Raw genomic sequence first — 121,896 nt, 5'->3', positions numbered from 1 at the left:
TATCAGCGAATAATATAAATAAGTTTGTTCTTGTTACAAAGTACACGAATAGTTTTACATAAGAAAACTCAATAAATCGTATTCATTGCAGCGCTTGAAGATGTAATTTATTCGCTACTCGTTTATAGGTCGATTCGATATCATAGAGAAGAATATATATAACAGATAGAACGAAATATGAAACGTGACGCTTAGCCAGTTGTCGGAATATCAGTATATATGTATATGTGTAGGACTGTATTTATATCTATGCGTAGTCGTAGCTGATTTCTTGAAAAATATCTACATTTGTATATTGTTCCAGAAATATAAAATATTAAGAGCTAAAGAAAAGAAAAAAAAATATTCAGCTGTATAAAAAGTATTGTTATATTTATAGAGAAAACGAATGTAACTTTTTTTAAACACTTCACATTTTTCGACATAAATTAAAATAATTTGATATTATTAAAAGATAAACATTTTTAAAATACTATACATAATAAAATATTACTTTGGCGAGGTGCAGTAAGCTTCGCCATCAATCTCTGTCCGAACAACTAAATTCCAGTCGAACGTGGAATTTGTTAAATCCAAAATTCCTATGTCATCCTAAACAATTATATCACATATACATATATCTGTGTAAGCGTTGTATTAATTTCACGTATCGATTTTAAAAACAATTCTTTTTCTTTAAAAAAAAAAACCTCAGTAAATAAAACATACAATACAATATAGAATTTTCATGAGTAACTCCTAGAAAGGAATTACTCGTGTGCTCGTCAATAATTTATTTAAATAATTACAACCAGTAACTCGTGCCGATTAAGACCTTTCATCCTCGACATGATTGAGCACTGGAGGGACTTTAAATTTTTTGACTCACTGTGTAAGAAGTTCTACGATGGCTCCAAAACACTCCTACTTCATAGCAAGTATAGTAGTCTAACGGTCGGAAAGTTCCTCGTTTTGCTATTGAAGAAGATCCATCGAAGATCCACCGAAGAATTCATTCCACATCTTTGAAAAGTAAGGGGAAATCCATCGTCTTATCTGTAACATAAAATAGTACCAAACTATAAGTTATTTGCAATATGATACAAAATCATATCAAACAAACACGAATAAAATGTTAATAACAATGAATACTTACAATGCATTCCAATGGGATGAAGCTCAGTGGCACCATGGTGATGCATCTCGCGTGAATCTAATAACGCGTTATTAACGAAAATAAGAAACTATAGATGAGTTTCTTATCGAGAAACCGAAATTCTATTATACGGCGAAAAACACTGATTCTAATTCGCGTATGATTTTAATTTATTATGCGCCCGATCACTGACTTTACAACAGCTTTCAAAAACTGCTTTGCACGCAATCAATGCAAGTACAAAATATACACACTTTAATTTAAATCTTCAATGATGCACTGACTCTAATACGCGAACAGTCTGTGCGACTGTTAAGGATAAAAATACAATTTTAGTTAAACAGACTCTAATGCAATTACTGCCTTGGTCGCAGTTAATTGAATATATAAATTTCAAAAATAGTTCTCTCCTCCGCGAAACGCGACGGAATTGAAATTAACGAACGAACGTGCTTCTCTAATCCGAGATTTTAACTATTATATTTAAACGATAACAACACACACACTCCCGTATATGGCTTCGCGCACGATTGCAATCTGAAACAGAAATAAAAAACAACACTATTAATATCATTACTATTACTGAAAACTATTAAAATTTTTGTGAAATTATTGAATACAAAAATATACTCACTTCGAATCTTCATCGATGAATGCACGATGGGTCTCCTACCCTTAGGATGACGGCGAATAAAACTTTTTAAATCGAAAACAAAAAACTTGCGAGTTTTTTAACCGACCAAACGAAACTTTAACATACGACGATCAAAACTGACTCTACTTTTCGACTTTTTTATATTTTATTTTAGCGATGTAACACACGAGTACTTCATTGCTTACGCGCTCGATTGCAATGATGTTCTGAAACAGAAAAAGAAAAAGAACAATTAATATCACCGTTATAATAAAAAACCATCAAAGTTATCATAGAAATGTTTGATAGGAAAATATACTTACTTTTAGTCTTCATTGATGACTGCAGGATGGGTATCCTACCCTTAGGATGACGATGTATAAAATAAAATTAAAAAAAAAATCTGAAAAGCTGAAACATACTAAAAATTATATTATAATATTTCCTGGAATCATTTCTGAAGGCAGTAATTTTATACAAAGTATGTAATATTATTAAAAATTGTTAATAAAAATCTTTAAAATAGTTTAAAGAATGCAATATCTATAACAACAATCTCAATAAAGAGTAATCTAAAAAGTAAACCAATTTTTGTACCATCCTATGTAATGAAAACGTTAAAAAGTATTAAAATTAATGCGGTAACGCGTTAGAAATAAAATTATTCAATAATCTAATACCTCGTCACTTTTATCAATCTTAACTAGTCGAAGGACAGAAAAGGAATGAGCATCTCTCTCTCTCTGTTTACCTCTGAGAGTAACGTATTTCGACTGTTGTTGTTTTTATCTCATTGTTAGCTCGAGCAGTTCTGAAAAACATAGAGACGTATTAATACGTGTTTATATGTCAAATGTTTTGTTTTCTTATTTTCTCTGTCTCTCTCTCTCTCTCTCTTTCTTTCTTTTTCTCCTTCTTCTCCCTTTTTCACATTCTTGCTTTTTTTCTTACACTCTTTCTATTACACTTCTCTACGCTATAAAAAAAAAAGAGATAGACTTACTTCGACGAATATGAAGATAAAAAAGTGTATACAACAATAAGGTTAGGTATGCGTATTCGTCCTGGACTCTCCCAATGCTCGGAAACCTAAATAAGTAAAAAAATAAAATTACATTAGTATAATATAAAAAAAATCAAATATATGAGTGTATGTGTACGAGTGACTTATACTTATGTATATATGTCTGTTACACTTGTATGTGTGTGTAGGATATAAAAATCGAATTTAATATGAAATACGATCTTTGAAGACATAATTATGAAAAATAATTAATTAGAGCATCATTAGAGATAGTATTAAGTATCGATACCGTGGAAAAAGGCAGAAATTAGAAAAAGATATTGTTAAGTAACATTAGCAAGATGTGACGCGAAGCCGGGGAACATTGATGGTTATATTTTTACGGATATCTTTCGAACTTTTTAATATTTCGTTTTGAAAACACTTACGTATAAAAAGTTTGCTTGTAGCTTTCGTTTGATAGAAAAGTGTACGTTAGAAAATATCTTTTAATTACCTGAATTTAATGGGACGACAAAACTTGCGTGCGATCTCCACGACGGTCGAAAAGAAAAGAACGCTGATTCGCTAATCATCTATTGTCTTACAGTTTGGACGTGAGTGACCAATTAGAAGGTCATGTTACTTGTAAATTCAAATTGTTACTAACGTTTTATACACGCACACAAGTTTGTTGTCACACGTACTTGTCGTAACTCGGCTTTCTTTATAACTACGTTAATCAAGTGTGATATCGTAATTTATTTATTAAATAAATAAAAAATTTATTCTTTTTTTTTATTTGAGGTACACGTAACCTATTAATATTTAAAAAATAACGAATAGAATAAAGACAATATACACTAAAAACTTTATCAGATCGCACAGAAAAACACAATCGTATAGAAGAAAAACGCCGTTGTAGATATCCTTAAAACAATTGACATATCGCATGGAGCAGAGATTTGGTACCCAATCGATAATGCAGATCATAAAGGCGATATTTTTCCGTATCGATACAGAATATGAGAATTTATTCTTTCGTAGTTGGCATGCGAGATGTCAATTGTTTTTAGGATGTCATGTGATTTTAATTCTTTAAGGATGGCTACATTGGCATTTCCTTTCTATACGATTGTGTTTCTCTGTGCGATGTGATAAAGTTTTTAGTGTATATTGTCTTTATTCATTATTATTATTCTTCTTAAATATTAACAAGATACGTGTACCTTAAATAAGAAAATGGAATAAATTTTTGATTTATTTAATAAATAAATTATGATATCACACATGACTAACGTAGTTATAAAGAAAGCCGATTTACAGCAAGTACGTGTTACGACAAACTTGTATGCGTGTATAAAACGTTAGAAACAATTTGAATTTGCAAGTAAGAAAATATTCATCTAATTTTGTTCGATCGATTAACAATACTTTTCTAATGACTTTCTTTAATTCATACTATATGATTTTATAAGATATAATCTGCAGCTTTTTTTCCACAGTATCGATAATTACTACTATCTCTAATGATGCTCTAATTAATTATTTTTCATAATTATGTCTCCAAAGATCGTATTTCGTATAAAGTTCAATTTTTATAATCTATACACACATACAGGCATATACACCTAAATATAAGTAGCTCGTACACATACACTAATATATTTGATTTTCTTTATATTGTACTAATGTATTCTTATTTGTTACTTATTTTAGGTTTCCGAGCATTGGGAGAGTCCGGGAAGAATACGCATACCTAACCTTATTGTTGTGTTTATTTTTTTATCTTTATATTCGCCGAGGTAAGTCTGTCTCTTTTTTTATAACGTAGAGAAGTGTAATAGAAAGAGTGTGAGAAAAAAAGCAAGAATTTGAAAAAGGGAGAAGAAGGAGAAAAAGAAAGAAAGAGAGAGAGAGAGAGAAAAAGAGAATAAGAAAACAAAACATTAGGCATATAAACACGTATTAATACGTCGCTATGTTTTTCTGCACTGCTCGAGATAACAATGAGATAAAAACAACAACAGTCGAAATACGTTACTCTCAGAGGTAAACACAGAGAGAGATGCTCATTCCTCTTCCGTCCTTCGACTAGTTAAGATCGATAAAAGTGACGAGGTATTAGATTATTGAATAATTTTATTTCTAATGCGTTACCGCGTTAATTTTAATGCTTTAATAACTTTTTCATTACATAGGATGGTACAAAAATTGGTTTACTTTTTAGATTACTCTTTATTAAGATTGTTGTTATAGATATTGCATTCTTTAGACTATTTTAAAGATTTTTATTAACAATTTTTAATAATATTACATACTTTGTATAAAATTACTGCCTTCAGAGAAGGTTTCGAGGAAATATTGTAATATAATTTTTAGTATGTTTCAGCTTTTCAGATTATTTTTAATTTTATTTTATTCATCGTCATCCTAAGGGTAGGATACCCATCATGCATTCATCACTGAAGAATAAACGTAAGTCAATTTTTATTTAAAACACTTTCTTAATAATTATAATAATTTTTTTCTTACAACAATGATATTTATAATTTTGTTTTTATTTCTGTTTCAGATCATCATGGGAATATTACAGTGTTGGAAATGTTTGTGAATTGTGTTTGTGAAGTGTTGCAAGTGTTCGTACATTGCAATCGTGCGCGAAGCAATATACGGGAGTGTTGTATCATTTAAATAAAATTTAAATCACGGATTAGAAGCACGTTTGTTCGTTAATTTCAATTCCGTCGCGTTCGCGAACTATTTTTGAAATGTATATATTAAATTAACTGCGACCAATGCAGTAATTGCATTAGAGTTTGTTTAACTAAAGTTGTATTTTTATCTTTAAACAGTCGCACAGACTGTTCGCGTATTAGAATCAGTGCATCAATGAAGATTTTTCTACTTGCATTGACTGTGTGCAAAGCAGTCTTTGAATTAGTTGTGTAGAATCAGTGATCGGGCGTAAAACAAATTAAAATCAAACGCGAATTAGAATCAGTGTTGTTCGCCGTATAATTTAATTTCGGTTTCGCGATAAGAAACTCATCTATAGTTTCTTATTTTCGTTTATACCGCGTCATTAGATTCACGCGAGATGCATTACCATGATGCCATTGAGCTCCATCCCATTGGAATGCATTGTAAGTATTCATTGTTATTAACATTTTATTCGTGTTTGTTTGATACGATTTTGTATCATATTACATATAACTTATCATTTTGTTCTATTTTATTTTACAGATACGACGATGGATTTTCTTCCTTTTCTAAGATGTGAAATGAATTCTTTGATAGATTTCTTTTGATGGAACTTCGATTTTCTTCATTTGCAAATTTAATATGTGGAATATAAAAATTCGAAAATACCCAAAAAAAGGACCATCTTTATATATATTTATATATATTTGTAAATAAAATAAGATCACTGTAACAGATATGAAAGGAGTATCCCAGAATTGTCAGGCATTGTGCAAAATTGAAGACCACAATTAGACTAAGGAAATAAAATTTAAAATCTGTAAATAAAAAAGATCAGTAAATAGCATGTTTTAAAAATGTTCATAATAATTTGCAAAAATACTTACAGATGGTTGCAATTTGACATAACATTTGGCAACTTGAAACGCCTTGTCACAGAAATCATCTCCAGCTGAAATAACAATTTCTTATCAGCCTTGAAACTTGAAGAATTTTCATTGATCTTAAGGGATCGAATTGATCAACAACAAAAATTGGAAAAATGGAAACGAAAAGAAAAATACTCACAAAGGGACTTGCATCTTCGGAATATCTCCCACGAGGATTGTTGTATAAATCTTGGTAATTGTTGAAGCACTTTACTCAAATCCATCCAATGATCGTTCTTATCGAGTATACCATTTTTCATCATAAAACATCTTAGATAACACTTTAATCGTGGATCAGCATCTTGATCGAAATTACCGGCTTTTAATTTTTTCAGTGACGCTAAGAAAGATCAACATGAAATTTTGTTCATTTATCTTTTTTCATTCGCAATAATATCTTGAATATTATTGAATAAACCAAGTATAGGACAATGATAACAAAGTTTTTTCCAAAATGATTTTCAAGCTAACAGCAAGTTATCCCCTTTAAAGGGTAATCGATCAATCTGGCGTAGCATCAATCATTATATGGTCTATCTTTTAAGTACCCTTACCCCATGAAACCATTGACTGTTTGCGGCATTCTCTCTTGATGTCCGCTTCCGTTCGAATCTAAAAAATGTATTACGATTGGTGAATTCTTTTTCTGTACATAGATACATGCATAGAGTATCATGCATGCATGGTTATATACAAACTTCACCATGAAAAGTCACGATAGCAAGGAAACTAACATTCCTATCACGTGTCACCTAGATCTGTCAATGAATCGAGCATGTATGCATAGATGCATAAATGTACAACGCGAGAGAGAGTGAGAAAGAGTATCATGTAAAATCTCATTTACAGGACTTTTTATTTCGGGAGGACAGAATACGGCGAACGAACAATTTCATGGTTCTCGAGGACAATAGGAACTCTTGTGCACTCTCGAAAACGAGAGCTGTGCAAGGTATTATACGTGTACGCGATGCAATATAATGGCCGTAACATTCGTTGGGCGTAACGAATTTAGAGAAAGAGAACCTACCAACCAAATTAAATCACATCTACATACATATATACGGTAAATAAGTAAGTAACTCTTTGCCATTAAAACATTATGGTAATTTTTTCTTAATTGACTATACAGAACTTTCATTCGTGCTTTATTTTATCTCATGACACTTTATATATTTCGTGGAAAAATATATTTAAATTAATAAATTATATATATATAATTTTCTCTTCATCGTCGTGTGCTTTAAAGATCAACGTTTCGCAATTAGATTGTTAAAAAATTTGGTGAAGCATAGATTATCGATGAAAAACATACCAAAAGAGCCAAAATAGTAATGGAAACGACAAGTAATCGAGCATTTATCTTCATGCTTGAACCAGACAGCCAAATTTTCTTCGAATTTATCCCAAAATTATCTCTTATCCCACACAAACCTTATTTCCTTTTTTCTGTTATTTTCTACACTCGTTTTACCAAACACTAATATTTTACTACGAACTTGTACGATTCAATTCGATCGAATAGTTTGAAATTTATCGGCATACTTTAATTACACCATTCTTATGTATATAGGCTATAAAAAATGCACATAAAAAGTTTACAAAACTTTAACATACGTGATATCGCTCGGAGTAAGTATTGTACATACATAATATACTCGTAAATGTTAATCGATTGACCGCAAAGTATGTTGAATTGATCGGTTAAAGGGATTCTTTTCAACTTACGAATAATCAATACACACATGCACTGCATTATTATTTATTTTATGATATGTTAATTAAACATAATATCCTTCGAGTAAAATGCTTATATTATTAAGGGGATTATATTATCTGATAAGGCTTATCAAATATTTAAATTATCAAATAATGAAAAAGTTTAAAAATATAAATGTTCTTATACAAAGGAATAGAATGCAAATGTAAAAAGCCATGATATGCATTTACCTTTGAATCATTACTGGTGAAACATGTTCTTAAAGCATGTTATAAGTATATTCCTTGGGCTGAAAATGCGATATATATCTGTATTTTTCACACATAAATATTAATTAAATAAATACGTTTCGAATTGACTTACTTCCAAAGACTACAAAATTAGCTTGAAAAATTCTCAGCTACATTTTTTTATTCACTTTTATCGTCGCATGTTTATAAATTGGACCTAGATGTGGTTCCCGTAATTCTGGAGCAATTGCGTTCAATGCCTCTTGCGAATTAAAGTTTCCAGAATTGTCCATTTATTCTAGAAAATTCTTCATCAAATATTTCAAACGTTGAAAGGTAAAAAAACAATCGCGTTCCGAGAGTCGAATAATAAATTCCAGTAAAAAAGAAACATTACTAACAGCGTTGTTTCTTTTCAAAAAGCAAAAGATATAACATTTGTTATGTTCCAGATGTTCGTTGTTACTTTTTATTTGTTTCTAAAATTAACAATCAAATTATTTATCTCAAGTTTTTCTCTTTGACAAAATATCTAATAGAGAAACTTTCTTTTCTTACCTAAAGTAAAGCTTGATTTCTAGTATATTTTTATTTCACTTCTTTGTCATCCTTTTGCAATCTGATTGGTACATAAAAAAAAAAAAAGAAAGAAAGAAAGAAAAAAATTAATATGAATTACCCAACATAAAATCAGTGATTTCTAATCCTTCGACGATCAATCGGTATCATACAATTCGTTCGACAAATTACTTGAACGTGACATTAATCGCGTATCTGTCATGAACCAACGCACGTATATCAACGATAATCGAGTTGTTTGGAATGTTTAATCGGACTGAATTGCGGTTAAAAAGATTTTCTAAGATTCGACTTAAATTCGAGAAATGAGTCCTTCCTTCAAAATACACTCCAGCTTCCCCGCGATCGATTTTATTGTACATGGAATAATATTTATTCGAATAGATTCAAATATATTTTTTAAATTTCATTAACAATGATGTTTCTGTTTAAATGCAAAATGTTTGCTACAAAAATTGAAAAAAGCTTCCAAGTTACTTACTGCTGCGATCGCAACAAATATTAGCAAAATGATTGTCAAAAAATGCAACATCATTTACTCTATATTTACTTGAAATATAAATAATTATATGCGACAGTAGCAATCAATGTCTTCCAATTTACTTCCCTCAAAGTTCTTTTTCGAGAAATGAACGTTAGATTGGCCTCGTAAATTCGATTCGTGTCTAAAGAAGAAATCCGGTCTCTTCTTCTTTCGGGGAAACGAAGAAAAAGATTAATTTCCTTTCGGAATCTGTTTGTAAATAGACGGAAGCCCAGGTGGTTGTTCGCTAATAATAAAAGAAAAAAAGATTAGTAATCGGATGTGAAAATATCAAAAAACTATTAAGAATGTGTTCTACAGACGGTATATACTAAACTTGTATATAGTTATATACTTACACGATATTTCATAATTGCTTCTGCTAACCGAGAATTTAATAATTTTATTAAGTTTACCAACAAATTTCGTGTCTCTACTCGAAGAAAAATTATTTTCAAGTAAAATACTATTTGAGAAATATACGTGAAATCTTGGGGAAATAAAAAAAAGCGTTCATCAGTTAAATTCACTGTCAGCAATGATAGTCTTTGCTCAATCAACTTTGTGAAAGATACTTTATATAATTATTAAAATATTCCACGGTTATCAATATTTTCTTCGTTTCGTTAAATTATGGAAAATGTTATTCATATACCTTAGGAAATCAGTAGAACTATTACAAAGATCAAACGGAGTTCAATTCCAATTAACGAGCAACAAACTAATGTGTGAGCAGCAATCCCTCTCAGAATCGATCGATCGAAAACGATTGCAATCGCCCGTGAATTATTGACACGGTTAAATGGTAATTTCCTAAAATTCTCTTTCATCTATTAATGACTTTAAAGAGATCCTCAAAAACGAAGCTGGTGAATCACCAATCAACCGTTTCAAACGAACGAGAATGATCAATCGCGATGAATTTGTCAATTTATCGTCATTTCATTGAGACCTACTCGACGAAATAACGAATAGAAGCGAGAATTGCACTAATTTTTTATCATTAAATTATTACAAAATACGATATATGTACGATAGAAGTTTATTAATTTATTAAATATAAGTATGTTAAAAATATTACATCAGCGTGATTAAATACAAACTTGTGAAAACAAAACGATATCTTTTAAAAATTCTCATAAATTAGCGAAGAAAATGAGAACCGAAAAAAGGCATTGAAATATTTTCTTTTCATTTTTCATATCATTAATTTTGTTCTTTCCATCATATAAGTAGTAGTATTATATTGTCAATCCCCATAAGTAAAAGATGAAGTTAGATAAAGAAACTTACTCTGTTCGTTGTGTGCAAGGTATTGTGCGCGAGCGGTAAAATATGAAATTAAAAAACTACCAAAGAGTTTTCCTCGCTTTTCACGTCTCTCTCTCTCTCTCTCTCTCTCTCTCTTGCGTTAGAATTATTTTTAGATTAAAGATAAATTGTGGTCAGATATTAAAGCGAACAATGCTATTTGATAGATCTAATAATGCATATGCACATATACAGGATGAGATAAAAATCGTTTTGCCCAGTTTATTCACAGAAACCACAAGAAATTTGGATAAAAACTTGTATATACACAGGTTGTCGAATCTACATAAAAAATAGAAGATAACTCTAGGTAGGTCGGTAAATAGGTAAGCAGGAAGAAAGGAGGATTACGTAGAAGTAGAATCTAGATAAGGGGTCGTGACTAGAAAGGAGGGGATCTAGAGCAAAAACGGTGGAGGGGAAGTTGGCAAAGTGGTGAGGGAAGGGGCTGACGAAAGGGGAGGCTCGCGTTCAAATCGACTCGACTCAGCTCGACTCGATTCTCTTGTGCGGGATGCGCATTGCGCTATACGAGGAACGCGCAAGCGCATTGGAAGAACAAATGGTTGGGAGGAGAAAGAGAGCACGCAGGTAAGTGCGATATGCACGACGCGCGACACGCGAAATTATTTGATCGTTCCTGTCAAGAGGAACTCCTCGTTCGTTCGATTACCTCGTGAATAATATTCATTGATTATTTTTGACGAGAAGTTGTTATTTTTTTGTCACGAGTCACGGTTCGATCATTGAGGTTAGGTAGTTAGTGCTAGATTGTCGTTAAACGAGATAGGGATAGGGAGAACGAATACGAGGTGTGTGTTTGTGTGTGTGCCTGCATGCGCGCTTGTGTGTTTGTATGTGTGCCTGCATGCGCGCTTGTGTGTATGGTTTCGGAGTGTGTGTAAGGGAACGAGAGAAGGGAAAGGTCGTCGGTGGCGCTGCGGAGCTCGGATGCACGAGAATAATTAAAATCAATGTGACGTCGGTGCAGTGTTTGTCGGGTTGCGTCCTGCGTGCGTCGGTTTTTTTTATTTAAAAGTTTCATTTAAAGGAGCGACGTTGAGAGAGGGATGTCGAACGGATTGATGCTGCCAAATGACAATCACGATACGTGCCAGACGAGTAAGGACACACAGAATAACGTTCCTCGTCTACGTATCAGTCTACGATATTTCTGTCCGTCTTTTCTCATGATGCGATCCTATGCAGCTAGCACCACCTCGATGGTCGCCGCTAATGCCACTGCATCCGTGGAGGGGTTGCAGGGGGAACACTCTACTGGGGTGAGTTTCAACCAATTAGAGTTATTTTTAGAGAATACTTTTTTTTTTACCTCTCAGCACATATTTTTCTCTCATTATACCCTTTGCAGATGGACCAGCAGAACGTTACCAGGCCTAGATTGAAGAGACCTGCTGAGTCTGATCTGGAAGGTCAGTTACAGATTGTTCCTGTGCTTAATAACGTAGAGTACGAGTCCTTCTCCTTTTGTATTTTACTTTGATAAACTCTTATCTTATATTTTTTCATATAGTATTATACAATATCTTTGAACGAATTAGTTTCTCTTTCATTCCTTCATCAGGTGTACCTATACCAAAGAAGCGTCACAAAAATCCACAACCAAAGAATGCGGTATGCGCTTTAAACGAATTGAAAACTGGAGCGGTATACAAGGTAGTTGGTCAAACTGGACCTACTCATGCTCCTATATTTACCATCGCAGTACAGATAGATGGACAAACTTATGAGGGCAAAGGGCGTACCAAAAAGATGGCTAAACATGCTGCCGCTGAACTTGCTTTAAGAAATATAGTGCAGTTCCGTAATACACCAGAAGTACACCAAGCTATTAATACGTGCCAGCCTGTTGTTCCCTTGGAACCTGATTTTACCAGCGATGTCACAGAGAGAGATAATCATCTTGTAAATGCGTTCAAGACATTGACTCAAGAGCCAAAAAATACTAACAAATTTTTAGACAAAGGTCCCGTTGCACTCATCAACGAGCTATATCCTGGAGTTGTATACAAATGTATATCGGACAATGGAGAAAGTTATGCAAAATTTACAATATCTGTAACGATAGATGGAGAAACTTTTGAAGGCACTGGCCCGAGTAAAAAGCTGGCCAAAGCTGCAGCTAGCAAAGCAGCTTTGGCAAAATTAAGGAATGTCCACAGTTCTTCTTTTTGCATTCAGCTCCCCGTTCGTGTATTACCTAACTATTCAAATTCTGGCCACTGGCAAGAACAAATGACTCTACCACAAATCTTGGCAGATAAAATAGGAAAAATGGTAAATCAAAAATTCACTGAACTTATACAGAGTAAGCCACAACATGCTCGACGCAAAGTATTAGCTGGCATAGTGCAAACGAATGGATCGGATGCCGAATTAATATGCGTCACTACTGGTAAAGCGTAGATCTCTGTTAAATCTCTCTTGAACGTAATAACGTCTTCATCATTCTTATTTATTTAAGGTACAAAATGTGTATCCGGGGATCATTTAAGTGTAAGCGGTAGGGCTTTAAATGACTGCCACGCAGAAGTGGTAGCTCGACGTTGTCTCTGCGAATATTTGTACAAACAATTGGAGTTGCATACCGAAAACCGATCCGCCGAGTCTGTCTTGGAACGCATAAAGAAGGGATTTAGGTTGAAACAAGGAATTCAGTTTCATTTATACATAAATACGGCTCCGTGCGGAGATGCTAGAATATTTTCTCCTCACGAGGAAAACGAATCCGTGGACAAACATCCTAACAGAAGGGCCAGAGGTCAATTAAGAACTAAGATAGAATCGGGAGAAGGTACGATACCTGTAAAGAGTAGCGAAGGAATTCAAACTTGGGATGGCGTTCTTATGGTAAATACGACTATACGATTTAAAATTGAAGTAACGTGTCAATAATTTAATTTTATTCCTTCGTAATTTGACTTATTATTTATTTATTTATTTCAATTCGCAGGGACAAAGACTGCTGACGATGTCGTGTTCAGACAAAATAGCTCGATGGAACGTACTTGGTGTGCAAGGTGCACTTCTAAGCCACTTCATCGAGCCAATTTACTTCCACAGCATCGTTCTCGGCAGTCTGTTGAACCCTAGTCACATGTATCGAGCTGTTTGCGGCCGTATTGAAAATACTATTCAAGGTCTACCACCACCTTACAGGCTCAACAAACCATTGATGAGTCTAATAACTTCGTCCGAAGTTAGGCAACCAGGCAAAGCACCGAATTACAGCGTTAATTGGACTATCGGTACGTATGCTTAGTCCGCCTTAAGAAATCTTTTTCCAATCCTCTAAAAGGTATATTTCTTTTTAATAATTTATGTAGGTCAAAGCGAAGCAGAAGTAATTAACTGTACCACAGGAAAGGACGAATTGGGTAAACCCTCTAGAATTTCAAAGCAGGGGCTCTTCAGGAAATTCTTCAGCCTATTAGGTAAATTGGAAACAATTGACGATGCCGATCAAAATCAATGTCGTCATTATCTCGATGCGAAATCGTCGGTTCAAGATTACTCTGTAAGTTATTTATTATATTAGTTATTAATAATATTTATTATATAATAGCAAAATGATCATCGTATATATTTTTAAATATTTATATATGTATACACGTGCAGAGAGAGTAGAAAAAGTAGATGTTTTATACTGTTTTTTCTTATGACAGCTTGCTAAACGTCAATTGAAGGACGCGTTTGTACGCGCTCAACTTGGCAGTTGGGTTAAAAAACCACTTGAACAAGATATGTTTGAGGTGGATATCTGACTAAATCGGTGTATCAATGCAAACCTAAGGAATAGGGTAAATTCTCAGTTAGCGGAGTATGTAGTTCCTAGTGTAAAATAGATCACTCGTTCGGCGTGTCATGCTATGGCAGAATTTGGCATCAGTAAAGCATAAATCGTAGGATGTTGAAAGCAAGATAATATTTTGACTTTGTCACCGCACGATCCAACGAGTAGTAATAAACGTGTTCGCGTTAAAAGTGTACAATGAAAATCGATTGTTTTCGATTGAGATCAAAAAAAGCATAGTCAAATCTCGATACTCTTCGAATTTTTTGATCTTTAATGCTAGTCACACGTCAATTTTTGACAATTTCTATAGACTGGTAGATAGATAAGGGCGAAATGTTTCGTTTCGTAAACGTTAATAGAGTTAATCGACGGAAAGGATGCAAAAGTATTTTAAAAAAGTTTTGATTTTACGTTACAACGGCATGTCGTAAGAGAGAAATTTGTGGATATTTCACGATGAAACGAGTCAGCACATATCCATTATTCTTCGAGGTCCTATTGTTAAACTTTGTCATCGTTCTCTTATAGTTAACTTAAATTTTCTTAGATGAAAGAGAAATTCGACGGAAGACCCTTTACCTCCTCCCTTCTCTTTCCTCCCTTGTTAATTCCCAACATTTGCTACCTGTCCATTTTTATCGAGGTGTACCTCTATGCTTCGTGGTTGGTAAGCTTTCGATCGACAAAACTTTTCACCTTGAATATTTTATTTTCTATTTTTCAATATTAAAAGAAAAGAAAAAAAGTTATCAAGGTAACGTGAATAATTCGTTTTAACATAAACCACGAAGGTGTAATTTGAAATTTCAATAGCACGATTAATGTACGTGACACCGCAAATGCTAATTTTACGAATCTATTGTGCCGACTATGTGTGTGTATCCGGGTCATGTGTTCCAAGAAGCTACGTTATATCTGCATTCATATGCATTATATGCATACATCTGTAGTAGACAAAGAGGAAAAAAGAGAACATTTCAAAATGTTCTCTTTTTTCCTTTCTCTCTAACTTATATTTTAAACTCTAGTCTCTGCTCTCTTCAATGATAATTGAGCAATTTTTCAAACGACTTTTAGCAATGTCATCGCTTTTCTCAACTAGTCCTACTTGTTCGTTTAACGTGTAATGATTTTTTATTTAAAAAAGAAAATACCCATATAAAATAGAAACGTTGAGAGTATTCGTAACAAGCTATACCACTGGCAAAACGAGAACCTCGTCCCTCTTTCTCCCTCTACCTCTTTTAAAAAATCCAAGCAATCGTTAGAACTAATAATTAGACTCCGCGGTAGTTTTACCTCGGGTCTCTCGCGATAAAAAAGGGAAATATCAATGTCCAGTACCGTATAGCGAGAGATCTAACCGCGTTGTTACAGTATTGTTATTTTTTTGTCCTTGTAAGGTTCCAATATTTATCATAATAGCGGCTTGGTATTAAAAGCTGCCGTACATTGCATCCCTGTGAAAGGCTGTGACCAGATCCAGATTTTAACGAAGGATTTTTTCAAGACGTCTAATCGTTCATATTTCATCGTGAAGATAGATAAACGAAAAATACAAGTTGAGAAAAATCTGAGGACTTTTTTTTAACGTGACGAAATACGAGAGAAGAAGAAAAAATCTTTGTGATAAAAAAAAGAGAAAATACGACGCATACCTTTTTTTCTTGAATTTTTCGTTTATCGTCTTCGCGAATCCTTCGATGAGACAAGAAGAAGAAGAAGAGCGTCCTTGAACAGTTCGATGTTGTTACTATTAATTTTGATAGCAAGTACGTATGCGAGAATAAAATAATGCGTGTGGTGAATGTATATGTAATACGTGCGCGTGAGAAGGATTAAATGATGTTTGCGTGAATGGTTTTGCGTTTGCCAAAGAGAAAATGAAAAAGTGAAACAAATACGTGAAGAGTAATGCTATTTAAAAAGTAAAGTATTAGTAGAAAAGTAAGTTATAAGTATTAATAAATATATTATAGCGGATATGATTATTTAGAAAGTCCTAAGATCGTTGCCTCACTGTGCCAGTATTAAAACAATTATTATAATGCAATTCTGCCGTAGTGACACACTGCCCGAAGCCGATCTAGTTTTGCGTCAGAGAACTTGACTCCGCCACCCTCCGTCTTGTTGCTTCTTTCGATTTACCCTACTCGGATTATCACAAATAGAAATGAAACTTTTAGATATTTTTTTCTATCTTTAGTTTCACCTCCTTGTCTCGTTCATCCCAAAACCTAATATTATAATGTACTCGCATAATATTTTTCTTTTTTCTTTATATATTTATTTTTTTTTAACTTATATCCAGAAGAAAGAGAGAATAAGAGTGTAAGAGAAGGGGGGATTGGAAGTAAATGTAATTGACAAACGTAACTTTAATTACGAATATATGTAAATAAGAATTAAATAATGTTATTTTTTCTGTAGTCAAAAATATTTAACTAAGATATAAATTTATCTTTTTTTGTTTATATTTGTCATAGTAAAATAATGAAATAATAAATAAGCGTAGATTCGTTTTTTATATTGTTCTTTCTTTGTAATTTTATTTTACATACAGAAAAAATAATAATTTTATTATAGTTAAAAAGCAACCAAAAGAAATTTATTTTTTTATTTATTCTGCATTTATTATTGCATTATACTTTTACTTAAATTATTTTGTTATTTATAAAAAGAACCAAAGTTATAACCAAAACTAATATTAGAAACAGATTCCAAAGATATTGATATTTATTTTTATTTGTTTGTACTTTTTTCTTTCTTTTTAAACAAATGTTCTCTTTATATTATTTTATATCTATATTTAATAGAGAACTGACGCATGGAATCGTTCTATTTTACATAATTATCATTATTCTCGCCAATTATACCTATTCTTTTATATTTTCTTCGACAAAAAAAGCATCGTGTTAAATCGATATACAAAATTTTGTCATCGTTTACCAAACATAAATTAAAAAGTTACGGTATAATCATATTTATAATTAATTTTCAATTATTAACATTTAAATTGATTTGAATATTATTAGGTAATGGAAAAAAAAGAAAGAAAAGAAATAGTATTTTATAGAATTAAAATGCAAGAATAAAGAGTTAAGAAACGTGGGAGCTTTTATTTTTCTTCTTTCTCATATTATTATTGTTATTATTATTATTATTATTGCCAGTTAATGCAGCTTCTTCTGCAGTAGTCGAGAAGACTCATCATTTGTTGGTTTCTATAGACCTCCGGGGCTTAGTTTAAAAGAAAAGAAAAGAAAGAAAAAAATATGAAATAAAAGGAGGCTACGATGTTAAAAAACGATGAGAACAACGACGACGAGTCATCTCATTCGTAGGACGAAAGCTCAAGGGCGTATACATGCCTCCATTCTTCTTCTCTCTTTCATCATCGTACTTCTTATGCAAGTAGTAACAGGGACGAGACAGCATCAAGTCTATAGCATAATATATATATATGTATGTATGTGTGTGCGCGTGCGTGTGTGAGTGCATGTGTGTGTGTGTGTATCTGTGCATGTATGCACATATATACATGTATAGGTTAGAAAAAAACGTAAAAGAAAAGGATACAAGCGACATGTAGTATGTACTTATACGTATGTACTTTATAAATATAACACATTTTTAGAAAAAAAAAAAAGATAATATACTACTTATGATTAGTGGTCGACAAGTGACCAGTATAAATTTACAGAGTGAGAATTTAGTTAATAATTATTAACTCGGTAGTTTCAGTCTAATTAACGAAAAAAGAAAAAAAAAATAAATAAGAATACTTCGATTTGCAGTTTTTCTCCTGTCATACGACGACGTTATATGTTTACAAGCAAAAATGATATACGTATGTGTATATATATATATATATATATATATATATATATTATATGTATATCCTTGAGCGAATCGTCTTAATTTAAATGTATAAATATCTCGGTTGCTTTTAACAATAGAAATAACGCATTGTTGGAAGAATGTTGATTTTTTTTTCAAATCTGTTTGATTTGAAAAGGTCATTAATATATTAGTAGAAGTGAAAAACTTTTTACTCGAAGGTCATATTGTTTTTTTAAATGGAGCTCAAGGCTCAAGATTCTTTTCTTCTTTTTTTTTCTCTATGAAAAAAAATAAATTTAAAACGTTTTTATCGTAATAACCGTAAACAGAAATATTCTCATATTAATCTGTACTTTTCAATTTTACAAAGTATTCTCGCGGAAGGGATGGAATAAAGTGAAAAGAAAAACGTGTACTTAAATTTTCTTCGGACAGTATTATTAATAATAATGTTATGGTGCAGGCATACATACCTTTATTATTATAATAGTTTTTCTTTTTTCTTTATTTATTAAAAGCTTATTAAAATTGCAGTACACGTTTAAATACCAATTGATATTATTATTAAGATACGATATACGAATATTGTAAATAAATTTGTTATATTTTTTATTAGAGAATCTTAATCGATGCGAATTTTTTAATTCTTACTATAAGAATTTCTTCGAATAACGAAAAGAAGAAGAAGAAAAAAAAAATATCCTCTTCCAAAATGGTTACTTATCATTAAAAGTAATCGAGATATTAATTCGCTTGGTATGTACATATAAACATACGTATATATATATATCTCGAGCTCGTTTTCGAGTTATCGAAATAACATCGATTGTCAAGCAGGAAAAACTTTCTTGTAGTCGGCTAGATTATAAGCTTGACTAGTGCCTCTAGATGTAATTTCTCCGAATAAGTAAAAAGATCGATCTAGTTGAAATTACAAATAATAAAAAATACCTTTATTTATCAACAGCGATTATAAAGACGGAAACGAAAAAAGAAAAACAAGAAATAAAAGCGAGCAAAGAAAGATAAGGCAGAGAGAAAGAGAGAGAGAGAGAGTGAGAGTGAGAAAGGAAGCGACAGACTCCTTTGTTTTTTCTTTTTTATTTCACTTTACTTTTTATTTAAAAAGGAAAAAGTGTCATTGCTTTTGCGTTCTGCAAAAAAATAAAAAAAAAGACAATGTCATTAAAAAGCAATTATTATGAAAGAAGAAAACGAGGAAGACAAAAACAATCTCTAACCACGAATTTCTTCTCTACGATATTAAATATTTGTAATAGTTTAGCTTGAAGATAATGAAAGATAACATTTGCTTTTATGCGTATCGTAAATAAAGCGTACGCGAGAAATTGTAGCCGCTAGTTTTTTACACGCTCAACCAAGCATACAATGTATCTTTGCGTTTTTTTATAATTTTCTTCATTATTTTAAAAATGACACGAAATAGGTAACGAGAGAGCGAGAATATTTCAAGTTTTTTAAATAAAACAAATCAGTTGCGAAATTTTGATGAAAGTTGATTATTTTTACCCAACCTTTCGAATCGAAAGATATTATTTTACGTTTTATCATTAAAGGAAAGAAAATCAACAATATTTTTTTGGATTTCTTTTCAAGTCAACGATTCGAAAAAAAAGAAAAAAAACCAAAAAACATTTCAAGGTAAAAATTCAAATGTAAGAATCGCATATTTTTCTTCTTTTTTTTTTTTTTTTTCTTCAAACTTTATAGATATTACATTTTCATCGCGTGTACATGGGCATTTAATCATTTTCCAATAACGATCTATGACAATTAGCATATCGTACAATCGTCGTAGTATTTCGTACTTGATTTCTCATCGAATATATATATTATTAGATTCTAATTCATTGCCGAGGTCAGATTTCAAGTTTTAAGGAAAAGAATATATGAAGAAAAAAATGAAAGAAATTTTGAAAAGAAAGAAATTGCATACAATGTGAATTATAAATCATCAGGTACGAAGTACGATCGAATTTTGGCGCGATATTATTATACATATACATATTGCAGCTTAAAATATACGTGATATGTATCTCTTTTTTTTTTTTTCTTTTTCTTCTAATTATTCAATATACATGTATATATATATATATTTTTTTTTACCGCGGCTTTGAATTTCGATATTACAAAAAAGAAGCAAAGATGAGTGATATTGCATAACGACGGGGGTCAATTAAGCGCTTAGAATTTAAAAAAATCAATGAATGACCTATACATATGTATATACAGGGTCGTCTTTCATCTAACTCGACCACCTAAAATATCTCGTTTATTTCGTACGTTAGAAAAAAAATGTCAGAGGAAATAAATATTCTGTTCGAAGGTGCCGATATAGCGATGGGCCGAATTTTTTTTTCATATTATTCATTATTTTCATTTTTTTCGAGATATCAAAGTCATCGTATTTTTCTTAAATGGGATCGCATATTTATACTGGAATATGTTAACCTTCAAGTGACCTTTACCTAGAAAATTGTAAAATATTGTCTCTTATACATGAGAAGATTTTTTCCTTGTATAAGTGTTTTACACGTTGATTTGCATTTTTGTCTTCATTTATCGTCCTCCATGCGCGTACTGAAGTTCTTGATAAACTTTTCATAATTTTCTTGGTAAAGGTCACCTGAAGGTCAACATGTTGCACATCGTTAGATTCGTTTTTTTATAAGCTATAAGAATATCGTAGCAAAAATATGCAGTCCTATTTAAAAACAATACGATGACCTTGATATCTCGAAAATCACTGTATCGGCGCATTAGAATAGAATATTTTTTTCCTCTGACATTTTTTTTTCTATCGTACGAATTAAACGAGATATTTTATGTGGTTGAGTTAGATGAAAAAACCCTCTATATGCATATATATATCTGTCGTCAATCGAAATCAGCTAAAACAACAGCAGTTTTGGCGAGTGAAAATTTGTGTTTTTTTTTTCTTCTATTAATCGAAAAGCTTCAAATTAACGCACACATTTTTGCTTTTAAAATCTTTTTCTTCTTCTATTGCGTTTTAGCGCTATATAAAATATAAACCTACCTTTAAAATCTCTCAATGAGCATCTCATCGATGACAAATCGTAAGCTTCAAGATCAGAGATCGTTAATCAACTTGGCGTATTTCTTTTTCTCTCTCTTTTCGTGTATTTAATTCGTTTCAAATACGAAAAGAAAATTAACGAATTGTGACAGATATTGCGAGTAAACTTTCGAAAGACAACTTTTTTATTTTCAAACACACCATTCCCCCACCGAGACAAAACGCTCGAATTCTTTACGTCGTCATCAAGATATTATTTTGTTTGGAAGAAGATACTGTTTCTTTTTTTAAAGCGATCAGGAAATGAATGATTGCATAAACAACAATGATGATAATCGAGACACGATCGAGAAGCTTTTGATATTGAAATTTGCTTACGTAGTTTATGATACGATGACATATTTTGTTCGTTTGACATTTTTTCGTTCATTATAGAATGTTAATACACAACTTGTTTTTTAATGAAAGTATAATTAAGGCGGCCCAGTTAAGTTCTCATATTAAAAATAATTGATGAAATAATTGAAGTCCCATTGTTTCGTAAGTCCATTTGAAATGTTACAACAACGTTCAAAACTACAACTATGCGAGACTGAAATCACCGTTCGTTTAATTATTTAATTATTCGTTTTTTATTTAAAGTTAAATCAATGGGAAATTTGAACGGCTGACTATAGTCATCCATTGGTAAGAAAAGTATATAACGTAAATTACATATCGTCGAACCAATCAACTTTTTACAATACAACGATCGATAAGTTCTGTTAATTACTATCTATAATTGGTACTTACGATATGACGCTACGAAATATGATAGAATACGTTTCTTCGAAAAGAATCTATAAATGATCGAAGTCGAAAGATAACGACGACGATAACCTTTTTTTATCTTTTTATCTAGAAGAATCTTAACGTAAAGTATGTCGTAGAACAAGAAAGGTTTTTTAAACGTTCGCTAATTTTCACGTAAAAATTACGATACAATATCTACAAGCTGTTTGAGCACAGAGATCACTATGAATCCGTTCAATGGTCGAGATGTGCATATGATTTTTTGAGAACATTGCCGATTTAACGCATTATTAATTGTTGCAAATCAATTCCATGAAAAGTTTATTTCAATGAAACATGTAGCACCGCAAATTTGTCTTTTTATATGTATCATACATTATCTCTCTTTACTTTATCATATATAACAAAATGTATCATTATTTAATAATAACTGTTGTATACAAGGACTAGGATAAGAAATTATGAAACGATAAAACATTTCAAATGATTCGATCGATCGTATTAATTATTCTAGAATTAAAAAAAGAAAAAGAAAAACACACACACATGTGACTAACAAATACATTTTTCTTATTTCTAATGAATATATTTATTAGGTATAATTATTACTATAAAGAAATAATTATGCCGGTTTTACGATACTATTTGATGTCATCTAAGCAATCGTCTGACTTTTTCTTCTTTAATTTATTTACAGACATCAATTATTTTTAGTGATTGAATTAATTTGCAAATATTAAAGTATAATTCGAATTGAAAAATTTCCATCATGCATATGTAAAATCAATTTTTTATTAATCTATAATAATTTAACCTAATAAATATTCAATATTTATTATATTAAATACAAAATAATACTCTCCGTTTTTTTTTAAACACATTATCCTCAATTTGTTTCATTATTTACAAATAATCGTAGCTATGGAAAAAAAAAAAAAAAAGAAATATGACATTATCGATCTGTCGCATCTTGAGTACATTCAGAGAAAGAGAGAGAGAGAGAGAGATAACATATAATATGTAAGATAAATTTGGCCACGTGTAAATGCAATCCGTCGCTATACAGAAATAATTTATGATCGCAGCATATGTAACATACTTACATGAGATATTAGCACGCAAAAAGAAAAAAAAAAAGAAGATTGCTTTACGCTTCTTAAATATACATATTGTATCTCGTTGGGATTAAAACGTAAAATTCCAAATATTAGGTTAATTGTAATAAATATAAATTCTATTACAAGAGCAACGAGTTTATTACAATGGAAATAACATTTACTTGATAATAATTAATAAACTCGATATTATTTCATTTCGCGATGAAATATAAATGCTATAAAAAACAAAATATATATATATATATATATTGCAATAAAACGACACTTATTTGTGAAACAATTCTAATACGATCTCGATCTCCTCTTGTAAAACGTATAATGCTTTAAACAAGTCATTTCCCAACGTCAAATTTAATCTCAACGAGTATATCGATCGCGAAGATTTTGGATTGATGGAAAAAAGAAAAAGAAAAAGACAAACTTTAGAATTTGGAATTAAAAAGCGACGTCGATAAGGCAATGACCGCGGTGTGAACTCGTTGATACTTCCTATCAAGGAAAAACAATTCAATTATAAAGAACGGACGCAATACGAGTCGAGGAATTTTTAGATAGAAGCCATCGGTTTCATTATTTTCTACAAAAATAGCTTTTATATCGAAAGAGATTAGGAGTTCGTTTCATTCGCTTGATTTGAAATTGTTTCTTCCAAAAAAAAACTCCACTCGTTCTTTCCTTTTAATACGTCACGGATCAGACATTTTATTGCTAAAATGCATTGAAAAAATTAATCGACGATAAATAAGATAAAAGTCTAACAAAAAACGAAAAGGTCAAAGTAATTATTAGTTGCAAAGTCGTTTGAAATCCATTATGGATAGATACAAAATACGAAACGTTCTCGTCTTTCATCCGTAATGTATTAAATATATTCGATTGATCTCATTCGAGATATCGATAATATCATCTCGATCGTCGTAACGCGTTCGTTCTTTAACAAACACGGCAACTGCTCTCGTTTTTTTGTCTTCCTCCTTCCATACTTTATATACGTGTGTATGTGTGTGTATGTGTGTGTGTATTTTGTATATATAACTTGCATGTATATATATCTACATGTATACTGCTATTTTAAATTTTAGGATTAATTTCGACGAGTCGAATAGGTACAACGTTAACTCTAGCTTCTTCTTCTTCTTCTTCTTCTTGTTTCTTTTTTTCTTCTTCTTTTTTCTTTTTTCTCTTCTTTCTCCCTTTTTTCTATTTTTTTTTTCTTGTTCCTCGAATAAGGATCGGCGAGATAAAATATTCATCCTTCCCGCGCGCATAGCTGCACACTCGCAAGTGCACACACAATTTAGTTTATTAATTGCGGTCTCTTATTATTTTTTGTTTTTTTTTTTCTTTTTTATTCCTTTTTTTCTGTTCTTTTTCTTTTATTTCAACAGTGTTATACACGTATAACGACGAAATATATTGGTATTATGTATAATAATGATATCGTACCACAGGAACTACTCGATAGAATGTATTAGGATTAGTTTTACACGAGTTTATCTTTTTGACAAAATCAATGAATAGCATTTGGCAATAGGAACAGAAGAGAACTTTCAAACGATAGATAAAGAGAAAGAGAGAGAGAGAGAGAGAGTGAGGGAGTGAGTGAAATAGCTCGGCATTTAAGAGAACAATATTTACAAGGAGAGTAATATTAGCATCTTCTCTGTCCCCTTCGACGTTCCTTTCTAATTCTTGTCTAATAATTGGAAATAAAAAGTCGTTGCTAGATTTGTTTTCTAGATTTGTATTATGAATTTACGTTATTCGTTGAACGAAAGTGGACGTTTAATAGCGCGTATATATATATCGTTTGAAATATTAATTAATTAATCTTGAAAGGAAAATACGAATTGCGTAAATGATCTCTCGTGGAAGTATTTGTTATAAGCGTGAAAAAATGGCGCACGGACGACGTTTATTTCAAATTCAGACTTTGTCAAGTAAGAAAAAGAAAGGAGCGTTTGAAATCCTTTTTTCTTTTTTTTTAAATCCTCGACTTATCACCGGTAAATCGATTGTAATTATCAAATCGATTAATATTCGTCGTATTTTCTTTCTTTCGTTTTTTATCTTTTTTTTTTTTTCAAGCGCGCAGATCCCCCTCCTCGCGCGCATCCTATCATTTTGTTTTTTGTTTTTTAAATCTTTTCCATTGTTTTCTTATTTTTTTTCTTTTTTGTTCTATTGGTCTCTCGGAGAAGAAACTCTCGTAAGGTTCTTTTGCGATATACATAGAAGCAGCTCTCTTCTTCGATATTAAACAAGTTCACACGGTCAGCAACGAGAACGCTAATCGGTTCTTGTATGTAAAATATGCACGAGACCTTGTTCGATTAATCCAACTGGTGGATACCAACGAGACTTGTGTTGTTCAAGGATCGATTACACTTGTCTCGTTACCAGTCGTAGTATTGCTGATGAAACGGATTGGTGCATGGTTGTTGGGCGTGCAGGTGGGTCTCTATTGGAGGTGGCTTTATCAAGTCGAACTCGTTACCGATCACCTCATTATAAGCCTAAAACAAGAATAAGTTAATCGTTAGTGATTATTTAATCAGCTAGGCACGACGAACGCACGCGCATCGTGAATGATCGATCTAGATATACGAGATTGGGATTATAAATTTAATAGCGTTCAGAGAGTATAGCCTTCTGTAGAAGTCGCTCGTTTCTTATCCTTCCTCGTCAACAAATTTTTTATTAGCTTTTGGTTTGTCAATTTCCTTTATTTTGTTCTTTTTTTTTGTTTTTTTTTTTTTTTTAATTGGTATGATTTTACTAAACCTTGAAGCTCCTACGGATATACTCGTCCTCTCCTTTGCCGGTCATACCGTAATTATATCCACCGCCGCCTCCGCCGCCGCCCCCACCGCCATTCAGAAATGGATTCGTTGGATTGACCGCACCTATTGGTCAAACAATGTGGTTAGATATTTTCTACATTGCTACGATTAACAATTAAGCAAGCTCTTTTACCTCCGTTAGCTCCAGGCACGTCCAAGTTACCACCAGTAGTTTGATAGGTCGCACCATATCCGGAATCTTGATTAGCCAGTTCATGGAGACGAGTTGAACTGAGTGCTCTCGGAATAGCGTTGCTCGGCACTCCGTGAGGCGCTAAATGCGTCACCTCGGCTACTTGATGAGGATCCTCGGTTTGCGGTAAATCGGAAACGAAGCCGGTATCTTTTCTGTAAAAGTTGATGAAAACGAAGGCCGCTAAAACGACAAGGCAGGTGAGGCCGTAAATTCGGAAGGTCGTCGTGGTACCTGAATAATATAAATTATATTTAATGATTTTCTTTTTTTTTCTTTTCTTATTTCACACAAAAAGTAATACTGTTCGGTCCCTTACCATAAGCAGTGACAAACATGCCACCAATCACCGCACCGCATCCTCTTCCGAGACCGTGATGTAACCCTTGAAGTACACCTTGAGCACTCGAACGCAAATGTTGCGGCGTGTTATGGGCTATGTAGCTGCAACAGGCTGCCCAAACCGCGGCATGAGTAATTCCTTGAATAAATTCGAAAGGTAGAACCCACCAGGGATTAATGAGCCAAGATATATAAAGGAAACGTATCACGTTTCCAGCTAAACCAAGGCACAACACCTGCAAAAGAGTATGACTTTGTTAATATAATATATTATAATATACTAAACTCTGATGATTGAAATCGTTATTTCGTGTATGTGTGTACCTTAACGTGGCCGATTTGTCGAATCAATTTGAAACTGAAGAAATAGGCAAATATTTCGGAAATGTGATTTATCACCGATGCAACGCCAAAAAGCGTAGGCGAACCACCGTAATCTTGAAGGTGCCAGAATAGAAAAGTGAAGATGAGTCCGATACCGAAACCCATCCACCAAGCGACGAACAGGAAAGAACTACATTTGAGATCTTTAAATTGCTTCAAAACTGTCACCCACTCTGGAATTTCTCGCATCGTTTGGGCAAACATTTTCGTCTGAGAAAAAGATATAAAAAGTAAAAGATAGATTTGTTTTTTGATTCGTTTGCCAATCAAAGTCTAACGATTAGTCAATAATATAAACTTGTACGAACTTTGCCTTCCGGCGGTAATGGTTTTGGATTAATAGCAGCCGAGGAATCTTGCAAACCAGGCAAGTTTAACTGCTGCGACAACTGACTCTGAAGTTGTTCTTCCCTCGTTGGTTCAGCCGGTACTTTCGCCACTTCCTATTACAAGAAAATTCTTTGAACCCCTTTGCTCTTCGTCAATTTCTATATTGTCATGTTATTTGTTCAACTTACCGGCTCAGAAGCAACAACGTCGTACTTAAAATTAATCTGCAACGCCGTTATTAGGGCAGCCCCCATAAGAACGCAAAATATAGCGAAACAAATCGTGTAATTTTTCTCTCTGGCGTCCGGATTGCAAGGATGATCTGGGAAAGCTGTGCTGTGATCTAAGGCGATACCGACAAAGAACATGGCCAATCCCCATCCCAAACTTCCGAACATACGTTGATGTCCGTATCTATGCAAAATTTATAATAAAATATAACAATAATAACGTAATGTTTTTTGTTAGATCAATCGTAAATAAGTTTTACCTGTCAGCATCTTCGCCGAGTAGGGTGATCACAGCAGAATCTGCGAGTGTTATAGCGGGAGCTGAGAAAAACTCGCCGACTATGACCAATAATAGTAAAAGGAAGAAAGTTTTGTGTATATCCTGAAAACAAAAGTAATACGAATAATTTTGATCGTTCGATAGAAAATGGTGGTGGTTAATTTATTTTCACAATCTCAATTGGTACCGGTAATCTATATACGATGGAACTGAAAAGCGGCTTGACCCAACCCTTGTTCTCCTTCTCGTTATAATTAGCAGCGTATGTGACTGCCAAAGGACTTTGTCCGGCCGAGCTTCGCGCATTTCGTTTGTTTCTCGTTAAAGGTGTGTCCACAGACATCTCCTCGATTTTGTCCTCTTCTCTTTTCTCAAATTCACGTTCCTCCATGGACAATAATTTCCGTAGATTCTTTAAACTGGAGAATACCTTGCTGTTGTCTAAATTATCACGAATTATTTCCTTATCCTGACGAATCTCACGACGAACCATCATCTTCTCTTTCGGTGATTTAACTTTTTCCTTAGTTCTACCTTGATACGCCTTCTTAGGTACTCTACCTTCTTCGAGAGGCTCGTTCTATGAGAAATAACGATAAGAAAATATCGTTAGAAGTAAATCGAAACTAATTGAAAATATTTGAGAAAGATTTGACGTACTTTGAGAAAACGTTTATACTCGAGCACATCGGCGGGTCGATTTTTTCGTTGCAGTTCCTCGAAATCGATAATCTTAGCATCAGGATCGTTAGCTTCGTCTTCGAATACCAACTGTTCGTATCTCAGGTCACCGGATGAAGTATTTTCTTCGTTAGAAGCAGCTCGTCGTTTTCTAACTCGGTTTGTTTCAAGATCATAGACTATAGGTGTTTCTTTGCCGTTATTATCGTCGAGCTTCTTAACCTCGTTTTGTTCGACGTTATATGACGCGATTGGATCGGATTTAGCTTGGTCGTCTGAATGAATTTCTTTACGATCGTATATCTCGTTGTCCTCGGCGTCTCGTCTTAATCTTTCGAAAACGACGTTTGCTGCAACTTCCAAGTACTCGTCATCGGACGGGGCATGATAACATTCGTCCAAATCAATCGATCTTTTAACGATCCTTTGTTCCGGGTTGGATAATCTCAAAATATTAGTATGATTATCTTTGACCATACAACTCGTTGCAGGGGGTTGGATGAAACCGAGGGGTAGCGTAAAGATAATCCAACAGGAAAGAGAACCTAGCAGAATCAGCTTACCTTTTTGCCACCTATTCGATTCGATTCAAATGGAATCGATAGAAAAAGCATAAAAATAGCAATTGAAGATTTTCGTACGAGCTAAGAGAGAAAGAGAGAGAGAGAAGAATATTATAAAAGATCCAAGACTTACCTGTCAGCCAAAGAACCCCAGAAAGGAGCACTGAGAAATTCGATGAGAGGTCTGATACCAATAAGTAAACCACACTGAGCAGCGTTCATCCCCATTTGCTTAAAATAAACTCCCATAAGGGGAAATAGCGAACCGAAGGCCGAGTAGAAGAAGAAGTAAAATGTCTTGACCGTGAGAAGTTCTTGATCGACGGAACCAAAGAGGTATTCTAAGAAATCGCTCTTACCCCTGATCTTGTGCGTGGCTTCCTTGGGCTCGGGATATAAACTAGGATCGACCTCACCTTGAGCTTCAGGATCGACCATGGGTCTGGCTTCTAAAACCCGAGGAACATTCCCACCTGGTGGCATATGTTGTTCATTCTGTCCAATTGTTCCTTCCTGTGCATAGTCGTAATCCATGTCGTGGCCATATTTCTGCATGATTTTAATTCACCGGCTGCTGGATTTTCTCTCTCGCCCTCTCCCTTTGCTTTCCCTTCCGTTATTTTCCAAAGAAAAAAGTGACAATCCTCCTCCTGCTGCTGCTGCTGCTGCTACTACTGCTGCTGCTGCTGTTAGTGGTGGTCTCCCGTTTGAACGATTATTTCCAAGTTTATTCTGTTAAATCCTGGACGGGTGGTTCTTTCTCCTCGTACAAGCACGTCTCTCTCTCTCTCTCTCTCTCTCAATCCCTTTAGAAGGTAACCCAGTCGAATCGATGTCCCGAGCGTGCGCCACCTACTTCATTCGCCAAATCGATAGTTCATTTAGTGCGCCAGCGCCGACTCCTTTTTAACACCCGCCAAATCTCACCCGCCAAAAGCTTCTGCTTGTTTTTTTTTTCTTCCCTCTTCGTCTCGACTTATTTCTCTAGGAATATAGTATATACCAACAACAACCCTTCCAATCTTTAATACTAATCAATTAAGCTAATATCTCGAACAATTTTCTTTACGTCAATTATTATAAAGTTTGTGCCTGCCTTTGGTAACACGCGAGATAAATATATGTTTATCCTTGTTATACGTTGCGTATTGACAAACAAATTTTTTATACGATAATTGTAAAACGTAAATCATTCAAATTACGTAAATTCAAACCTTGGATTTGGGAAACATTTACGATCGTATATAATTGATCTTTAGCAATGATGGAATAATATATCGGAATTGACGTTGATCGGATTTCTTCTCGTTGTCTTTTTTTTTTTTTTTTTTCCAACGAAACTCCAATCATGCGCATTTAAACGTATAACCCATAAATGTACACACAAATGCAATTGATTGATTATTAAACATCGAATAAGACACTTAATGTAATCAATTTGTTATCAATTTGGGGTCAAAATTGTATTCGCGATAGCCTTTTAATAATTCCAAACGGGTGGAGGGGGAGGGGGGGTCATGCGCGGAAAGAAAACTCGCAAACTGGAAAACGTCACATTGTTCGTTGCAACGCGCGGACGCGTGGACGTCTCTGACCTCCTTTCTCATTGATGACATAATTCGACTTTATATTTTTCTTTATCCGCTTTCGTCGATAGTCGTAAGTACGTAAGTACATACGTATTGAATTAGGAATGTTAATTGTTCTTGTCGTTGTCGTTGTCGTCGTTGTTTCCCATGCATTAGAATTACAATGTAAATACGTTAGGAAAAAAAATAACACGAAAGAACAAACAAAAATCAGACTCCAGTTGCAACGAATCATTTCGTCAGCTGTTATTATCTACGATGAACAACAAATAGTATGAATCAAAGAATTATTTATTTTATTCGAAAGAAAGATAGGAAGGAAATTGATGAAGTATTCATAAATCGTATTTAAACTGCCATTGCAAGACTGCAATGTGCCGCTAAATTTGTTCATTTTGAAAATGAATAATATGCGTAAACTTGGGAAATAAAATTTTCATTCGTACGTACGTATAATCAAGGTACAACTTTCAACCCCTGTATGAGTCAGTTGTTCGTACTGACAATGAGACTTTTCCGTGAATGACCAGTTGTACATAGGTCGTTGTTAGTAACGAAAAGGGTTAAACTACTCTAAATAAAATCAGCGTCCCAAAAGTGAGGGTATCCTCATTCCATAATCGTTATTTCGTAAAATGTTTTTCATTTTTGTTTTTTTCCAATAATTTCATTCTCTTTTTTCGAGCCACCTTTTCAGCTGGCATTCGTTGAAGGTTCACTGGAATACTTCGAATTTACGGACGAAGGAATCGAGCCGTGAGCCCTTCGCTTCGATTAAAAACAAGCAGAATGAGAGAGAGAGAGAGAGAGAGAGAGAGAGAGAGAAGGGATCGATACGTCAGGACTGAAAAGTTGTACGCGAACGGCACGTGCCCGGAAAACCCGTGGAATCTAAAAAGATGCATCTATATGTCGTCTAATCTTTTTCCTCTAATCACCGACGATAACGATTCGATTGTTCGATTAATCGATCACCTCACGATCTATCTTTAAATTAATCGTTACGATAAATCGTATACATATCACGTTTATTTTTGTTCAAACCAATCAACTCGGAAGCCGAACGGTGATATCGATATTTATTAAATGATTAATTTATATTTAAGAAGAGAATTTCCCCTATTATCTTTTAAAGAATATTAAATTTTCAAATGTGTGATACGATCGATTATAGATAATTAAATATTCTTTCATAAGATTGATTAACGTTCGAATCAATCTGGCTCTATTAAAATTTCCCTATTATTTTCATATATATATATATATTTATATAATTATATTTATTTATTTATTTATATATATATTTATATATATATATTATATAATTATATTTCATATATATAAAAAGAAGAGAATGAATATAACGTATTACTTAATAATGTGAAATTAATATTCGACGGATATTGTCTTTTAACAGAAAATTATAATCGTTTTGAAGGAAAATAAGCGTAAAATGAATATATGACAGATTACAACATATTGTTAATTAATCTTCGATAAGATAGGTGGGAACGCGAAAGATTGTTGAAAAAATATAGTAAAGTATAAATGATGAAAGTTGCGTTGATTATCTCATGAACGATGCACATGGACAATGGATGGACGAGGCATGAAAGACTCATGAAAAACGCATGAACGACGCATGTACGACGTAGTCTAATGCATGGATGACGTATAAATGACGTATGACGTGGATGACGACTCAAAGTTGCATCGGTGACACGAAAGAAAGGGGAACAAGTTACAAGGCCCTCGTTTTGTCGACACTTCGAGTCTTTTGAAAGTATTCTTCCTTCCTTCCTTTCTTTCGTATTTTCCAGAAAAATATATCAAATATCGAAATGGGAAAATTATGAAAAAATTGTTTAATATATAAATAAATAATTTATTTATTCGATTGTCATGCTACCATTTCATTAAATCTCGTTAAATATTGTACAATAACGAGTTTTTGGATTAAATTAAGTTCATTAAATATTATATATAAAGAAATTATGTACAAGTTACTCGTTCGATTAGTTTAATTTTGCGAGTTGAAAATAACTCGCGGGATCAGATCCATACGAGAACGGTCAGGGATTGTCGCAGAAGTCGAAGATGGTGCTGGTTTAGGTGGTCCTTGGAACATGCAAGTTTTAGCAGTTTTTAATAGACGACCGTTGTTCGCGGTTCGCCAATAAACCGTACGGACCGCCTGCTTTCCGGCTACGTAACTAACTGCACCGCCAATCAGCATCTGTAAAAAATCATCACATTTTTTATTCCTATAATTATAAAATAATGATAGAAATTTGTAATATTGGAGTAATTTTCATTTTTTTGTCATTCTCTTTCTCTCTTTGAAATATAAGAAGATAAAACACTCGTGAATATTTTCGAACAAAAATTGACACATAATATAATAAATATTTCTAATTGATCACACACTGAACTATCCCAATTAATATTCATTTATATAATAATATAATATTATATATATAATATTATATTATAATATAATATATATAATATTATATTATAATATAATATATATAAAATATATAAAAGGGAAGAAAGAAAAATAAAACGTACCTTTGCTATTATGTAGGCTTATACTGGTTTGAATGACTAGATTGTAGAAATATAACTGTCTTCCCAGTTATATTAGAATATCTTTCGAAATGCCAAAGTAAGGCCTCGATGTTTAGTTTCCTTTTCTCTACCTCATTCGTGGTTCGTTGGAAGTATGATAGACGACTGTGATGAGAATACGCTCACTCCCGGATAATTTATACGATAAATGGAGTGTCACGCGTCATCGAGATAAGAATGTTAGCGTCATTCACGGGGTACAATTCGTACCGAGTACTCGGAAAATCTCTCACCGATTGGTTCTGGGATAAAGACGTTAAAAGATTTTTTTTCTTCTGATATATTTATTTATCTTAGTTTTTTCTTTGCTCTCTCTCTTTCTCTCTCTCTCTTCCGAACGAACGAAACTCGTCTAGCAAAGTTTCCTTTCTTTCGATGATTGCAATGACTCGAGTATATCGTGTTTGATTTTCATATTTTTATATTTGTAAAACAATAATTTTCCGTTCATCGATAAAAGACATCTCGTCCACCTACGGAGATAGTAGTAGTAGTAGTAATAGTAATAGTAGTAGTAGTAACGCTTGAGAAAGTTTCGATCAAGATGAGTTGATGGAAAATTTATGACGATTGAAATTATTTAATACGTATTAAACCAGTGGCCTGTTCTCAAATCATTTCCGGATAAAACGCAATATGAGTTTGCGAATTATATCGATAAACAAAACGACGTTAGAACGTTGTTCATTCGATAATAACGTGAATAATCGTTGAATCATTTTTTCCACGTGTTTCCTTTTTCCTTTTTGTTTTTTTTTTTGTTTTCTTTTAAATATTTGCCCCTTTTTATTATTTTTATATAAAAAATGGAAACCCGTTGAAATCGTCTAATTCAAGACGTACAATGTCCAACAATCGTTATTACCTCGTGTAATAGGTGATATCTAATTGAATTGAAAAGAAAAGTAAAAAAGATTAGGTGTACCGGTGCCAATGAGTCTAGAGCGGTAACAACTCGTTTCCTTATCTTTTAAAGAGCACGCTTCTTTCTTATCGCTGAGTACTTTATTCTCTTTTCATTCGGCTTTGTCATTATTTTTTCTTTTTTTCTTTTCTTTTTCTATCTATTTTTTCTTGTTTTATCATTTTCACGAGCACATCATATTTTTAAGACATGATACGAGATAAGATATTGAGAAGATGTATTTTTAAACAATTTTAATCCATCGCACGTACAAAGTCAATTTTATAAACTTTAATAGTCTTTCGTATAATACATATCTACAAGTATTGCGTCTAAAAGAACATCTACTCTCTATATTTTAATAATTATTCGATCCTTTTAACAATTTAAACGTTTCTTTATGATATTCTTATTATATTAAAGTGAGAGAGAGAACGAATAAAAATATATGTGAAACAATGAATGTGGAACAAATAAATAAACCAAAGTATTCATATGTTGTTTCACTTACATCAGATTAAATGTAAACACACCGAGTCTCCTGAATAATATTTATTTGCAACTAAATCTACTGGTAATTACATAAATGAGAGAGTTTTTCAAAATATTCAAATAATATAAAATCAAACAGTATATTTTCGAAACTACATTATTATTACGTAACCAATTACATTATTATACATTAACAAACATTAAATGATATACAATTGATTCGTTGTTTCGTTTAACAAATTGTCAGAACAATTTTCTTTAATATAATATTCTTGTATATTTGATTCCTTGCATGATTGTATAAGTGAACATATGAAAGAGAAGTTTTTATTATATATATGTATATATCTGTAATTCAAAGTCCAGAGAAATATCTTAATTACTCAGTAATGTAACAAATTCATTAAAACGATGTCATATCATGATTATATATTAAATATTACTAATAAATAATTATTTTTTTTTAAATATTCCTATTAGCGTATTTTTTATCTACAATATATATAAATGAAGTAAAGTAAAATTTATTTAACTATAAGTAATAAATTAAATTATTTCTAAGTGTCTAAGAAATAAGGTCGAGAATTTAAATATTTATAATATGTTCCTAAAAATTAAAAAAAATAATATATACTTTTTATCAGTGACCTATATAGGATATTATACCATGACGATTATATGTATATTTAATAATTTTTTCTACAACATATATAAAAAAATGTTATCACGTTAAACCATTTCTACGAATCTACAGAATACGTCAAGCTTCTAAATGTTTTTAAGACCATAAAAGTTAATAAAAAATATCTAATAGCTTGGAAACATATTAATGAATGTGTTCCTATTAATAGATTCATTATATCTATATATATGTATGTTACCGGCATAGTGGGAAATTCGGCAATGCTAGCAATACCCCGGCATTGTTCGCAATACAAAGCGTCTTTTGACAAATCCGGAAATGTATTCATATGAATATCGATCTAAACATAATAAAATCTTCTCCTACGAAAAGTAACAGTGGGCCCTTCGCATCAGCATTGACTAAGTTTCAGTTTATAGAAGTATGCATAGTGTAGCGACACGAAAAGTCTCAACAACCCGCACCATGCTTGCTTTTGTGTGTGTGTGTTGTGTGTGGGTTGTTTGAGGAGGGTGAAGATTACGTATGCTGTGTGTGTCTGTTGCTCGATAATGTATTTTTTTCAATATTACCTAAGTAAGTAGCATTTAAAAGTCCGTACAAATTCTTCTGTTTCCAATTTTGTCAAAAGACGCTTTGCATTGCGGACAATGCCGAGGTATTGTTAGCATTGCCGGATTTCCCACTATGCCGGTAACATGTACACTATGAAATGCATTTAAACGTCACCCTCGGATTCGAAGTTTTGACGTTTTTTCTAATTTCCAATAGAAATCTAGATTTTCTGATAGTTAAGATCGTTTTCTCGTGACGCAAAAATTAAAGAAATGTAAGCGGATCGCATGATGATACAGGAGGTAGCACGAGAAAAGTACTTGTCACATCATCTTGACCGCTCATTGGTTGGAAATGACACAAGTAAGATCCAATGAAAGTACAGGAAATAAGTAAAGATGGTCGGTAAGTACTTACGGTAAGTTACCATCGGATCTCCAATGGTCGATAAGTCCTTATGGTAAGTTACCATCGGATTTCTAAGTAAAGTAACTACCACTAGAGGGCTCCTTGATTGTTTTTTAAATGTTGACTTCTCATTATACAGAATATTATCAAAAACTCAACATATTAGATGAATTACAATTAAGATGAATCATCACTACTGTTATATTCACTATAAGTATAGCGAAAATATTCTGCAGGAGAATAAAATGGTTCATTTCTAAGATGATTGCTTGTGGCTTCGTAATATTTCATACATGCTCTTTGATAATTTTGCGATGATGATAAAATTATAATATCTTCAATATCTGAAAATTCAAGCTGATACTCGGTTAATTTTTCTTTAAGTGCTACATTTGTTAAAGTCTTGAATGGACAACCATAACATTCTGTTGGTTTTACATCCAAATTTATAATTTTTTCACATGAATGACAGCTATAATGTTTCTGTGCGTTATTTTCGCCATATAAATATTTTAATCGATATCCATAGTCTTTTTCAAACTTTTTTATACTCATTTTTTTTGTAAATTCTTCTTTCCACAAACGCATAGCACCTCGGAGAGAAACGCCAATATTTTTTAAAAATAAAATGTACTGTAGACGTGCTCCATGTTTAAGATGATGATCTTTTCTTAAATTTTCATGAATCAATCTCATACAAAATGGATAAACCGATGATAACAAAGAGTCCAATTTATTTACAGATGGACCATGGTAAATTTGTATTGCATGTTTCCTTTGCATATTAAGATAATTAATTATGGTATCAAAGATGTCTTGTAATTGTAAGTTTGTGAGTGTAATTTTTGGATCATATACATTTTTTGCAATTTCTGCATCTTCTGCATCTTTTGCATCTTCTATATCTTTTGCATCTTCTACATCTTTTGCATTTGGAACTATGGTGTATCCAGCAAATAAATTTTTTTTGAAGTAACAAGAACATAATCCGGCTAATTCTTTTTCAGGTACAAAAGCCATACCATTTCTAAGAAAAACTTTGCGCTCTGCAACTAAATCTGGAACTGCTTGAAATGGGACTTTGTAAAATTGCATATTTATATTTAAATTACTCACTTCAATAAATTTTTCTAAATCTTTTTTCTCTTGTTCAGAAATATCATAAGTTTGGATATTGTTAATGATAAAAAATGCTTTTATCTCTTCGTCAGTCAAAGTTGACAATCTCCAAAGAAAAAGTTTTTTTTCTTGAATAATAAACCATCTTTTATGCTTTCTAGGACAAATTGTTTTTAAAACAAAATGAGAAACGTTATCTCGTAACCTTAAAGATGTTATTTTCTCCTGTATTTTTAATTTGCTAGGACCATTTATAATATTGAAAAATGAATCATAGTTGTTTTTGTTCAATTCACTTAATAATATTTCTTTACATTGACGAGCTGTTCTTCCAGGACCAGTTTTCATAAATATCTTCTCTACAAGCAGTAAAACGTCTATTCGTTGTAAGCACATTAATTTTATTTCGCTCAAGTGACAATTTCCAATAGGGTAAGATTTGTAAAATTGTAAATCGTGTAAATCATATTCTGCAGGATTCGCAGACATATTCGTGTTACCAGTAGCTATCATTTTAAAGATGATACAATATTTAAAAAGGTATAACAGAATCACAGTAAGCTACCTAATTTAACCATTTTTATTCTGAATTGACGATTATTATAAAGAAAAATATGATACGGGTTAGAACTAACTAAAAATATTATGTATTTGATTATTGTACTGCGTATAACCTATAATATTAACTTGTTGTCATTTTAAAATTGACAGGTGGAAATGTTTCTAAAATTTTAAATCTACGTGACGTCACCTCCGCCAAAACCCCATTGGTTGTTTATTCCGCGGTAATATTTAAAAGTTGATAATTGTAATTAATTTATTTTTCAACAAATAGATAGTTTTTATTAACTTTTATGGACTTATATTATTCCTAAAAGTCTATAGAATATGTCGAGCATCAAGAAGTTTACAATTTATGCCTGGAAGTTTAATAAATGAATTATTTAATAACTGATAAGTCATTTCTATTGTAAATTGGAAAAATGTCAAAATTTTAATTGAAAAGCGGCATTTAAATGCCTTACGCGGCAGATATAGATTTTTTGAACAAATCAATAAGTACTGGTAATTTAAATAGTTTATTATTTAACAATTGGACAATTTTTTATTAACTTTTGTGAAGGAAGAGTTAGAAATATATGTAGGGACAGGCAAGATCAGAAGAGTTTGCAATACTGAACGCAAGTAAAAGAAAATATTTCACATAATAAATTATTTAACTGGATGAAAATTGAATATATGTCAGCTATTTATCTATTAATTATGAGCTATTATATGACTCGACTTCTTTGTAGTCCTCGATAAGCGCAGCAGTATCATCTATAGCGTCTTGAAAGACTTTTTCTTCCATACCTTCACCAACGTAGTGATGAACAAAAGCTCTTTTCCGATACATCAAATCAAATTTCTGTCCAATTTTCGTCCATGCGTGTCGGATTGCAGTGTTATTACATAACATTGCTACAGTTCTTTTCGAGTAGGCTAGATCACCGCCAGGAACCGTCGTGGACGGTTGATAATTGATTCCTACCTAAAATAATAGAGACGATTAATTGAAATTCTATCGCAATGTAATATGAACGAAAATGATTCTTGATTTTACCTTAAACCCAGTTGGGCTCCAACTAACAAACTGTATGAATCTTTTACCCTTTAAACTAGCAATGGTCTTATTAACATCACTTGGACTTACATCGCCGCGGTAAAGCAAACAGCAACTCATGTAAGCACCCGTACGAGGATCGCATTTTACCATCTAAAAAACGATGCGAGCAAAAGAGAAAGTTATATCATTTATATACTTTCTCGTCCTAGCTTAATCTTGCTATATTTTACTTGATTGGCAGGCTCGAAACAATCATATGTAATTCGTTTAACGGACATCACCGTATTAATTGCTCTTTCAGGTGTAGTTATAGGAGCGTAAGTTACCAAGGGGAAGTGAATTCTTGGAAAGGGTACTAAATTCGTCTGTAACTCTTCTAAACTGACGTTGACAGATCCTTCGAATCTCATCGATGCTGTCACGCTCGATACTATTTGAGCTTGCAATCGATTGAGATTCGTATAAGTTGGATTCTCCACATTCAAATTCCTACGCATATAAATGAATAGATATAAGTAAAAGATATTTCATGAATACAAGGAAAAGTATAAAGCAATGAATAAAAGAAATTAAAACCTCGCACAAATATCGTATAAAGCTTCATTATCTACGACGAAACAACAATCCTCATGATCTAGAGTCCCATGAGTTGTCAGTACGGAATTATAAGGTTCGACGATTGCCGTGGATATGTTTGGTGCTGGATAAATGGCGAAATCTAATTTCAATTTTTTCCTATAATCTCTGTTGAGATATTCTAGCAATAAAGTAGTTAACCCGCTACCAGTCCCACCACCAAAGGATCTACAAAATAAATAAGACACGCTTCTCACTATTCGTCTTTAATGCTGTTAATGCTTGATATTAAATAAGAGTATTTATACATAATAAGTTAAATTTAGATTCTACCTGAAAACAATGAAGCCGCTTAATCGAGTACAAGCTTCACAGATGGATTGAATACGATCTAGAACAAGATCGATTATCTCTCTGCCGATTGAATAATATCCTCTTGCAAAATTATTTGCTGCATCTTCCTTCCCAGTTATCAATGATGACGGATCAAAGAGATCTTTATAAACACCCATTCTGATCTCGTCCACCACACTTGGTTCTAAATCCACTATCACAGTACGAGGCGAATACTTTCCTGTCTAAAGAATCATACCAATTAATATTACATACATATTAATATTTTGTATATTATAATATTATATGTATTCTTACATCTAGTAATATCTCACCTGGGTTGGTCCATAGAACGTATGATAACATTCGTCGATAGGACTGTATCCCCATTGAAGAAAACCATCAGGTCTCAGACCATGTTCAAGACAAAATAATTCCCAACAAGCATTTGCCATTTGAGTCCCAGCTTGACCAATGAAAATAGTGACCACTTCACCGCTCGTGTTCATTCTTTCTATTTGTTTTCCATTTCTTTCAACTTCTGAATAGCTTGTACAATAGAATTTTGTAATAATCTTAGTGAGAAAACAATGAATGTATGAGCAACATATTTTCAAGAGAATTTAGGAGATTCGCCGAGAAGGTTTTTTTAACGAAACATCATAATTAAATTAGCAATAATGACGGCTATTATACTTTATTTATTTATTAAAGTTACGATCATCATTGTGACATCTGATGATGATCTGCATTGAAGTTAGATCGAAATATAGGTGACTTTTTTACATTAGTCGATTATTTCTAAATCGAAGATAATAAACGATATAAGATGAAACATATGAAATAATATTATGAAGATAAAAGCGATAATACGTCGTTACAATATTCATTAGCCAATTGTTTTGCAGTACGATTTTTCTTATCGACGATAGACAGATCCGAATGTGGAATCAAAATTTGACAAATGGAGACGCAAGCAGCAATAATAGCTCTATGCAGAGCAGTATATTCATCAGCGTCCTTCAAATTTGCATTAGCACCATACTTTAACAAAATTTCAACGACACGATCGTGTCCTTGAGTAGCTGCTCTATGAAGAGCAGTTGCTTGGCCGCAACGCGTTTTAGCGTTTACGTTAGCTCCATATTTTAACAACATTTCACAAATCTGATAATGTCCATTTCGAGCTGCATAGTGAAGAGCCGTATATCCAGCTGAATCTTCGATATCTGCCGAAATTTCTTTTCTTAAAAATCCTTCTACTTTGTCTTTATCATTATATTGAGCTGAAAAAGTAATATTCAATTGAAAGTTTATTTAATAATAAATAAAATTGTAAAGAAATCATTTAACTTACCTGCATACCATATGCCTCGCTCGAATTCGATCTCTGACAAGGACTGACAAACACCCAAGTTGACGGATAAATCGCAACAGGATTCTACTCCTTTCTCATGCTTACTTTCCTTCGCCATATTTTCTTTAATCTGTAACTTATTATGAGACCCTTAATTGATATGTTTCAATCACGTCGATTTATTTATTATAATATAATAATAAACTTAAACGTATAGGAAAAGAAATAGATTTCTTGAGTTATTGAAAAAATTCAAATACTTTTTTATATGTATACAAGTACGATTTAATTTCTTCAATAAAGAATAGAATACATGGATTTAGGAATTATAGAATCGAAGGTACATGAACATATATATATATATAATAATAATAATATTAATAATAATAATAATAATAATAATGAGAAGAAACAAAAACATAAAAAATAAAGTAATTTAAACATAAACCATGTGCTTTGAATAATAATACAATAAATCATTTAATAATTTGTATTCATCTTAGCATACACAGAATAATAAATCACCAACACATTGGTGTTAGAAATATTCATTTTTAATTGGAGCTGCATTTTTTAATAATCGATAAATAATCGCTTCAAAGAAAAAATCATTATAACAACGATAAAAACTGACGAATCGATGAACGTTATAAATATGAGTTACTTAAAATACTTTCTATTTTTTTCTATACATTTGTAAAAAATCTATAAATTTGCAAAACTTTAATTCAATATTAACAATAAAAACTTCATTTTTCAAATAATAAAGATATAAAGCAAAGAGAGAAACCATCATTTTTATTTAATTTCTCAACTATCGAGAATTTATTTTATTTTGATTATTTTGAACGGATGTTTGCCTTTTTTCTTATTAAATCGTCATTAGATACGATCTAAAATCTAAGACATACTCGGACACTATTCGTATAGAAAAATTCGCACAGTTGCTAGTTAGGATTACTAGGTCCATTGGAAAACGTGTTACATATAAGTACTTGAGTTCACTTTAATGAGTCTAAAAACACTCAGCAACAAAATATTCTTTTTTACGTTATATCATACATAGGCGTCGTTATGTAATCGTTTAACAATTCTATTTTCTGTATATTTATCGAATTATGAAAATAGGCTAAACTCTGTAATTATTTTTTCTTTTTGTAAGAAAATGTATAAAAAGTATCTATTATTGTATTAATCGAATAAAATAATGACTAAAATAGTTACTAAAAATAGTTACAAATTGAATGTATTCTTTACAAATAACAATTCGTTATGTTTGGTCCGTCCGCATTTATTATCAAATGCTTATACTGATAAATTGCTAGAGACTAATTATCGGCAGACATAAACAATAAAAAGTGAACGATCATCTATTAAGTCTATAAAATAAAAGATAGATAATTTTTCTCCAATCCTCTTTGATGATTACATTAATATTACATATTGCGCACAAACTACTGGTGTGTATCTTTATATGTGCATATTTGTGACTACAAGCATAATCCTTAAAAATATTTTAAACTTCTCGTTGCAGCGTCCAAAGAATTTCAGCTTCTCCGGTACTACAAATAACTCGATAGCCTAATTCAGCTAGAGCATTAATAACTGAAAAAGGTCGTCCTAAAAAAAAATTGTTAACGATAAGTTACAATGTTTTTTAACTATTAAAAAAAAAAACAAAATAATCGATATATTTGATTTTTGCCATAAATTTAAAATAAATGTATAAACTCTTGTTCTTTTTGAATGTAGGAAACTTTAGATGAACCTTTGATCAGAGCGCCATTGACCACCGTCGAAGTGGAGCTTTGGAAACGTTTGGTAAGTGCCAATAGTTCGTCTGGTGATAATTCAAAGACAGATGATTCGGTTGCATACGGCGATCCTCTTACGCCAACGTAATAGTAAGATTCACTCGTAGCTGCATTAATCCATTTTTCAGGCACTGCACTGACTACCTCCGTTATAGGGTCAATAGAACTTTCATTAGACTTCGCCATCTTTTCCTTCTAGAAAAAAATAATTACAATGCGATGAGAAAATAATGAAAGATTTTTCATGTTTCTATGTCTTCTTTCTCTGAATACTTTTCTATGGAGACAATTAAATTATTATGTACAGACTCATTTTTATGCAAGGTACAATGATTTAATGCAATAAACTTGATGTGAGTTTGTTTAATTTTAAATAATCTTCATAAATTCAGAAAAATACTTTACAGAAGTAAGAGTTATAATGAATCAATATTATATTAATAGCATTCATTATTAGATAAATTATAAATTATAAATTAATATCCTCAAATTTTGTTCTGCTCGATTATTCTCTTTTCATGTTCCTCTTGTAATTGCATCATTCGCATTTCATAAGCCCAACGTATTTCACTTTGAGTTTTGTCTCTTTCGTATTCCCACTGAAATTTTTCCAATTCCAAAGTTTTACGGCGTAGCTCCAATTCAGCAGATTTTCTTAATGCCTGGCTCTCCAATAATCGTTCTTGATATATTTTACTTTGTATAGATGAATAAGTAGTATCACGCATTGACAGAAGTGGCCATCGTGAAATTCTTTTCGATGGTAGGAATTTTTTATGACGAACTGAACTTGTATGTTCTTTGGATTCATCTGTGAAAGCATTTAAAACATAAATATTTGTATCTCTAAATCATTTTTTTTATAATATATAATATTTTGAAATTACCAATTTTAGTTATCTTTATATTAGTTTGATTCATGTCTTTAGCTTTTACAGTTGCATTTGTATCACTTTTGACACTTTGAACATTAGTGTTATGATTTGTGTGTGATTTATCCTTCGATTGTACTATTACTTTTTCGTCGCGCTGAATTGTTTCTGATATTTCATCCATGTAATAGCGATTTTTATAATACCAATCTTCTAGATCTTCCAATTCTATGTCAGTAACACGTTCCATCGAAGATTCTTGCTTTCGTTGTTTTTCATTATTTTTAATGCCAAGAGTATCAGCTTTGTTTTTTTTATCATTTCTTAATTGTACAAATTGTCGTTTAATTTCTTCTGGACACTTTTCACAACGTTCTAAATGTCTTTCCATACGCGCTGCATTTTGTTTATAGGAACGATCACAATATTTACAAAAAGCAACAACTTGAGAACCATCGATTTTTTTGTTATAATAATTCCACACAATATCACATTTTTTCACCATTTTTATTTAATTTAATGTTATTATTAACCATTAACACAGAAACATTTAATTTTTCAATCTAACGAAGCTAACAATAGCTTATTATCCTCAATAATAAAATTTAAATATCATAAGTGATAACCTCAAAACGAGAGATCTATAATCGAAGATATTTCTCGTTATTGAAGTTTGCATTTTTTATATACGAATCATTGTACTTGTAACGAAAGATAAGACAAATTTATTATTTCGAAATATAATTTGACATTGCAAATAAATCGTGAACAATACGCAATTATAGAATTAATTGACGTATAACGAAAAAGTCTACGCGCTTGTCTCCCCTATCCATGTAATTAGTTTTATCGATCGTCGAGGTTAAAATTTAAAATTTAAATGATGCGAAGAAGATAAAGATGGATGGTATTCATACCTGTTGTTTTTCGTTTCCACTTCTTTCCATTTTCACACTATAATTGCACTTCTACCAGTCAATAAATTCATACGATGAATGACGCATTGTAATCGTGAATCAAATTTTGTTCAATACTATACGCGCTACTATACACGTAGTACTACTTAAATACGACATGAAGTAGATTCACAATAGCAATGAATGAAAAAAAATACGGGAGTATAAGTAGAAATTTAAAAACAAATCGATAACCTTCGGAAATACGATTATTCTTTTAATCGAAATCATAAATAAATGAATTATTCTACTTTCGTTTGTATCACGTTGTTGCATGACACGTGATAATTTCTCTTCGTTTATAAACCAATGAAAAATAGCAGGTATATCATTTTAATATCATGATTGTATAGAAAAAGAGATTATTTATTTTATTTTCATTGGTTCAGATAAGATATGATATACTAAGCAGTTATAATTTCATACAAATGATTTTCTGCCATTACTTGTACTTTTAATGTGCTACTTGAGAAAAGGTACCTTTGCTACACTAACATTGAAAATTTTATTTAAATTTGTAAACATCAGTAGGAAGTGTCACTTAACATTAACATTATTATCAAGAACAATATGCTTGATTCGACATCGTGTTTATTAGATTTTCATTTATTCTACCGGTCAAGACGAATAATAGTGTTGGCTAAACCCTGCATATCAACGATTCTAAATGTATATTATTTTTCTTAGTATAATGAGTAGTTTTTATTACTAATTTTAAACAGTTATCTTAACAGTTACTTAAGGCGATCTAAATATTCGATAACTTATTTTGGAATGTTTATTTGGTTAACGCACATAGACAATAATTTGTTGCTATGTCAGAATATGTTGTATAATTTTTAAATTCGATAAATAAAAGTTTAATAGAAAGAAATCTATTGGTAAAACTTACGTGTTTTTATAACAAGTTCAGGTTCAGGCTCGGAGAAATCTTTTCTCATAGTCCACATATATTCATTGTAGTCTTGTTTGACACTAGTACTTGAAGATGCCACAACCTTATATCCAAGGACTTCCAGAGCAGTTAATATTATACAAGGGTGTTGTAAGTACACTATCGTAGAATCGTCACAGTATCCTCCAGAAGCAAAATGAGTAAGTTGTTCTATATCCGATGCTAACAAATGATTAATCTATCATTGTAGTCTCTTCTACTATTGAACAAAAAGGTTACGCAGAAAATATTACCTTTGAGTCCTGATACTAGAACTCTCCAAGGATATCTATGACTATAAGATGCTAAATTACCACGTACTAAAATGTATGGCATCTGTGATAGTTAAGGCAAATGCTGGAGATACGTTGAACTACTTCTATTCATTAACTTTTTATGCTTAATACTTAAATTAACATTTATAAACTTTAATTCACTGAAACATAAAATAATCAATATTTATAACTCTCATATATATTGTATAATATTGAATATTTTTCTCATATTAACTTTTAAAATGAAATACTAATTAGCGAATATTATAGAAAAGTAATATTTGAAAAGTAGCGGGGGGATGTAATTCATTGAAAGAATCGATATTTATATATATACTTCCGCCTGTTTAAAATCTTGATCGAGTAATTTGCTTACATACGCTATATTTAAAGATGTTTCGTAATGTACAGAGAACATGAAACGTTTCTTGCTTCAAGAAACGAGAAACTTTCACTTTATCAAATGCGTCATAGGATAATTTATTGATCAAAATTTTATATTCTTATACGAAATCTTGAATATTGGATATTTCAAATAATTCCATAAGATGCACAATGGTATACACGGAGCCCATATACTTTCCACCGGTACCTTTAATTTTCTCCGATACGTTTATATACGTATAAAAAAAATATTCTCTTTTTATATATATATAGTATACACCTTGCCAAAGTCATAGACGCGCGTACAAGAGTTACCTTTTAAGAGCGCTAAATTCAAATATAAAAACAATCAACATCTGGACAAGCGAACTTGTGACATATTAAATATTGCAAATCTAAAACGACGAGATCTATTTGCTAAAGGAGATTTAGATTATATATGATATAAATAAATATATATTACATTCGGCAACTTTCTCTCTTTCTCTCTCTAATTCGAAATATAATTTGACAGGATGAAAGGTATGAAGTCGATTATTATGGTAGAGGTCTCCACGTTCACCGATATAACGGGGTATTTGGATTGGTTAAGCGAAAAGTAATCAAACCAATGAGAACCAACTACAAGGTTACCATTAAGAAACAGCATTTAAAAATGTGGGACGAGAATAAATAGAAATGAGAACATTCTGTTTGTAAAATAAAATTTACTCTAATTATAGTAAAGAATTTAGCTCAATCAAATAGGAACACGTGTATACAAATATATTGGTTTTCTTTTCTTTTTTAACTTGACTGATATGTTTTCCCAATGCATAATATTCGTGCACTTGATAATGAACTAAGGAGGAATCGTACGTATTCGTTAAAAATCGTTCGTTTTCGTGGGTCGAATCATATTCGTCGAGGTCGTGTTGAGATAGCAGAGTGTTGCCACCTGGCGGAGTACCTTCTGTACGGGCAAGAGTATAGTGTGTTGCGTGTACTCAGTCGTTTCACAAATACCGCGAGTGTTTTGCGTGTTGAGCCCGGCCGCGTTTCTTCGCGAAGGTAATTCGTTTTCTGCGGGTAAAATAATCATTTTTCTTTGGATAATAGATCGTATTGGATATGCGTGCGAGTGTACGTTTCCTATTATTGTAAGTTTGTGCCTCGAAGGAGTATAACGGTTTTGTGGAAGAAAATCTACACTCGTCCGACGGTGGTGCCTCTCGGTCGAGTGTGTGTGACAATCGCGAGCAATGTAACCGTTCCGTGACGTCAGACACGGCTAATCAAGTGCACACACGGACACTAGATTTGCGCACTCGCGCACATCTATACATTGGCGACACGTACTCTCCACGCCGCACCGCACCGCACCGCGCTGTGCCGCCGCGCCACGATCGTAGAGAGCGTGTACGGGATCGTGCTGTGCACGGAGATAAAAAGAGAGGGAGGCAAGGAAAATTGTACGGTAGCACCGACTGATAGAGGAAAGAAAACTAAGGGCGTGGAGAGGAGAGAAGGAATACGAGAACGATAAGAAAGGAGATACGACGAAGGTTGTCGAGGAGAAGAAACACCAAGGAGAAAGACAGAGACGGACGTCTCTCTTTCTCATCCATCGAAAGAGAGACATGGGCGGACTTGAAACGACGAGAGAAAGGCCTTCCTTTTCTACTTCTCTTTTTTCATCGAGGATGAAAGTTGTGTCGGGCGATGCCTCTCTATGTAGAATGCATATATTTCGAGCTTCTATGACATATAAGAGAGAAGTTTTTTTTTAAAGCTAGAGAGCAGTAGTGCAGGAGTGCGACACACGGTGTGTATACGGTGTATGTACGCGTAGTGCTCGCGTGTGGTGTACTCGATAATAGGAGTAAGAGAGATAGATGGTGAGGGGAGTGGGAAGGAGGTGGGGGAAAGTCTTTACCGTGCTGCTACTGCTGCTGGTCAGTGGAGGGGAGAGCGCGAAAAGGAGAGCCGCGATCGCGTCTCGTGGCGCCCCGCTGTGCTTTTCTGCAGAAAACTGTTGCAACCTATACGGCTCCGTTCCATCCTTCTTGGCGTTAAAAGGTGGATGTAGAGGAGGCTGAGAAGCGAAGAAAGTAATGAGAAACGCATTTAAGAATGTGCTCGAAAGATTGAACGATTGCGGATTTTATAGGAATGCACGTTGTGTTGTGATAAAAAGAAAAAACATCCAAAGGAGGACGTCTTTTTCGTGTTCGTTTTCGCGAATTAATTGTCTGAAGTGTGCGTTATTTCGTGTGTGCGAGAATCGAAGAAGAGGAGAGTGTACGACGTTGTCGTCATAGTCGATAGAGGCCGATATTTACGCGTGCGTCCGTTACGATATAACTGGAAAATGGTCTTTCCATCGGATGACGAGTGCTGTCTTTAAATTATAAACGACAAAGACAAAGAGGAAGAAAGAAAATCTAACATCGTCTCTCTTCCTTTATTCTTCTTCCTGTGTTGTCGCGCGTGCTTTTATTTTTTTTCTTGGTATGAGATTCGTTCGTGTTGTTACTTGTGTATGTGACTAAACGTTTTACGGCGAAGCAGCACAAAGTTAAAGGGAGAAAGAAAGAGAGAGAGAGAGAGGGAGAGTTTTTGTGTGTTAGAGAAAAGTATTGGGGAGGTGCCGTCTTCTTATCCTGACATGGAAGAACGATTCTTATTCCCGACATCGATGAGCAACATCAACGTCGGTAAGAAGCTATTTTTTGCGTCGTATTTTGCGTTCGATATCATTTTAATGTCATATGCTATTCGGTACTTTGTTAAAAAGTTTCTACACGCGTATTTATCCTTATTCTCTTTATCCTCGTTTATTAGTTTACTTATTTAGCGTTATTTTCATTTTTGTCCTTCGTAAAAAAACGAATTATTATGCACATAACCTCTCTTTTTCTTTCTACGGGTTGTCAACTCGATGAAGCCTTCTAGCGTGTAGCTACAAAAATGTCGAACATCGAACGTTTGTAGAATAAGCAAAGAGAAAATTAATTGAACGAGAAGCGAAGGTGAAAATAAACATTAATTTTATGTGCGTCTTTTCAAAAAGTTAATTTATTTTGATCGTAGACATGTTAATAATTTGAAAGTGAAACGAGGTTAGATGAGATTGTCATTGAAAAATCTAGGTATCGTAAGAATCGTTCGAATTTGAGGTTATGTGACATTTAACTCGAAAATCGAATAACATTCGATTTAAATCCCGAACAGATAAAGATAAGAACATTTCAAAGACGGAACTGTCAAGGTCTTATAAACGTTGTAATTATTTAAAAAATGAGAAGACATTCAACGTAAAAATGAGAAGAAAGAGATCCAAAATCTCGGGGAAAAAAGTATGCGCGCGACGATTCTCACTCTCTCTTTTCTTTCCCCTTCTCTCCCTCTCCTGCTGCTCCTGCCCCTTCCCTTCGTTCCCCTTGTCCCTTTGGCGAGACGAAGCTTCGTGGAATCGAAGAACGTAGCCAGCCACCTTCGCACGGCCAAATGCGCATGCCCCGTGCGTTAACGTTACGAGATATAGAAGTTTGCAAACGAAGAGGCGCGTCACGAAACGTTCTTTCGTTCATTCGTTCATTCGTTTAATCGTTCACTCGTTCATTCATTCATTCACTCGTTCATTCGTCCGCTCGTTCACTCGTTCACGAGAGTTCGAAAAGCGAGTCGAATTCGAAAAATTGCTGTGCGTGCGATTATTACGAAAGAACGTTAACTACATTCATGTCACTCGAGACATTTATTTCCAAGAGATTCTTCTTTATCTCTAGATAACGATTCATCATCGTTACAATTACCCCGTATTCTCTTTGTTGTCAAAGATCTTACATAATTACTTTGCATTGTTTACTCTTTATAACCTATTTTTCTTTTTTCGCGTTTAAATCAAAAGTGTACGAAAGTTATGTGAAATTTTCTAATGCCAGAATTGTCTGGGTTTTATATTTAAATAAATAATATAATAGTATATTTTGTGGACTATATATAGCCAATAAGTATATATTATATATTTGTAATATCAAAATATATATTTTAAAAGAGAAATGTATATTTGACTCTCACAGCTTAATGTACTTATGCATGCATGCATAAGTATTAATTTATTTTTATGAAATTTTAGCCAGTTTAATAGAAAGAAAGAAAGAAACACTATTTGCTTATTATTCTGAATAAATTTGGATTTATCGATAATACGCAAAAAAAAAAAAAGAAAAAAGGAGAATTTTCAGTTAATATTTATCTAATCATCATAATTTTGATAATTGTAAAAGAGAGTAGGGAGTTTATAGCGTTTCAAGTTAGACGACATTACAGAGAGATGTTTCAAATGTGCGAATAAATGATCAAGATGAAAAGTTGCCAGGCTCAGTCTCATGTAAAGATTCAAATTCGGGTCATCGTTGTTGCGATAGAGCAATAAATGGCCCACTTTTCGAAATCCCTCGAGTCGTAATGAGTTCACGAGGATAACGTCTATTTCGTGGATAGGTATCGAGTTATCGTTCTTAAAATATCTAAATTCTATGTTTAAAATGCAATTTTTTGATCATTTTTTTTTTTTTTTTAATAGAACGCCATCGTGTTACGGTGACTTGTATGTAATTTATGTATACATATCGATTTTAGATGACTCGAGGTCGATAAACGAGGACATTCGGCTTAACAATACGCTATCTGGCAGATAATAATTTCTTATCGTAGCAATGTTTCGTTGGTAAAGAGATGTTCGTTTCTTTGAGAAATATGTTAATCACGTGAAAACGCAATAGAGTTTTTCAATTCGCACATATATTTAGTCTTCCTGTAATTTTTCGTGTTATAATTTTATTTTATTTTTACGTATAACGTGTATATATATAAAATTAGGGCACGTCGATCTTTAAATACGAATTAAAGTTTATTTTTCAATTTTGTTGTTAAATATTTTATTCGATAGAAAATACATCTGGCAAGTTTGAAGTCATAATGAAGCATAATATTTGTATATATACATGTAATAACAGTATTATAAGGCTAGATTATCTATAATTTCTTCATCAAGTAATTAACTAAAATAGAAAACGAGGAAGAAAGATGCTTTATAGTCATGTAGAAGACTACGTCAAAGGATTTTTTTTTTTATAAGATGCAGTTTTCTAGGAAAGATTTTTTAATATGATGTTTTTTATTCTGATAGAGTTATATAGAATATTGAATATTGCTGTTACAAACAATATTTATACGAAGACGAGCAAATAATATTACTTAAGAGAAAGAGTAATTTTTAATTTATTGTTTTTTTTTCTTTTTAAACGAGAATAGCAATAAAATTATTATTCAATCCTTTTTCGATTATTGAAATAGTGTAATAGATGCAAAACAGATCTGTCTGCATTTAAAAAAACATATTTGAATAAGTGTAGAAATGGTTATATATTGTAAATAAATTGGTTGTATATTGTAAATTGCCGTAAAGAAATAAAATGACAAATTAGTCATCGTAATGTGAAAAATATTTTCTCATATTCAGCTGATATTTAATTGCATTGTTCGAATTCACGATGTGATCTGTTGCATTTCACGATCCATTCGTCTTACATCAGTGCTCTTTATAAATTCTTCCTTTTAAGTTTATTTTTTGAAATAATATAAATTTTTCTTTAAACCAAGAAAAGATTTTCAGAAATCTTCGATCATAGCATATTGGCCAACTCAAGACAATAATTCTATTGTTGCATATTTAGATCAGACATAATATAGTCGTGTTTGTTGCGACAATTTCAATATTTACAATTGGAAAGAAACATATATGTTTTATTAGACGACAAAAAAAACAAAAAAAAATATGTAAATAAAATGAATTACAGAAAAAAGCATCGACTGACGAATTTGTTCTTTTCTATTTTAGAATCGATCGACGAATCGTTAAGGTTTCGATCAACGAACAGAAGAGAATTAGAATCCCGTAGAATATAAAAGAAAAAAAGGTAGAGAAGGTGAAGGGTGAGGAGGGTGGTGGAGGAGGAGGAGAGTCACATTGTCGTCGTCGAGGAGTTCGACGATTGAAAATTATGTTCAAACTGAATGTTACGGGAGTGGCGAAGAAGAAGAAGAGGAATTCGATCGGGCTGTCTTGCTCGTGTAGGGAAAAAGGGATCGAGGAGAAGGAAGAAGACGGGGAGCACGTTTCCGGCTCTGTCGTCGTCGTCGTCGTCGAAAACGAAAGATTTCACGATTGCCGCGAAACTCGTAGCGGCTGCTGTTACTCTTCTCCTATTATCTTCCTTTCTCATCGAGACCAAGAGGAAAAGAAACAGGAGAAGAAGGATACTGGTGGACTTCGATAAACGAGAGGCCAACGAGAAAGCAAGCGATAGGCCTCGCTTTTTTACAACCAATATCGGTGAAGAATAGAGCAAAACTCGAAAATTTCGGAAGTGTTTCGGAAGAAAGAAATAGTTCTTTGGTGAAAACTCGTGTTCCCTATTATTTTTCTCATCAAATATTACTATTATTAATTAATTAATCAGTATCATCTGGTATACTATTATTATCATCATTATTATTATTGTTCACTATCGTTATTAGTATTATTATTATTATTATTATTACTATTTTACTGCTACGATTTGTTTTGTTTAATTTTTCTAATTTTGTTTGTTCGTCGTTCGTATTTTTTCTACGGGTGAATACGTAGAGAAAAAGTCGACGTTTCTTGTGAGTACGGTGAACTCGTGCATCTTTGTTCTTAACGTGACTCGTTTGGCAGAGAGAGAGAGAAAGAGAGAGAAGGGAGAGGAGATGTGTTTGGATTTTTAGATATTTTGCACGGATCTTCCCCGGCAATGCGAAACCTCGCCTATTCTCCATGAGAGGAGGCACATGTCCATTGCTACGGCTGACAATGCAGGGTAAGTTTATAAGTTTGTCAATTGCTCTGTATTTTGTTAAAAGAACGTCGATGATTCTCTTTCTAAAGAAGAAGAAGAAGAAGAAGAAGAAGAAGAATTGCAAGAAGCGTACCACCAAATCGAATCGGCCGAAACATCATTTCTTCTTTGGTCTTTATCATTCACGCCGTGTTATATAACGAGTTACGATTCGGATCGCACGTCGTTGCATCGAATTTGCGTGCGCGAATCAAAACGACTTGTTCCACCCTTCTTCGCTACTTTCTATTACCATTCCCTTCTCGCTTCTCCTCTCTTTCATTAAATGTACAAACGCGAAATTCGCTGATTCGTTGTAGCAAAAAGAAAGGCCACGGGCTATGCGAACATTTCTATCTCACTTTTGCTTCATTTCTTTCTTTCTTTCTTTACAAGGAGGAGCGTTATTAACTGAAGAAATTGTATTCGATGATGAGTAAAAGTGTGTTTCTACGGATTGGGGATGGGCGGAGGGGGAAGAAGGAGGAGGAGAGCTACGATATCAACGTCCGTCGTAAATACGTTATTTTTAGTATTCAACGCGCTTAACAACGATTACTATACAGTGTCAAGATATCTTTAATCGTTCTGTGGATGTTTGCCTCGACGCTGACATTGATTGGCTGACAAGTTGCGTGACCTCCTTGCGTCGTTGATTCTTAAGAAAATTTGAATATTTCTATAGGGAAAATCGTAAGATATATTTTCAGTATAGTTTTTCCTTATACAGAAAGTAACGTACACTCACGTAAATGTACATATATATATATTTCGTTGTTTAATTCACTTATATTTCTCAATCGGTACAATGAAAACAAAAAAAACTTATAGTCACAGAAGAATTCGTCAAGAAGGAAAGGATATATTTTTCAATGTAATTTTTCTTCTATTGCAGGAAGTAGAATATTTCGCATTTTATTAGTTTATTTGTTTTGTCGGTCGAAAAAATCGACCGATTTCTTTGACTAGGGGCAATTTCGCATAATTCCGACGTCCCCGAGGCTCCGTTGATGAAGGGTCTGATTTCAGAGGTAGGCAATCATGGCGAATTATCGGTATATTTTTCGTCATTAGCTTACTTCGGCGATAGTCGAAGAACTAAAGGGAACAAACGACCACCGTTAGATCCTATATCGTGTAGTTCCTTCTTAGAGAGGAATCTTTTCAAGGTCAACAGCAGGCAAGCAGTCAGCAAAGCGGCGGGTGGTGGTGGTGGTGGTGGTGGCGGTGGCGGTGGTGGAGGTGGCTATGCTAACTCCAGGCCACGAGGCACACGCGCCTCTTCTTACGTGGCCTCTCTCTTTCCCTCTCTCACTGTGAGAGCATATAAGCTCGTATATTCTCCGTTTGTTTCGGCTCAAGCCCTTCCGGTCCCTTCCTAGTTTTTCATTCTCCTCTGTTTTTTACACTCGAATTTATCACGTCTTCTCGATTATTTTCTTACCACAAATTTTCTGCCTTTTTTCGATATCATAATCAATTTTAATATTGATTAAATTTATCTTGAAAATACTGGAGTCGGCTATGCTAGATCGAAATTTGAATAATTTTTTATTAAAAGGTGGTAGATAAATCCAAATAGTCAATTGCAAGTTTAAGAAAGCAGAGTTTTTAAATGATACACCAAAGCTGTGTGATTATTAATCAAATATTTTTCATGAAGATCTCTCCTTGTGATTTGAAGATGTCCGATAAATAATTTCAAAACAATGAATTGTTAATAAAGATATGTTTAAATATTAATAAACTCGTTGACAATTAATCAGTCCCTTAACACAGATTTTCATCTGTCTCTCATCATTGACGAGATAACGCATAGAACACGGTGAGAGAAAGAGAACTCAATTTAGCGAATGAAAAATGCAATATAATAGATAATAATTTTAATAATGAATAATTATATAAATAATATTCGAAGAGGCATGCGCGTCGAGTCCGACTTGTTTACAAATATCTCGATGAAAAAAAAAGCAAGCATATATTATTAGTTAGATCGTTTCAATCGACTTGAAAAGATCGATGACTGTTTTTTCGAGATATGTTTTTTTATTCTTCTCAATTTGACGATTCAACTGATCATTCATTTTTCAAACGAATTTATTCCTTAGCAGGATGAAATTATTTTTTTTTGTATATTTCCGTCCTAAAACTTACCATTAACCGCTTTCCCGTTACCCACCCGGAATATCGATCTGTCCCGTATGATAACAGGGTCGTGGACGTTCATAAATTCCGCCTTACTGTCGTTGTTTCTGTTTGAAATACGTTTCAACGTTTCTCAAGAGTATTTCTTTTCCCTTTTTTTTCTTTTTTTTTGACAAAAATTATTCGAGTTGTTCTTTACGTTACTTTCTATTAACGTTTACTTCGATAGAATCCTTTTTACCCCTATTCTCTATCTATTTCTTTCGAAGGTACAGGAAGTTCGATAAGGAAGCAAAATTTCATAGTAACAATTGTTTTAAAAATATTGATCAAAACTCGCTTAGCGAAGTTTATATTTTTACTTTTCGATCGTTGCGTATTAACCAATCTTAATAAGATCGAATAAGAAATAGAGAGAGAGAGAGAGAGAGAAAGTTATATATATATATATATATACACATAAGCAAGGGTTAGGGAGAACCCTCAGAGAAAAAGAAGTAGAGAGGCCTCGTTTCCTCGGCAATTTAGGCATGCACCCGCTTCTTCTCCTCTCCCACCTAGCAGCAACCTATCTACCTTCCGACCTACCACTCCGTGGGGGCTAAAATTACGTTTTCTCAGTAAAGCAACGCAAGAAGCGAAGCCACCACGGCCGAGCAAAAGGATCAAAATCGTCGGCCAAGTGTGCGCATGCTGCTGCTGCTGCTGCTGCTGCTCTTTGAGAAAGAAAGAAAAAGAGAGAGCGAGAGAGAGAAGGAGTAGGCAGTTTTGTCTAGAAAGTTAGGCGACGTTGAGGGGATGACCATGGAAGCAAACAACGTTATACAAGCTTAATGGCGTGGCGTGCTGCTGTTACGGCACACCGCGTGTTGTCGTTACTTGTTATAGAGAGAGAGAGAGAGAGAGAGAGAGAGAGAGAGAACCTCGACACATACACATTCACACACAGACGCGCACAGAGTATATTGTCTTCACTGAAAATTGAAGTGGAATTGAAGACGTTTGGAAAAGGAGCATTCTTTAGGTTAATGCGAATTTCTCTTGATACTCCGCGAGTCTTCGTGACGCGAGTATGATATTTTTGTGTGTCTTTCGTGGCACTGGCCCAAAGCAAACACGTGACCCTTTCGTTTCCAGGGAGAGAGAGAGAGAGAAAGATAAAGATAAAGAAATGGTTGTTTTACAGTTTACTAAGGTTCAACATTTAAACAAAACAAATCATATTAATTTCTTGTATTGCGCTGACGTTCGATTCTCATTCGATATATGCGATCCGTTGGTAGCATTAGTGAATAAGCGCGCGGTTTGCGCGTCGTTTTCTCTGCCACTCCTCCTCGTTCTCCTCCTCGTTCTCCTCCTCCTCCTTCCTTTTTCTTCAACTAAGAAACATAACGGTCGACGTCTTCGACACTATCGTAGGTATCGTATTCCGGTCACGAGATACCGAGTCGATCGTGTCCGAGTTAGCTGCCTTAACGATAATCCAAGATCTTACCAAGGAAATAATCGAATTTAACTTTGCTACGCTTTTTCGAGATAATTATATATAATTTTTTTTTTTATTATTACATTCTATATTATAGGAGAAATATAAATGACGAATGAAATATAATCGCGCAGAATCTTTCGATATTCCTATTATTTCATACTATTAAAAAAATGAATATCTACGAAGGATACGGTTTTTTCTTCTTTTTTTGTTCTTCTTTCAATTAAATACCAACTCGGGTAAAATATAAAAAGAATTAGAGTCGTGGTCCGTTAAACCTATAGGAGGTCTCTGCGTCGACTGTGGCGGTATCCGCGAAATCGATACAACGCGTTCACGAATACATTGCACCAAACTACGACTAGAAGGCACGACTACAATAATAAGAAGTAGGAAGAGGAGGAGGAGGAGGATGGCAGTAGGGACGCGACGATGGCGTCGGCTTCGGCGTCGGCGTCCACGTCCGCGTCCGCGTCGGCGTCGTTGGCGTCGGCGTCGAGAGAAAACCATCTCTCCCAGAGAGAGGGGATGTTATATCGCGGAGGGATGGAGAGCGGTACATATCGACCGGTCTACGAAGAACGAGCGCCAGTTGAGAACAGGGGTCAAGGTCGTCGAATGTACCACGCCTGCCCTGCCTCCATCACCCAATAACGCAGCCGTCGTAGAGACTAGTCAAGTAGAATACTTCTCTGTTATAGACCCACCAACATTTTTCTTTCATTGTTACGTCCACTTGGCAAGCTTATAAAATTGATAATATCTAGTAATATATATATCTCCCTCTCTCTTTAGAGTTATTATTAATTCACGTTTAAACAAACACCCAAAAGAAGAAGAAGAACAACTTGCATTCATTTATCTTGTTTGTGTAATTATTTAGAGAGTAGAAGCTCTGATGTAAGACGCTAATACCGAGTGAGAGAGATAGACTATACTTGGATTTATGATTCATCTCTTTTATGAAACAATGGCTTGAAAGAAAATTCGCGAAATTGTAGGTTAATCCTTTTAGAATCCAGACAAATCTATATCGCGGTTTAAATTAGTTTTAATAAAATTCTTCTTTCTTGTTCGTATGAAAAATCTAACTATCGGATAGAAAATGGATGGATGAAATGCCGGTACGTACTTATCGACTCGCCGAGGACTCGTTTATTTCCATTATGTTCGCTCGAAGTATTTCATGGTTGTTCCTAACGACATTCACTATACAATTTCACGCTTCGCACGAAGCGATTGCGTCGCCGTGTGGTGTCGAAACGCGGCACGGGAGTCATGTGTGCGGAGGAATTCGAGTACGGCACGCGTTCTTTCCACGACGACGACGTCGACGACGTCGACGACGTGTCTTGGCCTCGACGATTCTTACACCGGGAAATTGATAAACTTTTCTTTCATAATAATATACTACACAAATATAGATATATATTTACATATTTACGATTGTGACTTATCGTGCATTCGAAATAAAGAAGACCGAATTATAAGTTGTGTATAGAAAAAAGACAATTTGTTAGAACCAAATCGAATAGGAATAAGTTAGCTCATATTAAACGAGTTTTTCAGCCATAGGAAGATATATTCGAAATATTGGTAAACGTGCTTTCGAGACAAGGTCGAAACGTATAAAGTATCCTGTCTCCGTTCGCTCGAAGGGAGCGTTCGCATTTCGGCAGAAGCGAAGCGTGTGGAATTTCATTTTGCGTCTTGAACGCTCCTCCGCTCCGTTTCTGATCTTCTCCTTTTCTCTCATCTCTTCTCTCATCTTCTCTCTCTCTCTCTCTCTCTGCTCCTCACCTCTCCTCTCCTCTCCTCTCCTCGCCATTCCTCTCCACTCTCTTGCTTCACGTTCCGCACTGTCCTGCCTTAACCGAGCGGCGCACCGTAAAAAGAATCTAAACGCCCTAGCCGTAGACAGATTCTATAAGGCTCCCTCGAACCCTTTGTTCTCCGAAGGCCACGAATTTTGCCCGTATACGCCTAGTCTCGCCCATTATTATTATTATTATATAACCTAACCGAACGATATATCTAGTTTCGCTTCGAAATCTCGATCCGCGTTGCCTCTTAGAAAACGCAATTCATTTTCGTTCAACATTTCTCTTTCTCTATTTCTGTCTGTCCGTCTGCCTGTTTCCATCATTTTTATCGTCGATAAAAAAACCATTTTATTTACTCGCTATAAGAGTAGAATATATTTGTTTCCTCCCACCTCCTCCCCCCACACATACACAAAAAACATGGTTAATTTATAAAAAATAATATTCTTCATCACGATACCAGGATTTATTCTTGATTTATATAATACTACACGTCTGTAGACTTATCTCTAATCTTTGATCTGTCTTCGGTAACGAGTCCATCCGCATCGTCGTTACCTCGTTTTTATTCGTGTACTTTTCGTATAGAGAGGTGTTTTAATCTCTGCGATTAAAGATAACAAAATTGAAATTTGTCGTCGATTGTTCGTAATCTGTTAGCACGGTACTATTCCTAAGTGCTTACGTTAACTGTTTTTCTTTAATTGTAAGAACAAAAAAATAAGATTTATTTAAAATGTAGTAATTAATTGAAAATAAAATCTGAAATGAATTTTTTGGAATTTCTATTGCTTCGCGATATACGAAAAAGTATTCGAAACTTTCATTACGGGATCTAAATTTTGAATTGTTCCTCCTTTTCTATTTCGTTCGTTGTTATTGTTATTGTTCTTCTTCTTCATCTTTTTTCTTCTTTTTTTCCCTTAATATTTATCGATGAGTTTCCACTCGGTTTGAAAATACCAACCGCTGCTTACATCGATGCCCGTCGATGCTTCTCGTGGGGCAGGTCAGTCCAACTCGCACTGTATATGCCTACTTGGCATAACGTGCGCGCGCGCAAGTTATGTTTCCTTCGGACTTTTTCCCATTGAATCAAAACTCCTCCACAACTTCTTCTTTTGCATATATATATATAGTCTGCCGGTTCTAAGTTCAGAATAAACTAGCTAGTATTTACTATCGATCATATTTATCGTCGATCGAACGTTCAACAACCGTTTACCTTGTATAAAATTCAAATGTTCACGAAAATAAGTAAATCACGTGGATAAAAATGAATTACAATTTCGTTTGCGTTTATTTACGATGAAAACAAATTATTTGAATATTTGTCAGTAAAAAATATAAATGTAGAGTATTGTTCGAAATTAATATACCGATAAATGTTTATTTAAAAAAAAAAAACCCCCAAAAAAAGAAACCTTGGTACATAATTTAGCCAAGACAAAGAAGTGAATTCTAAAACGTTGAAGTTCTTTCTTAGGGAACTGAAAAGAAGGAATACTTGCTATCGGTAAAAGGGGAGGGTACAAGGGTTTGACCTTGGAAGCAGCCGGCCTCGCGGAGAATGGTGTACACGTTATAATCTCTGTCCGGCTTGCTTTTTGGCCGTTCTTTCGCAGGAAATTTTGCTCCCTTTCGATGCAAGACGTTCTCCGACGACCGGATTTTAATTTTAACGTCGTGAAAGAGAGGGAGAGAAAGAGAGCAAGCATTAGCAGCAGCAGCATACGACGACGACGACGACGACGACGACGACGACGACGACGATGGCGTTGACGTTGTTCTAAGAACTCGCTCTTCTTCCCTCTCCTTTTCTTCTTCTTCTATTTTTTTGTTCCTTTAGTTTTCAAGACATACACACACGAGATCTACGTGGTCCGTAAATCCCCGGATTTTCGGTCAATGTGCTTTAGAAATAAAAGAGAGGAAGCAACCCTTATTTCTAAATCGTCGAGGAGAAAGAGAGAGAGAGAGAGAGAGAGAGAGAGTCCGACGACGACTATCGATCCATGCCAAGCCCTGACCGATGCGTGTAAACGCGTAACCTATGCGCGTTCTATTATACATTCCAACGTAACAAGTATATTCCTATGCATATATTTTTGTCTCTTACAAATTTTATTAATCCCCCACCCCTCCCCTCCCCTCCCTAGCGCCCTCCCGCTCATATCACCAAAATCAATGAATTATATTTTACGAAAAAGGAAGAGTTCGTTTTGATTGCATTGATTGCACGTCGGGTGCGTCTCGAAATGCGTCTTTTAATAATCTCTCTTTGGTTACTACTGATACATACTTACTGGCGTGTTTCTCAGGTGTCACGCAAAATGTTGACGTCGTTGGTACCCGCAGCAACGACCGCAGCGGAAATTCGAGCGGCAAAGTTAGTCGCGATCAAGCCGCGTCATCGTACATATCCACCTACACAAATATTGATACTCTCAATGTGTCATTATTTTTTCTTCTTCTCTTTCTTCGAGTTTCCAGCCTTCTTCAGAGTTTTAATAGCTACTTCTATTTTCTTTTTTTTTCTTTTTTTTCTTCTTCTTCTTCTTTTACTTCTTCTTATATCGTGTTCGAATATCCTATTCGTTGTGTATTCATTTTCTCTTTCGAGGATTCTTCCGCGTTAATTTTATTCAAAGTTTTCAAAGATCTCCAAGTCGAAATGCATCTTTTGCCAAATGGAAATAAATAATAAACGAGTAGTAGAACGTTAGGAATGATTTTGATCGTGTTGTTTCTTTTTGAGAGATGACGACCGATGATGTTCGTATTTTTAACGAGTAGGCTTTTCAACTGCGACTGAGTTAGTTCCCTAAAAAAGAAATTCCATGAATTTTTATAGAAAAAACGATTCATTTGTTAAGAATTTATTTCGCGAGCGCAACGTCTTCCACGCAATCACCCTTGAATAGTCCCTGGACGAGGGATAAAATAAAAAAGGAAATGATCGATCCGTCGTATTGATCTTTGTTACGTAACGCTGTCCTGTCCTAGAAGAGCGGGGTTGCCTGGACAAAAGGGTAGGAAGAGGAGGGGGAGAAGAAGAAGAAAATGGGGGTGAGGAAGACGCGTCGCGTCTAAACCACTCCCTCTCTCTCTCTCTCTCTCTCTCTCTCTTTCTCTTTCTTCTCTTTTCCTCTTTGTCTCTCTCCTTCCTGTGACGTAAAGACGCGAGTTACGTCATCATAGCAACAGCGGGGACATCAAGGCGGCGGCGTCGTCTGTCGACATGGCAACTATTTCTCTCCCTTCCCACGTTACGTCTACATCGTGTTTATCATTAGCATCTCATCTAACATAGCAGTAGTAATACTTCGTATTATATAGCAATATTCGTATTTATTTATATATATATATATATATATAAATTGCAGCTATTTATTTGCCACACTTGTGAACCGATTAACTCTCGCCATAAATGCTACATAACTTTGATACATTTATATTAGATATACTCGATGTATATTATCCATTGTATTTGTCACGTTCATTTAAGGAAAAAATAAAAAGACAATTAATTCGGGATTATCTTGATCGGACGACGTGAAACGTGGAAAACGAGCTAGGGAATCGATCAAAATGGGACACAGCCAAAAGCAAATTTCAGGTTGCTACGAGAGAGAAAGAGAGAGAGAGAGAGAGAAGTGGAGAGCCGTTCCGAGTATCCAGCTGGTGCTACAAGTTCAATCTGGCAGCTGTTCGAAAGCACGAACTTGGGAAGAGAGAAAGAGAGGGAGGGTGGGTGGTAGGAGAAGAAAGAGCGGCCGCTCATCGATTGAAGAGATCGTAAACGTCATCGAGGCGTATATCGGTTTAAAGTTCGATCGAATGCGAACGGTTATGTCGTCGTCGTTGCTGATGAAACGCTATGGTGGTGTTTTATTTAAGCTCGCGATTAAACGAGGACGTGCCTGTGTTTTTTGATATTTCCAATAAATAATAACCTTCGAATGCATATATATATATATAATTATTTGTTGTGGATGAAAAAAAAAATCGATCCTCGTTGCCGTTTGCATAACAAATTAAGATTCGTAGCTAGTTTCGATATAACGCTATGACAAAGCTAATTCGTGGACGTTCGTAGGAAGTGACCGCACATTTAATTTGGTCGAGGTCTCTCTCTATCTCTCTCTCTCTCTTTCTCTCGGTTACGCTTCGCTAGTAACACACTTCTCTGGTATAGGTACGAGCTCGTAAACTGTTTGAAAGACGCGAGAGTACTTCAGCCACGGCCATCGACCAGAGAGTTTCTGCTCTTAACTACCAATGTGTGTATAACTTCTCTCTCTCTCTCTCTCTCTCTCTCTCTCTCTCTTTCTCTTTCTGTTAGTGACCTACGCTTTCGCCGTTCTGATTCTTCTTTACGGAGTTCAGGTTCACTTTCCTTCGTCGTCCTCGTTTGTTTGCCATTCCCCCTTCTTTCTCTCGTTCTCCTTCCCCCCCTTCTCTCTCTCTCTCTCTTTCTCTCTATCATTATAGTTTTAGTTAAAATTTTTTTTACGAGTACAGATTCGTTAAAGATGGTCGAGATACCATGACCATTAGGGGGATTTATAGTTGAGATTACGAAATTTCCAGGATATATTGTTTAATTTCAACATTTAAGACTTGAATTCGTATATTGGCGTAATTTCATTCGTCAAATGAAACTTTTTCTTTTTCTTTTTCTTTTACAGATGACAATTAATTTAATCAATTAAATTGGCCTCGAATTGTTGTTGTTTGTCAATATTTGTAGATATATCTACATATCAGCAGTATCGTAATTTTAATCCCTTTAATTATTTTTTTGTTTTTGTTTGATCAATTAACAACGTTCGATCCTCGTATCTTTGCGAACATTTTTGTTCCTTCGATGTAACATTTGTTTCTAGGTTGGTTTTAAAACACGTTTCAAAATAAAATTTCTAGAGTTTTCAATCGAGGAACGATGATCATTTTGAAAGTGAATTCGGTAGGTCGGTGAAAGTTGGTTGATGAGATGTGTCCTGTTAACGAACGCGACGCGACGCGGCAGTCATCGAATCGCAAAATCGTTCTCTTTCGTTAACGCGTTGCTTTTATTTTTCATCAAATCTCTAGCCTAGTGGTTTTGGGTTACGAAATATACTCGTCGTGTTCTTTGCAAAGAATCGTACGTTTAGTCGACTGCCGTAGAAGGCCATTGCTGAATTCTTATTCTATTTTACAAATTTTATTTCAAATTAAACTGCGCGCGAGCGCGCGCGCGCGCGTCCTATATAGTTGCGATATAATTTTTTTTATCTTTTTTACATTTTTCTTTTTACATCAAAATCGATCAGTTATATAAATAGTAAGTTTATCATAGCTTAGAAGAAAAAAGGAGAATTGTTTGGTCAGTATGGAACGAAATATCGTCGTCGATTATCGAGAGATCATTAGGTGAGAATCTTAACGAATGTAAATAGTTAATAGAACAGGTGTTCGTCCGTGAAAGTGCAAGTTTACCGTGATTGGAAGTGCACTAAAAGCGAACATCGCAACGAACAACGATATATATACATATATATATATATATATATATATATTGAGTGGAAGGATGGAGAATGAGTGGTCGTATCGGTATGCAAGAAAGAGACGGTCAACCTTGGAGGGATCGGAACTTTAGAAGGCAGGAAGAATGTCGTATAAAAGTCTTATGAAAACTTTGAAAAAAAATCTAACGCTTTTGTCTAATCATCAAACAACGACGAAAATTTCTGTTATATGAAACAACGAACAATCATACTATTTAACGAATCTTTCGAAAAATAAGTGTGCCTCGTTTGGTCGTACACACCCGGTAGAGCAGCTACGATAATGATTGGTGTTTTAGAAAAATCAAATGAAATAAAATAAAAGGAATAAGAGAGAGAGAGAGAGTGAGAAAGAAAGAAAGAGAGAGAAATACTCCGAGAGAGTGGATATCTCGGAACGTCTCGCTTGCTCGCGGCTCGACGCGCATGTCCGCGTTGCCATGATCGCCCTGGCCCACTGACCTATATTACACGCGGGTACAGGTCCCGCATTTACGTGTCGACCCACAACCGATACTCCGAGCGTGGCGTCACAGCCAAGCCACGCTAGTTTGCTCGCTTCGCGTCACCATTTTTCTTCTTTCTCGCACCTTAGCCTTGCTCATCCTCTCTCTTCCTTACTCAATCACTCTCTCTCTCTCTCCCCTCCCCCTCTCCCGCTCTTGATAATAGGAAACGAGTCGATCTATGATCCGGGGACGTTCGTGTTGTATACCTAGACATAGATAGAAAGGAGTTACACGAGTGTGCGTGCGTGTGTGTGTGTACGGTGTTGTATGATAGTGTCTCTCTTTCTCTTTTTCGCGTGCACTAAGAATTTAGTGCTGTCGTTGCTGTTATTATTAGTATTTTGGAAAAAGAATTTGTTTCTTTTTCTGTCTTAACTGTTGTTAACGTTGCGAAAAGAGAAACCAAAAGCAAAAAAAAGCGAACTCTTTTTTTGTCTATCTTTCTTTTTGCATCCGTTCTGCAAAAAATGTTGTCTGTTATCGTTTCTATTATTAACTTACCGAGGAGAGAAAGTAAAAGAAACGAATAAGAAGAAGAAGAGGTTCTTCCTGTATCTCTCTTTTTTCACTTCTCTGCAAGAATTTAGTGTTATCGTTGCTCTGTCACTAGCCTAGTGAAAAAAGAAACCAAAAAAGAAGGAGGAGGAGGAAGAGGAGGAGGAGGCAGAGTGTAAAAGTGAGAAGGAGTTGTAGCAAGTGTCGAACGGATGACAGCAACGTGGATGCACAGCACGATGCAAGGTGTTTTTCTATGTGATAAGTGATGACGTAGGAACTCCGATCGGATTCACTCTCACCTACTTTTGCATCTCTTTTCATCGAATTGGAAGAAGAGGGTGCGCGCGTCTTCACGACGATCGTATACCCCCCTTTGGTTCTCTGTTCCGTTCCGTTCCGTTCCGTTCCATTCGGTTCTATGACGCATCGTGCAATAGCAAAAATGAAAAAGTCAGTGGGTGTTGTTTCCTAGTCGATGACGTTCCTAACTCAAGAATTTCAGTATATTGACAATAATGGAGTCGAAAGAAGTAACGAGCAAGATTATTGTCACGAAAGAAAAGGAACTGAATTTATTTATTTTAGGGACGTTTACTGTGTTCTCTTCCGCAAGACGGAAAATTGGAAACCTTGCGATCGCAAGGAAAGATTCCTTGGTGAGAGGCTCGTATTCTCGCGCGCAAAAGTTATTGATCAAGGCTCGCTTCGGCGTGGATGCTTGACGTAGATGCAGAGAGAAAGAGAGAGAGAGAGAGAGAGAGGCGGAGATGGCAGGAACTACCGTTTTTCACAGAGAAACTACTACTTATCTGAGATAAGTTGCCCAAGATCTACATACCTACTACTTTGTTAGATACTGTGAAACAATAGAATAGCGTGATTATCGGATTCCATGGATTCACCTTGCTTTCCAGTCTCTTGAGCACCATGCGACCGAGTTACGTTCGACCGTAATGTTACTCTCTTTCCTTTTCCCTTTCGCTGAAATCTCCTTATCTCGAACTCTTTGACGAAAATTTTTCCAACTCTCTCTTTCTTCTACTTGTCTTTTTTCTTTTTTCCCCCTTTCCTTAGTGCGAAAATGTAAACGATGATAAATGACAATTTAGATCAACGTTGATTATTCTATCACGCATAACATCCATTATTTTCTCATTACGGATTCTAATCGCATTTCTGTTGTTTATTACTCGCAAAAGTAAATTTGTATTAATGTTGTTTTTCTTTTCTTTGATTTGTAGGCCTAGCCCATGTGAACTGCTGGACCCACTGTGGGTCAAAATGAGCGCAATCACTGGTAGCATCGGTAAGAAAAGAAAGAAATCGGATGCCAAACCGCAATCCCAGATGTGAGTTAATATATACAATGTGTTCTTAAAGTTATCCTTATCTTTTTGTAAATCCAATTTAAAGGATTGATTCTTCGTTTAAATAATCATTATACGGATGTAACTGATAGAAACGTAACAATACATTTGATATATCGTATCGGGTGTATTGTAATAATAATGCATTCTCTCTCTCTCTCTCTCTTTTTCTGTAAACCAGGTCAGTGTTTTACATTTTTCGACAATGGTCTGATTTTTTGCGACTGCGTTTTTATCCTCTTTTTGCGTCTTATGTGCACAGAACTAAACAGATTTCTGAAAAAAAAAAAAAAAACTGGATACGCAATATATCGTTAAATCGAAAATTATATATGTATATAGTATACAGTGTGGGTAGTATATAAATGTATGAGATGAATATTTTATAGCTTTTTAATTTATGTTAATGATGCATGTGAAATGATATTTATTTTCGTATTGTTTACAGTAACAAGTGCCTTAACGAAAAACGACGACGCAACCAGGAGAACCTGTATTTCGATGAGCTTGCCGAGCTGATTTCCGTCACGGACATGAGCTCTGGCAAGACTGACAAATGTCAGATCCTTCAAAGAACCGTCGATCAAGTAAGTTTTATTTCTTATTATTACATTCGATTGTTGTTTGTACGTTACATTAATTCGTACAATGTCGTCCGCTAAGAATAGAAAAAGAAAAGTCAAGTACCATACAGAGAAAGAACACTTGGGGAAAAAATCGATCTCGAAATTAATTTCGTGGTCGACGGAACGTGTTTTTTTAAATCAAATTTATTTTCCTATCGATAACGATTCGCTATCTCATTCAACAACGACGATATCGATATGCTCGCATTGATATTTCTTTAAATATTCTACTTCGGTAATGCCAATCAGTATGTGTACGTACGTGTACGTGTTTTGTATTATCTTCGTGTGTGTTAAGTCATGATACAAAACGTGGACCGTCGAGATTTTCTCGACGATACCTTTTTTTTTTTTTTTTTTTTTTTAATAAGTACTTAATAAATAGATAATACGTAGAAAAGATTTGTCGATGGAAAGAAATCGGTATATCATCGTTAGTTGCGATCGTACAAACGTAAAACGTCCTTATCGGTAGCATACGTTTTATCAATGTGAAATATATATCACATTGCTTTTATCACTAATACCAATTAACAGTCGATACTTTTCGTTTAAGAAAATATCCCGAGATTTCGTTCGGTTTAATTCGAGAATTTACCGACCTTTTGTACAAAACTTTCATTTCACATACTATAAAAAGCAATTTTCATTCCATTAGATTTGATATATTAATAAATGTATTTTTCCTTCAAATTAAACCGAAACGTTAGGAGATTTATTTATCAGCATGGGAACGCATCAGAAAGTTAAGCATAATCTATGGAACGCACTGAAATCATATTACGTTATTATTTTTATTATTATTAATATCATTATTCGCATTGCTTCGTCATTATTATTGAGAAATATATATTTAGTCACTTCCAATTGGAATGGTCGAGAAATTTGAGGGCAACCAAAATGTGTATTTTGACATTGATAGTTTAATTTGATTAATTGCTTTTTTAAAATTGATCAAAGTGCTCTTTGTTCGAATATTCAAAGATCATTAGAGATAGGAATGTTGACGTATTCTAATGCATCCACTTGTGTAAATAAATTACTTTTCATTGACTTATCTCTTTAGAGTGATTATTCTTTTTCCGACTTAAAACCGATTGATATTACATACAAATAATAGACATTTATATTTGTATAATTACTAATAGTTCAGACTATCTATTTAATATTAAGTGATTAAGTCATTTTAGGGGTGGGGGTGTGGGTCTACTAGCGATTAAAAGAAACGTCGTGTAGGCGGGATTACCGAGTTCCTTCCAGGATGTCCGTGGGATATCATGTCGTTGATAGCCACACAGTAATATTGTCATTTCAAAACGAAATGTACTCGAAACATTCCTCTTCAAAGTATTTTTCTTTTCTGCGTTAGAATAGTTAAACAGAATAAAGTTTTGTTCGTCGTGTCGTAGATAAATATATTTCGAAGTTTAATGGTGTCCTTATAAGTATATAAATAATCGTATAAATGTCGGGTTGGTGGATAGAGAAAAACTGTGGAAGAGAGAAAGGGCTTTTGCTTTCTTTGGGAATAAAAGTAAAGGTATACAACACGAGACTACTACTTCTGGAGTCGTCGACCGAGCAATATCTCTGAATCTGGGCCAAGCGCGTCTTTTTTTTTTCTCCGCTCGTTGAATCGATCCTGCTACGCGTTGCTCCTTCAACAACGTATGCATCTCTTCTCCTCCATGCGTACGTATGCATTCTTTATGCATCCGATAGATAGCAGAACGGAGAACAAATTATCGTAGTTTTCATCGAATTGAAATTCATGCGTTGTAGTGCCAAGCAAGAAGAAAACAAAACGAGACCAGTGTATTTCCAAATTCGTTGACATTTTTTTGCTGTATTCGAGGAATAGGATTTTCTTTAGACGGAAAATATTTTTCTATTTTGATCGATAACATTTATTTCTCTCGTTGCTTCATTACATTTTCTGAATCGCATTTAAAAACAAAATTATATATATATATTAGACTGTGCCAAATAAATCGACTATTTTTTTTTTTTCGGTTCCATATCAAAATTTCGTTGAGAGTGACGAAAAAAAAATTGTGTCAAAATTTGAGCCCTCTATCTTCATTTTTCAGTTAGCGCTCGCTAAAATAAGAATTTTCGCCAAAAAAAGTTTTTTTTCACTTATTTTTTGGTTATAGACAATTCAATATACCAAATATTAAAAAACCCTTGGTATGGTTTTGTAGGAAATTAAATTCTCTACAAAGATGATTTTTTATCGAACTTAAAAAGTCAACAGCTTTTTTTTATAGCTGATTAAATTACATTTCGTTCTATAATTTTCATTTTTAATTATTGATGAACACTTATTAAACTACTTCCTAACGAAAAGAACATACTAATGCAATTTTTCTAGGAATATTTATGATCTAAAAAAATAGTTTTTATGCTTTAATTGATTGTAGTACGGTACTATAGAAGTTAAAAATAATTTTATCACCAAATAAAATGAAGACAAAAAGATTAATTTTTTATTTATAAGTCTCATTGACTTGAAAATTATTCATGCTTTAAAATTAATAAAATATATATTTTTCTGTCATTTTTATTCGTCAACGAATAAGTACCAGGCTTCTTTAAAAATTGTTCGATCGATAAAAGTTGTAAATGATATTGCCGAAAGAGCTGTAGCGTTAATTGATAAATATAATGATAGTCTCACTTGTGATAAAGAACAAAAACAGTTTTTATTACAAGTTGTTGCTGAGCATCGCAAAAAATATCCCAATTGTAACAAACGAAATTTATGTGAGTAATATGTTTACTCGAATCTCATAACTGATTTTAAAATAATTCAAGTAAAGATCTTATTAGTTTCATTTATATATAACAAGATTAAAAGTGTGTCTATCATAATTATATTAATGTTTATTTAAAAAATGTAAGCTCTTTAAAACTAGTAAAACATATGAATAAAGACAATAATAAAGATTAGCATATCATTTTTTTAATTTATTAAAATTTTTTAAGATATTTCGTTTTTAGTAATTATCTATTTCTATTAAAATACTAATGATTTTTTATACAATCATAGGTTTGTGCAATTCTCACTGTAAACAGAAAAATTTCACCGAATTTTTTGTGTGAATCAATAAGGTGAAAAACAAAAAAAAATAGAATTGACATGTAATTCATTATTTTAAAAGTAAAGAATATAAATTACTCAACAGTATTTACATTCATTACGGCATAAAAACTATTTTTTTAGATCATAAATATTCCTAGAAAAATTGCATTAGTATGTTCTTTTCGTTAGGAAGTAGTTTAATAAGTGTTCATCAATAATTAAAAATGAAAATTATAGAACGAAATGTAATTTAATCAGCTATAAAAAAAAAGCTGTTGACTTTTTAAGTTCGATAAAAAATCATCTTTGTAGAGAATTTAATTTCCTACAAAACCATACCAAGGGTTTTTTAATATTTGGTATATTGAATTGTCTATAACCAAAAAATAAGTGAAAAAAAACTTTTTTTGGCGAAAATTCTTATTTTAGCGAGCGCTAACTGAAAAATGAAGATAGAGGGCTCAAATTTTGACACAATTTTTTTTTCGTCACTCTCAACGAAATTTTGATATGGGACCGAAAAAAAAAAAATAGTCGATTTATTTGGCACAGTCTAATATATATATTTATTTTTTGAGTTCATTGTTAGACATTTTTAGGAGACGAGGATTATTATACTTGTTGATAAGCGAATATTACGGTTAGAAGAAATATCAAGAAATATTATCACATTTATTTACGTTACATAATCGCATTAAACTAGAAAAAACTGAATGTTCGGCATCAGGGCCACAAATGCGATAAGCCAAAAACCTCGATCTCGTTTCTCGAAGAAAAGAGAGCAGTCTTCTTGGTGTTGTTTCGTTGGTGCTTGTAAAGTTTCTCAAATCGTAGAAAAGTGTCCATACTCTCCGCCCGGCTATCGGTTATGGGACGAATGCGCGCGCGCGCGCGCACGCCTGCGTTTATGGTGTATGCGTGCGCTATGCGCGCGTGCGTGCGCGCATTCGAAGGAAAGAGAAGGGTTACGACTTCCCGTCTTTCTCTCCCCCCCCACCTACCTTATTTGCCATCTTTCTTTCGCTGATTCGCTGATTCGTTCATTCTCTCACTCGAGCACGTTGTGCTGAAATCGTGTGCGCTTCACGGCCGAGCACGTGTCGATTCCGAAGGCGACAACTTCGTAACGAAATCAAACGAAACTAAACTCGAGTTTGCCTTCTGAAACAATAAATCATCATTCTTTCTCTTTCCCTTTTTATTTTTTTTATTTCTAATTTATTTTATTAGTATTATTTTCTTTTTTCTTTTTCTTTTTTCTTATTTTACAGGTCTATCAGAAAAATTCTCAAATACGTAAATATATTTTTATCATAGTTTATTCAAATATTCTCTTTATATTTTTAGGTATACAATTATTCATTAATGTTAACAACCTTATCTTGTCTCTTTGATATAGAGGTTTTATCTTTGTATAAATAAAATTGTACTTTGAACGGTCAGAAAACTTTTCGATAGATCTAATCAATCTTCATAGACTCATTTGGTCTATAATAGTCGGCTTTGTTTCATCTCGATTGGTCCAATATTCATTTTTATTATTTTAGATGGAGGGAAGTTGAGATCTTCCTTAGAAAGAAATATTTTGCAACGTTCATAATGTAACGCAAATCTAAAGAAAAAAGTATGAACGGTAAACACAATAAGGAAAAGTTTAAGAAAAGTAGGAAAGAGTAAGAAGGCAAAAAAAGGAGTCAGTCGATCGGTCAGTCAGTCAGTCAGTCAGTCAGTTAGTCAGTCAGTCAGTCAGTCAGTTAGTTAGTTAGTTAGTTAGTTAGTTAGTTAGTCAGTTAGTCAGTTAGTCAGGCAGTCAGTCAGTCAGTCCGACAGACAGACAGTCAGAATCTCGTGACGCGACCTTGAATGACGTCACTGAGATCAATAGGAAGCATCCTTTTTCGCGGCGTTACAACCCGAGAGAGCTACCTGAGCATGGATCTGCGTGACGTCACGTGCGCAGTAACGCGTTGCGCATGGTCTTTCAACGAGGCACCGACAAGCGGCTTCTAAGGAAGGGGGGAGGAAAAGGAGCATGAGGAAGATGAGGAGGATGAAGAGAGGAGTAGACTGAAAGAGATACGGCAGCAGCAGCAGCAACAACAGCAATAACAACAACAACAGCAGCAGCAGCAGCAGCACACAACAGCAGCAGCAGCAGCGATTACGTCTCCAGAGAGAAGAAGCGAATTGAAAGAATTTGCAGCATCGTATTTCGATCCTCTTCTTGATTCTCTAGGTCTAGAGCGGACTTTGACCTCGATAAAAGGAAGATATATACATACGTACCCAATAATCGAGGAAGATCTCTCTCTCTCTTGTATCTATTTTTATCTTTTCTTTTCTCTTGGACTTTGTTTCTTTTCTTTTTTTATAAATTATACGTTATAAAGTATTGGTGGGACAAACTGAGTTAAAAATTTATTACGCTAAAATAGAGCTAGAGGTATTGCGATACTCTTACATATGTATGTATATGCACGCGCACGCGCATATGCGTGTGCCATCGTGAAACGACTAGCGGCAACATCGCACACCGTTTGTCGGACTTGGTGGAGTCACCGACTTTTCGAGGCCACCGCCACCACCACACCACCACCACTACCATTACTACTACCACCATCATCATCATCATCACCACCACACTACACCACCACCACCACCACCACCACACCACTACACCTACTACTACCAGCATCGTCTTCTTCTTTACTGTCGCCATTTTTACTATCATCGCCGTCATTGCAATCGTCATCGTTACCGTCATCGTCCCTGTCGTTGACTCTTATTCTTCTCAATTCTTCTCTTCTTATTATTAGTTTTCATAGTCACACAGTCATAGTCGTGATCATCATCACAGCCGCATGTCTGTCCGTTTAAATCTATCGAGATTACGAGCGCGATCTATCGGAGCTGCGAAATACGAGCTCAAGGACGCTCAACACTTCTCCTCATTCCTTCTTTGACCATGAATGTTGGTCGGTTTTACAGAGATCTTCTGTCTTACTTTTTTTTCTCTTTCTTTTGCGTACGTCAAGGGTGGGCAAGTTCTTCTTCTTCTCTGTCGTCGTGAGCCCGCACGATCCGTCCGTCCGTCCGTCCGTCCATCCTCGCCATCAATAAATCCGTTCCCCCACGATTTAAGTTCATTAGGCACCAATCCATGCACCTTTTTGTCAAAAAACAAAAGCTCTGCAGCTGAAGAGACAAGTGAGTTCCCTACTGAAATAGTGGGGGGTCCTCTTCTCTTACCTTGCCGGAACAAACAAATAGAAGAGGAGCCATATGCGACTCGCAATCCCTCAGTTATCCCACCCCCACCGTACCACCTTCTCCAACGGTAAGTTCTCTGACGTATTTACGACGACGTTCGAGATAGTAGCAGTTTCTTTATTTCTCTCCATGGATATCCATGATGAAATCTTTTTATCTTTTACTTTCCTTCCTCGAGATAAGCTCACTTTGAGGTCTTCCAGAGGATTTTCTTACCGGCATGGTGGGTATAGGACGATGCACCGAACGAAAAATGACTCATCTCGAACAGGATTGTGTTGTCTCTTTGATGCTGCTGCTGCTGCTGCTGCTGCCACTGCCACTGCCTGCCTCTCTTTCGATCTTCTTCCATATCGTTGGCAATGCTTAACAATAAACTTTAGGAAAACCTTTTACCCATTGTTCGAAACAGCACACATGACATTCATTCGCTACGTTTTAGCTTGACCTGCCTGACCCGCGCTTTCTGTAAGAAATAATTAAGTGATTATTGTGAATAATATAGTTTCCGTTGCGTGCTGCTTACCTGTTGAAATGTTATTTTACATGGATAATGATCGTTATTTAATACGTTAAATGGACACTAATGTATTACAATGACAACTGGAAACGTAATTCCAGATCGAATGTGTAAATTTGTTAAAGATTAGAATGTAGACGATTCTACGTTTTACCTTCTTCGGCTATTGCTAATGTAAAATCGTCATTAATTTGTAAACTCGTTTGATAATTCATTCGATTTACCTGTCTGATAGGTTTGAAACGTTTACAAATGCTTAGCGAAAGTGTTAAACGACGAAGCGATATTGTTGCAACCAAGCTGTTCTGCCTCATGGATGCATCCATTGTATATAGAGTAGTATTCCAGAACACGTGACTATTTTGGTTTTAAAATGGCGGATGGAGGTCACCCAACCTGATTATTTTCTCGTTTGTCCGCCTTGCCTGCCCATTTAGGTACTATCACGATCATCGAATCGAATGAATCGCAAAAACGAACGACTTTTCCATTTTGAATTTTCGTTAAGCGTCGAATCTTCTTTCTATATACTTTCTTTTTTCTCTTCTTCTTCTTCTTTTTTTTTCTTTTTACATCATTGAAAAAAAGTTGTTCTCGACGTCACCATTACGGTTCTAGAATTTTCTAAAACTTTCGTTACTTCATCTAATTATCTCGTTCCTTTTTTATTGAACCATATTTTGTAAAAAACATAAATGAATTCTCGCTAATAAAATAATTCATTATACGAATGAAACGTTCGTTTTAAATTCTACGAACGATTCATGATCGCGGAAAGGAGGAAAAGTCGAATCAGCGTTTCGTATTATCTTTATGCGTGAAATTGCAATGGCGTGGTAAAAGAAAAACGAATGGCATATTCGATGAAAGAGAATGCAGAATTCTTTGTACGTCTTTTAAGGTGTTTATTTATTTTACTCGTCTTTTCTTTTTGAAAATCTCGAATAACCGGTGAAAGCTTTGCTCGTCCGGTGATTTACGTTATAAAAATTTTTAGCATCGTCGGCATCTCGTTTCATTTTTCGACATGGAGAAAAATGAGATTGCATTTGTAAAAGTCGAAGTGTGTTGCATTCGAGGGGTATGCGTCATTCGTATGAAATTTATTCTCATCAATATACGGATCTCGTTGGAATACCACTGTGTGTTCTCTTACGCGAAAACTCGTACAATGATCGTTGAGAAAAAAAAAATTTTTTAACGAAATTTATATGTATATATTTTTTTTTACTTGTAATTCCAAAAAAAAACAAAAAAAGGAAAATTCTCCCTTTTTTTTCTTTTACCGGATATTTCATCTTTCCTGTTTTTTTATTTTTTTATTTTTTATTTTTATTTTTATTTTCCTTTGATAAGATAAAAAAGCTTCCTGTGCAAAATAAAATCAGATTTTCAATGGCTGCCAGCCAGTTAGTAGGTCAACCTACTACCACGTGTTGACTATACATTTATGCTTACTAAACTGCGTTGACTCGTATTTTCTGACAGCACTGTTTTACCTTACAGATTCGGCACATCAGACAACAAGAGGGCTCGAACAGTCATGCCGTGCAACAAGGGGAAGTATCTTCGTCGAATCCTAACATACTGTCCAACGATCAAGTTGGTCCAATTCTATTGGAGGTAAAAATGAAAATGATCGATTTCTATTTACGTATTACGCTTGACGATTAATTGAACGTAATCTTTCATCGACATCTTCTTCTTCTTTTTCTTCTTCTTCTTCTTCTTCTTCTTCTCGAGAGAGTAATATTTAAAAGAAGAAGAAGAAGAAGAAGACAACAATCACCGCGTGTCGGTTAACAATCCGGAACGCTGCTTAGATCCGATCTCGATCAATTATTTGCAGGAAGTTGTTAAAAGGAGAACAGCTTGGCCACGTAAGGAAATAGTACAGGCCTATACTCGTATATGTTGTACTGATATCAAAAAGAATATTGCTTGTAAGACTATTAACAGCTTCCTACGATAGGTACTTGCTTTCCTTTTCGCGGCGACTTTTTTTTTTCTCATCTTTTCAAATTTAATGATGCTCTACTCCCATGTATAACTGTGTGTCTACATTTGTTTCATCGTTTTTTTCTTCTTATTTTTGCAGGCGTTAGACGGTTTCCTGTTCGTCTTAAATAGCGAGGGACGAGTGGAATACGTAACGGATAACATTATTCAGTATATCAATTATACGAAGGACGATGTATTGGGAAAAGATATATATAATATTATACATCATGGAGACCACAACACCTTCATGCCTACGTTGTTGCCCATGTCATTAGGTAGTTATCTCAACAATGAAACGTGCTAATTTCACTTTTAGTCGGTAATTACATCGTTAGGATTGAATGAATATCGCATTAATTAGTTCTATTTGACAATCAAATTAACATTTATTAACTCTTAAGAATTGACTTTTGTTCTTGTGGTACATTTGTGTCAGATGCGAACCGATGATTAATTTTACATTTCTTTCAATTCATATATATGTTTTTCGCCTTTAGTAATTTCATTGAATGTAGAATAGGGATGAGAAATAAAATGACTTGGTCGTTTGACTGGTCGTGAGAAAGTGTGTAGACGGGGTTTATTAGGATCTTGAAAAATGTTTAATTTGATTTGTACGATTGTTATTAGGCTGGACGAGCGAGCCGCAGCCTCAAACGAGGAGTCGTACTTTCAATTGCCGCTTCCTGGTAAAGCCTCCCGATGACAAAGACGAGACGATGGAGGAGAAGCAACAAAGGGTATCAAAATACGAGCCAATGCAAATCTGTTCGTCTCTTTTGTCAAGTAATATCGAACGACTCGAGAGCGGTGATGTGTCCTCCGAATCCCCAGACGTTGGTGGTCCTTGCGTAATGTGCGTGGCACGTAGAATACCACCAAACGAGAAACCCATAACTACACCGATCGAACAATTCACTGTTAAATTGGATATTACGGGCAAAATCATCGCGGTCGATCTTAGTTGGTTGTCGGCCACTTATTCCAAGTATCTGAGTAAGGTAAGACTTTTTTAAGACTTTTCTTTCTTATACTAAGCGACTATTACAATCAACGTTTGTTTCACTCAAACTAGTCCTGATTTTTTCATTTATGCGCTACGTTTACTTATCATAGACGCATCAGAAAAAAACAAGTATAACCTTTTAGAGTTAACGCATTATTATTATTCTTCGTTCTTACTTCTTACAAAAGGATTTTTCATCATTTTGCAGGACATGGTCGGTACGATGATAAAGGATTTGTGCCACCCTCATGATCTCAATAATTTAACTGCACATTTGAACGATACGCTTCAAATTGGAGAGAGTACGAGCGCCGTTTATCGACTGCGCGTTAGCCCTGATAAGTTCCTTAATATACAAACGAAATCGAAACTTTTCAAAGCGAATGTGATAAACGGCCATGAATCGGACTTCATGATGGCCACCAGTTCCATCATTGGGTAAGTCAATCTCTTTTTTTTTTTTTTTTATTTATTTCTATCGTATTTTATTCTAATCGACACACGACATTCGTGAACACTGGAAATAAACCTCCTCCTCCCCACCCCCCGTTACTCAGAAATATTTCATTTCGATTTGAAATAACAATGTGAAACAACGTTCGACGATTCGAATTAAGTGAGAACTATATACTGGCGCTAGATGTTTTTTTTTTTTTATTTATTATATATATACACTGGTTACATTTCGTATGTACCACCAATCTTTTCATTTCTCTTACCTTGTTTAATATAACTTATCGTTAGATTGGGTATCTTATATTCTGCAAGATCTTTCATTTTACCGTTTCTTATTTTGAACTCTACTCTATTTTATTCTCATTCGCGCGGAGAAATGATTGCTTATCATACATTTAACTCTTTTACCGTTGATTTTATGCCACGTTATTACGAAAGCTTTAGGAATGCAAAATCTCGTACTCGCATTATGTTATTGTTTCTTATTCGATTAGACGGCGGGAATGCATGAGGCGTACTTTGAAATTTTTTCGGTGTTGGAGATCTGGCCACTCTTCAAATTAAAATAACACTATTTCTAATATCACATTGCCTTTCCTACATCGTACGTAATATTACATATGTTTCCGCATCAATGGTTAAACTAATTGTAACAAGTATAGCACGATTCAACGCTCGCTTATTCCATTATATATCAATTTCATTTCATAAGATTCATTAGCGTTACAACCTGTTGACCATACAACCTGCCCACAATGATCATTTTGAAAGATTACAAAAGCTGCTATGATATCTGATCGATATGTAACATCTCATTCGTTCAAAAAATATGGTGTGCTGTAACACAAAGATAGACACACACGTGTAAACGCTGCTCTATATTCGTACGCACTTTCACGATGTACATATTACGTTGAACGTTAAGTAATGAATCATTAAAAAAGAAAAAAAAACAATTTAATCTAGGTTGAAATTTCGCATCAATGAACAGTGTACAGTATCGGTCAGTTTGTTCTCTTTTTTTAAATCTGTATTGATTGTTCCAGGAAAGCATAACAGATGGATTAAAATTTGGCTTGTTTAAAATAATGCTTTATTGTTTTCTTTTTTTTCTTCTTTTTTTTTTTTTGGAAGAGACTCGATGACTGACGCACACTGTTCACTGAGGCACGATAATAAAAATTATATAACACATATACACATATATAATCGTATACGCATTCATTGCATATCGTTAAGATCTAGCGTTAAAAATTGTAGCGTTAAAAGATCTAGCGTTAAGAGATCTGGTGCTAACTGGCGATACATGTGTTTTGGTTTTTGTCCATGATAGGGACAATGACTTAACGCCTATCGAGGGTGGTCAGCTTTCCAACAACAAAGTGTGCTCGGGACATTCTAGTAACCGTTGTGCAAATAATAGTAATAATAATAATGGTAACAATAACAATAACGTGGGTGGTCTGTTGATGTCCGTGGCACATCTAAACGGTCAAGTGAGTGGTATCAGTGGTGGTCGTGGATTGACGGGGACGACGCACGTTGCTACGTCGTCGAACTCGATCGCCTTTAGTACCGGCGACTCTTGCAACTCATTAGCCTCGCTAACTACGAGTAATTCGTTCAACCACTTTTCCGGGAGCATGGACTTGGAATTCGAACCGTTCTTCCGCGGCTCGTCATGGGACTTAGACGGTAGCGGTGGTTGGCCGGAAAGGCCCGAATCGAGAGGAAGCGGGCCAACAGATTCGCGACCACCCTCTCAGCCAGCCCCGACATCGCCGAGTCCCCAGGGAGGAGGAACCTTTACCTCTAATTCAGCTGTGCCGTCTCACTGTAGTCCCCTACGCGCTTTCAGCCCGTCCTCTTCGGTCAACGCGGCGCACACCTTCAGTAATTCCTTCCCGTTCAGTCCGCTACAGGAGTCGCAGTCATCCTCGACGTTGACTGCTGGTAATAACGCTGCTGCAGCTGCGGCTGCCGCTGCCGCTGCGGCCGCGGCTGCTGCCTCGGCTGGCAACAACACCCCCGTCAACAACAACAACGTCAATACCAACGGTGCTACTTCCGTAGCCGTTGCTGCTGCCGCTGGTGCCACGGCACCGGTCATTTTGCCAGCTCTCAATGCTAAGAGGATCGAGGAAGGAAAAAGTGGATGTCCTACCAGCGGTACCATGGACAATGCAACTGCCAGGACGAATGCCTCAACGCCCGCCGAAACTCAAAACAGTGTCGTGTCCACCGAATCCGGTAGACTTAGAAACTTGTTAACGAAAGGCTCCAGTGCTAGTGAGGATAATCAAGACAATACGAATAACGATTCAGATAACCAAAATAAACACAGGATATTGAAAATTTTGTTGAATCAGCAAGACGAAGATGATTATCATTCTGAACATAACAACAAAATGAGAACAAGTCCTAGTAACATGCCAAAATCGAATATGGAGCATTCCAAATCCGCTCTTGGAAATAATATGCTTCTACAGGTGATTTTCTTCATTTCTATCTATTATCTAAACCTTCCAAACAAATCAATTATTTCTTTTATCTCTTTAAGCAGAGTAGATTTTAAGATGCTCGCATTCTTTTTCTTCTTCTTCTTTAGACTATATATTAAAGATATTTATATTTAAAGTTACTAAATGAGACAAATGACGAGGATGAGGAAACCCGGGCTGGATTGAAAAAGAGAAATGAACTTCTTCAACAGTTGTTAAAAGATCAAGACGAGGAAAGGAAAATACAAGAGCAACAGGTACACATATATCCTTTCAAAGAATAGAAAGTTATAAGAATCGATTTATTAAATTGGCTTAACTGTTTTACTAAAGTGTCTTTCTATTCGTTATATTATTAGAACCGGGATGACGATCCTCTATTACGGAGTCTTGGTTTTCGGAATAGCACTCCTTCGCCATCGCAATCGGGAAGTGATCATAGCGGACTCGGTAGTACTTCTCAAGTCGGCCAGAAAAGACCTGGAGACGATGGTGATCTCAATATATCCGTTAAACGACCGATGGATGGCTCGCATCAGGTGTCTTCTACGGGTACTAACGCTTCGACGAATGCGACGAGCAAACTATGGGAGAAAAATAAAATGTTAGCTTCGTTATTGGCAAAACAACCGCCTCAACCAACGACCATACCACCTATTCCTGCATCTGTGATATCGGCAACGCCGCAAGTAAATACCCGAGATATTCTACTTTCGTACATTATTAGGCCACGCGAAAAGGGCAACATGAGTATTGTGTACTAACGTAAACGAATATATATGTACATTTTACTTTTAGGATAAGCTTCCACGTGGCAGTGCTGGTGGCGATCGCTTAAAGCAACATCAGTCGCAACAGCAACAACAGCAACAACAACAACAACAACAACAGCAACAACAACAACAACAACAGCAGCAGCAGCAACAACAGCAACAGCAGCAACAACAACCGTGGACAGGTGGCCACATACAAACAGTCGGTGGGAACAATACGATCACAACAACGGCTACTTCGGCTCGTACTCCTCTGCAGAACCAATCAAGACAACTACCTCGTCAAGCAACCAACAACTCCTACCTCACTCATATGCTAAGTCAGGTAATTTTCAAAACAATTCATAGATTTTGATCAAAGTGCACTAACGTTCTTATTATTTTAATATTTTCAATAAATAGCAACAAAGGCCGCAATTGGGTCAAGTGGATTCGGAATTTGGAGATAGCGGAGAATACCGTCAAACGTGTACCGACCCAAGTACTTGGGATAATCAATCGTCCGACCCAGATCTTTCTGAGATTTTGGATCAAGTTATTGAATTTGTTCCGGACGAACCTATCTCAGGTAATTATTTTTCACTATACCGGGAGAATTTATTTAGTGCGAAACAAGATTTAAAGATATTTTATCCGTGCATTTTCGCTATCGCGGCAATGACATTGAAAACGCATTTTTATATATTATGTTGGGTTCATCTCTAATGCGTGGCAGCGAAAGTATTGCTAATATTAGATATTGTAATTTTGATTCAATAGAATCGTCTGCGTTAACAAATCTCCTGGACGTTATTGAGGCACCGCAAAACAATGCTATGAATGAGAAAATGGCAATAAATGCTATTCAGAAGTCGTTGATGTTATGCGAAACTGCCGTAAATCCAACGTCTTCCACCATAACCATACCTGGCACGCCTCCTGCGTATTCGACTGCAGTAGGTTTACATACTCGTTTATAATTGTGTGTGACTTTTGATATTATTTTTTACTTGATCTAAACGCGATTAAATTGACAATTCTAGTTGGTAACGACACCCGTGACGACCAGTCACAGTTACCAACCACCTCCAATGTATCAACAACAAGCAAGGATGAGGTTCAATGCTCAGTTGGTCGTTAGGCAGCCTACCACGCAGTTTACGCAACAGCATCTGCAATTACAGCGTTCTAAACTGATACAACAACAGCAACAACAACAATTGAAGCAAAGATTACTGCAGCAACAACAGCAGCAACAATTGCTCATTCCATCTAACGCAACGGCGACAGACCAAATTACAACTGGCATACACAATATTGATAATCTATTAAATAATACTGTTGCGCCAAATGTATCTTTACAGGTACCCTTGATAATCTAAATTTTCTTTCGCGATTTAATACAAAATTGAATTTAATGATTAATCGATCATTTGTTTAATTTTTGCAGCGATCGAGCGTCCCTGACTCCCAAGTTTCTCCGAGTTATGGGGGATCCGTCCAAATCAGTTCCGGTCACCGAATCGCTCATTCGTATTCCCACCCATCGACGTTACCACAACAGTAAGTATTTCCTTCTTTTTTTTTTTTTAATTTAATCGATATTATTTTGATCTCGATCGGTTATACATGACGAATCTTTCTCTTTATATAGTCCCATTGTGAATAATAATTTTAACAGCGGTCAACAAGTGTCAGCAGCTGCGAGACTCTCGCCGCATTCTCCTGCCAATATATTGTCCTTTTCTCATCCGCAACCATTATCACCTCGAGTAACGCAAGTAAGTTATTTCCTTTTTTAGCTTTTTATTACCGTACCAAGATCGTCTCAATCTATTGCATTGTCATATTTGTGATATAGGGCAATTATGGCACCACTCCGAGGCTATTTAACGTTAACCAGGTGAGATCTCAACAACAACCAACTACGCAACAACAACTTCAGCAACAGCAGAGGTCGATGCCATCGCCTGGAACACCAGCCTCTGCAAGGCAATCTCCGTTTCCTGCCGAAACATTTCCCCCACCTACATCTCCTACAGCTAGCCAATTTCCACCTGGTCCAAATCCTGGTGCTCCTAACCCTACTGCTCAATATCGCTTGCAACGGACTACATCGACGCCTTCTGCGACGACTCAGTTGCCAGGTAAGAAACTATAATCATCTATAACAATCGCGTACTTTTTTTTTTTTTTTATTATCCTTATATATACATAAGTACATTTTTTAAACATTGTTCCATTTTTATACATATCGATACGATTTTCGTTTTCCCTGGGAATACGTCTCAGGGATACGTTTAATGATAAAATGTATGTAGGTTGACGAGTGGGAATGTGCCGCCTTTAAGATGTTTTATTACACGGTATATACTTCATGTTGACGTATTCTTAATAATGTTATGTGTTAATAGACTCCGGGTAACGTAAGTAATCTGGTTCTTTGTACAAAATTCTTTTTTCTCTTTTTTTTTCTTTTTTTTTTCTCAATTTGTGTATTCCTCTTCATCTTTTTCTTCTTTCTTCTATTTTTTTCTTTTTTCTTTCTTCCCCCCACCCTTTTTTCCCTTCAATTTCTCTCGTTCCACCTTCTTGGAATTATTTTTACGTTGAGAAAGTGCAACGAGTGCGTTTCTAAGAGTGATGTAATTTTCTTCGTACTAAGACGAAGTGTATCTATGGTCTCAATTTACGAAGATGTGTTCGTGATGAATCAAATGATATGTACTGTGTCAAAACTATCGTCATTGTAAGAGCTTCGTTGTGAGTAATTGATGCATTCTATATACGCATTTTACATCTTCTTGTTTGGAAATTCATGAAATTTAGATCATAGTTTAAGAGATGTTGATTTTTTTTCTTTTTTTTTTTGTTTATCTACTACTCAGTGAATTATACTACATGAAAGATGAAGTCTTGATTAATTCTGTATGATTTTACTATACAGAGATATGCAATTTGTAAAAGTAACGATAATGTAAACGCTATTATATATTCGTAACGAAACATGTGAACGGAGTATTATAGGTCGTTTTCTAAGGGGTAAGTATATCACTCTTCCAAATAAATACTTTTAATAATTTATCAATTAGCATTGGATTTGATATAGAATCATGAATATATATATATATATTTATTTACACATTTATATATGTGTTCATGATTTCATTAATCATATAAGATTTGAATACAGAAGAAGGTATTTTATATAGTGTAATTTAAAGATTGAAAATCATTAAAATAAAATAAATGAAACTTTGTAGAAGATTGAAAAGAAAAATAATATGTATACGAAAAGATTGAATAATAATAATCTATTTCTATATATGCATCCCAATTTAGCGATCGATCAAAGTTACATACTGTTTAAGTTGAAGTAAAATGGCAAGAAGATAGACATAATGAATGTTGCAGGTGGGGTTGGTTCGCCCCGACACTATGGCGGAGTGAATAAGGAACAACCTCTTCTTTCACCTAGTCATCCACATTCGGGTTGCCCTGCAGCACCGAATCATAATCCACACAATACCACCAATACCCAACACTTCTCGAATCAACAACATTCTTCTATGATATACCACACGAGCGCCAACACTATCAACACACCAGATATGCAGAACAATCAGTTCTGTTACGATCGGACGTCCGTACCGCTCTATTCTTCTGGGGATACGCAGGATGTCAGGTCACTGCCTCCCGGTAATCCTGTCAATCACCACATGGGTGGTAAGTCATATGACCTCTTAATGTCATGTGACCATCACTTCGCCATCATTACACTCCTTACTTAAAAATAATGTACCACTGGGAGGTGTACCAGGCATGAGATTGGTACATGGAAGCACATCATTCTTTCACGACACCCATCCAGGCATTCAAATTGTACATATCGCAATCGTTTTTGAGATAATCGCTATAATCACGAGTCAGTCAATGTAATTTTGTCTTAACGCGAATATTCCAGTCTTCTTTCCTATGTCAAGATATTTATTACGGCCGAAAAAGTGTCTTCGTGAACAACTTCATTTATGTTTAACAATGTTTATAAAATCGTGATTGAGAAAGATCGCTTGATGGTTATTATGTCATAGCGTTGTAACGCTATGTTTCGTACATTCGGTTACTTTTTTATTTGGACAGTATGCTTTTCTAATATCTACACCGTGAACCCTTTTTTCTTCGCGAAAGCGATCCTATATTTTACAATAATCTTACTCGTTTATATTCAATTAAAATCGAAATGAAGTTTGCTTTGGAATACCGTTTTTATGTACGAAACAAAGCATTATTGGCCGCCAAAAATCGTGTAACAAGATTTGCTTTCGCATCCATACTCGTTCCAAAGTTTCTACGCTTATCATTCATTTATTTGGCTATTTCATAAAATACATTATTCTAACTACGTTGTAAATAATATATCATCATTTTCAATAGTAATTTCAACGGATAACGCTCTTGCGAATATGTAATCCTCCCCAAAGGCTCTAGGTCATTTGGAATGATAATTAAACGATATTCCTATCACTTTGTATTAAGAAGCATACTCTCTCTCTCTCTCTCTCTTTTTTCTTTCTATTTCTCTCTCTTTTTTCTTCCCTGCCCCCTCTCTTATAGCGCATGATGCACCGCTATGAAGTTTTTGAACAAACATTTAGTATGTAATCGAACACGTCGACATTCCAAAATAAGATCTTAGTTATTGAGGGATGATTATTGCCTGTACAATGCATTTTTATGTCACGAAATATATATTCTAGGTTTTTTCTCTTATATCCCATTGATAGTAGATACCGTAGTGTAATTACACTGTGCTTTAGTAAATACCTCAGCACGAATTATATCTTCGAAACACCTTCGCATCGTATATTATTCTCTTGCACTATTTTCGAACGTTATAGTTATTATCATTTCAATGAAAGATGCTGAGGTTTCTTATTTAATTAGTAAGTTCTTTAATTGTAGACAAGATAAAGGGTTTATTACGGAAGCCTTAACGTTTGGTATGCTTCTAATAATATCAAGAAACACTAATAGCGTTTCGTCTCATTAATTTCCATCCTGCATCGTGGATCTATATTCATAACTCCTTCATAAATCATATTCTTCTAATCTCTCCTAGAGAAAGAAAAAGAGAGAGAAAGAGAAAGAGATTAGAAAACTTTTTTATATACATTGTTTTAATCTAATGAGTGAGATATGGATATAGACCATTTACTCTTCGTGTGCTCGTGATTTAACGCATCGTGACGATAGTTGGGCCGATGTACATGTATATTCTCTATACGAATACTATACATATACATATTTATTATTATATAATGTGAATAATGATATTAAAAATATATTGTTAGGGAATATAGAATGATATCGGCACGACTCTGTGTATATGAAATCATGTTATTAATGGAAACAACAATGCAAGAGGTTCATCCGAAAGATGTATTATCATCTTATATTCATCCTGCCATTATTCTCCTGTGTTCACCTATGTACAGTAACGCTTTGATGTAAACCAGTAATCTTAAGTATCACTTTATAATATAAGCACGGTGGAAAAGATTTACTAACGACGAGGTTTTGTCCTTTATTAATTATATGTTAAAGAACATCAAACAATCAATCTTGATAATCTTTTTTTTCTATGCTCTAAATATTTTCTCATGTAGTTCGTATTTGATATCAAATCTTATTGATTAAATCTTTCAAATACTTTTTTTTTTCCTCTTAGTTTCTGAATTTAAGAAATTATAGCTGCGAGAAAGTATATGTCGTCAAGTTGAGACATATGTTCAACGCGTGTTTCAACAAAATAGAAAATTGAGATTAAACTCTGAAAGTATATTTCTGAAATTTTATTAGGGACAAAAAGAAAAAAGAAAAAAAGAAAAAAAAAAAGAAAGAACAAATAGGATCGATGTCATGGATGTTAACAAAATGTAAATATCCCGTTGTGTAATAAAAAAAAAAACAATACCCTGTTCCTTGATCGATTTACAGGAAAATGTTAATGCTTTCCACATAGAGGAAGTGCATTGTTTTTTTAGCCATCTGTAAGACATTCTCTGCACGATCCTTTACATTTCATTTTTGTTATTTTTGAAGAAAGGTGAAAGGGTAATTAAGATACGACCTAATTGACATGCACACAACAATAATATTCTTTCTATTCTATGTTTTTTTCTTTCCCATTTAATAGAACCCGATCGTTCTAACGGTAAACCAAACCAAACCAAAAAGAGAAAAATGTTTTTATCACTTAATATCGATAATGTCGACGTAAAATTAACGAAATGAATTGATTTTGTCGCAGGTAACACAAGTACAACTGGAAGTATGACATCAGAATTCGTTCGGCAAGAATTAAGGGCTATAGTTGGTGCGAGGACGCAACAACAGCAACAACAAAGGGTACCCAACAATATACCTAACAATCTTTCTGGTCAAGTTTCTCAGGACGATTTGGAAGCACTTGGTTTGACATTTGAAATGTCCACTGCAGGTATGAATGATTAATAAGACATTTTATTATCTCTCGATCTGGTTTCATTTCATATTCGTAGGATTGTACAATGTAGTAGTAGGTTTGAAGATAAGCATCCTTTTCGCACTTTTTTACGTTTATTTTCTCGTTAGGAATTTTTCGAATCGTCGATGATACTGCGACAATCTTTTTCTTTCTCCAAATTATGATTGAAGGGTGAAAGCGATTTTTTGTACGTGTTGCGTATTAAGAATAATAAACAAATAAAATTAATTTTTTTACTTCGTTCTTTTTACACATATATTCACGATGGTTCGTAGGGAGATTGTGCAACGAATATATACACACGCTGAATTTTTTAATTCTAATTTATACTCATTGTAATTATAACTAATATTTTTTACCTTACGAAAAATGTATTATCAATTTGAAATACTGTGAAAAAGTATTACTGGCAGTTGTAATGATTAAAGAGACATAACCCGATTTTATGGGGTAAAGGTATACAAAATTCTTTTTGGTACGAATTTCAAGTGATAGAAAATTTATTATTTTTGTTTTGTCGTTTTTTTTACTTTAAATATATATATATATACTTATATCCTTTCATGCATGCAAATAGGAGACACACACATAAGAGTTTGATATTATTATTATTATGTATCCTTGTTGAATATTTTAGTTATCGCATCGGATTTATATTAACGCGTCATGTAACAAAAAAAAAGGAAACTTTTGCAGTATAATTTTTATTAGAAAGGCATATAATATTGAAATTGAAGTAACTTGTGGTAACGCGTGATGTTACAATGTCCCAACTAGGTGAGACTGTGGTTAATGATGGTCCCGGCAAGAGCTGGGTCATTGGGAGTACCGGAAGTGCCCCCTCATCCTCCAGGGTAAGACCCTTCCGACAATTACTCTTACGTACTTTGATTTTTATTTATGCTATGTCTCTACCCTCCTCTTTATGCTTTGCTTCAAAAACTGTATTCGCTGCACGACATATATATATATATATATTTATTTATTTTTTTTTAACGATTATTTTCATTTTTCGCACTGATCGTGTTATAGTATACGTAAATAGGGAGGAAAAGGTAGATATAAATTATCTTTTTTTAATCTTTCTCTCTTTCTTTTCATCTTTCTTTCTTTCTTTCTTTCTTTCTTTCTTTCATTTTTTTTTTGTTTACTCTCTAAATATTTTTCCACCATTTCGCATGTTATTCTATTATTTAACTTTTAATTTTTTTACTGCTAGTTTCTTCATTATTCGTTGTAATTAAAAATTCATTTCAATTTATAACGAAAATCCAAATTTAATATTTGAAAACTGTATAAATATTAATTTTCGAATCAAATTGCGTATGAAAGATTCGTAATTAATGATTTTTTTAATTGAAAAAGAGGAGAGAGAGAGAAAGAAAGAAAGGAAGGAAGGAAATGCGGGAAATAAAAAGAAAATGAGATTAATGGTCAATTGGTACGATCTCATTTTCTCTCATTTTCTTTCTCGTTTTTTTTTTTTTCATTTTTTTTTCTTTTTAAAATGGTCGAACATCTTCTCATATTTTTCGTCGTTTTATGCGAATGTGCTGTGTGTAACCGTTTACACGAGGATCGAATTTATGTTTCGTTCACCACCACCAAAGCGATGATTTTGTAAGCTTTATTCGCAATTAGAGTAATAATTACACTGCCGATAATCGTATCCGTAATGCTTTTTCACAGTAAATTTATTTTACAAAAATGATTTATAATGAAATTCATTGAAATTTTGTTTATGGAATAGGCGTTTCGTTCTTCTTGCATGACCGACGTGTGTCACACAATAGTAATAGACTTTGTCATTTGTTTAGCAAAATCAATATAAAACTTAGAGATTTGAATATCTTTTTCAAATGGGGGGGAGGGGTTCCTGTGAATAGGTCGAAATAATTTTTTCTGCTTAGCGTAGTGAAAACAAATTGTTGCTTTTAAAACAAACCAAAAAATGCATAGAAAATTCCTCTTGTTAAAAAGATTTACTTTTTTTTTTCTTTTCCTTCTTTTTTTCTTTTCCTCGCATTAATTCGTAGAAGCTTATTATAGGAGAGCTTTAAATAAATCATCCAATTTATTGGATTGTATAATTTTTGTGTTACATTCTGGTAGTTAGCAAAACACTTCGTTCGTTGTTTCTTGGCTTTTTTTCTCTCTTTCCCTTTTTTTTTTCTCTGTTGGAATAAATCAACGTAGATGACAAATTATAAATAAATGTTCTTAATTATTATTAATAAACCTATAATATATTTTTAATTTTAGACTACTATGGAGGAAGCGGTACGAGGTGATCCTAAATCATCGTTGCTACAAAAGCTTCTGTCCGAGTGACTGCGGGTTACTACGCTGTTGGACGGTAAAGGATTATGTGTGATATACGTTTGAAGATGCAAGAAAAAACAAAAAAAGAAATTATTAAGGAAAAAAAATAATAATAATAATAAATAGATAAAGCAAAGAGAGAGAGAGAGAGAGAGAGTGGGAATGGACGGCGGAGGGGGAAGAAGAAAAAGAAAAAGAAGAAGAAGAAGAAAATGGAAGCCTAAAAAGAAAAGGCTGCTATCAAAGATGCATTTTATATGCGTTATACGTAATGGGTACTATTGTATTATATATAAACGTTATCATACGAAATCAGTATTCGGATACGTATTACCAAATACAATGCAAAGCTCTATAGTGCGCGACGCTCTCTAGGAACCTTTTCGTTCATCGTGATAATCCGTGGTGAAAAAGGAGCTTTTTTTTTCTTGCAAAAAAAAGGAAACAAAACAAAAAAATGAAATAAAATAAAATAAAATAAAATAAAATAAAAAACAGCATCTGCCGTTTTATCCGAACTCGAAGGACCAAAAGTTTTCATTTCTATGTTTGGCTGTGTCGAGAAGTTTCATTGATATTGGTGTGTGAGTGAATGCGTACGTGTTACTACAAGGCTGTCATTATTGCTTGGATCGTTTATTATTAACAAAGTTCTGTTTAAAAAGAAAGGAAAGGAAAGAGGGAGAAAAGCAACAAAAAGAAAATGAAAAGATGACGAGAGGCTGATGTGACATTAATAATATTAATATGGGGACATGGAAAAAAAATTAACGATGAGCGTTAATTTAAATATATAATTTTACCGTATCTATTGTAAAACAAAAGAAAGAAAGGAAAAAAGGGAATTACGATAGAATTGCACGTCGCCATGCTACAATAATAATTCGTAAACACATTGTACACAGAAAAAAAAAAAAACAAAAACACTAAACACACACGTTTCACATATAGAAAACCTTTCTCGGAGCATCCCAGCTTTTTCGAGCGATATTAGATGTATAAAAGGAAATATAATATCGGCGATGGAATTCACGTTTTACTCCCCCCGAATCAATGGCGCGCCACGTGTTGTTCTCTCCGTCGATATTTTGTTTGATATCGCTGAAAGAAAAGAAAACTACGTAGGTACCTCAAAGGTATACTTTACTATACCACTGGCTGTTAAACATAAAACTATTTATAGGTTTAATTATTGTACACAGAAGAATAGAGCACTATCATGTATTCTCTTAATTTAACATCTTCTTGACTATTGCATTATGAATAATATATATTTGTGATTGTAAGAATCTGCAACCAAAATGTGACAAAGAATACTTGTTGTTGTTAATATGATTATAACTATTATTATTATTATTTTATTTTATTTTATTAATATTATTGACACACACACACATTATCATTATCACTATTACCAATATTATTGTTGCAATTACTATATTATTATAAAATTAAGGTTTATTATTATTATTATTATTATTATTAATATTATTATTATTATTTTTATTAAGATTATTATTATTAATATTATTAAGATTAATTATTATTATTATATTATTATTATTATTATTATTATTATTATTAAGATTATTATTATTATTATTAATATTATTATTAATATTATTATTATTATTATTATTATTATTATTATTATTATTATTATTTTATTATTTTATCAATATTGATATTATTGAACATCTAGCGTATGCGTATTTCTATTTGATAGTAAGAGTACCTTTATATTAATATAAATATATTGTATGAATGTATATGTATATATATGTATATTAATTTATATACGTGTTATATATAAGTAATTGCTCGATAGATTATTTATATATAATTACTATATAAACTTACGTATATTTATATATGTATACGTGTGAAGAAATGAAATCAATCTTCTATTTTGCATAGCTCGGTAATTCTCTTTTGGATCTTAGATGCACACTGAATTACTTCTAAATGACATCTGTTGTTATATAAATGAGAAAACTTCTAATTACAATATTATATGTGTATACACACGCGAAAAGTGTGTATACGCGTATACATACATATGAAAGAAATCTCACGCAAGTGTCTTATTTTTTCAGGAAGTTCACCGTTTAATAGATTTGGAAGAAATTGCGACGCAACGTAATATATATATTATTAAATATGCATCGAGATGATGTGAAAATTAGAAATTAAAGATTAGAAATTACGTTTCGTAGAAATATATATAGAAAAAAAAGAAATTAAAATGTTTTGGTTGCCATTATATAATTTATTAGAAATACGTTGCAGAAAGAGAGAGCCATTGAATGATCTCTTAAAGATTATATTTTACCCTCTATACGTCGAATAGTCGTTGAAATTTGCAAATTATATGTACAAATTTTTATTCTTCTTTTGTTTTAATATTGTCGTTTAACACGTTGAACGCCACGCAAATTCTTAAGGAAATCCCAGTTAGGCCATGCGCGTTACTTACTATTGGAAAAATAGTTGAATGTCAGTCGCCGGTGACTGACGCGGCCTAAACTGAAAGTTCAGTGTTGGTCAGTGCTCACACCGGCAGTTTTCTGTTCAGTTTAGGCCGCGTCAGTCGCCGGTGACTGACATTCAACTATTTTTCCAATAGTAAGTAACGCGCATGGCCTGACTGGGATTTCCTTAAGAATTTGCGTGACGCTCAACGCGTAAAAGTCTGTCTATTCCTGTCTATCGATTTCTTAAACTGTTATTTTTACGAATAATTTTATTGGTACGTCGTCTTATATTTCTTAAGATTACGAAAAAAAGGATCATTATAAAAATATTTTATTGTTACGACTCGTGTTATTTTAATAAGAGAAAAAGAAATAGCGAATGATCGAATTTATAAAAAAGCTTTGAATATAATTTTTCTTAAGGCTAACATGTGCAAGTGAAAAATACTTAATGTGATTTCAAAACCGGTGAATTAAAAATGAAAAAAAAAATATATATACGATTGTTGATTATATTTAGTTTTCTTTTGTTTCTAATATCTTAATATATATTGAATATATTTAAAAATATATCGCGTGTATATATTTCGTATGTAAGATGATCGTAGATATTTAAAGGCTGGTGGTTTGCTTTTTAATATGAATGTGATGATTGAAATTGTTTATTGACGTTATTTTACAATCTAATTGTCCCAAAAAAAAAAAGAAAAATAATTTTTTTCAATCGATATTCGATTTATTTATACAATCGACATTTGACGCGTCGTACTTCGTTGCATTTTCTTCCAATTGAAAAAAAGTTACAAAGTTATAATCTCTGTAAAACACATTCGTGAGGTACTCTGAATATGTACACGTACATACATAGAAAAGAAAAAAGAGAGTGGGAGATAAAAATGAGAGCAAACGTGAGAGAGAGAGAGAGAGAAAGAGAGAGCGAGAGAGAGAAAGAGAGTGGAAGAGCAAGCGAGAGAGAGAGAGAGAGAGAGGGACATGTACTCATCTTTACACTTATGTACATATACTTACGTATATAGAGTTAATACAAATACGTAGGTAAATGTATGTGTACAGCCGCTTGCGTGTCTCTTACGTGTGTTTGTTTGTCGAGTGAGTGCATGGGCGCATCCGATGCTCGTGGGCGTTCGTAAATTCGCGCGCCCGTACGCGCGTGTCGTAGCGAATTACGTCATATAGGTAGATCATATGTGCTTTCTAATGATGAATAATTTTATAAATATAAATATAATACCGATTTTACCGTTTATCATTTATTTCGGGCACGAATCTCTACTACAATTACTTTATCGACTCATTCTCTGTCCTTTTGTTTTTTGTTTTTTTTTTAACTTATTTTTGTCTTTTCTTTCAAAGCATATTTATTTTTAATAATAAAAAAAAATACAAACTTTTTTTCATTATGTGCTCGAGAAAAGAAAATAACTTTTTTTATAGATCTATAATTACTCTATCTTTCACATTTAGGGTAGATGAAAATTTTCGATGAATAATACTGAATCGCATATTTTCATTCTTCTTTATTATAAGTGATTTGAAATAATTCTTGGTTGCAAAATTAAGTCTATAAGAAAGTATAATTGATACGTTTTCACTGTAAACGAATACGAAAAATATGTAAAGGGAATAACTTAAAGAAAATATTTTTATTTGCTGTGATAACTGTAAATAGTTCTATATTATTAATGATTAAATTTAATTATTTTATCATATTTGTGAATATTTGCTATTGAATTGATATTCATTGCATCAATTTTTTTGCGACAAAACATTTTATTAGGTTATTCTTTTTAGTTGGCATAATTTTAATTTTACATTTGAACTTCGTGCCTAATAAATTTTTTACTATAAGTGATTGCCTTGATATATTAATCTAGATATATATCATCGATAAAAATGCCTAATTTATTTAACTTCCAGTAATAAAATAAAAAATTAAAATCAAACTTGACTTTTTTTCCAATTTCCAGTAGAAAATCCAGATTTTCTGGTAGTGGAATTAAAATTGCCCACCCGGTATAAGAATATAAAAATTAATTCCTTGTGTCACAAAAATAAGAGAAATGTAATAGGAGAGCATAATGGTACAGGAGGTAGAAGAGGTCTACGAGATGAGTTTGGGTGATCCTACAATTAGAGCGGTCATTGGTTGGTTATTACCCAATAAGCTTTTAATAAACGCCCAACATCATAGATATTGGTCACTTATTAAAAAATTAATTTAATTAACTACCAGACATAAATTGTAAACATTTAGATACTTGAAATACTCTACAGATTCCAAGAATAACATGATTTCATAAAAGTGTATAAGAATGCTTTAGAAAATATTATTTTATAAATAATTATCGTGCTCTATTAACCTAGATTTTGGTCACTCATTAAAAATTAATTTAATTAACTTCCAGACATAAATTGTAAACATTTAGACAATCGAAATACTCTACAAACTCCAACGAATAGTATGATATCATAAAAGTTTATAAAAAAATACTTTCAAAAAAATTTTTTTCTAAATAATCGTCATGACATAATTACATAACATTAACCTAGATTTTAAGCACTCAATTGAATTTAATTTATTTAACTTCCAAACATAAATTAAATACACGTTTATTATTGAGATATTTTAGAGACTCTTAGGAATAATATAAATCTATAAAAGTTAATAAAAACCATCTATTTTTCAAGAAATAAATTAATTACTATTATTAATAACTACTACAAACATACTACTACTATTTACTATAATGTAGTAATAAATAGCAAACAGTAGAAATCACGACGATTACTATATAAAAAGCGCACTGATTTTCTACCAATCTTACAGGTCTCACAGATGTCTAATGCAGAAAGCACGTTGTCAGTATAGTGAGCCACTATAATGGTGCATCGACCTGGAAAAAATATTCGCTAAAGCCACTTTAGTGGCGGGCCGGCTAAGCACCATATCGGTAATAGTGGTGCTCTACTTTTATCTCATCTACCGTCGGTAATGGTAGTTTTCTACTTTGAAAATATCGACCGTCGGTAATAGTACATTTCTAATTATATTTTACTCTATGTCGATAATACTTTATATTAAGGTTATCGACGGTCAATATTATTAAAGCAGAAACTGCCATTAACAACGGTCGATATTTTTTATTACAAAAAATAAGGCCCTACTATTACCGACGGTTAATTTTGCAATCTGTAATCTTTCGATTACGCATTTTCCAAAACTGTTTTACCATACGTAATAAAATCGTTTTTATCGACATTCCTATATTTTCATTTACGTTTGATTTTCATCAAGTACAAACATAACCTCTTTATACTGAGCATAAGAAAACAATACCCAGGAAAGATTAATAACGAATAATAAAAATGTCAGAAGATAAAAAAGATAATTCAACGTTGTCTGAATTGTTTGATAATGCATTCAAATTATTTAATAATATTAATAAAACAGATGAGCCAACGAATGCACCAAAAATACAGGTAATTAAAATAAATAATAACTATGTAATATTATTATTGTTATTTTATTCTGATATATAAAAAATTCATGTTTAAATTAATTACTTGTTTAGTCTGACATCAGAAAGGCAATGAACATGTTTGAAGATTTAACAAGATTCGTATCTGCGGTAGACATGTTTAGCGAAAATGAAACTATCGATGAAATAGCAACAGAACATCTCAAATATCTTTTATTACCGGCTTTTCTTGGTACTCTAATTACTAAAATATGTGGTACCAATGACAGAATGCATCTGATCAAAGTAGCGGAAATTTATTTTATTGATTTTCTAAAAAGAGTTAAAGCTTGTGGTATTACAGACATAAATATTCCTCAAGCAAGTTTGGAACAAGAAAATGGTAGTTCTTCTAACGCCAGAGTCAAAAGTAACGCTGAGATGATTACGGAAATGGTAATTTTTAATTTTATTAATTAACTTCAATAATAATCAATATAGATTGATTATTTACTTATCAATTATTTATATTCTCTAGGTTTCTTGTAGAAATACAAAATTACAAAGATATAGAGAACAAAAGGAATTGGAGTCTCGTTTAGACATCTTGCAAAAAAACTTGGATAATCCAAACATTGATGATGAAACTAAAAGGGAATATTTCATGGCACTTTTAAAATTATACGTAATACAAACGATTGAGGAATTGAGTTCGATTGCAGCAGAGAAACCTATTTTGGAACACATGCAAAAGATAGGCCCTTCAGAAACAATGACGCATCGTCCTTCGCAAAAATTCAAACCATCTGCTAATAAACTTCAACCAATTATTATCACACGAAATGAACTGCAAAAGAAAGTTTATGGTGCTGGATATCCAAGTCTTCCAGTTCTAACGGTTCAAGAATTTTACGATCAAAGAGTTACGGAAGGAGAGTAAGTTTCGGATTCTTTTTTTTAATAAAACAAAAATAAATTTAACTTAAATGAAAAATAACTGAATTCTTTTCTCTTACAGTTGGCCTGACGCATCGCAACGTAATCAAATTAATTCAAAATGTCTTCAAGATATGGCTAAAAGTAATGACAATGAAAATACACAAGAAGACATTGAAAATATTGAAAAGGAAGAAAAGATAGAACAGGATGATCCAGAGCTTTTAGAACGAACCCGTGCTATGGATGAATACAAGGATACGCATCGTCGAGGATGGGGAAACCGAGCGAATAGAAGTTAAATCCAAAATTACGTACCAGTATAGATAATATAAAAGAATAAAATTATATAAGTAATAAATATAATTTACTACAATATGTTATGCATTACATTATATTGTGTTATACTATTTTATGTTATAGATTATTGTATTATATTGTATTATATTGTGCAACAATTTATATGACTAGGTAAATATCTGTACAACAGAAAGTAAAGTATTTTGTACATATTAATGAAAGCAACAATAAAAATGTTAATCGTGAATATTCATTAATTGAATAATTGTATACATTCACATTAATTTATTTAAAAATAATATTAAATAACATATATTTGTCCATTGAAATCTACTTTGTAGTCTTCTAATCGATAAAGTAGGAATCCTGAAGTCATGGTGTTTTGTGTATTGTTCATGGAAAGAAGTAATATCCTATTAAGTACTCAAGATTGGGAAAGTTATTGTGCTTACTGTACCCAATAATGTTTTATGTAAGATAAATTTCTTTTCGTTTAATTAAATTATTATAATAATTTGTGATTCATGAAAATATTCAATCAAACATGATAAAACAAATTTCTTACCTCTCAATAATAAAATTAACATTTTTAAATATTTATTTGTATGTATTTTTAATTATTTTCTTATTTCATTGAAAAAAACGTAAAATAAATATGTAATAATAAATTACGAAATATTAATTATATATACAAATAATTTTTATAATTTAATAAAGTTAGGTTAGATCAAGTTCCTGTATGTTTGTAAAATGTATATAAAATATAATGGCAATATATTAAATATATTTAAATTATTATTAATTTCTATTTGGATATACTTCAAATAGTATTAGCATTAATTAATATTCCTTATATTTGATTAAAACATTTAGTTTATAGTTGTTGAATTTTAATATTATGCCTATTAGCATCGATGGCGCAAAGATCTAAACTTTTGAAACAATTATTATCTATTAATAAATTAATAAGATTTGAAATTGAAGTATTTAATTACTACTTAACAAATGTTTTTAGATGTTGCATATTCTTGATTGTAAATAACAGATTTCATATCTAATTTTAGAAGTTATAACACGACTTGCACTTAACTGAATCATGAGATCCTTCATATGAAAAAAATTAGTTACAGACTAAACTCTGGAGATAAGCAATCATGCTCATTAAATGTAGCATTTATTATTTTTTAGATGTCACAATCTCCAACCAAAATTGTTTCATTGCGATGACCTGACGCAATCACTAAAAGGAGAATAATGATAGCAAAAGTCATAATGTTTTGATAAACTTACATGATATATTCTCATGTAAAATATTTAAGCAGAAAAGCCACATGAATAATTCAGTCAGTAGCAAATCACCAATCTTGAGTTGATCGAGTTTGGAATAAGAAAAGGGAAATAAAATGATCGATTGAATGTGCGTTTCAACATGTTACCAAGATTAAAAAGAATATGTCGTTTTTATACGATAGTTATCACTACTATAATAATTATTGGAATATTTATAATTTGGTCCAAAAATAAAGGAAAACCTGGCAAACGGTCTAATGATTTTGTTCCTTTACGGTGTGTTATATTCTTTTTCAATACTAAACATTATTTGATTATATTTAGTCATTCTTATTTATTTCTAGACTTCTAAATGATCGAAAAGATTATTTGGATCGTCAAGGTATTCATGTGGTAGTCGGTCATTACATAGGAGATTCTGTAGACCCATTAAAATCTCCTAACATAACTAAAGGTGAGTAAAATATTTTCATCGTTATCGAAGACCGTGAACAGTTACATATATTCTAAATATTTTTTCTTTCAGAAATTATTAATAAAAATATGTTTAATCCTCGACCATTTGAAGGAAGAAATGGAGAGCCAGTAATAATACCGTCTAAGGATTTCTTCAAAATGCAACAACTCTATCAAATAAACCGTTTCAATTTAATGGCAAGCGATAGAATACCATTGAATCGTTCTTTACCCGATGTGAGGAAAAAAAGGTGAGCCATAAATTGTAATATGTATTTGTATAATACTATCATTGTCTTTTAAATATTTTTATTTATTGTTAGATGTATTGCGAGGTATAAAGATGTAGTTGATCTTCCAAGAACGTCGATAATTATAGTATTTCATAATGAAGCGTGGAGTACGTTATTAAGGACAGTTCATAGTGTCATTAACAGATCGCCTAAAGAATTATTAGAAGAAATAATACTTGTCGATGACAACAGCGATAGAGGTAATAATTAAAAATGATCATTTTAAATATGCATATATATGATAACATTTAACAAACATGTTTGTTACAGAGTTTTTAAAAAATTCATTGGACGAATACGTAAGCGGTTTAAGTGTTATAACGCGAGTACTTCGTTCAGAGAAACGGATAGGATTGGTAAATGCTAGACTTTTAGGAGCAAAGGAAGCTAAAGGTGAAGTTTTAACCTTTCTCGACGCCCATTGCGAGTGTACGGTTGGTAGGTAAGCTTTTGCATTTGATTGGGTTCGTTTTCAAAAGTTATTCAAATTACAATAATATAGCCTAATTAAATTATTTGATTTGTAGGATGGTTAGAGCCGTTATTGGAAGCAGTAACAAAAAATAGGACTCGTGTTGTGTCTCCTGTTATTGATATAATCAATGACGATACGTTCAGTTATACGCGGTATGTGTTTATCTATAAAAATCTATTAACAATTATTCTTACTAATTAATATTTACTTTTTATATAGATCATTAGAACTACATTGGGGTGCATTCAATTGGGATTTGCATTTCCGTTGGTTAGCATTGAATGGCCGATTATTGAAAGAAAGACGCGAGAACATGGTCGAACCCTTCAGAACACCCGCGATGGCTGGCGGATTATTTTCCATGAATAGAGATTATTTCTTTGAATTGGGCAGTTACGACGATCAAATGCGAATTTGGGGTGGAGAAAATTTAGAACTTTCATTTCGGGTTTGGCAATGCGGCGGTAGTATAGAAATAGCACCATGTTCGCACGTTGGACATCTTTTTCGAAAATCGTCACCCTACACGTTTCCTGGCGGTGTGGGTGAAATACTTTATGGAAATCTTGCCAGAGTGGCTTTGGTCTGGATGGACGAGTGGGCAGAATTTTATTTCAAATTTAATCCTGGTTAGTAATACAATTATACTTTATATATATATATACGTAATTTTGTATATTAATTGACAATTAATATTATTTTATAGAGGCAGCTAGATTGAGAGACAAACAACAAATTCGATCAAGATTAGCGTTGCGAAAAGAATTAAAATGTAAGAATTTTGAATGGTACTTGGATAACATTTGGCCCGAACATTTTTTTCCGAAGGATGATAGATTTTTTGGCAAGGTATTTTATCGGATTTTATTTACCCTTTCGTTACTAGCGACTCGTATATATGGTCATAGATTACTAAGGCTCATATATAATATATATAAGCGAATTTATATGGAAAAATAATACTTGTGTTATAAAAAACCATAACGAAAGGGTCAATTATTTATAATATATATTATTTGATGTACAATAAAAGAGAATTATTTTTTTACGCAGATGGTACACGTAGCTACGAGGAAATGCATCATGCGTCCTCTGTCAAAAGCTTCGTATTCGCAGCCTTCGGCTTATGCCGTTCTCGAACCGTGCTTACAACATTCGATACTCGCTCAAATGTTCGTTATGACTAAAAGTGGCGTGGTAATGACGGACGAAAGCGTTTGCTTGGATGCACCTGAGCATGATACGTTACATACAAGGCCAAAAGTAAAGATAATGGCTTGTAATGGTCTCGACAAGCAAAAATGGCGATACGATGAAAAGGTAAGAATAATGAATAAACTATAATATATAATAATATTTAATTTCTTTTTTCTTTCTTTTAATGTATAAAAAAAAATTATTTTAAAATTATTTAAAATATTAAAATGATTAATATAATGATATATTTTTAAATATTTTAAAATGATTTAGACTAGTAAATCATTGACCTGCATTAAATATAATGATTTATCCGTATTTCTTATTCTTATTAATTTTTATTTTATTGTTCAGAAAAAAATACTTTTACATACGTCTTCCGAAATGTGTCTTCAATACATGGCCGATACGAAGGAGGGTCTTGTAATTGCAGATTGTAATGGAAACATTGAACAACAATGGTCATTAGAATCCGTCCCGTGGAAATAATCAGTATTTTCGCACAAATTAATATTAAACAATGTATACTTTCTTTTCTAACCAAGGAATACTAACTTATATAAAAAATATACGAATCCTTGATAAAATATTTCTATTACATAACTTTTTTTTAAAGATTAACTTTTAAGTTATTAACATAAGACTGACTTTCTTATAAGAAACAAAATGATTAAAAGGATTTTGATATTATTGAAATATTTCCATACATCTTTTTATACGATGATTATGTGACGACTTTATTGTTAAACAAATCGTTGACCATTTGTTATATGTAATAAATCCCTTCATCCCTATCCCCAAAATATGACGATTACCATTAACTCGAATGAACTAAAATTTATATCTTTTTTATTCATTTATATCAACCATTTAAATTCATTCCTATCAGTAATAATAAATTAGTCCGTTCCACGATAATAGAGGGTTCAAAGTATCAGGGATAAAAACATGAAAGCGTGACGTTTATCATTTATAAGAAAACATAACATTTCTGTGTCATCGAGTCTCAACATCGCGTGAATCTCATCGATAACCAGACAAATGTGTCCGTGAGAAGAAGAAAGATAATTGTGCCGCATCGAAGGTAGCAATTACAATGTCCTTTCGTATGAAAGAAAACATCGCGTTTGTGTATATTGGGTCGGATAAAGAGTTTTCTCGAATTTTCCCGATAAATGATTTCCTTATCGTATAACTTTGATAATAATTAATCTTCTTGGTCAATCGTATCTATCTATCAACACTCGCGATATTGATATGAAACTTAAACATCGAGCATAAAACAATTTAAAAATCATTCGTAGAAATATGAAACAAAATTTTGTTTTATATTTGCATAAAAATACGAAGTAACTTATTCCTCGATCTAATATATTGTATATGCCTTATTAAAAGATTACTATAATTATTTCCATATCAGCCTGTTTATTATTACTATTATTATTATTATTTCTTAGAAATCTAAACATACGAATTTTCTTATCTTATTTTTATAATATTTAAAAGCCCGTGATTTAGAATGAAATTTATATTTTGTAAAAATGATATAGAATATTTTGTTTTGTTAGAAAATGTTAAATCAACAGGATTAAAGGGTAAATAAGAACAACGTAATTTATCGAAGGACAACTCACGAACTATCCTCGATGACATCGTTATCCTTCTCTAAAGGGGAATTGTTTAAACTTGATCTACTAATTAGATGAAATTTATTTGAACAAAAAGAAAAAGAAAAAAAAAACAAAATAAAATGCAGCTGTGCGTGAGTGCGTTTTTCTCGTTTAAAAGAGGAAGAGGACATTCGACATTACTCTCTTAGCAAAGTTATTTTGAGATAGAGAATAGATGTTATTTTCAAAGCGATGCATCTACGTTAGTTAACGATCGTAATGGCGTTCCTCGATATCTGGGTCAAAGTCACGTCCTCGTCGAGGCCAAAGAGCCATTTAGCCCGAGGCCTATTTTCCCTGTCTTCGCGTAATTCCGATCACAACTTCGGACCAACTTTGGCAGAGATCCTTGCTCATCTCTCTAACGTTTTATAAGAAGATACTGGATGATTCATAAATTAATGATCATCACACACACACACACATACATGTGGTATTAATATTTAAATACAATATTTAATTGTTAAGATATTCATTATTCATCTATGATTGTATTTTCAATATAATAATTATTATATATTGTTAAGTTTTATTTGTAATAAAAAAAAATGGTGGTTATTATAATTATCGTTCAATTTGAACAAACAAAACTCATCAATACCAACTCGTATATATTCTTTTATTTATTCTTTTATTTATTTATTTATTTATTTATTTATTATTTATCGCAGTCATGTAAATTCATCTCCATTTATTAATGAAAACATGATGGTAACAATGATATATATATATATGTATATTTTCTTCTTTATTTTATTCGCGTGAATTAATATCATCCCCTATTTTACTTATGAATTATTCATTCGTACGAATAACATTTTCCTTGTTGATTAGAAAGAAAAATAAATTGAGAGAACATGGTTTGTCAAGTTGTTGTAAAAGTAGAAATTGTTGTCTCGGGGACATCTCTGTTCTTAGGATTTATCAGGACGGTCACGTCCCGTCAACGGACGTTTGCGGACCGTTCCGGTTCTCACACACCTTTGTGACCCTGGTTTAACCGTGCACGCGTAATATTCTTTCTTTTTTTCCCACATTAATCGTATCTTCAACCGTTCGTGTCAAGTGTCAAGGAAAGTGGTTAACTTTTTCTTCAAATCATTTCTTTAATATCCGAATAAAATAGTACTTTTTTTTGTTTTTTTTTTTTTTGTTTTTCAAATAAAATTAACAAAAAATAATGGAGAAGATAAGCACGAGCTTTGTATTTCTTTTTTTTTTCTTTCTTTTTCTTTTTTTCTTTTAATAGAAAAATACGACGATTCTTAAAAACGAGTGTCACTATATTTATATATATATTTTTTTTTTCTTTGAGACATGTATATATATGTGCCCATAATTATGAAAGTGGTCTAAGTCATATATATTTCTTGTTTCGAGATATTTAAAGGATTACATTTGAACATTAAATGAATTCTATATAATATTGAAATAACAAACACTAACGGTTCATTTTTAACAATATCGTGAAAGTTACATTGAATTAATTTACTTTAAAATAATGTAGTGTGAAATAACTAATAAACTAATTTTTTTTTTAATTTTGACTTAGACCACTTTCATAATTATGGGCACATATATATCTATATACATACATATGCATATATGTAGTAAAATATTCTATATATATACAAGGTGTTTAAAAATACATGGAATCAACTTTAGAAATAGATAGGAGATAGAAAAATTATAAAAAATAGTTCATACAAATGATCCTGATTTGATATCGTTTCAAAGTTATAACCACCATTTGTGTTTCAGTAATCTACTACAATTAATCTTCATAAAGGATTCCCAAAACCGACCTTTTTTATTTATATCCGCTCGGAGTTCTTCAAAATTGTTTTCAAGTGTTCTCGCAAATAAAAATCTAACAACAAGAATAATTACAACGCTTGTAAACTTTGAATGGGAAATAGAAAATAATTAAAATACTCGTAGTAAGAAAACCGAACATTGGAAGTGAATTGAAATGATGAAATTTAATTAACAAAATTTATTTACTTTTCCAAAAAGTGGATCCAATATATGACGAAACATCTTATATGTATATATATTTGTTCTTTTTCTTTTTATCGAATATTACATATTGACATATATACAGTCACTATTACGGTACATAACGTATTTTTTAATTACTATGAAAGTTAAACGGATAGTAGGAGTAACGTGGAAATATCGGACGATCGGGAATCATTGGGAATGATTTCAGAGAAATAATACTAATCTTAATCTGACTTTTTCTTTCTTTTTTTCTTTTTTTTTCCGAAAAATCGACAAAAAATATTATTTTAAATCTTAAGAAACAAAACTATTCTCGGCGGAACGATTTCTCCGATATATTTGTCATTTCTTTCTCTAGTTGTTATTTTTTAATATTTGTACCCGTACATATATACATATATATGTATTTAAAAAAAAGAGACCAAAAAGTTTTTGTTAATAAAAAATATCAATGATATTTATGTATTTACATAGGACCTTTTAATTACGCATTAAACTCTCTTTCATATTAACATATGTACAACGTGTCCCTCATAACTTTATTTATTTAACATATTGTTGACCATTCGTTATTTCGAAAACATTCATTTCATCTCATATGCATTAAGTTATATTCATAATTATTAATCCAAATCATATTATTAAAGTATTATTAAAATTCAATAAAAAATCATTTGTTGATTAGGTCAATAATGTGTTAATAACAAAATTGAAATAAAAGTGGAACCAAAATGGAGGACCGTTCGTTATCGTTATAATTTGAAAATACATAATTAATGTATATATAAATCATTTCTCGAAGCTAATCGTTTTTCGAGGACTATTTGAAACATGTATACATATAAAACATATATATATATATACATATAAAAAAAAGAAGGCACGTTAACATCGCGTAATCGTTGAACACTTAGAAACGGAGTTTTCTTTTTTATTTTCTACATATTTAAAAAACAAGAAAGATAAAAGAGAAAACTCTCGTAGTCTTAAAATCTAATTTTCAAACTAATGGTAACAGACGGGGTGTGGTGGTGGTATCCATCTAATATTTTTTTCTTTTTCTTCATTTTATCTAAATACACGTAGTAAGTAGTACGTATAAATCGGTAACCTCGGTGAAATCACAATCGTGGTACAATTCATGAATTATGTATATTTATATATATATATATATAAATATATATTTTTATTTATTTATTTATTTATTTATTTATATATATAGATAATAGTTAATTAATTATAGGAGAGAGGAGAGACGATTGTCTTAACGTGAAAAGTTTCTATACATCGTGTTAGAATTTATGATATTTTGATGATGATCTATAATGATTGATAATGATTTGAAGTATTTATATTTGATTTTGTTTTAATGAAAATTTTCTTCGATTCAAAATAATTTAAAGAACAATCTAAATATTTCAATTTGTTTTATTAATAACTAATATATAAAAAAAAAAACAAATAAATCTTGTTTCTAAGATCCCCAGACTGATCTATAACGATCATATCATATTTATTCGATATTTAACTGATTTGAAGAAAGAAAAAAAATAAAAAATAAAATTGATACAAATATACAAAAATTCATCTTTATCTAGAAAGAAAAAAAAAAAGAAAGAAAACAAATGTGAAAAACGATCGAACGATAAACTCGTTTAGCTGTCGCAACGCAATAAAGTAGTGCACGTGTGTGATTCTTTTTTATTACCACCTAACCTATAAAACTTTTTTCAGTTTTATTGAATAATCGGATCGAAAGAAAGATCGAAGGAAAAACTGTTTTCATAATTTAAGAACCGAGCCGAAGCTAACCGATCGATCGATGATATCTTTCTCTTCATTCTATCTTTTTCTTTCTTGTTAAGTTTGAACATGGGGCTGGCTGGCTGGTTGGGCGGCAGGCAGGCATGATGTCGACTCTCGCTCGACGTGGCTCCTTTATTGCGTTTCACTTTCGCGATGAGCTTACCCGTCCGATCGGGGCGTGGCAAAAGTGTAACGCAAGAAAGGTCCGAGGCCATCGACTGAAGAGATCGTATGCGTGAGTCGAGAAAAACAGGGCCTCTGGCCCCATCATCCTCCACTCGACTTCTTCTCTCTTCAACACAATTTCTGTCGATTTCCACTCTCGACACAATCCGAGCCGACCTCGGCTCAAATAAATCTCTTTTTTTTCTTTCTTTCTTTCTTTCTTTCTTTCCTTTATTTATTTTTTCTTCTTGTTTTTTCTTCTTCCTCCCCCCTGCCCCCTGCTTCCAGCCCCACTCAAAAAAGAAGAAGAAGAGAGAAAAAGAGAACAAAGTAACACTCGACGGATTCTTTTATTTATACGTTTCATTTGTTATATTATTGCACTTTTCGTTTTGTTTATTTTTATTTATTATTGTCCTATTGTTTTATTTTTTTTTTTAATCTACGTTCTTTTCCGTTTTTTCCTTTGTTTGTTAAATTTATTTATTGTTTATGCAAGGGAAATCAATGTGTTATATTATTGTGATTAATAATCTGTCCTAAGTGTTTTTTTTTTTGATTACTGCAGATGAAAGTTTCGTTTATTAATGTTTTGAGCTTCTAGATCTTTTATGTTCAAAATAGAAACGTGTTTTAATGCTTGCAATTTTGTAAAGTAAAGTAAAGTAAAGTAAAAGTATTCTGCTATCAAGTGAATAAGTGTCAATGTGATGAAGTTAAAAACATGCGTAAATATTTACTGATATATATTATATATACAAATTAAATGATTCTAATTTAATTTAGAAAAATTTCTCATTACTTTCTTCGTTCTTTTTTGTAATTAATTAATTCATTATTATTATTATTATATTATTATTATTATTATTAATACTATTTCATATTATTCACAAATATATTCTGCGATGAACGATGACAAGAAGAACAATAAAAAAACAAGAGAAAAACAAATTAATTTTGAAAAATCCTTCTAAGATATATATTATTTTATGTTTTTAAAATTTCTACCACTTTTTGTAATTCTTAAAAGTAAGATAAAAGACGAAAGATGAAATTATCGATAATAATCGTTTAATCGTGTTCGATTCATCCATCAACCTCTCTCCCACCCCTATATCTTATAACTTATAACAACTGCGAGTCATCGTTAGATCGTTAGAGGTTAATCGAAGTTAAGAGATCTAGCAAAGGTCTAACGGCTTCTAACAAACGTATCCATCGACACCCGTCTTCTAATTTCAACTAGAAAGTATCTATGGCTTTCGCAAATCTCTTTTTTCTCTCTCTCTCTCTCTTTATTTCTTTCTTTCTGTTTCATAAAAGGGAACAGAAGAAAATGAACAAATGGAAGAAGAAGAAGAAGAAGAAGAAAGAATAATAATAATAAGAAAAATGAGATAAAAAATATTTAGTAAAGATGAGTAATGTAGATATGAATCATTATAGGAAAGAAACATCGATAAAAACGTCTAAGATATTTCTAATACTTGGATTAATATCATCTAATGTTATAAGATACGTATTTTTATTTTTCAAAAATTATTCTTACTTTATTTATTTATATACGTTTATTCAGTTTCACGATACCCTTTTTTCACTTGTCAATCTTTCTAATCGTTCATTATTATCATTATACTCGTCATCATCATCATCATCATCATCATCATCATCATCATCATCATCATCATCTTCATAATTATTATTAACATGTTACTAGGAAATATTTATCATCTTGTCAATCCAACTTTTAAAAAAGTTACAAACCTTATAATTATTAAGCGAGAGTAAATCAACCAGTAGTCGGCAAAATAAGTCGAGCATGATTTCTAAACAATATTACTCATTCCATTTTCCTTTCCGTTTATCTTATTCATTTATTTTTACCATTTTTTCTTTCCCCCTCTCCCTCCTATTTCTTTTTCTTAATTTGATTTTATTTGATTTTATTTGATTTCTTTTTTGCCGAGACTGGTTGGTATCACTAAATTAACGTTTCGAACGATTTTAAATTCACTTTCTAGATCGTAAAATGGAGAACTCATCGCAAGTTCTTTTTCTCAGGAACTAATATCATTTCTCCTTTTTAAACGTCATTTTCTTTTTTACCTTTACTTTTGTTTTTATTTTTTGTATATATAAAAAAAGGAATTCATCATGTTAGTCGAGTCGTACGATGTTTACGTAGAAATATTTTTTCTTTTTTTCTTTCGTTCTTTTTTTCCCATATACATAGAAAATTAAATGAAAATAAAAATGAATGAATTATCAGTCATATTGATTTTATTTCATCGTGATTAGATTTAAATAGAAAGGAAAGACAGCTTTCTAAAATCGAAAGATAATAAAACTAAATGATGTTTGTATTGGGTTTGAGAATCGTTTGTACCTTGCTGTACCAGAAGTTTTATTCCTTAAAACTCGCTCGATCGTGGAGAAGCGAGCAGGTTTTATCGTGGCGTTCATAATCTCGTTGCGACAGCATCCGCGATGAAAGAGGAAACTCTACTCGTTCATTTCGAAAGCTAACTTGAAGAATTTTCTCCTTCCTAATTTGTATTTCCCTTCTTATTTTCTCTCTCTCTCTCTCTCTCTCTCTCCTTTACCTAATCGATTTCGCGTTATCGACTTCCGTTCTATTACCTCTTTCTTAAAATTCAATTTCATTTATATATATATAAACATTTTTCTAACAATAAGATAATTTAAAACGGTCGATAATGATCTAGAGAAAATGATTTATAATGTTCCTTATTTGTTTTATCTATTAATAGGAAATACAATTTTGTTCGTATCCAAATTCATTCTTTTTTCTTGTTTTTCTTTTTATTTTTTTTTCCATAATGATCCATACGATCTATAAGGATCTATAATGATTTAGTATGATCAACGAATCGATTACGCGTTATCGACTTCCGCTTACATAGATTTACTTTTCCTCGTAATTAAACTTGAAATATATAAAAATACATTTTTCCTTAGAGGATTATTCAAAATGATTTTTTAGAATGATTTAGAATGATTTACGAATCGATTTACGCGTTATCGACTTCCGTATGATTCTATCTCTCTCTCTCTCTCTCTCTCTCTCTTTTTCCCGCGAGTTCTACAAACTAATCGAGATACTAATTTACATGAAGCTTTTACCTATATTTTCTAATAGTAAGGCACTCGTGATTGGATTCACATAAATCATGCTCCTTTTAAATTGTCTCTTATTTGTTTTCATTGCACTGACCATTTAAAAAATAACTTCCTCGTTTAATATACCTACAAAATCTTAGATTAAGATCGAATTTGTTTAATATTATTTGTTTATATCCTGAACGTAAGTTTATTATTTTCTATTAAAAAATATTCTAGGAGTCACGAGAACGAGAAGGAAAATTAGGGAGAGGAGAAGGAAGAGGAGGAGGAGGAGGAGGAAAACAAGTAAAAGGATTCAAGTATTATTTCCAGGTGACAATGGCGGCGAATTGACGTCTCTTTGTTCTTCCTGTACACTCTCAGGTCTACTCGTAGTGCTACTCGACCTCGAACTTAAGTTGTCTCGATCACTGAAGTAAGACGAGTCACCTCTCTTCTCCTCCAATTGCAACTGTTGTTTGTCGCTTCTGAAATCGTCTTGCGTGTGACTCAGAAGACCCGGAAAATAAGGTATACCTTGCCTTTGGGATGTTATCTTTCCCATAAAACTGCGTATCTCTTCGAAATAGGAATCGTCGGCTCTAGGTAATTGTCCGTGATACCTCGATCTGACCTCGTCGAGTATCGTCGGACCATCTGCGTCGTGTTTCTTCAAATGTCTGTCCAAATTTGTCTGTTGACCGAAGCATCTCTCGCAAAGGGGACACTTAAATGGTTTCTCTTTGTTATGAATATTCCTAACGTGACGTTGAAGATTACTCGAGATGCTGAAACTCCTCTCGCAGTATTTACATTTGTATGGTTGTTCACCGGTATGAGTTCGAAGATGTCTCGTAAGATTAGCAGATCGGGGAAATACTTTGCCACAAAATTTACACGAGTATCTGTCTTTAGGTTTTAGACCAGCTTGAACTGTGATCGAGTAGGGTGGTAAGCTAGCGGTTTGTTGTTGTTGCGCTGGTGGTTGTTGTTGTTGTTGTTGTTGCTGTTGTTGTGGTTGTTGTTGTTGTTGTTGTTGAGATTGATGAGTTTGTTGTTGGGTAGGTTGATGTTGTTGAGTAGTACCGATCGGACTAGGTACTCTAGCGGTAGGTTGTGATGAGGAAGACGAGGAAGTGGAAGAAGTCGTTGAGGAAAATCTATTAGGTGGTAATGGTACCATCGTGGGCAATGCTCTTACTTGAATTTTCGGTAGATCCGTGACAGTAGAATTATGATGATGCGATCTGTACATAGCTTCGAGTACCAAAGGATGGACTGCATGATGTTGAGGAAATAGGACCGTGTGATAAGGTATACTACTACCACCGAGACTATTTTGATTGAGTACTTCGATCTCATTCTGATTCTCATCCCTGAGCCTTTCTTTTTTATGATCGACGCGTAAATCGAGTGGTTCACATTCGAGGTCATCCTGTTGATGAGGTTGCGGTGGTCTCGCAGCTGGACTCATGTGAGGTTGCTGTTGTTGCTGATGGTGATGTTGTTGCTGGTTCAAGGTCGGACTTGACAAACCACGACCGTGCCCATGACTAAGATCGTACGGTAATTCCTCGACGTCTGGTACTCGCACGCTCAATGGATAAATACTCGCCTGCTTCGGGCTTATGTGGCCCGGCATCTTTCGAGGACTCGAGTCCTTCTCTCGCATGGCTGGAGGATACTTAGGGTCGTGCAGCAACGTCGGGGGTAGGGTGATGCTACCGAGGTATCCACTCATCACACTGCTGCTTCCTGTCACCCTCGGCCTTGCTTCGTTGTACTGCTCGGGGTGACCTGTCAACAAAACGTCAAATCAAATTAGTTCGTCTCTTTTACAATAATACTTTATTTATTCGTATGCTTGAAAATGTCCTCATACAAAAAAATAACAGGGGATCGCCATAAATGTTATAATAAATCTATAATAATAACGGCAACCTGATAAATAGAAATTTTTGAATGACTATAATTGATTGAATATGCTTTATGCGTTATTTAATATAACATAAATCAATCGGAAGAATACTTGAAACTTTCTTTCTCCCATGCCCTGACAAAACACCATTGTTAAAGGTACAGAGAGTTGTACAGAGAGAGAGAGAGGAAGAGAGAGAGAGGGAGAGAGAGAGAGAGTTGAGATAGGGAGGAGACGCGAACAGAGACGAATATTGGAATCGTGAACGATGAGGAAAGAAGTGAAAGGCCGTCGTCTCTTCGAAAAGAAACGACGTGTAATCGTCGGCCAACGCCATATAAATTCTCCGAGAATATTGAGACTAAAAGAAAGAGAACGTTAATAAATCATTGCATTGGAGGAACAACCATGATAAATGTTCAATCCGATCATAACGATTTTCGTGAGAGTCTCGATATTAAGAAGAAAAATTTGTATCGAGAGTATTTACGTCTTCACGAAAATCGATACGATTTTGAATACAAATTAAAAATTTCTTCTATCTATATGACACAGTCTCATAAAATGGCACGTGCTTTATTCGATGGCGTATTTTATTTTTATGATCGTTAATCAATCGAACGCGTGTTTCATTGGCTTATCGTATATATATATTATTATTACGATTTTACACGTAGCTCGTATATTTATTTCTGTCGGATTTTTACACGCTATGGTACTGATGAGGATTTTTTCTTTTTTTTTTAATTATCTCACATCATAGGAAATTTATCGAATCAAATCGGGGTGGTTATATCTCGCGAACAATTATTATTTATATAAAATATATAATAATTTAAATCTCCAATTAAATGGTAATTAATAATAATTATTAACATTTATATTAATGACGTAAACATACGTATAATTATTTATATATTTTATTTATTATTTTATATTATACATTTTTTTTTTTCGAATTTTTAAACGAGTACGTATTGCATTGCCTATGCGCGCATTGAAGTCGCCGATAGCATTGAAGTCTCCGTAAAAAGAAGAACGTCGTTTCGAATTATTTCTCACCGTGAAAGTAATACATCTTTTTTTCTTTTTTCTCTTAAATAGCTCATTTTTTGTTTATAATGGAATCTTCTCTTTCTCATCAAGGAAGTTTAGATCTAGAAACTTGTTTACTATCGTCAGCGGCTTCGTTTGAGTCTAACGAAATACTAGTGTACTGATACGAGAAACGTAACAACAACAACGACGACGACAACTCGTGGTACCGTTGCACGTGATTCGATCCAGTTATAGACGAAGTCAAACCTATCTCTCTCTCTCTCTTTCTCTCTCTCTTTTTCTCAGACACACACACACACACACACACATACACGCACAACAACAAGCACACAACTAGTCCGAAGAAAGAGAAATTCACTCGCGATCTTGTCAGACAGCAATGACGAGAAGCGAAGAAAAAGTGTTAGACGATATTTAATTTCAACGAGTTCCATATTGTTGTAATAATAAAGGGAAAAAAAAAGAAACAAAATAAGGAGAAACAAATTCGGTGTCTTTTTACGATTTGTCTCCGAAGTAAAAATTCGTCAACGATCGAATTTCAATCATCGAATAAATTTATCGTAGAAAAATCGTTGAAAGTAAAAATTCAAAATGAACGGAACAATTTTTTCGATTATTAATCTAATTAAATATGAACGTGCACTAATGCGTGGATAATGATATTATTATTCATTTTATATTAGATAGAATAATTGATGGAATCGAAAGGACGGATGGAAAATATTTTCCGAGAAACACACAGATACAATACATATATTAGCAAACAGTTACTTATATTATTCATATTAGAATATAAGTATACTTTTAGATGATCGAATGGAGATTAGGGAGAGCGGAGAGATCGCGAGAACCGGTGGGATGTTACTAATATCGGATGGAAAGTGTGTAGTGCATTAACATGCGTCGATGCGTCGTTATCCCGGATGTCCTGTCGGATTTCTCGTGATTTCCTTCATCCTGAAATTAGTCGTGGAAAGTGACAGTGGCGGCAGGATGTGTTTCGCGAGAGAATTTACACTTTACTTGCATATACATATATACACACACACACACACGCACGCATATACACAAATACCTATAATAATAGAATACAGAAAAATGAACAGAAAAGAAGAAGAAGAAGAAGAAGTAATGAAAATTAACATGTAAGATCAGTTCAAATAAAATTCGAGTAGTTTCTAACGCCGCGATTGTCCGACTACTTTTTGAGCTAACTCATCATGTTTTACGATCATCGTAGAAATTCATCTTTTAAAGTTTTTATTTCTTCTTTTTTTTCTAATCCCTCTCTCCTCTGTAATGAATCAAAGAAGTTCTCATTTAACGATGTTGTGAATAATATTGAAAGAAATAGAATAAAAAGGAGAAAGAAAGGTAGAGAGAGAGAGAGAGAGAGATAACAAAAAAGAAAAGAAAAGGAAAGAAAAAGAAAAAAAGAAAGGGAAGAGAGTGTTTTTAAAGATGTCGGGTTACGTGAATCAACCTCGATTCTGACGTCTCTCGAGATCGTTCGCGATGAGGACAGGCACGATCCAGTTTTCGGTTTCTAGAAAGTCGGGATGAGTCGGGCGTGGTTTATATGTATATATATATATATATTTTTCTTTTTCTTTCTTTCTTTCTTTCTCTCTCACGGCCTCTCCCTCTGCATCGTCCTTGCTGGTATGATTTCTCTCCCGGCATTCACCTACGGTTTGGTACAAGTACGTTACCAGGGCCGCATTCGATCAGAGATGCATCCTCTCTCTTCGTCTTTTTATTCAAACCCATTCACAATCTTCCCTTTCTTTTCTTCTTCTTCTTCTTCTTCTTTATTTTTTTATATCTTAATCAAAGTAGATTGTAAAGTACGTTGTATCGAATTTTGTTCCGATTTGTTAGAAACAAAAAATGGTAGACAATAAAAAAAAGTGCAAGGAAAAAGTATTCTCACCTACGATGCACACTACTTAATTGCATTTACATTTTGGTGATAACGATAGTGAGAGTTTTTTTGTAATTATATTCGATTGTCGAGCGATCTTAAATAAAGTTCGTTACAATTTTTAGTGATTTTGTTTTTCTTTTTTTTAATCGGTTTTTTTTAAATTTGATATAATTTATTCCGTTATGTGGATCATTTTCTCTATATACATAAAATATTCTTTAATTATTTTACCGAGTAAGTAAGGTTTCGTCAAGTTTCCAAATTTGTTCATTCATTCATTCATGATCGATTAAAAAATTGTGCGAACTTTTCTTTTTTCCGTTGTTAATTACATATATAATTTAATACACCTTGTTTTTGTGAATAAATTAATATAATATTATTCAGATAAGGAGGAAAGAAAGTTTATGCATTTTTAATGGACATTTTTATATGATTATATTGAAAATTAATTCAAAAAACATGTAAACACGATTGAAAAACAATCAAAAATAATTCAAACCGATCCTGTATCATGGGTAAACATCGTTTGTGTAATGCTTGTAACCATAAGCCACTTGTTACTGTCCCTGTTTTGCTTGTCACACACGGGGAGGATTTCAATCTGTACGTTCGTACCTTTCTACCTTCTTATTATTATCCCTTATTTTTCTTTTCTTTTTTTAAGCAAATTATTCTCTCGAGATTTATGACGAACCGATTCATGACTTTCGATAACGATCTTCTTCCTCGTCGTCCTTATGGTCCGCCATTAATAAATTTCCTAAGGTGTTCGCGAAACTGACTCGCTCGCAGTTACTCGAATATCTCGGAGAAAGGCTTTCCTTGTATGTTTTTATTTCCCCTTTTTTTTTTTTTACAAAAAAAAATCCTCGATCCGTAATTATTCGAATAATGTTACTTTCGTGAATTTGACTAATTGAACCGAAAAAAATAGTGGTGATATTTATTGAAAATAAGAAAGAAGCAGAAGAAAGAAGAAAAAAAAAGGACAAGATAACACGGTTTAACTTTAAACTCGTCGTACATGAAGAATCTTTCAAGATTCGTTTTATCCGTTCTTTGAAACGTGGCCCTGGCCGGATTGCGTCGAGCACGAGGAAGATTTAAATCGTTTCCTTTTCTTCTTCTTCTTCTTATTTTTATTCTTCTTCTTCTTCTTCTTTTATTTTTTGTGTTTTTTTTCTTAATTTTTTTTTTATTTTATGTCGGGCGTGACGCAACCCTTTTTTCTTTTTCGAGAAAGAGAGAGAGAGAGAATAAAAAGGCGGTGTCGTGTCCTTCCTCACTGCGCGCGAACGAGTACCTGTACGAAATCCGATCGTTCATACCGATAAAACGAACAGCAGAGAAGTGCCGGCATTTAATTACGACGCGCACCGTTTTAAGCACCGCCTTGTCGGAGATAAAGTGCGCGTACGTCGCTAAATTGATACATTGCGGGTCACGAAAATATTGCGTTCCGTGTTCCCTCTCTACCCCCCACCCGCCCTCCACTATATATACGCTCCGAAAGAATATTTTTTGTCGATACTATACAATTTTCATTTTCGATACTTTCGTACCCCGGTTTTCATTTGCATTTCACATTTTTTTTTATGACTGTTATCGGTTGCCCTAATTATCTGTAATTATCGTTAGTAAATGTCTACCTTTCATTTGTACAAATTATAACCAAATTTTCTTTTGTTTATATTTTGTTATATTAAAACGATCCAATTTTTGATAATTATTACTTTTTAAATATATATAGCTTTTTATTTATATATATTTATTATATTTTGTATTATTATATAATATGATCCAGTCGTTAGCAATAATGATTCATAAATGTGTATCCTAGATATATATATATATATATATTAAACATTTGTTTTTGTATACAATTATTGGATGCTCCAATTCTTGATAATTACGATTTTTAAATCATCAAAAATATATACATTTTATTTATATATTTTTATTATATTTTGAATTATTATATGATCCAGTCGTTAGCAATAATGATTCACAACTGTGTATCCTAGATTACATATTAAACATTTTTGTTTTGTATAGAATTATTGGATGCTCCAATTCTTGATAATTATGATTTTCAAACGTGTATATAATAAATATTTAAAAAGAAAAAGATAAAATGAACAAAGTTTATGCCACACAATTGTAAAATGGATAATGGCTATTAAAGAAGAACGAAATGTAATTAAAATGCAAATTGTGATATCGATCTTCCCCGATGTTACATGAAAGTTCCGGGTTAAAGGTCACGAGAGTGTGAGTTAGTAGAAGGAGAAAAAATAATGTAAATTTTAAAATAATACATTCATTCAGCTTGACAGAACCTCGACGTATCCTTCATTATTCATGGATTTCGTATTTCGCGACTTGCAATATATCGTGAGAATTAATTTGCCGACAACATTATGTCGTACTATGTACATATGTATTACCTATTTATATATTATATACATATATGTATATATAAACGCGGAGAGTATGCATCTTCGATAATCCGACGATTATTATTTATGATTTCGGCCTCCACTGCAACGTAAAAGCCTTGCAAAACGCGTTTTATTCTCTCCAGTCAGAGTTAATCGTTGTACCGAAGGAACATCCCAGAAGAAACTTCCGCCCACGTATAATACTCATCCTTTATCTTTTTTTCATTGTTTTATTTTTTTTATTTTTCAATTCTTGCTCGATATTATAGTATTGCTTTTGCTCGCAAGTAAACTTACTCGCGATTGGATATTTTGTTGAATAATTATAACACTTCGCTTTATAATTATAATTTTTAATTTATTCTCTGACGATTCCGATTGAATTATTTGTCTTGCTTTTTTGATATCTTCTCGTATGGATTGTTTTTTTTTTCTTTTTTATTGAATTAAACGTAAGAGATTTTTTTGCCAATTTTCATAAAAGTAACGTGTAAGACAGAAATTGTCTCGTTCTCGTGGCTAGTTATTATATATTTTTTATAATATAATATATACATTATATTATATTTACATTAAAAAAGTTTGATTTAAAAGGAAGAGCTTGTTTATATGCTAGCAAGGCTTGCTTGGGTTTTTTCCTTTTTTTTTTCTCAATTTTCTTTTGCGATAATTAGAAATAATTATTTACGAAATATCATGCCATTTTTTATACCTTTTTTTTTGCGACTATCTTTAATTTGTTTTAATTTACGAGAATATATTGTATTTTATTTTCATATATACCTATATATGAAATAAACTGTTTAACATAAAAATAATCTAAGAAGAACTTCGAGAGACTCATCATTTATAATTTATTCCGATATTAATATAATTACGCTATTAGATGAATATTAGAAAAACATCTTCGAGGTTGAACGTTTAATTTTCTCTAATGGCAAAAAAATTTTTCTCTTTTATTAATATGAATTAAATAGAACAAAAAAACAATTTTTTTAATTATACGTTGACGTATGCGTTTGACAGTGGCCTTGAAAAAGGTTGAATAATATTTCACCGAACATTTAGATGAATTTTTCCAATACTCGATCACAATGGAAATAATAGAAAGAATAGAAAGAAAGAAAGGGAGAGAAAATAAAAAAAAAAAAAAAAAAGAGAAAGATCGAGGTTAATCGAAATTCGATGTAGATACTGCGGAATGATTCAAGGCTGTTGTTGATCCTAAGCTATCTTAGGATGGAGCAAGAGAAATGAATCGGTAGAAGTAATAGTATTGTGTTGCAAGACGTAATGTGGGTAATGAATGATCTCTTTCAAAGAGATTATACACGGCGGATGTGTGGCTGTTAGGATCATCGAATCTAACCATTGATCCTCGAACGAATAATACTAACCGTCCCTAATCAACATTCACAAATATTACTACTACTATCACCACCCTTTCCCTTCACTTTACCTCGAATGTATTGCAAACAAAAATTTTTTTTAATCTATTTTATCCGGAAAAAAAAACAAAGAAGAAAAAAAAATACAATCACTCATTCTTCTCCTTATCGCGAATCTTGAGAATATTTTTTTTTTACAAACTATTGTAATAAATAAAATTTAAATGACGACACACGTAACATTCGTCAATTTCAAAAAATTATCGTAAACGTTACGGATACGATACGATCGAACGAATCCGTTGATATTTTATCTGAATTTAAAAAATAAAAAAAAAAAAAAACCAAGGAAAAAATATTAACGCAATTTTTCAGTTCGTTAAACTTTCTTAGATGTGTCACCGTTGGAAGATGCGTTGTTAATAAGCTTAAAAAACAATGCCTCGGATGGATGTTAATCTAGAAATGTTCTCAAGGAAGAACCGTGTCATCCTGTATTTCCTCTTACACACTACATCTAATCTTTTTTCTTATTTTTCTTAATTTGTAAAACAACAGGTAGCCAGTTACCCCAAAACCTTTTATCCATCTATCTTTTTCTATTTTCTAACTCATTACATCTTTCTACAAATAATAATAATAATAAACGTAGATACCGTTCTCCTTCATTTGTAGTAAACGAGCGGGTTAAACGTCCGTCAGAAAATAATTAGGCTCCGTTCGAAATTATCCAATTATTCTACTCCATCTTTCATTCTTTCATTTTCTTTCTTTTTTCTTTTTTTTTTTTTTTAAAAGACCATCATATCGATCGTACGCGAATAAAAAAACTCTTATACGAAGTTGCGGAAAAAGTATATATGTTGAAAAAAGAAGAAGAAGAAGAAGAAGAAGAAAATAAAAAAAATTAGCTCGCATTCCTTAGACTACCATAAACGTTACACGTGACCCCTACCATACCACTGCAACCAATGTTAACTCAAACGGAGAATTGTAATTGCGACGATTAATAATACGCGTGCTCAACGTTATTGAGAAATTTAATCGATCGTGCCACTCCTTCCACGTGTCAGTATCTATCTCTCTCTCTCTTTCTCATTCCCCTCCACCTATTTCTATATAACAAAATTTAATAACACTATAACACAAGAATGAGAAAAACAAATTTTTTCTTTTAATGATAATTATTCAAATATTCCAAGATGTAGCAAATATTACTAATTAATTCCTAGACTAAGTGTGTGCGCTTATAGGCGCTTAGAAATTTTGCGTTTGTGATACTGAAAAAGTGCCTTATAGACGGTTTATCTCATTAAATTTGTAATATTTATAGTAACAATTCGGTTCGGAATACAAAGAAATAAATAATATTCTTTGAATATAATGAAATTCGGCTTTTTCCATATTGAAATATTTTGTTGTCAAAAAAATGCATTCCTACCTAAAATTTCACCGTTCTCGGTGTACGTCGTAACTGGACTTCGGTACGGTCGGTGCGTTTCAAAGTCTGTGGTAGTTAAAAGGTTTATAAATAATCGAGTCTCTCTGAAGGGAATAAGTTACTTCGCGTATTTATTCAGATAAATATTTCATATCCTTGCATTTAAATTATTACGAAGATACACTTTTATTTTCCTTAACCTTTTCTTTACGACAGTAATGCCATAGAACGGAGTACCGTGTCGAAAAAGCGTGTACATAATCTTCGGTGTTCGCACTTACGTTTTTTCAAACTTTATTTTGACGTCAAGAATATATTACGTACCATTAAAATATATTTTTAGTAGAATAAATCCAATACGGGTAACAAATAAAATCAATAAATACCTAGTTATTACAATTAAAAAGTAGAATCTATCTACTTGCCGCCGATTATAATCGGCACCGGTATATATAATAGATAAAAATCTAACATAACATAACATCCGGTGACAAAGTAGTTTTCAAATCATCGACCATTATAAATGAAACTTCAAATTCGTTGATTGTTTAGTGTCGACATTAAAAAAAAAAAAAAAAACTAACATAATAAGTCGTCCTCGATATTAGAAGTTCATTTAATGTAAGATCATTTTCTCGGACTATTAGTTCCGCTGAAAATGGCAGAAGCTAAGTTGCCACCGGATATCCGAGTTTGCGAAATCTACCTTGTCCCGGTTTGAAAATATTAAATCGCTTCTGGCAATTCTATTCGATCTGATAGAATAAATAGAAGGAAGGAAAGTAACGGCGGTGCGGTTTAAATAAACTGGGAAATGGAATTTTCCTAGTTTTAAAAGAATTTATAAAAGAAATTTCACTGAAGGGGTGAGGGAAAATGGAGTTGAAATTCTCGTTAAGGTAATACAATCTTCGACTATCATCATCATCATCATCATCATCATCATCATCATCATCATCATCATCATCATCATCACCATCATGAATATAATCATAATCATAATCGTAATGATAGTGTGAGGTGATTTTCTTCTTTGATAGAAAAGGATAGGAAAGTGTTATAGAAATAGACGGACCTATTGATTGATCGATGATGATGATGATGATGATGATGATGATAATGATGATAATAATGATGATTATGATATGTGAACGATTTGACTATTCTATTAAATTTTTCTTTCTCTTCGTAGTTTGATTTTTTTGTCTTCGTTTTGATACGAAGGTAATTCGAAGCACGGAAGTTGATGTGTGTGCGTATGCGTCTACGGTAGACATGTTTAATATTAATGCGTGGGCGTGCGAGAGTTTCAAGCGTGTTTCTCTTACAGATCTATCGCTATAGGATAAGAAGCTTAAAAGGAGTGAAATCTGCGAACGAGATAAATAGAAGTAGACTTAGAAAAAGAGAAAGAGATAGACAGAGAAAGAGAAAGAAAGATAGGAAGAAAGAAAGAAAGAAAGAGAAAAAAAAAAGAACAAGAAGGATTGGCGATGCCATCATACGGTTTCAGATCGATGTTCATAGAGTAGACGAGTGAATTCGATCGGAGATTTTAGAAAGCGGCCTTCTAATTAAACCGTTAAAACTTGTCGTCACTTTTTGTCTTCGCTAACTCCTTCTTTTGGCTTCCCCTCCTTAACCCCACCCCACTCCTCCCCACAATCCCATCTATTCCTTATTCTTTTTCCTCCCTACTCGAAATCGTATGAAATTGGTTTGTCTTTACTTGTCCGGTTGGTAAACTGTGTCGTTGTTGTTGTTGTTGTTGGTATTGGTAATAACAACAGTTACGAGTTAATTGGACCAATAATTGTTCGATCGTAATATCGACGAATCCGTTAATAATCGAAATACTTTTTCTCTTTTGTTTCTTTTTCTCTAATAAAGACTCTAGGAGTCCGAAAAGGATCGTAACACAATTCGTACAGTTGAGTATACTGCTTACTATTATAGTGCCGAAAGTAAACGCGAAACTTTCATTTCCTGAATGTTTTTAC

General features: G+C 33.3%; 11 protein-coding genes and 1 long non-coding RNA gene across 30 annotated transcripts; 5 read left to right on the top strand and 7 right to left on the bottom strand.

Moving 5' to 3' along the window:
• Window positions 1–5,925: 5,925 nt before the first annotated feature.
• On the bottom strand, window positions 5,926–7,773 carry LOC122515066 (general odorant-binding protein 56d-like). Its single transcript, XM_043632238.1, has 5 exons — window positions 7,720–7,773; window positions 6,959–7,016; window positions 6,544–6,744; window positions 6,363–6,427; window positions 5,926–6,293 (listed from the first exon to the last, which is right to left on the bottom strand). Exons 1-5 carry the CDS (start codon window positions 7,771–7,773, stop codon window positions 6,267–6,269), a joined length of 405 nt encoding a protein of 134 aa, XP_043488173.1. The 3' UTR covers window positions 5,926–6,266.
• Window positions 6,205–7,734, top strand: LOC122515071. Its single transcript, XR_006303204.1, has 3 exons — window positions 6,205–6,295; window positions 6,365–6,597; window positions 7,254–7,734. It is a non-coding gene; the product is annotated as an uncharacterized LOC122515071 (long non-coding RNA).
• A 3,493-nt stretch (window positions 7,774–11,266) lies between the features above and the next one.
• Window positions 11,267–16,468, top strand: LOC122515053 (double-stranded RNA-specific editase Adar). 2 transcript variants are annotated; one of them, XM_043632224.1, is made up of 9 exons: window positions 11,267–11,358; window positions 11,819–11,889; window positions 11,977–12,050; window positions 12,140–12,200; window positions 12,353–13,183; window positions 13,253–13,638; window positions 13,742–14,036; window positions 14,115–14,305; window positions 14,454–16,468. In XM_043632224.1, the coding sequence occupies exons 1-9, from the start codon at window positions 11,282–11,284 to the stop codon at window positions 14,550–14,552; spliced, it is 2,085 nt and encodes a 694-aa protein (XP_043488159.1). In that variant the 5' UTR covers window positions 11,267–11,281; the 3' UTR covers window positions 14,553–16,468. The 2 variants fall into 2 exon arrangements, with proteins under 2 accessions (XP_043488159.1, XP_043488153.1); XM_043632218.1 differs by having other exon boundaries at window positions 11,819–12,050.
• A 7,052-nt stretch (window positions 16,469–23,520) lies between these two features.
• Window positions 23,521–29,799, bottom strand: LOC122521512 (major facilitator superfamily domain-containing protein 6). Its single transcript, XM_043642337.1, has 11 exons — window positions 29,378–29,799; window positions 28,661–29,255; window positions 28,188–28,580; window positions 27,981–28,102; window positions 27,679–27,904; window positions 27,469–27,603; window positions 27,101–27,370; window positions 26,754–27,012; window positions 26,375–26,668; window positions 26,183–26,304; window positions 23,521–25,914 (listed from the first exon to the last, which is right to left on the bottom strand). Exons 1-11 carry the CDS (start codon window positions 29,797–29,799, stop codon window positions 25,795–25,797), a joined length of 2,958 nt encoding a protein of 985 aa, XP_043498272.1. The 3' UTR covers window positions 23,521–25,794.
• Window positions 29,800–33,403: 3,604 nt separating this feature from the next.
• Window positions 33,404–37,562, bottom strand: LOC122515020 (DNA primase large subunit-like). The gene is made up of 2 exons (XM_043632159.1): window positions 36,476–37,562; window positions 33,404–33,937 (listed from the first exon to the last, which is right to left on the bottom strand). Exon 1 carries the CDS (start codon window positions 37,559–37,561, stop codon window positions 36,644–36,646), a length of 918 nt encoding a protein of 305 aa, XP_043488094.1. The 5' UTR covers window position 37,562; the 3' UTR covers window positions 33,404–33,937; window positions 36,476–36,643.
• A 381-nt stretch (window positions 37,563–37,943) lies between these two features.
• On the bottom strand, window positions 37,944–40,691 carry LOC122515012 (tubulin alpha-4 chain-like). Its single transcript, XM_043632146.1, has 6 exons — window positions 40,436–40,691; window positions 40,101–40,345; window positions 39,768–39,995; window positions 39,422–39,680; window positions 39,189–39,341; window positions 37,944–39,116 (listed from the first exon to the last, which is right to left on the bottom strand). The coding sequence occupies exons 1-6, from the start codon at window positions 40,607–40,609 to the stop codon at window positions 38,847–38,849; spliced, it is 1,329 nt and encodes a 442-aa protein (XP_043488081.1). The 5' UTR covers window positions 40,610–40,691; the 3' UTR covers window positions 37,944–38,846.
• A 90-nt stretch (window positions 40,692–40,781) lies between these two features.
• Window positions 40,782–46,994, bottom strand: LOC122515039 (ankyrin repeat domain-containing protein 39-like). 4 transcript variants are annotated; one of them, XM_043632207.1, is made up of 4 exons: window positions 46,689–46,994; window positions 46,288–46,469; window positions 45,992–46,216; window positions 41,523–41,587 (listed from the first exon to the last, which is right to left on the bottom strand). In XM_043632207.1, exons 2-4 carry the CDS (start codon window positions 46,367–46,369, stop codon window positions 41,583–41,585), a joined length of 312 nt encoding a protein of 103 aa, XP_043488142.1. In that variant the 5' UTR covers window positions 46,370–46,469; window positions 46,689–46,994; the 3' UTR covers window positions 41,523–41,582. The 4 variants fall into 4 exon arrangements, with proteins under 4 accessions (XP_043488123.1, XP_043488113.1, XP_043488142.1 ...); XM_043632198.1 differs by lacking the exon at window positions 41,523–41,587 and adding an exon at window positions 43,344–43,466 and having other exon boundaries at window positions 46,689–46,986; XM_043632188.1 differs by lacking the exons at window positions 46,288–46,469; window positions 46,689–46,994 and adding an exon at window positions 40,782–41,386 and having other exon boundaries at window positions 41,458–41,587; window positions 45,992–46,079.
• LOC122515031 lies at window positions 43,620–45,054 on the bottom strand. The gene is made up of 2 exons (XM_043632167.1): window positions 44,159–45,054; window positions 43,620–44,082 (listed from the first exon to the last, which is right to left on the bottom strand). The coding sequence occupies exons 1-2, from the start codon at window positions 44,646–44,648 to the stop codon at window positions 43,757–43,759; spliced, it is 816 nt and encodes a 271-aa protein (XP_043488102.1). The 5' UTR covers window positions 44,649–45,054; the 3' UTR covers window positions 43,620–43,756.
• Window positions 46,995–47,658: 664 nt separating the features above from the next.
• Window positions 47,659–90,088, top strand: LOC122514935 (nuclear receptor coactivator 2-like). 14 transcript variants are annotated; one of them, XM_043632104.1, is made up of 22 exons: window positions 65,103–65,859; window positions 66,202–66,430; window positions 66,858–66,965; window positions 67,432–67,570; window positions 75,991–76,107; window positions 76,583–76,760; window positions 77,116–77,486; window positions 77,700–77,929; window positions 79,281–80,436; window positions 80,586–80,705; window positions 80,808–81,137; window positions 81,247–81,546; window positions 81,624–81,789; window positions 81,981–82,156; window positions 82,244–82,564; window positions 82,651–82,763; window positions 82,855–82,981; window positions 83,062–83,347; window positions 84,615–84,926; window positions 87,511–87,699; window positions 88,504–88,580; window positions 89,989–90,088. In XM_043632104.1, the coding sequence occupies exons 2-22, from the start codon at window positions 66,384–66,386 to the stop codon at window positions 90,055–90,057; spliced, it is 4,932 nt and encodes a 1,643-aa protein (XP_043488039.1). In that variant the 5' UTR covers window positions 65,103–65,859; window positions 66,202–66,383; the 3' UTR covers window positions 90,058–90,088. The 14 variants fall into 14 exon arrangements, with proteins under 14 accessions (XP_043488056.1, XP_043488040.1, XP_043488039.1 ...); XM_043632094.1 differs by lacking the exon at window positions 65,103–65,859 and adding an exon at window positions 65,874–66,146 and having other exon boundaries at window positions 66,202–66,272; window positions 82,882–82,981; XM_043632086.1 differs by lacking the exon at window positions 65,103–65,859 and adding an exon at window positions 65,874–66,146 and having other exon boundaries at window positions 66,202–66,272.
• A 5,605-nt stretch (window positions 90,089–95,693) lies between these two features.
• Window positions 95,694–97,490, top strand: LOC122514524 (immunoglobulin-binding protein 1). Its single transcript, XM_043631414.1, has 4 exons — window positions 95,694–96,023; window positions 96,116–96,457; window positions 96,540–96,937; window positions 97,020–97,490. Exons 1-4 carry the CDS (start codon window positions 95,910–95,912, stop codon window positions 97,237–97,239), a joined length of 1,074 nt encoding a protein of 357 aa, XP_043487349.1. The 5' UTR covers window positions 95,694–95,909; the 3' UTR covers window positions 97,240–97,490.
• An 87-nt stretch (window positions 97,491–97,577) lies between these two features.
• On the top strand, window positions 97,578–101,785 carry LOC122514511 (polypeptide N-acetylgalactosaminyltransferase 3). Of its 2 annotated transcripts, XM_043631393.1 has the most exons (11): window positions 97,578–97,709; window positions 98,426–98,803; window positions 98,872–98,981; window positions 99,054–99,234; window positions 99,307–99,476; window positions 99,547–99,714; window positions 99,804–99,903; window positions 99,971–100,380; window positions 100,458–100,600; window positions 100,805–101,071; window positions 101,303–101,785. In XM_043631393.1, the coding sequence occupies exons 2-11, from the start codon at window positions 98,667–98,669 to the stop codon at window positions 101,435–101,437; spliced, it is 1,821 nt and encodes a 606-aa protein (XP_043487328.1). In that variant the 5' UTR covers window positions 97,578–97,709; window positions 98,426–98,666; the 3' UTR covers window positions 101,438–101,785. The 2 variants fall into 2 exon arrangements, with proteins under 2 accessions (XP_043487328.1, XP_043487337.1); XM_043631402.1 differs by lacking the exon at window positions 97,578–97,709 and having other exon boundaries at window positions 98,683–98,803; window positions 98,892–98,981.
• Window positions 101,786–110,032: 8,247 nt separating this feature from the next.
• Window positions 110,033–111,457, bottom strand: LOC122517945 (zinc finger protein sens-like). The gene has a single exon (XM_043636581.1). The coding sequence runs from the start codon at window positions 111,455–111,457 to the stop codon at window positions 110,033–110,035; it is 1,425 nt and encodes a 474-aa protein (XP_043492516.1).
• Window positions 111,458–121,896: the final 10,439 nt, after the last annotated feature.

The sequence above is a fragment of the Polistes fuscatus genome, unplaced genomic scaffold, assembly GCF_010416935.1.
Source record: "Polistes fuscatus isolate 324 unplaced genomic scaffold, CU_Pfus_HIC Scaffold1, whole genome shotgun sequence".
Taxonomy (NCBI): domain Eukaryota; kingdom Metazoa; phylum Arthropoda; class Insecta; order Hymenoptera; family Vespidae; genus Polistes; species Polistes fuscatus.
The sequence above is the reverse complement of the archived record's forward strand: the minus strand, read 5'-3'. Positions and strand labels throughout refer to the sequence as shown.

Excerpts from the sequence above, each read along its gene's own strand:
- LOC122517945 (XM_043636581.1), bottom strand. The coding sequence starts at position 111,457 with ATGAGTGGATACCTCGGTAGCATCACCCTACCCCCGACGTTGCTGCAC.
- LOC122515039 (XM_043632188.1), bottom strand. The coding sequence starts at position 41,575 with ATGGCGAAGGAAAGTAAGCATGAGAAAGGAGTAGAATCCTGTTGCGAT. Across the intron at positions 41,387-41,457 it reads GCGAGGCATATGGTATGCAG|CTCAATATAATGATAAAGAC; the intron begins GTAAGTTAAATG and ends TTACTTTTTCAG.
- LOC122514511 (XM_043631393.1), top strand. The coding sequence starts at position 98,667 with ATGTTACCAAGATTAAAAAGAATATGTCGTTTTTATACGATAGTTATC. Across the intron at positions 98,804-98,871 it reads AATGATTTTGTTCCTTTACG|ACTTCTAAATGATCGAAAAG; the intron begins GTGTGTTATATT and ends ATTTATTTCTAG. Across the intron at positions 100,601-100,804 it reads ATGATAGATTTTTTGGCAAG|ATGGTACACGTAGCTACGAG; the intron begins GTATTTTATCGG and ends TTTTTTACGCAG.
- LOC122515020 (XM_043632159.1), bottom strand. The coding sequence starts at position 37,561 with ATGCAATTTTACAAAGTCCCATTTCAAGCAGTTCCAGATTTAGTTGCA.
- LOC122515031 (XM_043632167.1), bottom strand. The coding sequence starts at position 44,648 with ATGGTGAAAAAATGTGATATTGTGTGGAATTATTATAACAAAAAAATC. Across the intron at positions 44,083-44,158 it reads TATAAAGATAACTAAAATTG|ATGAATCCAAAGAACATACA; the intron begins GTAATTTCAAAA and ends ATGCTTTCACAG.
- LOC122515066 (XM_043632238.1), bottom strand. The coding sequence starts at position 7,773 with ATGAAGATAAATGCTCGATTACTTGTCGTTTCCATTACTATTTTGGCT. Across the intron at positions 6,745-6,958 it reads ACAGTCAATGGTTTCATGGG|CGTCACTGAAAAAATTAAAA; the intron begins GTAAGGGTACTT and ends GATCTTTCTTAG. Across the intron at positions 6,294-6,362 it reads ATGTCAAATTGCAACCATCT|ATTTTAAATTTTATTTCCTT; the intron begins GTAAGTATTTTT and ends TTTTATTTACAG.
- LOC122514524 (XM_043631414.1), top strand. The coding sequence starts at position 95,910 with ATGTCAGAAGATAAAAAAGATAATTCAACGTTGTCTGAATTGTTTGAT. Across the intron at positions 96,024-96,115 it reads CGAATGCACCAAAAATACAG|TCTGACATCAGAAAGGCAAT; the intron begins GTAATTAAAATA and ends TTACTTGTTTAG. Across the intron at positions 96,458-96,539 it reads CTGAGATGATTACGGAAATG|GTTTCTTGTAGAAATACAAA; the intron begins GTAATTTTTAAT and ends TATATTCTCTAG.
- LOC122515012 (XM_043632146.1), bottom strand. The coding sequence starts at position 40,609 with ATGAACACGAGCGGTGAAGTGGTCACTATTTTCATTGGTCAAGCTGGG. Across the intron at positions 39,996-40,100 it reads AGCGGCTTCATTGTTTTCAG|ATCCTTTGGTGGTGGGACTG; the intron begins GTAGAATCTAAA and ends TTTATTTTGTAG. Across the intron at positions 39,117-39,188 it reads GGAGCCCAACTGGGTTTAAG|GTAGGAATCAATTATCAACC; the intron begins GTAAAATCAAGA and ends CTATTATTTTAG.
- LOC122521512 (XM_043642337.1), bottom strand. The coding sequence starts at position 29,799 with ATGCAGAAATATGGCCACGACATGGATTACGACTATGCACAGGAAGGA. Across the intron at positions 27,604-27,678 it reads ACGTTGTTGCTTCTGAGCCG|GAAGTGGCGAAAGTACCGGC; the intron begins GTAAGTTGAACA and ends TTCTTGTAATAG. Across the intron at positions 26,305-26,374 it reads CGTGCCTGGAGCTAACGGAG|GTGCGGTCAATCCAACGAAT; the intron begins GTAAAAGAGCTT and ends TTTGACCAATAG.
- LOC122515053 (XM_043632218.1), top strand. The coding sequence starts at position 11,282 with ATGCGCATTGCGCTATACGAGGAACGCGCAAGCGCATTGGAAGAACAA. Across the intron at positions 12,201-12,352 it reads TGCTGAGTCTGATCTGGAAG|GTGTACCTATACCAAAGAAG; the intron begins GTCAGTTACAGA and ends TTCCTTCATCAG. Across the intron at positions 14,037-14,114 it reads CAGCGTTAATTGGACTATCG|GTCAAAGCGAAGCAGAAGTA; the intron begins GTACGTATGCTT and ends TAATTTATGTAG.
- LOC122514935 (XM_043632086.1), top strand. Across the intron at positions 77,930-79,280 it reads GCCACCAGTTCCATCATTGG|GGACAATGACTTAACGCCTA; the intron begins GTAAGTCAATCT and ends TGTCCATGATAG. Across the intron at positions 83,348-84,614 it reads TGCGACGACTCAGTTGCCAG|GTGGGGTTGGTTCGCCCCGA; the intron begins GTAAGAAACTAT and ends TGAATGTTGCAG.